At 44.5% G+C, this 144179-nt stretch overlaps 1 protein-coding gene and 1 long non-coding RNA gene across 2 annotated transcripts; one reads left to right on the top strand and one right to left on the bottom strand.

Annotated features, from left to right (window-relative positions):
• Positions 1-25224: 25224 nt before the first annotated feature.
• LOC142010300 (uncharacterized) lies at positions 25225-57803 on the bottom strand. Its single transcript, XR_012644760.1, has 3 exons — positions 57765-57803; positions 35984-36068; positions 25225-25407 (listed from the first exon to the last, which is right to left on the bottom strand). It is a non-coding gene; the product is annotated as an uncharacterized LOC142010300 (long non-coding RNA).
• Positions 57804-80455: 22652 nt separating this feature from the next.
• Positions 80456-143414, top strand: RRP15 (ribosomal RNA processing 15 homolog). Its single transcript, XM_074988611.1, has 6 exons — positions 80456-80622; positions 86905-87220; positions 96886-97160; positions 99332-99429; positions 100389-100593; positions 140951-143414. Exons 2-6 carry the CDS (start codon positions 87145-87147, stop codon positions 141101-141103), a joined length of 807 nt encoding a protein of 268 aa, XP_074844712.1. The 5' UTR covers positions 80456-80622; positions 86905-87144; the 3' UTR covers positions 141104-143414.
• The last annotated feature ends 765 nt before the right edge of the window (positions 143415-144179 follow it).

Here is a 144179-nt window from a genome sequence, read left to right as displayed (position 1 = left end):
GGAGTCCTGTGGCACCTTAAAGACTAACAGATTTATTAGGCATAATCTTTCATGAGTTAAACCATTTGCATGCATCTGATGAAGTGTGTTTTAACCATAAAATCATATGGCCAAATAAATCTGTTAGTCTTTAAGGTGCTACAAGACTCCTTGTTATTAAAGTGAAGTTCATTGAGGCATAAACATATAGTTTGCAACTAGAACAACTAAAATATACTTAAGGTTTAAGGAAATGAACACATTTCCATTATGCTGATTTCAAGTAATAATTTTCCCTTCATTCTTATGCTGTTTTACTACAGTAATATTTTAGGCTGTTTCATTCTAATATTGTAGTTCTGTGTCCTATGGGAGTCACCATCTGGCTTAATGCCGTGATTGTGGGAGAAGAACAGTCTTTATCCCCTCAAACAATTCAGCCATCCTCGGCTGGAATGTGACTGATTTGCCAAGTATATATCCCTTTGCTCTGAGTGGTCATCCCCAGGTTCCACTACCCCATGGTCATTGCTTGCTGCCTTTTTTCCTTGTCAGCTCTAAGTCACCAGTGATGCAACCAGTGAGGTTTCATTGTGCTAGTTGCCACCAAAGTAGACCCGGGGCTTTATGCTATGTGTTAGTGCTAGGATATTCCAGCACCAGGTGCCATGCTTCCATTTAGCCGGACAGTACTTCAATAGCCAGTCACCAAATGTTGGTCTCCCTATAAAGTAGTGTGTATTTTATATGTGTGGGTGTACTGTATATATAACAACTATATAAATACACATAAATGGAGAGTAATACTCATTGAAAAACATAATCCCAACAATACATACAAAATGATGGGATCTAACTTAGCGATTACCACTCTAGAAAGCAATCTTGGAACATTGTTCCAGGGGGGAGGGATAGCTCAGTTTTCTGAGCATTGCCCTGCTAAACCCAGTATTGTGAGCTCAATCCTTGAGGAGGCCGTCTAGGGAGTGGGACAAATAGATGTCTGGGGTGGTGCTTGGTCCTGCCAGGAGACTGGACTAGATGACCTCCCAAGGTCCCTTCCAGTTCTAGGATATGTGTATCTCCAATTTAAAAAAATGTAGATAGTTCTCTGAACACATCAGCTGAACTTGCAGTGGCAGTCAAAACTGCTAATAGAATATTCAGAACCATTAGAAAAAAGATAGGTAATAAGGCAGAAAATATCATATGAAGAAGGGTAACAAAAATGATTAGTGGTATGGAACAGCTTCCATATGAGGAGAGGATAAAATTACTGGGACTTTTCAGCTTGGAAAAGAAAGGCGTAAGAGTTCCACAAATTGTGACTGGTGTGGAGAAAGTAGATAAGGAAGTGTTATTTACTCCTTCACACAACTCAAGTATTGGGGGTCACCTGTTGAAACTGATACACAGCAAACAAAAGGAGGTACTTCTTCACACATCCGATAGTCAACTCATTGCTAGGGGATATGGTGAAGACCAAAAAAAGAAATAGATAAGTTCATGAAGGATTGGTGCATCAATGGCTTGTTAGCTAAGATAATCAGGGATGCAACCTTGTGCTCGGAGTGTCATTAGCCTCTGATTTCCAGAAGCTGGGGTCGGACAACAGGGAATCACTTGATTACCTGTTCTGTTCATTCCCTCTAAAGCCCTGGTCACAGTTGGAAGACTAGATACTGGGCTAGATGGATGTTTTGTCTGACTCAATATGGACATTTTAATTTTCACATTATATTACTTCCCAAAAGTTTTAACATGTGCTTGGGTATTTTTAGAAAAAAAATTAAGATGCTATTTCACCAGTAAAAGAGATGCACTTAATAAATCCATAAATATATTTTCAGTTTCAAATTATATGCTATATATAAACACTGAGATTATGTATATTCACACAATGTTCATATAAAAGAAACCTAAATTACCAGTCACGATAGCAGTCGGCAGTGGACCGGGAAGAAAAAGAAATAACAAAAACAGGGTATTTGGCTATGAGAAATGTTATTCTTTGAACATTGGCTCCAAAAAATCTCAATACATTTCTGGTAAATGAGGCATGAAACATATTGTAGAACGTATGGTGTCCGGGAGTTAACACTACCCAATATTTTATTTTAATGGCAATGTACGGTACTTAAAAGGCTTGAACTTTATATCAAACACTATGTAGAGGACATTGCCAATCCATTAGTTTTTTTTAACTACAACTGAGCATCCACACAATGACACATTGAAGAAAGTAAAGCTGCTGTCACTGACAGTGCAGGAGCAAGGACGTCATGGTATGGTATTGCCACCCTTACGTCTATGCTACTGCCTGCAGACCTGACCCCTCAACTATCAGCCATCAGGCTCCAGCAGCCTAGCTCTGAATATAATTATCTTATTATATTATATTACATAATATGGCCATCTTTACTTTTGCGCTGCTGCTGGCAGGGCGCTGCATTCAGAGCTGGGTGCCTGGCCAACAGCCACTTCTCTCCAGCCATCCAACTCTGAAGGCAGTACAGAATGAAAGGTGGAAAGACTGCAACCATCCTGAAATAACCTTGTGACCCTCTTGCAACTCCCTTTTGGGGCAGGATCCTCAACTGGGGAAATGTTGTTCTTCCACATGAGATCTGTACAGCATAGAGTAAATGTACATTAAAAAAAACAGATTTCAGTGATGGGAAACCAGATTTCATGGCTCATGACTTGTTTTTCATGGCTGCAAATTTGGTAAGGTCCCAGTGACAATCTTCAGATATCAGCCACTTGATATGACTTCACAGATGTCATTAATGAGTTTTTCAAGTCTTTGATGGCCTAGAGAAGCCAGTTAATGTGTTCATAAAGGACACAGTCCCATTGCTTTGTTTGGAGTATTTGGTGGAAAGCTTGTATTACTCATGTTGTCTGTGGATATTATAGGAGGAGCCTGAATTTAGGAAACCATAGTGTCTCTTTGGAAGGAAGAGGATGACATGGTTTCTAAATAAGTAGTATGATATAAAATCCATTTGTTTATCTTCATTATTTTTTATTTTGAGAAACAAACTTCCAGCTTTCTCCTCTTCCTCTAAAGTAGAGAAATAATGTGATGTCTACGGTGCAGACATTCTTCACAAAACAAGTTGTAGCTAGACATTCATTCATGTCACAGATCCCCTGTGTGAAAACAAAAATTAGTCAGTAGACAATTCAAAAAGAAAGCTTTAGTAATGTGTTTTCACACAATTATGCATCTAATGGTTCCTAAACCAAACACTTTTGATTCTTAAAATAGTGTTTGGAGGGGCACTGGTCTTTCATTCCTTGTAATGTCACTAAAACCTTTGCTCAGGTAATGAGGGAGAATGGTTTTAATGGTACTATGAATTCACACAGTAACATATCACAAAGTTATCTTGTGGCTGGCAGACGTTAAGCTGAGACCCTTGATATTAAACAGCAAATGGCATCTCTTATGTGCTCAGGTCTTCCATACCAGATGCAAACTACAAGTGCCCTCCTTCTGGCCTTAGGTGAATTCTTGTACTGGTTATGGCATGGAATAATTAATTCAAAACCATATTCAGTGGACTGGAACTTCTGCCAAGATTCTTTCTTTCAAGAATATCCTATCATTGTTCCTGAGCAGTGTTCTCAATTCAGTCCACTCAAATTGCTATTTGCAGACCCAGATACCACCATTCCAGAACTACTTCTGGAATCATTTCAGGAAAGACTCTGGACCCAGTGATTTCTCCTTTGTTTGTCGTAGAACACCTTGTCCTGGTATTGATAGGTCTCCTTTATCCTGTGCTGCTAGCAGTAACATCTACTGCTTCTATTCAGAAGTCCCCTCTGCTCTCTGCTGTTCTTGGTATTTCTGTATGACTTGAAGGAGGACAACCTAGTCTGCTGCTTCACTTTTGCCTTTACAATATCTAGAAACAAAGAAAAAGACAGATTTCAGAAAGGTACAGAGGTAAACTAATATTGTGAGTTGATTGAAGGAACATTTAGAAAATCAGTTAGAAAACAACATTTCTAAGTCTTTGATATCATTGCTGTCCCACTCACCAGAAATTGTTTTTTTCCAACTTTCTCTTTTGCTCTTCTGGATTTACATCTGACGTGTATGTGTATGTATGTGTAATGTGAAAGCCGACTGTGGTCTCCCACCAGTAGATAACAGAAAGCAGACAGTGGGCACCTTCTCTATTCGCCTTTGACAGGGTGACTGTTTTGCTCATACTGACCCCGTCTTGCTTGCTCATTTAAAAAACCTAAAGTGCCATTTAACAAAAGGAGCCTGTGTCTATTCTCAGAAGCAGGAGATTTTCCCCTGGCTGCCCAAGACAAAGACAGCCTAGTAAACATGTTTAAGGAATTTCTTACTTATTGCATGGAGGCATCCATTACCCCATCACGTGTGTCATCGAAGCCTTCATCTGGCATGTCTCAAAGCCCTAGCTGAGCTCTCAACTCATGCCTTCTCTATGTTCTTTCCTCATTGCCTCTTCCATTACCAATCTCTTGCTTTCTGTCCACAAATGTGGCTGCATCTGGCTCTCTCATCTAACAATATGCCTCCTGGGGTACTTCAAGAAACCCTTCCTTGATACCCCTCAGTTCGCTCCAGCCCAGAACTCCACATCAACATGTACAGAATGCCTCTCCTGTGGTTCCTTGATCTTCTGTCTTCCTGTTTCTTAGGCCTCCCATAAACCCTTTCACAGACTTCTTCCCAAAGCATCTCCTGGAGTCTGTCCCTGGTTCTTTGTCTATTAGGATCCAGAGCTTTTGGTTTTCCAGTCTCTTCCATTTATCAGAGAGAACCACAACAAACCCTTTCCCCACATTGTAATGAGAAAAGGGAATGTATGTGGGTATACATATCTATATATCCATCTCCCTGCATCTTTTCCCAGCATTCCTTACAGTATCCTGCAATTCTTATGGTTCCTCAGAGATTTACATTCCATGTAAATACTTGGCTCTGTGTGAAAACTTTAATTGGGTTTTGCTGGACTTATGGCCTGTCCGTAAAAGCCAACATAACCTGTTGCACGGGGGTGTTGCCAGTCACTGGATAAAGAGGTACTGGTAAGCCATCTATTGAGAAACTTTCACAGCACTTGGTTAAAATTAGCGCTATTAGTCCATAACTTTCATGATAGCTAATTTCAGCCTCAGACTAAAGAAAGAATACCTTATTACAACCAGGACCTTATTTATATTATGTTCTCTTTGAAGCCCCATGACTTTCATATAAACACTGAAGACAGCAATTTTTAAGGACCTACAGTTAATATAATGCATTGGGAATGTGGCAAAATATGCTAGTGACTCCTTTTACATATGACCGTGGAATAGATAAAGTATACAATATTATTAAGACACAGAAGGATGAATGTGACTTGAATTTTAAGGCAAAGCTCTAGATGTATGATAATTATTTAACACTGAAGTGAGGGGAAATTCATAATTAACAGAACATTCTCTTTTCTTGGGATCTTCTCTACTGTCACCCCACCCCTTGCAGCCGAAGATATCGCCAAGAGGTAGAGGAATGCTTAAGAGGGCTGTTTCCCCCAGCTAAATGCGGTAGTACATTTCCTGGAGCAGACAAAAGGAAGTAGCCCTAGCATCATGTAAGTGACCTTGACTGAACCCTCTGGCTCATAGCATGTAGCTGCTGCGTGTGCTCCTTGTTGAGAAAGGAGAGAGAGTTCTGCACTGCCCTGAGGGAATTATGCGGCTGTTTATATGTGGTGCTGAAAGGCAAGAGGGTGAAGTATGGCTTCCGAAGTGCTGTAGAGGATATGAAATGATTGAAGATGTGTGTCCTCATGTGTGTAATAGCCTAGGTTGGGTTGAGGGACTGGGGCAGGGGGAGGGAGAGAATTAAAGAATATGAAGGCATTCTTAATGGAGTCTCGATTTTTCTCTTCAGCAGTCGGCATTCATAGAAGGACTCCATCCTCTTTGCACTGTGTTTTCAAAGCACAGCTTCTTTGTTTATAATGTTTGTGTGTGAGTGTATATATATATATAAATAGAGAGAGAGCGGCAACATATGGAGAGAGATGTTGGGTTACAAATATGAAAACATGTACTGCATATTATTTCCCATGAATTCAGATGGATGTTGTATTTTGAGTATTTTATGTTACATGAAAGCTGCTGTTTCTGTGTGTTCATTAGGGAAGTTCTTGAGTATACACTGTCTTTTTGGAAGACTGCAATTCTAAAATTATTGTTGGTCAGTTATCATCGGTAAATTGTGGCAGTTTAATTTACCAAGCTTAATGTTTCACCCTTCCCTCTCTACCTTCTTCAGGAAATATGCTATTTTAACAACTGTTGCAAAATCTGTACCTTTATTTCAACAAACTCTGAGCCTTTAATTCATTGTATGTTTTCCTTGGATTTATTTCGTGATTGCATAGTCATTGGGGCATAGCCAGAAGAAGGTCCTTTAGAGACCAGGAAACAAAGGTTTTGAAAGTTCATGGTGGGCCTGCTTCATTCAGAAAACACACATTCCAAGCCAGCACAAAGTGAGCAAATCCTCCCTACAAATAGCAAGGTTTTCTTCATTCAGTTCTTTAAGTTAATTGCTTTACAAATCTAGGAAGTGTAGATACAGATTTCAGACTTAATATAGAGTTCAGGAAGAGAGTAAACAGATTTTGCCCTAGCAGTGGAGTTTTCACCATGTAAGCAAAGACAAGATTTGGCCAAAGGAGTCTAAAATTATGGCAATCTACAGATAAAACTTGCAGATAAATAATTAGAAAATCTACGGCAATTACTGTCCTGTGGATCCAGAAGTATTTAATTTAATACTAATGATCTTGATACTGGTGCTGAACCATAACTAATGTCACAAATTTGCAAAAATTAAAAGAACATCACCTAAAATATTAATGTGTCCTAACGTGAAGGTCATTCTGAAAGTTTATGGATCTTCTCAAATACTTAGATAATTTAGGTGTAAATTAAGGATTTTATTTCCTAGCAGCTGCCATGGATCTAATCCTGGGGTTACCATTTGCTGACCCATGCTACAGGCAAGTGCATTGGGATAAGGGATCTCAAAATGAAGTGTTTTTGCCACTATTAGATCTGTCTTAGAAGGGGCTATAGCTCCAAGGTGGTGGTTATTTCTCAGCAACTCCATTGAAACATATACCTATGGCCAAGTGGGTAGAGAGCTTCTTCTGAAGGTGTAGAGATGCTCTAAACCGGGGGTCAGCAAACTTTCTGAGGTGGAGTGCCAAAATTTGACCTTTTGATCTTACATATCATCCAAGTGCTGGTGATACTTTTTAAAGTCACTATTAGTCGTACTTGCAGTAGCCTTGTTAATAAATAAATTAAGAGGCAGGGCTTTACTGTTTTGGTCTTTAAATTGCCTTCTGGATGAGGTTTTTAAATGTCTAAATATGTCCAGGATTTTAATACAGGTTGAACCTCTCTTATCCCCGATTCTCTGGTCTGGCAATATCCATGGTCCTGTCAGACCATGTATGTTATTGAACCGGGAAGCCCTGGCCACAGAGGTTGCTAAGGGGTGGGGGATCAGATGGTCTGACAGGCAGCCCCACTGACTGGGAGTGGAGCCCTCACCAGCCCCAGGCAGGGAGCCACCAGTCCCGGGTTGGGAGCTGCTGTGCGGAGCTACATGGGGGGAAATGGAGTGGGACTGAGCTCCTGCCTGCATGCCGAAGAAAATCAGCTTATGTGCCAGTCTTGGCATGAGTGCGGGGGGTGGGGGTTGCTGACCCCTGACCTAAACCCACTGCCAGGAGATGCACATGTCATTTGCATCCTTTTCCTCACAGGCTGCCATTGCCATGCCTGAATGTTGCAGAGAGGTTGAAAAAACAAACAGCTTCCTCAGAAGTTTTATAATACTAAACTATTACTGAGTGGTGCCACAAGCAAACATATCCCACTCTGCAACCTCTCCCTCAGTCTGCAAGTACCATCTTCACAATGCTCGATATACCACAAGGAGCAAGTATCCGAGAGGTAGCCATGTTAGTCTGTATCCACAAAAACAATTAGAAGTCCTGTGGCACCTTATAGATGAACAGATTTTTTTGGTGCATAAGCTTTTGTAGGCAAAGACCCACTTCGTCAGATGTCAGATGCCCATGAAAGCTTATGCTCCAAAAAAATCTGTTAGTCTATAACATGCCACAGGACTTCACGCTGTTTTCACAAGGAACAGTTCACCTGGCAGTGCTCCCAGACTAAGTTTATTTCAGTCCTTTTATCCATTGTGCAGGGTAATTGGGCATTAGTAGTGCTGGCATTATATGCAGAAATCATTATTGGTTGATATGTTTCTTATTCCTGTAGAATGTGAGCCCCAAATAAAGGTGCAAAGACCCATCCAACTCATCACTTCAGTGTCTCTGTATGAGGTAAGGTCCCTGCTTGGCTGAATGCATGGGAGACGTATAAGACACCACTCTCACCAATCCAGTTGTCCCACCAGAAAAGCGAATCCAGTAGTTCCAACAGTCATTTGTCAGAGGTGGAGCAGATGTGTATTTTGAGCACTTGGGGAGTCTTTAGGGGTACTCTCTTAAGACAAGATATTGTTTAAAAAGGCTGGTTTCCTCTACTGGTTTCTTACAAAACTCATAACATCACATATAATGGCATAAATCAGAGCCCTTAAATAACAGGAAAATGAGTCCGATTTCTGCATTCTAGTCCTTGGGGAGCAGTCATTCTTCTCTGAACAGCTGTACTTGAAATGTGGGCTACAGAGATACAGTATCATCTGAAGCCCAAGAAAAGAACTGTCACACATTGGGGAGGGGGGGCAGATCTAGGAGAAAATCAGGAAAGAGATCTGTTTAGAATACTCTCTAAAAAGCTAGCTAGATAGGTAGATTCAGATATGCTCAAAACTCTGTTTGCAGAAGCAGGTTGAAAGCAGATCGTTCCAGCCTGCAGGTAAAAGTGGCTAAGTTTTCACCTTCACATTTACTCCCAGCTCTTTCCCCAGAAGATCATTCTCTGAGCGGAAAGAAATAGAGGAGTCAGAAGCAGTGCAGTGGTGCATGCCTGCTCAGCTTATTAAAACAGGGGAAGAAGGCAATATTTCACCCCCCAGAAATAAAAAAAAAATAAAGATAGACAAGTAAGAGAGGCTAATCCATCTGATGAAATTAGCAGGCAGAGTATGTAGCTGTTTGAAATGATGAACGAGGTTGAAATAGCTACACAGGCTAACATCTAGTGGGATAATTACTCCAAGCTCTCAGGCTAAAATCTGTCTTGAAGGAACTGGGAGGCTTTGATGACTCAATTTCAATGGGCATGCTTATGAAACATATAGTGAAAGCTATTAATATTGAAATTGTTCTTGGGTGGTATTCGGAGACTGTGCTACTGACCCAAGCAGGCTGCTTTGAATCTAGTACATGCCATTTTTGTTCTCTGAAATGGCAGATACTTTGGCTGCCCACCTACTTAGTCGTAACCATCTAAGAGCCCATACCCTATTTTGAACAATTCTGTTTCTAGAGTCAATCGCATACTTTATACAAAAATGGCTTTTATAAGACAAGCAAGCTGCCTGTAAGCTGAACATTAGTGTTGCTTGCACTATTCTTCCATTTTTAGAGGCACACAGAATGAGATGATTGGCATCAGAGGAACAAAGGAATAAATGTTTTTTTTTTAATTTATGTTAGCTGCCAAAATCATTTCATTTCCACAGACCGCTAGTGCACTACAACATGTAGTCTTTTCTATTGGCTGTGCTATAGCAAGCTGATTAGCTACAAAAGAAAACAGAAAATAGGATACCAGTATAAATTGCCAAGGGAGGTCGTGGAATCTCCATCGCTGGAGATATTTAAGAACGGGTTAGATAGATGTCTGTCAGGGATGGTTTAGAGAGTACTTGGTCCTGCCATGAGGGCAGGGGGCTGGACTCGATGGCCTCTCGAGGTCCCTTCCAGTCCTAGTATTCTGTGATTCTATAGTTCAGAATTTCTGTCTTGACAGGCTCTAGTTAAGTTGTGGAATATGAGAGCGAGGCAAGGTTTTCTGTTAGAATGAGTCTTACCTCTTGACCTCTGCTCCTGGGTCATACACCAACACCTGTTGTCTTGAGCAACCTTTCCACTTCCTCCTGTACAAAGCAGGCAGGATAATAATACTTACCTGGCTCAGAAGGGTGTTGGTTGTGTGTAGTACAAGAAGCAGGTTCTCAAAAAAGCTCACCGCCCAACAGCTCTTATTTAGACTCTTCAGAATATGGCCAGATCAGGGATTTTTCCAGCCACCCTCAAGAAGGGCGTGTCCCCGGTGAATTTCCCCCAAAACCCTCCCACCCAGTTGTCAACAAGTTACAGCACTGTGTTGCCCAAGTGATCAGTTATGGTTTGTGTTGGGTTACAAATCACTTGGATGCCGGTTAATGAAATGTTATCCCTGTGGTATGAGTGAAAGGCAACAGAATTGTATTTAGCCTGTCCTGATTGAGGGCATCACCTTCCATTGAAATACAGGCTAAGCAGAGAGTTCTGATGGCAGATCCCAGTGGAGAGAATGGTTGGGGGTAGATGTTTTGCTTGATGGCCTGCCTAAGAATCATAGGTACTATTTGATCTGCCCCTCTCCACTGTTTAAAGATAACACTGATAAGACTCCATAGAGAGTCTTTGTTAAATGAGTACTAGGTCTGAAATCACTGTGGCAGACTTTCAAAGTTACTCAACAAACATAGAGGAGAACAGAAACTTCTGTGGGAAGTTCTGGTGGGAACTGAACACTTTGGAAAAAATGGGTACTTCATTTAGGCATCTAAGTGAAACAATAAATTTGTCTTTTGCCCCTGGGAGCTGGGTTCATGGCTGTCTTGAAGAGCTTCCTCAAAAAGAATTCTGTTAGCACCAGCCCATCCCCTGAAGAGAAATATAATTCTCTCTTATTTACCACCCACAAATCTATCAGGAGTAGTTTGAGCTTCAAGAGATTATGTTGGAGATTACGATTCTACACTAGCATAAACTAAATTGTCACAACACAGGTCCAATTATGGCAAGCTGTTATACAGCCAGCAGACATTACCTTTTTAGACATATTACACCCTGGAGGTGGCTGACTGAGGTGATTACATATTTTATCACTTTCACGCCACTTGAAAAGTGTTTTGCGCTATCAGGATAAAGAGTTGTCAAAATGCAATGTCTGTTGATTCATTCATAGAAATTGATTAAACATTGGTTTTATAGATATATGACTCTTTGACTGGGTAGGTAATAGTGCCTTCAAAAACATAGTAATATAGGAAAAATATGTCCCAAACATACACTATATGGATGCATTTCTGCAAAATGTTGTGGTACTGTCCTTTGTCTGCTTTTGCATCCCTAAACAAAGTGGATACTTTAAGGGCACTTATTCAGAGACCCAGAAGAGACTGAGAATTAGTTCATTTTATCCTTGGTACCAGACTTGAAATGAGTAATACATCAATTGAGCAAGTGCATTCAGAGGTTGTGATCTAGCAGTGTACAGAGAACTGGAAAGAGTTAGAAAACAGCGTAGAAGAATAGCCACTGTCGGTATTCAGCAGGATTATGTTCCTTATTTTTAAAAAAAATTAAGGTGCAGGTGCCACAATTGGCTCCTGCCTTGACCTGAAGTGGACTCTATGAAATTGCAGAGCTAGGCCTGGGGAGAGGCATTTGCAGGATCATAAGGATAAAAGGATGGGCCTACTGGGTCAGACCAAAGGTCCGTCTAAGCCCAGTATCTTGTCTTCTGACAATGACCACTGCCAGGTTTCTCAGAAAGAATTAACAGAACAGGTAATCGTCAAATGATCAATGACAGAGCAGTTTCAGTTAAAGATTTTTAGACATGTTTTCAGTGTTTTAGTATGGATTCTTCCACCTACAGTGGAAGAGAATTTCCTCTTTGCAAACATGGAGCTTGGTTAGAGGAGCCAAATCTGCTCCCCTTGTTCATGACTGGAGGACCAGTGGGCTCTCTCATGTGAGTCAGGAGAACAGAAATGAGCCACTGGATAGTGGGAACAAGGGACTCTCTCTGGTCAACGTAGCTCAAGGCTGTCTGAACCTGATTCCCTTCTGTGGACATCAGTAGTTATTTCTGATATACCTTGGTGCAAGAGAAAAGAAAATCAAGCCTTTTGTATTACACTACATTTTACTTGACTCTGTTATTTGGCAAAGCAAAAGTACATGATTGTATGGTGTCTTGTGTCGAAGAACATCTTCTAGGTAAGTTGAGCTAATACCAGTGCTGAGCTGGCTTTACTTTTAAGTGAGGGCAAATATGTCTAATTTCATTTAAATCACATCTAGGCTGTGTCTACTCTAGCACAAAGCTGCTGATAGGAATAAGGGGATTTCAAAGTTCCTGGGGTCCTTTCAAAAACGACCCTTGTTTGGACAAGCCGCACGGCAGCGAAAAGCAGCAACCTCGAAAAGCCATGGCTGGCAGCATGCTAATGAGGTGCTGAATATGCATTTCAGCACCTCATTAGTAATCTTCGAAATGGCCATTTGCATGGCCATTTCGAAGCTTTGTGCTATAGTAGACATAGCCCTAAAATGATCTCAAATGGCTTTTCTGTTTAAATATATCATGACTTAAAAGTACAGTGTCTTGGCACATTCTGTGGCTCGGAGCAAATGCTAGTTCTCCCTCTGGAAAACTAGAAAGCACTACTTTCTAGTGGTATAAATCTCTTATGTCTAGTTCCAGGGGGTATGCTGTATGTCTGGCTACAGCTTAACTGTTACTGCATTTTATCTTCTACTAGACACAACGTGGTTTTGCTTCTTTTCTCAGTTGATGCTGCTTGGGCTGAAGTCAAAAAATTAAAGAGAAACCAACAAACAAATGTACTTGTTGACTGGCTCAGGGTGAAGCCAAAAAGCCAGTATGAAATCGAGGTATTGAAAGTTCTAGCCTGTGGTTTAAAAATTTATTTGGAAGAATTAAAGCTGGTGCCACATTTGAAAATAATCTAGAAACAAACTGTCTAATAAAACATTTTAAAATTAGCCACATAGTGTAATATATAAAAATCATTAGTAACATTTTACAAGTGTAATAATAACATGTTGTTTGCAGGCATGTGACACACTAAACATTCCTTGTGAATGCATGTAGCCTCTGGACGAACACCTCATTAGGCTTCTGAGGAGAGATTGCCTGTGATATTATTCCTTTCATAATTATTTCCATAACTTAGTGTTATCTTTATTATTGTTCTTTCCCATTGTCCACTAAGAACTAGTTAATGTGTAGCAGGGAGAAGAGTGAAAGTGGGATCAGTGCCATGCTTTTAAGGATTGTTTTCGTCCAAAAACCACAAACACGACAACAATAATTGTTCTCAGTCTTCTGTGCATTTGCTGGTTAATATATTAAGAGAAATGGATTAAAATATATTCTTTTCTTTTTATGATTCATCCTGAGAGGAAGAGGTGTAAATTACAGCTGAACTTTGGGAAAAATGATTCTCTGCTCAGGAATCCATCTAGAAATAGATTTGTTTCTAGATGTGCTGCCCTTAATGATGGGGAGCAGGTATACGAATATACAAACAATCTTGCTCGGACTAGTGCCAGGACTTCTAGCATGTATTGAGAGGATGCAGAAGATCCTGGGGAAATAGCAGAAGGAGTCTGAGAAGATAAGAAGGAAGAACGGTAATCTGTGAGACAGAGAAATATTATTTTACCCCTAGTATTGGGAGGACAGCTAAAACACAGGAGATTAAATGACTTGTTGGTGACACAGCTAGTCAGTGGCAAAGTCAGAAAAAACCTCAAATCTTCAGTTTCCCAGTCTGCTGTTCCAAAAACTGAATCATGGCAAACTATAGTATAGCTCTTTTCACTTTGTATTAAAGAAGAGTTTGGCTGGGAGATCAGGTCACTTGTTTCAAAGCCTAAGCTGAGCCCCCATAACGATTGGGAATTAGGAAGACCATGTCCTTGAGATAGGCTATCCCTCAACTAACTTCTCCTTTGCAGCATAGCATTTGCTATCATTTTAGACATGATTTTAGTCTCGTTGAAGTTTTGGTCTGTTCCAGTCAGGCAATTTCTATATGGCTATGTTCCATGTCTTAGATGGATGGATTTTATTTTCTTTTTAAATCGGTGCTTCCAACTTGTTCTGCTACAGAGATGACATATGGAGACTTGGTGGGCATCATGTTAATTTACATGAGTTTGCTTACTAGTTAAGCACTATTTGTTTGTAAAAATAGGAAAAACATATTCAACAAATCTTGTATTAGGTCCTTAAAGTACAGTAGTGTAAAGTCATGTCACACGGCAACTGCTGCCCACACTCACTAGATAGATCCATAATGGCATATGTTAATGTAAACTATGTAATGGGCTTTTAATTTCCTTATAATTTAGGGAGTTGTAAAGAGTCAGAATAAATGTGGAAGAAGAAGACTAGGATATCAGTATTCAGCAAGAATGCATTTATAATTTGCAAGCTTTTATTTGAAAGGAAATGTGGATTTACATTCTTAACAGATCAGTGTTATCAGTAAATTTTGCTTTGAAAAATGTCAGCATTTACCATGCATTTTTAGGTTTTGTGGTAATGAATTTCCTTTTTCTAAAAATGGCTCTAGGCTTTAAAAATACAGTGGTTTACCCTGTGTGACAGGCTACTGGCCAGGGAGCCTAAGCCTGAGCTCTGTCATGGCAGCCCCGACCAGTGTTATAGGAACCCACTGAGCAAACCCAGGACTGATGGCTGTCAACTGTGAGCCCCAGAGCAGAGGGGTTGTGGAAGGCATCTGGAAGTGCAGGAAAGGGAGGAGCCAGAGAAGGAAGAGGGGGAGGAGCCAGAGCATGGAAGGCTTTGCTACTCTGTAGCTGGGGAACCAGAGGGGCTTCTGTGATCGACTGTATATAGAAGAAGATGGTTGGGCTTTACACAGGGTAAAAGCAGGGCTGCCTGGAACTGGAGTGGAACTCCACTGAGTGTGTGGACAGAGTGGGGGCCTCGGACCCGGGAGGGTGAGGGGCCCTGCTACACCTGATAGAGACTAGAGCTTGCTCACCTTACTCCTGACTGGCTCCCCTGGGGTCAGCGGGATGTCTTATGAGAGTTCAGAGAACATAGCTGGGCCATGGTGAAAGGGAAAAGCAGTAGTCTTGCAGACAATGAGCCACAACGCAGTTTGAATCTGATTATCCTCCATCGCTAGTTTTACCAGGACCTGGCAATTCCAAGGGGCCTTGGGCTCCCAGCCACCTCTGCTACCATGGCAGTAACAGTGGCCAGAGCCCTGGGCCCTTTAAATTGCTGCTGGATTCCTGCACGGCACAATGCAGATCCCTGGGCTGTGTGCTCGGGATGGTTCTGGGAGGGGGCAATGGCATGGTCTGGACAGTGCTGAGGGCCAGCTGCCCCAGTCCCACCCATTCCACCTGAGGGCTCACCCCTTCTGGGAGCACAGAGCCACTTCCCACTCCCCTGAATCTTACCCAGGGGCCTGGTGAGTCGGTCGGCTCTCCTGGGTAGAAATCATACATATTTAGCTATTCAGTATCACCATGTCCCTGAACATCGTAGAACTAGTGGGAAGAGAACGGAAAGAAAGCTGAAAAGAGAGAGTAGGAAGAAAGCTAAAAATCTCCCATTTCCAGTGACAGGGTCCCAGTCATGCCAGAATCCATATTGCCAACATTCAAGCTTAGGTCAGCATAATAGTGGGGAGAAGGAGCCTTTATTTTACCAAACCAATCCTTTTAAACAGTGCAGATGTTTGAAGCTGCTGAGAAGTTTTGAATATTGGCAGTAGTGCAATGGGGCATAATTAGTGGGCATAGTGCAAAAGTAAATAACACGTATAAGTTATAGTTCTGCAGTATATCCCATGACCCCACAACTCTGCAATGAGTGCGTTTTTCATTCTATACATCCTTTTTTCAGTTGGGGCACTACAGATAAACAGGACTTATGTTTAATCAGATGGTGGTTTGTTTTATCATGAGTGGATATTTTATAACAAGAAGGGGTGTCCAGCAAACAGCTAATGATAACATTTATTAACGCTGAACTTGATACACAGAGCCACTGCCTTGGACTACCGATCTGATTATGTCTCTTACCCTTTTTTTCAGGGGAGGGCTCATGGAGGGAGCTGAATTGGGGAGGTAAAAAATATACTTTTTTAAGTTGTGCATATATGGTCTTCAGAGGAGTGTGAGCATGATGATGATCCCACCTCCGCGCCCCCCCGCCCCAACACAAGGGTTTTGGAAAGAGGCCGTGCTTGAGCTCCCTGATAAGATTGTGCCCAGCTCCTGCACAAGAATTCAAGGTTTGAACTTGCTCTATCCATGCACAATCCTTCTCAACATAAGTGCAGGTTCATTTGTATTAGAGGTTGAGATTTTATGTCACAATGGTAATTGTCATCTTAACTATGTAACTGATCTTATATAAATGTCAGATACTGCTGATTCAGGCATCTAGGACTAATACCTTTGATGCGCTACCAGCTAGCTTCCAAAATGTTTAAGAGTATAGCTCACATAAACAAACATGGGAACATTTCTTAGCATTTTGTTCCATGAGATAAACTGAAAATCTTACAAATTTGAGTCATAATCAAATGTGTGGCCATGATATTGGGAAATTATTTATATTCATCAGGTTAAATTCATTCCTGAAATCAAAGCCATTATACCTTGGATGAATTTTTCTGCACCTGCCCCCATGTTGAGAAATGCTCATCTAGATGAGGGGAGTCCCAGCTGGGAAACTTATGAATACCCTTAGGCGACACATGCCCCTCACTGAGAATCACTGGTCTAAGGGATATATTGCATTGAACACATTGATTTGAATCCACCAAAGCATTTAAGGACATGCTTAACTTTAAGCATGTGTATAGTGCCACTGACTTTAGTTTTTCAACTCAGACTCAGTACATTCTCAGTCACTTTGCTGGGCTGGGCCCATTGTGCTTATTATACATAATACTATTAGTTCGGATTATTATTTTTATTTAGTGGTTTAAAGTAACTCTCCCTATTTAGGTCAACTAAAATAAATGAAAAACCATGTGTGTTGGTAGCAGTAATTTACTTTTAAGAGTCCTAAATATATATGTATATACAATATATTTTCTTGTAGTGCATAGTCCAACATTTATTAATGCTGAACTTGATAAGGGCTCTCAGAACCTGAAAAAGGAGATCTGAAAGGCACCTTAGTAGAAAACAATTGATTTGCTTCATTTCATTGAAATGGCTAATGCTTTGATGGTTCATATTTACAATAGCTTGTCCTGTTCTTCAGTGGAGTTGATATGTTGGAGTCTTTAACACCATAAACTTGATCAAAACTTCCTGGGTAATAAACAGAGCAGATTTAAGATGTGAGCCCCCACCCCATCATGCTACTGCAGCCCATCTGCGTGCCAATTTGTAGCTGAAGACATCAAGAAATGTGTTCTTCATGCTCAAATGCCTTTGGTAGTAGAAAATAGTCCTGGGAAGCTCAATATGCAAACAGAGTTCAGAGCTTGAAAGACTTTAGAGTGAAAAATTTGACCTTCCACAGCGAAGGCTGGAGCTTGGGTAAATCCTTTCCTGAGAAGATGTGGTTTACAGTGCTCACAATGCAGCCCCTTCAATGTCTTGTCCTGAGTTTCGCAGATGGTACGCTAACTGAGGGGTAAAGATGTTCTCTAAAAAGTCAAACCTTTTCACAAAAAGATAAAATGAATGTGTCAAATATATTAGGGCAGAGACATATCAGGCCTGCTGAAGCAGGGGGCAGTGGGCTTCAGCCATGTTGTTAGACCAAGCTCAGTCCATTGAAGCATGGTCAGCACAAGCTACCCAGCAAATCTGCAAGGGGGTGGGAGTGGAGGACACCTGACCCCATATGCCTCCTTCCCACGCATCATCTGGGTATTTCAGCAATGGAATGATTTAAGGCATTGGCAGTGGAAACCTTTCACTTCTCAAACTCTGGTTTAAATAAATGTACCTGCAATCAGTGGTGAGTACAATTCTCCTCACCTAAAAACTCTTTGGTGGCTTTATGTGGACTGATTTGCCTTACTTCAGCTTCCAATGGACACGCCCACATCAAAAACCCAACACCACAGCTTACCCACTTCCTTTTCCGTCTTCTCAGTGGGATCCACGACCAGCTTGGCATGAAAGTGAGCTGTGTGTCTCATACCTAGAGGCGACTTCTAGAAATCATAGCAGAGTCACGTTGGCAGGGCAGAGTCCAGGAAGTTTGCACTACCCAAGCTGTATCCGTGAGTTGTCAATTGGCACTTCTAAAATGTAATGAAGTTACTTTTAAAAAAGGAACAAAAGAGACAAAATGGCACAAAAGTCTTTATTGTGCAAGTTGTCACTGTAATAGAGCAATTGGCACAAAGCACTTTAACGCAATGTTGTAAAAGGGTGGGAAGGGCTGGAAGAGTACTCACACTGGGCAACGTTGATGAGAACCAGTTCCTTCAGTGCAAACTTCAAATAGCTTTGAATGCTAAGACATTCATAATGGTAGGTGTGTAAACAGTTGATCAGTCTGCTTCTCTTCTCCTCCCACCCCAAAGGTGTTTCCAGAACTTGAAAGTAAAGATCTAGAAAATGGTAGTTGTCAACAACTTGTGCTCTCTTACTGACCTGCAGATCACTTAGGTCCAGATTTTAAAGTATTTATGCAGGTGCAGATGGGTGCCAAAAGGGATTTTTAAAAGCACCAGGTGGCTGGCTTCATTGAAATCAACATCTTTAAGACACTGTCCCCACGGACATTCCGGCATGTGTAAAACTGTTCATGTAAGTACCTCCTTTATTAAATTATCTCGGTAAAACCCTGGCTACAGTGAATTTGATGAGGGTTTTGCCACTCACATCAGTGGATTCAGGCTTTCACCCTTTGTATAGTATTCATATCTCCATGCTCACCTTGCATTATGTTCCAAAAATTCAAAAGAAAGAGTGAAAACTCAAAACATAATTGTCACAGATCAGAGCAGCTGTAGCCTCATTATTTCCCCATAGTGGCCCAGCAGGATGTGCTCTCTCAGCCATCTAGCTCCTCAGCTGTTGCCTCTCAGATTGAGATAAGCATCTCTCTCCCTTCTGACCAGGATATTCACAGTTCCCTATCTTCACTGTGTTGTTCCCAGCACAGGCAGGTTCCCCAAAGACACCTGCTCATACTCTTCTCAGAGATGATTAACAGATGCAATTGCTACAGTTTTAAGGTGCCACACAGCCCCTTCAGTGGAGATGTCATTTGTTCTTAAGGTAAAGTGGATGACAAGCGAAAACATATAACAATTTAAAAACCTGCATGCCTGCTAATAAGCTTACTAGAATTCACCACGGCTTCCTGGCAGGCTCAGTCCTTCATTCCTTTCTCTAAGGATTGGACCGTCTATGAGCCAGGCATCCCGACAATTTGCTGGATCATGAGCCAATTTAAAACAAAGCTATTTGACAAAAAACAGTTTGTCGGTCACTGGAGAAATCAGTTTCAACTAGTATGTGCCAACCTGTCCAACAGGATAGCTTCAGAGGGCTGACAAGGAGAAAATGACATTTCCACCCCCCAACCCCTCTGTGCTACTAGAGAAGATACACACAGTGCCACAATAACACATTCACAGTTGCATTTTTAATACAAGGTTCCCAAAGATGTAAATAAGTTTTAACTTAATTGAATAAAGATGTTCTTCATTCCAGAAGGTTTGTTTAGGATATTACAGGATATTGTCAGTCTCTGACAGCAACAACACAACAAAGTGAAAACAGATGCTCTACATTCAGTCTACAGTGTATTTTGAGGGCCAGTAGCATGCCACAGAAAATGCCTTCTTCCTCCCCCCAGCTCCCCAGTGAATATTGCCCATTCCCCTCTTGGCTGTCCTAGTAAGATGGAACATTAGCATATGAGGTATCATTTCCAAACGTTTTGACTGGTTATGGATTGCAGAACTATGGTGTTGTTATGTAATTCTTTGTCTAAAGAGCAGGTTGATGCATGGGGGGCGTGTAATTCCAACGTTTTTGTTAATAATGGTAACTCTGTATGGGTGATGTTCGAGTACAAACAGATTCTGCTATTATACAAGGCTATTAAAAAATCCACTGATTTTTTTTTTTAGATAAGTAGCAAATGACATATATTCACCTGGTAGAAAAGCATGGGTTAAATACAGACAAAAATTAGAGCTAAAAAACTACCACCAATCCAGAAAAAATATCTAATTCACTTTGGTAGAAAAAAAGGGTTAAAAATATTGCAAGAAGTCAGAAAGCTGAGATGACTTTGGAAACACCGATCAAAAACAAAGAGACTGGAAGTATAATTAACTCCATTACTGCTCAGTCAAATGAAAACAGCCATGACACCCCTTCTTATTTATGACAGCAGCAAATAGCTCTATTCCCTTGCTGGTTATTGCTGCAGGACAGCATTGGTTCTACAGCAGATGAAATAGAAACAAGCTGCTAATATTTATGTCACTCGATCGGGTTATAGGTACAAGATTTATGCAGAAGTTCTATACGAAATTTCTAAGTAGCTTTTATGTCTTCATACAGTAATCCTTTTCCAACAGTAAACAAAATGGCTCAACATTAAATAAGATTCACTTTTCTGAGCACCGTTGTGGAGCAAAGGCAAAGTTAAGGTTATCGCTGCATTTCCCACCTAAGCCCAGCGTTGGGCACCCTCTGAACTCCACCAATAAGGGCACGTAGGTGTCAAAATTTCTACCTTCCTTTTAGGGCCAAGGTAGAGATTTTCTGTCAAATTTAAACTGAATGCTGAATAGGGCAAGAGGGATACTGAATGATGACACCTTGATCACGAAAGTGTTCACCCACATGCAAAATGTCTTGGACGTTGGAGATAAAGCAAATCCAGAAAGCAGGAGAGAAAGAGGAGAAATTTTCCACCAAAAGACTCTTTTATTAGCAAAGTGTATTGATATTAGATGTTCATCAACTCAATAGGAAACGTGAGTGAGCTAAAAAGTCCCTAATATAATATGGAATCCAAAGAGTTAATTAGTTTAGCTCCTGCTCATCAGTTCTTTCTTCTTATTCAGGTAGAACTCCTATTAAATAAGGATAGAGAAATTGGGACCTTGAATAATACAAACCAGACAAATCTCAGGAGGGGTCATGCATTTCACTGCCTCTGTAGGCTAAGGCCAATGCACACATCAGGGCAGGAACAATGGAAGTGCCCTAAAGGTGGGAGATCCCACAGACACCAGAACCCAAACATGCTGGCCCTTAAGGTCCTGCACCCACAGTGCCCCTTTCTCCGAGCTCTCCCCTTGCACTGCCCCTTGTCCTGAGCCCCGCTCTCACACCTCCTCTTCCTGCTGAGGCACTGGCTCCTGTTCACCCTTCTCTCCCCATCAAACTCACACTTATGGCCAGTAAAAATTCAGAGGGTAGTGTTAGTGCTGATCAAAGCCTTTGATTTTGTGTTGATGTCTGCTATTTGTCTACAGTGCATCATGGGCAACTGCAGTGCAAACTTCCTCCAGTGATGCTCCATTATGCCATAATTCTGGCTATTTTTTTCAGACTTGCCAGCAAACCCCGCCCAAATTTGTTGTTTCTAATTAGTGGTGTTACTGATGCAATTCTTTTTCAGTAATATGCACATAACAGCGACAGGCAGAACCAAATTTGGTACCTCTGGAGCTTAGTATATGAGCTTCTACTGCTTGAGTGTAAAGCCAGCTGGCTCTCAGCTAAAGCTGTAGAGACGGCTCATCTTTCTGGCTGCATCTACATGTGTCAGATCTTCTGGAAGAATGCAGGCTTCTTTCTGAAGAGCTGCAGAGCATCCACATGTGGAAGGCGCTCTTCCAGAAGGAATCAGGAAGAACTCACCACTTCTTCCGGATTCCTAACACTGGTTCAGAAACAGTAATAGTGCCTTCTTCCAGAAGATTCTTCTGGAAGAAAGCATGTGTGGACGCTTGTGGAACGATTCTTGTGGAAGAAGCGGTCTGCCATGGCGGCTCCCTGCTGGAGCCTAGATACACTCTAGCAAGTCCCTGGGGGCTCTATGGTGTCTGGCTCCAGCAGAAGTTAAAGCTGCAAGGCTGCTGCACCCAGATTCCTGCCACACCTGCAGCAACACCCAGCAGCCAGATGGCCAGCAGTCAGCCCCCCTGCACCACCCAGGGCACCCCTGGGGACTCCCACAAGGGCAGTCCAAAAAGGGAGCAACCTAGGAAGAGGAGGGGTCCTGCATGGACGGAGCCAGAGCTGCAGGACCTCCTTGTGCTCTGGCACAACAAAGAGGTACTCAGGGACACCTCAGGGCACTGCAGGAATACTCCCACCTGGCCACAGCCCTGGCTGCCCGTGAGCACACTGCTTGGTCCACAGACTAGGTCCGGTGCAAGATTAAAGAACTCCGGCAGGGCTATGTGCAGGTCAGGGACAGCGGTCGCCACTCTGGTGTCACCCCAGTGAGGTGTTCCTACTACAGGGAGCTCTGGGACATCTTGGTGGGGATGATACCTCTCTGCCCCACCACCTGGTGTACACGGTGGCAATGGAGACCCCTGCCAACTGGAGGGGGAGGACAGGGGTTCCTCCGAGGAAGCTCAGGAGGAGGGCGAACCCAGCAGCCAGGCCCAGGGACCCTCAGAGGACTCCTCCCCTGCAGATTCTCCAGTCATTGACATGCCCTTGGCCTCGAGCATCCAGGAGACGTCCACCCGGGCATCACCTGACATATACGAGGTCATCCCAGGTAAGTAAGCGGCAAGGTGCATCCCCTGGTGGGGGCACTCGCAGGCCCTTATACCATGCCCCACATTGCCCCACCCCACAGTGTACCGTGGGGCCACAGGCATGCTGAAGGTCACCCTGCATGCCCCCCCTTCTACACCATTCATGTTTGAAATGGAGCTTAACAGATTTATAATGCCAAGCACACACCCGTCGATAGTGTGGTAAATTTCACTCCGCATTCTCCTGACATATGATTTTGAAGCAAATATGGCCTATTTTTACCACTCGTTCATTTAATATTATGTTATTATATCATAAATATAATTTTTGTTGTGTCTGTCCGTCTGTCTGGACAAGATTCTACCATGGTACCCCCCGACCTTGCACCGTGCCAGCCCCAGCCCCTTCCCCAGCCAGCACAGGTCCTGGCTGAGGCCCAGACCCGCCCAATGGAGCCACCCCACCCCTTGCCTGCCTCAGCCCCTCCCCCATGCAGTGTGGGGCCCAGCCCAGCCCAGCCCAGCTCCCAGTGTAGCTCCTCACCATGGCCAGGGCACAGGTTTCTGTCTAGACCTTTCTTCCAGGCCAACTTCCATTTGCAAGCTGAACTTCAACAGGGCCTCTAGTTATCATTATGATTATTAGACTTTGTCATGAAACAGGGAAAATTGTGAAATTGCCGTTATCTTTTTCTGTAGGAAAATTCCATTTTGTAGAAATTATGCACGTAGCTCTAATTATTATTTATTAATTGTTCCTATTGGGATAGTGTCCAAAGGCACCAGTCAAGACTTGGTAGCAGTTGTTCAGGGTGCACCTACAGAAGCAGAATTCCAACCGAAAAAACTTGCCAAAACCAGATGAAGTGTGGTTAAATGGAAGGCACAAAGCACATTAATATTGTGTGGGCTTTTTAAGCCATATACTTTTATATATGTGTTGTCTTTCTACTACAAACCCTTAGTTTTAGGGGAGCTTTTTGTTTGTTTAATTATGGGAGGGCCCTTGAGGCTGTAGTACAGGAAAAGAAAGGATTGCTGGATAACAGGGGAATGGACTGAGGGAAAGGGAAAGCCTGAAGGTGGTAGGTAGAAAAGGAAAGGAGAATGGGGAAAGGAGGATGAGAAGTGCAGTGGACAGAGACCAGGAAGATGGACAGCTGATGAATTCCAGTAGTAAGAGATGAACCGGATGAAATGGGTCCAGCAAATGGCAGGTAATTAGCATCCATGAGTATGTCAGCAAACCCATGGCCGGGAGCTAGAGAGTGAGACTGAGGGTGGCAGCCTTGTTTCTGACCCCCTTCAGTCCACAGAGGAGAGCCTTACCTCTGAAATAGGTGTATGTACTCAGCTTTCACCACACACACCAGAATCTGGCAGAGAGCATAGCAAAAGATGCTTGAAAATACAGAGTCAAGAAATATAGGCTACATTTGGCACAATCTTACTGAGTTGAATGTAATTGCAGCCATGTAATCAAGAGCAGAATTTGGCCTACAAGGTAATTATTATCTATCTTATGTTGTTATAGCTGTATCATGGTATACGTGGTATGTTTCCATATGCTACATCCCAACAGTGGAAATAAAATAGTCCCACATATCAGATGACAGGAATGAGAATGAGAGTCATTATCAGACATATATTTTACATTTTATTTAAATTGATAGGTACAAGTCAGCTTATATTGCTCTGCAGTAGCATTATTGACTCCCATGGTACTGCTGCATAAAACTACAGCAGAATATTTTGTTCTTGTGATAGTATAGTTGTATTGACTCCCTTGTTAATCTTTTGTTGACATCACTGAGATGTGGTGATGACAAAGCAGATAAGTGGTACAAAGCAAATCTGGCCTGCTTGTGGGTGTGTACGTGTGTGTATGTACAGAATTGTTGTACAAACCACACCAAACTCCATTTCTAAGCTGAGCCTTCATATGCCAAGTTTCAGGGAGTGGTTATTATAAAGACCCCTAAACTGGGATTTCACGGAGACACTATAATTTACAATACTTCACAATTTTCAATTATTCACGTGTGGGTAGCCCAACAGATTGAATAATGAATAGAGTACTGAATGGAACCCTGACAAGATGCTAGCAGAACGTACGATGAGTAGTCAATACACAGAAAGATCCCTGAAAAAAATGAACTTGTTTGAAGGACACACTTTCTTTTCGAAGTCAAGGATAATGTGTGTAGGAGTTGCCACTAACAAATAACTGTAAAGGCATAAACCTGTAGAACAATATATTTCTAGTGACCAAACAGTGAATCATAATCATAAATAGGCCAGTTATATTTTCTTAGGCTGTAGGTTATGCATTTCATTATTGTTTTTTTCCCTCTTTAATGCCAGAGAGAGAGAAAAAGAATGGCCATATAAATTCTTAAACACTTTAGCTTTAGGCTTAGCCTTGGAGGTGTGATGATATTCCACAGTTGCTAAAGCACACGGGTCTTAACAGTATTTAATATATTTGCATCAACATTGCAAACAAGAAACATAAATAATACAAATGATAAATACACCATTCAAAACCTGTGATAGGTGATTCCTGTTTGTATCTCTGAGCTAACACTTTAAAGGAACAGTGTTTGGAGTCAGAAAACCCCTCATCAAAAACACATTTCAACAGTGTTCTGCACCTGCAAGGGAAAAAAGAAAATAAAAGTATGTTTTATAAAGCAATGCTGAAATTTTATTGATAGGGGAAACACGGATTCAGGCTCTCATCCCCCTCACCTCCCGCCACAAGGAAAACCTTGAACCTCCACTGAAATCTTAAAATGGGTCATTCTTGGGAGAATAACAAAGATTTGGTTAGCTTTCCGAAAAATAGTATCCTCATTTTCTTTTGAGCAAACCTAAATCCAGATCTTGCATTTGAATTTCCACAAAGTGATGGTGAGTTTACTTCTGAATCCATTTTCATACTAAAGTCTAAAAAACTTGATGCAAAAGGCTGCAAACATTGGAACAATCAGAGTGGCATGGCAGCTGAACTTTGTGACATAAGCTCATCTCTTGCTGTCATGTACTACTGCACCTTCTGCTTCCTGCCAGCAGCAGCCAGAAGCTCACAGAAACCTCACAAGTTCTCACTGTCTTCCTGCAATTTCCCAGGCAATTTTTAGATACAGGGTGTTTGGATACCTAGATTTTAGACGTCTCTCATGAGTGAACATCTGGGTTTTTGAGCTTTGCCCATTTACCACTCATCTTGGATGAACATTAAGGTCCGCATTCTGGACCCTTTACTCATGATGAGTAATCCCATTCAGTAGGTCTGTTTCCAGAACGAAGTACTGCTCAGTGCAGCAGTGACTGATTATTTGTTAATGGTGATTCCTATGTGTGTTATCTTGCTGTAAGTGTTTTGGCTCAGAAGAGAAAATTTGTCTTCCTCTGATGCGCTGAAGAAAAAAGAAAGACTGTGCATGAAGCATGGCTATCAACTGCCAGTTCATCACATCTCATATTTCATTGGGTGTCCTCGATGCCCCACATTAATTTGAGATGGCTGTTAGCGAATAACACATTATGCAGTTTCCCTTGCACGATAGTTTATATTTGTTCTTTGTTGCTTCCGCCAATCTGAGATGAATGTCATCCAAAATGAAAGTGTATGTTTTGCTCTATCAGTGTGCACAACTGAAGGCAGTGTTTTACCTATGAAGCCAAAATCTGTTCTTGAATACATTCTTATCGTGCTTATTGGTTTCAGTAGGAACTACACAATATGCAAGGGTCAGATTCTGCTTGTGTTTCCCTTGGTACATATATGAAATCCTCTGACTCTGAATTTTTAGTAACATAACTGAGAAGAGAATTTGGCCAAGGAATGACACTAGATCCTTTCAGAAACTGAAAAGAGCTTTTTTTAGGAATGGAAGAACATTATATAATTATGTGTGTATTTCTACTGTATACATAATATATTAATATAACTATATATTTTACAACATATATAAAGTTTTATACATTACCTGTACAGTAATGTTCAGCTTCTTTTTAAAAGTACTGGAACAGTATTTATTAAACATATAGGCTGTTATCTATACTAGAAGCATCTCTCCGCAGAAGTTACTGTCAGAAGAGATGCTCCAACAAGACTTCTGTTGACAGATTGTGTCTAGACATAAAAGTGGATCAATATTTTGATCGGGTCTGTTGACAAAAGGGCCCCCAGAGCATCTACATGGCTTTTTTGGGGACAGTTTCTGTCGACAAAATGCATTTTGTATGTAGATGATCCTGGAGTTTTGTAGACAAAACCAAAGTTTTGTCTACAAAACTCTCTAGTGTAGATGTAGCCACACAGTATATTGAATTTATTATATAACCATATTAGTAATGTATTATATACACGTCTCTCTCTGTGTGTAAAAACATAAGTCCAATGTTTTCCCACTGCAAGCAATAGTTTGTTATTGATGATGGGCTTTATTTCCAGAAGCTCTGATGACTTATCAGCCCGTAACATTGAAAGAGGCAAAGCTTTCTAAAATAAAAAGGAAATGGTTTTGAAATAGCTACTTCTAGTAAAATGACATTAATAGTGCTTTAGCTCTTGTTTTACTGTTTTCAGGTATTTGTTATTTTACTAATTGCAAGATAGGTATGCAGTGTGATATATGATGCCTGGTAACTGACTGCTGTTTCATTTGCTGCTTGATCTTTTTCTCCAGAAAACCTTTTTCTTGCAGTATCACACTTCTCTCTCTCTGACATTTTTAGCATTTAATTCATTCAGTGAGAGTGCAGTAGCATTATAAACAAATAGAATATTTCATTATGAAGATCATGAGTTAGCAGTAAAAATGACATGTTTCCTGTTTACAGCTAAAGTTTCACCACTTTAAAGCTCAATTTTCTAGTGAAAGTTATGATTTGCTATTGAGTTCATCTACCCTTACTTAAATGCACCCATGAATCTACTGAGTAGTCCGACTGAACCTAATGAGATTATTTGCTGTGTAACTCTGAGACAGTAGAAGTCTGCCCATTAATGTCAGTAGATGTTTGAAGAGCACATTTTATGTCAGAATAAGACTAGTGCGATAGAGGCTGATCCAAAGCCTATTGAAGTTAATGGGATTCTTTTTATTTGGCCAGGAATACATGTGGCACGATTGTAAATATTAAGAACAGTTTATGAATGAATGAAAAGGACCATTTTATTGTTTTATCAACTTTTGTTTAAAAGAAAAATATCTTTAAATATATGTATATATTAATGTACAGCAATTGTTCAAACTTTACAAAAAACGTTCTTCAGTTTATGGGTTTTCTTTCATATTCCCTTCAAGGATGTTCGGACTAGATACGTCTTTCCTTTGGGATCTCTGAACAGGATAAAAGCATTAGTATGTTTCCAGTTGCTTTAGAATGCTCATCTTTTTTAGTCTGGGATTTTTTTTTAGAAATGCATTTATTTTCTGAAATATAAAGCTATCATTATCAGTGGCAAAAGCCTTTGCCTAGGCAGTTGTCTGTGCCTGTCTGATCGGTGTCCTCTATTTTTTTGGTCTATATTCTTTGGAATGATGATGTTGGTTATGGATGAGTCAAAGTTGCAATGGGTATGTCTACACAGCAAAGTTATTTCAAAATAACAGCTATTTCAAAATAACTGTCCTAGGCTGTGTCTACACTTACATTCCTCTTTCGAAAGAGGTATGCAAATGAAGGGACTTGAAAATGCAAATGAGGTGCAGATTTGCATATCTGTCACCTCATTTGTGTATTCTTGTTTCGAAGTAGCTTCTTTTGAAAGAAGAAAACCAGTGTAGACACTGCTCTTTTGAAAGTAAACCCCATCCTTGAAAGAGTCTTTCTTCCCATAAAAAAGGTGTCTACATGACGCAACTGCTATTTCAAAATAAATTCATAATAGAGGGTGCCTTATTTTGAAATTGGTAAACTTCATTTCACAAGGAATAGCACTTATTTCAAAACAGCTATTTCTAAATAGGTGCTGTTAAGACAGGGAATAAGACATATTTCGAAATACTCAATAATGCACCCAATAGTTCTATTTTGAAATAGGCTCTATGTGTTTAGGTGATGTATTGCAAAATAGCTAAGTGCCCTTTCAAAATGGCCATGTCCACACTAAACCCCTCCTTTCAGAGGGGGGAATGTTAATGAGAAATTTTGGAAGATGCTCATGAGGCACAGCCATGAATACACAGTGCCTCATTAGCATGATGGCAGCCGCACGCAAATCAAAAGTGCCACTTTCAAAATGCATGCTGCCTGTGTAGACAGAGGCCTTTTGAAAGAACCCCCAGATTTCAAAAGCCCCTTCTTCCCAAAACCAAATGCAGCTGCCATTATGCTAATGAGATGCTGTATATTCATGGCCATACCTCATTGGTATCTTCTAAAATCCCTCATTAACATGTCTCCTCTGAAAGGTGGGGGCTAGTGTAGACAAGGCCAATGTATTTTGTGTGTAGCAGCATTATTTTGAAATAAGCTATTTCGGAATAGCTACTCAAAATAGATTATTTTGGAATAAGGCTGCTGTGTAGACATACCTCATGGTTATGTAAGCCCCGTCTTTCTTTCATTTCATGAGTTGATGACTTGTATAGAAATAGTAACTTTCTGAAAGACTGTTACTTGAATGATTGAGCAGTGGGAAGTGCATAAGAGTGTTTGCATTTGCTGATTTTTTTCTTTAGAAAACACAAAATTATTTTAAATATCCTTTTGCCAAAAGGCTTTGTGGCTTGATGGAGTCTTAGTCAGACAAAACACCCAGTAAGTTCTATATATCAGTTTACTCATCTGTAAAATGGGGGTAGTATATAGCTTCCTCACAGGTGTGTTATGAAACTTAATTCATTTTCATAAAGCATAAGGGGATTTGCTCTATACAAGTTCAAAGCACTGTCATGAAATAACAGATGCAATTAGTTCTGTTCAGTGGATTTCTGTCAGGTGGGCTTGTAAAATACTCTCAGCTTTTCTTCATATTAGTAGTTTCTTCATCTGGAAGTTTAGGATGTGTATCCCAGTGCAGAAGCAGATTTTTTCTCCAAGTGCTCTAACCTCCACAAGCTGAACAGAGAGTTTATGCAAAAACTCCTACAGATGTGTATGTGGATTATTTGTGTAAATCCCCTGCACAATGTGACGTGAATTTTTAATTTGCACCTTTGTCTTTTAAAATTAGATCTGCTTCTGTGCTGAAGCTCAAAAGAGAGGCTTCCTTGTGTGACTTTTGTCTAATGATTAGACAAAAAATGAACCTTGCTGCAGGTCAGCTTTGACTGATGTCTTTTCAAATTCCTGCTGCCTACCACGATCTCTGCTTAAAATTAAATGCCTGCTACCCCAGCAGTTTCAGGTAGACACACTATTGTTTTTCTCATCCTGTCCAAAACAGATGTGTACTGGAGCCATGTAATGTGAAACAAACACCACATTTTAACCCATTGGAAGTGGAAGGATTCTTCTGCCTGTTTAACTCTCAAATACTGCAAAGCCTATTGGATCCTTTGGGATGAAAGGCATGATCAAAATGTCAGAGTAATTTAAAATACCTTTCAACAGGTTGATTTGGTATATATTTATGAAGAGTAACAGAAACATGGTGAGTACACACAGCTGGGGCAAGTGTTAAATTTCATCACAATTCCTGTTTGAACCTAAGCACCAGGTTAACACAGGGATGTGGTGGCAGGAATCTCAAGGGAATTTGGATGGTTTTGCTCCCTTTGATGGAGCTCAGACCAATTCTGTTTAATGTTAAGTCACCTGTGTTGGAGATGACTTTTATCCCAAGTACTCATAAATATAATTGGAAGAGGCTTTCTTATAAAAACATTTGGAGCAAATTAGATAACACCAAGTAGCAGCTGTTTTAAAGAATATTTCTGAGGGAGAGGATTTCTGTGTAGCCTCCACAATTTTACTGTCCTTATCAGTTTTCCCTCTCACCTGGGCCCATTCCATCAAGTGACAAATATACAAATATACTGTAATATTGATATTACAGTATCAGTAGACTCAGTATATGTCTCAGGAATGTAGTATAAATATTTCAAGCAAAATGCACTTAATATAAATTTGTTTGTGAAAGGGTGTTGTCTCAGTTCTTGGGGATAATTAAAGGAAAACTTTTTGCTTCACATAGGAGCAGTCATTAAGGCTCTGAGCCTTCAAAGAAAGATTTGCCGGAATGGATGCTTGCTCCCGTATGAAGTCCTGACTCTGTGGTGGCTAACACACTCGTCACTAGGCACATGTGGCTAATTGGTAGTCTGAGTGTGGCTGGTTGTCTTGAACAGTAATTTTACTATAGCAGTAGCCGTATTGCTTCAAGACTGGCTGGACAGCATGGTCCTCATCAGCTTCTGCGTGATGGGAAAGGTTCACAGGAGCAGGCTTTAATAGGTTCCCAGGCCCTCTCTTCTCTATGGCCACATCTATGCTACCCCTCCCTTTTGGAAGCAGTATGTAAATGCCATGGATCAGAAATGCTAATGAGGTGCTTTCATGAATATTCAGTGCCTCGTTTGCCTAATGGCAGCACCCAGAGTGCCAAAAGTGCAGCTTTCTAATTGAAAACTAGCCGTGTAGCACCCCTTCTTTTGAAAGCACCCTTCTTCCCATGTTGTTTCCAGTCTCACTCATTTGCATGCCTCTTCCAAAAAGGAGGGGCTGTCTAGATGCAGCTCTTGAGTCTCAGCATAATGAAGAAAGGAAGAACTACATGCCTGGCACTTTTCCCCAGGTACCCTACCAACATTTGGGCCAACTGAGCTGGCATGAGGAAAATCATCAGTGTCTGGCAAAAGTTTGTTACAAGGGGGATGGAGGGGAAATTTATTTTCCATAGCCTCTGGTGGCTGGACAAGAAGCAGTGGGATTAAATTGCTGCAAGGGAAGCTTACATTCAATATTAGGAAAAAACTTCTGAACTGTCAGGGTGGTTAAATTACTTAGGAAGATTTTTTACAGCAGACATCTACCAGGGATGATATAGAGGGTGCTTGTTCCTGTCATGATGGCAGGGGACTGAACTTGATGACCTATCACAGCTCCTTCCAGTTCTAGCAGTCTATGATTAATTTGGTCTGAAGTAGTTTATGGATATTAATTAATTAAGCTTCATGATTCTTCTCTGAGTTAGGTAAATATTATTATGGCCATTTTACAAATGGGTACACATAAACACACACTTGCCATGGGACAGTTCTTGTGGAAGCTTTGGTTGGTCAATGTTTTCTATAATATGCTCAGCAGGGTTCAGGGCTGGAGGTGTAGTGATTTGGAACAGTACCAAGGAGTTCTGAGTCTCTGTTACCTTCCCTCTCAAATCAAATGTTCAAGCCAGTCAACAGAAAAGCACAGTGTAGTGATTCTTATAAACTCTGGGTCAGGACTCTAGAATCAATCACAACCCCATTTTAAAACAGGGGTCACCAGTGCTGGTGTTAGGGCTTGCTGGGGCCCAGGGTCAAATCCAAAGCCTGAATGGCATGGCTCAGGCTCCCTGATGAGCTCCACCCATCCCCAGGGCTGAAGGCCTAAGGGTTGAGCTTTGACCTTCCTGCCATAGGTGGCAGGTGGGGCTTGGGTGGGCTCAGCCTTTGGTCCTTTCTCCTGGGATCTCATAGTAATTTTTGTTCTCAGAAGAGGGTTGTGGCTCCTTGAAGTTTGAGACCTCCTGGGATAATGTTTTTCAGTAAATATGGCTTATAAACTATGTACAGTAACAGTTATTCAGCTTTTTGCTAATTAGAATCTGATTCTATTTTTTTTAAAATCCCACACTTTATCTGATGTTACTTTAGATGTGACACTTTTGTGTTCTGTAGTTTTAGCTCATTTAAAGTGAACACTCTTATGACTGCATCTTTCTTTGGAAAAACATTACAACTATGGCTGTTGATTAACTACAGTTGACTCAGGAAATTAATAAAAAAATTAATTGCACCATTAAACAAGAGAATACCTGAAATGCAGTGAATATTTGGATGTTTCTCTTTGTTTTCAAATATATTGATTTCTATTATAACCCAGAATACAAAGTGCTTTATATTTTTATTTTTATTACAAAAAAATGCAGTATAAAAATGATAAAGGAAATGTATAGTAGTTGTCAATTCACCCCACACAAGCTCTGTAGTGCAATCTCTTTGCTGTAAAAAGTGCAATTTACAAATATTGTTTTTGTTTTGTTACACAACTGTGAAACTTTAGAGTCTACAGGTCCACTCAGTCCTACTTTTTCCTCAGCCAATCACCAAAACAGATACATTTTGTTACAATTAGCAGAAGATAATGTTGCCTGCATCTTGTATACAGTGTCACCTGAACAGGCATTCACTTGGCACTTTTGCAGCCAAGAGTACAAAGTATTTATGTGCCAGATATTTTAAACATACATATGCCCCTTCGTGCTTCAGCCACCTTTCCAGAGGACATGTTTCCATGTTGATGACACCCATTTAAAAATGCATGAATTAGATTTCTGACTGAAATCCCTAGATGAAGAATTATGTCTTCTGTTCTGATTTACCTGCATTCTGCCGTATATTTCATGTTATAGCAGTCTTCAATGATGATCAAACACATGGTGTTCATTTTAAGAACACTTTTGCAGCAGAACTGACAAAATGCAAAGATGATACCCAGACCACTGGAAAAAAAAACAACCTTCTGTTAATGCCACCTGACTCAGATGATATAAATGAACATTCATTGGTCTGCACTGCTTTGGATCATTACTGAGCAGAACTCACCATCAAGAAGGATGGACACATAGACTCTAGAATAATCGCTGATCCATGAACGGATATACAAATATTTAGCATATCTGGCCTCTACATATCTTGTGACATCAGCTATACCAGTACCATGAGAATGCCTGTTCTGACTTTCAGGTGACAATGTAAATAAAAAGTGAGCAGCATTGTCTTTTACAAATTGTAACCAAGTATGTTTGTCTGAGCAGATGGCTGAAGAAGAAGTAGGACTGAGTGGACTTACAGGCTCGAAAGTTTTATGTTGCTTTATTTTTAATGCAGTTATTTTTTGTACATGATTCTAGATCTGTAAGTTAAACTTGTATGATAAAGATTGCATGACTCTACTTGTATGGGAGGAATTGAAACTTTTTTTTTGTAGTGCAAATATTAGCAATAAAAATTAAGTGAGGATGGTACACTTTGTATTCTGTGCTGTAGTTGGAATTGTAGAAAACATTCAAAATAGTTAAATAAATGGTATTCTGTTTTTGTTTAACAGCACAAATAATTTTAAATTGCTTGCTTTAATTACAACAAATGACATTTCCTTTTATGAGATCTAAACATGTCTGTCTTACAGTTGCTAACACTGTCCCAGGTCTGGGAATCATAAGCAATGTGTGTTTCAATATCAATTTTCTCTTTAGTAACATGCTGTCAGTTTATTCACTTACCTTTTTTAAGGCCCTGATCCTGCAACGGGCTCCATGGCCAGACAAGCCATTGTGTCCTACATGGAGGTTCTTTGATTTGAGCTGGAAGAGGTCTCATTTGACTTCAGTGGATATACCCACACCGCATTTTGGAGTGAGCCCTGCAGCCTAGATCAACTTTGGCTTTCAGGGCTCATGCTAGTGCTCTGAAAATAGCTATATAGGCAGTGCTGGGAAGTTGCAGCTCGGCTGTAAAGCATAGGGATGGGGATGGATTTTAGAGCTTGATCTGGAGCCCCACTAACCCAACTCAGTCAACTCAGTCTGAGACGCTCACTTCAAAATGCTGCGTAGATATACACAGTAGGATTCTACATGGGCATAAATGTCTACCTACATGGATCTTGCCAAAGATCCACTAATGCAAGCAGCATGTACACAGCCCATTCTAGCCATGCTTAGAATACACATACCTACCCTTTGTTTTTGAATAATAAAGTAAACAAGAAAAGGTGGAAAGAGCAGCAAGATCATATCTCTGATCATTCCTGTAAACCAAGTCCTGTGCACATTATAGAAAATTAGTAGCTTTTTAGAAAGGGCTTTTAATTGCTTAATCTAAGTAATGTGGACAATGGCATACGTGTTTTATTTTAGGGTCTATCTTCCCCGCTCAGAATATGTAATGGACCTCATTTTCATTTAGCATAGGTCTGTGCAGTTCCTAAAACATCTAAATGGCTATTAATTTAATCAGGTAATTTAACGATAGCTGTAGAAAAGGCCACCCGCTAGTTGTCACGCAATGGTTATGAGGATGACATTTCTATCCCATGATGCCAGAGGCAGACTTTGATACATCATTTTCTTTTTGAAGGTTAAACTCAGATAACCTGCCTTTGGCATTTAATTAGCTACATATTAAACACTCTTTTAATAATAAAATGATTAAAAATTTTATTGCTTCTCAAATGAGGCCCTTTTACATAGATTTAATGACTTGGTTAGAGCACTGTAGTTTGTGAACCAAACCTTAGTTAGACCAGTATATAGTATAATGATATGCTTTACAGCTTGCAAAATCTGTATTTTATTCAAATGACTGCCATAATCATTTTGGATAAAACTTATAATGCTTTCATCTGTATTTTTAAGTCTAACCGTAAAATGTCATTGCAAAGTAAGTGAAAATCTATTGATTTCAGAATTTTCAAAAATGATCAAATTCAAACCTAATACCATGAAATGCAATAGGATTAATGTACTGTATTTTATATACTAATTGTTTACCCTTTAAAAAAGTAATTTTTCACAGTCTAGTACCTGTAAAGATCACATTTGTCTAGAAAAGATGAAACGCGTGAAATGGCTGACAATCTGGGCTCTTTATTTGGTATAAAAATATTAGCCCTTTAATGAAAACTGACACAAAAAAGACAATGTTTTCCCCCATTCCTGCATTATAATAACTGTGTAATGACTGAAAAACAGCTGTAAAGACACAATGGGAATAATTGTATGAGTCATGTCAAAGGAGTCAGTACCAGTGCCAAGAGTTTCTGGAAAAAATATCATTAGAATTTCTTTGGATATTTAAGTCAAGCTATTACCAACATATTATCTAAATATATTGTGTGCTAAAACCTCCTCTGCTGGTAGACAAACACCTGTGTCACATAACACCCCAAGCAAACAAACAAAAGTAAGCAACAAGATTAAGATCCAACTACCTCTACAGCAGGCACTAATGTATATCTTTGTAGGAAACTCAGCAGAAAGGCCAAGTATAGGGGATAACTTACCCTTCTCTTGCCTAGAAGCAGTCCCTTGGGAAGAAGCCCATCAACAGATCAATTGGAAATTTGGAAATCTGGCTTTCTGTAGACTCTGCAAAGAGACACATGACGAGTCCACAGGTTCTTTCCATCACAATCACTGCAGATTTATCCTGGTGCCTTTCAGATGGTAAAGCTTGCGTTTGGAATTAGAAACTATGTCACAAAGTCAGGGGAGAGAGGTTGGGATATAAAAGCATTCACTTCTAACTTGTTAATTTAATTCTAGTCCAAGGAGTAGTGCCCAAAGCTGTCTGTCACTTGCTGGCTCTTTGGTAGGCTACATGAAGTAAGTTTGGTTTTCTTCCTAGTGGAGGAGTGTCAACATCACAAAAGCTCACAACAACTATTACCTCCAGTGGCCATCTTAATGACCTTCTCAGGAGAGAGACCAGAAGCCATGCTCCATTGTTCTGCACTTGGTACAGTTATTCAGACCAGGACAAAGGGAGTGCACAGTAGATTTAAAATGGGAACATTCCAATTTGGTAGTCTTTTACACTGGCTTTGCACTGTTGTAAATGGTTGCAACTTTCCAGGCAACTGAATATCAAGCCCTAAGAACTTCAGAGGTGTGGACACTGAGCTGAGCTCTCCTGGTTCCTTCCAGAGAGTGCTGCAGCATATGGATGGGGAAACCTGTATTGTCATGGGGCCCCAGGACTTTTCTTCCTAGATGGAAAACCCAACTTCATTCCTCAGGGCTGAAGCACTGAAGTCACAAATGAAATCAACATTTTGGAAAATACACATACCAAAGTTGGGGAGAGGGGAGCGAGCGGGGGCACATCAGACAATTTCACAGGCATGAGAACTAGCAAACTATTCATTATTGCAACAGTTATAGTGTCCCTGGTATCCAGTCCATGGGACTTTCCTCACAATACAACAGACTCCATCTTTAAAACGTGTCTTATCACCAGCTCAGCCTTTCTGATTCCCGGGAAAGCTGATCTCTTCCCTCCAGGTGGTACAATTCTGCAAAATCTTTCTGTGCTCTTACTGTAACAATAAAGTGAGCCACAAAGCTCCCACGAAATCCCAGTGCAAGCTCCCTACAACCATGATGTGTGAGTCTGACTACCATCTGCAGAAACATTTACTCATAGAAGCTTTTATATACCTGTTTTCTTTTGCAAGGGGTGACATAACTTTTGTTATGTTATGTTACACTTTTATGTTCAACTATTCACATGAACCTGTTCCATGGAAGTCAGGAATAGTCCTCTGTGTAGCTTGGTTTTAGTGTTAGGAATGGCAGCAGGGACTATAATATTCTTTTCTGGGCCTATGTGTAAGGCACAGTTTTTGTCAGGTGCTGTTCATAAATGGGCAGTTTTGGAAGCATGGGCAGAAATTATCTGAATTTTCCTCAAAATGACAGGCGCTCCCAGGCAGTAGGAACCATAAAGAATACTCTGCAGAGGTGACTGTGGGATATAAGTTCAGAATGCATGGTATGCTTACTTACCTGTCTGTGTACACTGCCCTGACAACAGACTTTGTGCATAGTCCTACATCTAACTTGTTCTTTCTTCTGTAAGAATATTCTGTATAGGTGACTGTTCAGGGAGCATCACCAACCAGTATTTACCCTCTTCGCCACTTTGTGCCTCTGTTTTTGTCTGCCACTTTTTGTCCGTGTTGTCTGTTTAGCTGGAGAATGTTGTGGTGCTGTAGCCCCTCCAGGAGGGACAAGGTTACAAACAAGCCAGAGGAAGTCCATGCAAACCTGGCCAATCAGGGCAAGGAGTAGTTGGACAATCAGGGCCAGACCGGGCCCTATAAAAGACTGCAAACCTGAGGAGAGCTCACTGTCACCCTGACCAGCAAGGGAGAAGGAGCTGGGTCCCAGTGGGGGAGGGAGCCAGTATCACCTTGGACAGAGCAGTGCTGGGCCCACTCAGGAAAGGAGGAAAGAAGCTGTAGGCTGAAGGCCTTGATACAAAAACCAAAAAGGTGCAAGAGTGACAGGGAAGTGGCCCAGGAAGCAGGAGTAGTAGAAGGGAGAGAATGAGGGCAGGAGATGGAAGCCATCAGAAGGTTCCTCGGTCAGGACCCAGAACAGTAGGAGGGCCTGGGTCCCCCCTTCTCCCTCGCATCACACCTAGCCACCATGCAACAGGGCTGTTACAGATTGCAGCTTGCCCTTGAGGCCAGGGGTTAGAGATTGGGGGATGCAGTTGGCCTCTCAGATGAGTATATGGACTGGGAACTGCTTACACCTCAAGAAAGAGGGCAAATGGAGTAGAGGGCACTATTGGAAGTGGACACCACAAACCAAGGGAATGATGTGGGCCAAGAGCCAGAGGGTGGAATCAAGGACAACAGAGCAAAAACAGGCAAGACCCCTGGCCAGGAGGCAGCACATTCTATTAATAGGGCTAATTCCCAGTGTGACCAGTAGGAAGAGTTGACCCCGCTACAATAAGCTAGTTGGGGAAGAGACTATGCAGTGCTTAACACATTAGGGACCTGATTTCATAGAAGGCCTACTCTGAGCGCAAACACTAATCCCATTTTAATGACCTACATGCGTTAAGGCTGCTTTTGTGGTATCCAGTTAAATCCAGCTCACTTGCTCAGTCATTTTAGGCAAATTTAAAATGTGGTCCATGGCATGCCACCCTGTTATGTTCAGTTTCATTATGGATTCTGATCTGCATTTCACACCAATGAAACAGTGTTGCAAAAGAGATGCTGTAAAGTATAGATGACTGTTGAAATGTTAAACAGCATGAAAATCTGGACAAAAATATCTAAAGGTGTTTTTTACATCTATGGCTACGTCTACACGTGCACACTACATCGAAATAGCTTATTTCGATGTAGCGAGATCGAAATAAGCTATTTCGATGAATAACGTCTACACGTCCTCCAGGGCTGGCAACGTTGACGTTCAACTTTGACGTTGGGCAGCACCACATCGAAATAGGCGCTGCGAGGGAACGTCTACACACCAAAGTAGCACACATCGAAATAAGGGTGCCAGGAACAGCTGCAGACAGGGTCACAGGGCAGACTCAACAGGAAGCCGCTCCCTTAAAGGGCCCCTCCCAGACACAGTTGCACTAAACAACACAAGATCCACAGAGCCGACAACTGGTTGCAGACCCTGTGCATGCAGCATGGCTCTCCAGCTGCGGCAGCAGCAGCTAGAAGCCCTGGGCTAAGGGCTGCTGCACACGGTGACCATAGATCCCCGCAGGGGCTGGAGAGAGAGCGTCTCTCAACCCCTCAGCTGATGGCTGCCATGGCGGACCCCGCTATTTCGATGTTGCGGGATGCGGATCGTCTACATGTGCCCTACTTCGACGTTCAACTTCGAAGTAGGGCGCTATTCCCATCCCCTCATGGGGTTAGCGACTTCGACGTCTCACCGCCTAACGTCAATTTCAACTTCGAAATAGCGCCCAACACGTGTAGCCGTGACGTGCGCTATTTCGAAGTTGGCGCCGCTACTTCGAAGTATCGTGCACGTGTAGACGCGGCCTATGTGATGTTATGCTGCAGGGGAACTAGGGAGAGAAGGAGAAAGTGATGGAGCTTTTTCCTCTTTTCTCTTCTCTTCTAGCTACCTGAGAGAACTCAGGCAGCTTGCTGCTAGTTGTACTCCCTGAATTCCAGGGAAGGTCTAAGGATCATGCTAGCGTGTCTGGTGCTTCATAACACAACTTCAGCAACCAGCCAAGTCCTACACTGTTATGTACCTGCTGCTAGCATTCAGCAGCATCAATTCACTGCAGCAGAAAGTGAGCATGCTCCTTCAGCACTTCTTAAAGCAGTCTCTTCATCTGCCTCAGGCTAACAAAATGCCGGAAAGCACTTCTGCTCAGCTGTCACAGCTCTGCACTGCCCCCCAGCCAAAATGTGAGGCTCCATTTACAAAATAATAATATTGTATTTCATCTTAAGGGAAGATGAGATCCCTGCAAGTCCATGGATATCAGCTTTAGATCCGTGAGTATCCACATGCATGGATGCAGATATCCCTGGCTCATTTTCATGGATGAAAATACAAATTTTTTATGTAAAACCCAGCAAATTTTCAAATAGCTAATTTATATCCATGGGTATCTGCATCTGGTAATGTGGAGGCGCACCTCCATTCAAATATTTTGGGGCTGGGCTAGGATGCCAGTTAATTCCACCAGTGGTAGTGGTTTTGTGAGATGGACTCTTGTCCACTAGGAACTCTGGCTTGAATCATTCTACTTAACCATAGGCTACAAAACAGACATTAGGAGTGAAATCCTGACTTCACTTAAGTCAGTGGCAAAACTCCATTAATTTCAGTGGTGCCAGGATATCACCTGAGATATTAAAATCTTTCAGCTGCTACTGATCTGTGTCAGTCTGTAAATAGCAACCTACAGGTGAAAGGCTGTATGTGCAGAGGGAAACAAACTTGAAACGATGCTGAGAAACAATACATCCAGGATGTAGAAGCCAAGGATATTTGGGGTTGCTTGAAAACTAGCCCATCTCCATTTGAAATCAAAGGCTTGGTAAAAATGCTGTGCCCTCATCTCTGGGTTGAGATGTGAATGTCATAATTATCGGTAGAGGAAAGAAAAATTTCCCAGCTTCACTTCAAGTTTGTTGCACTAGTCAGTGCATTGGTTCAGGTCCTCATTTTGGAGTAATGTCACTGGAGTGAGCACAGTGCTTCAGATTCCTGCTGATGTAATAACCTACAGGAGAAACTGTCCTGATGTCAGCAGCATCCAGCAATCAGAGCTGAACTTTGCTCAATTCCCCTTAACTTCAATTTTGCCCAGGATTTTTTTTAACCAATTTGGGTATGCTCCTGGGAGTTAAGGAACTGGTCATATTTCAGCAGTTGGTGTATGGAATCCTGCAGTCATTATGTGGTAGAATTGGCATTTTGAAGTTAAGGTGCAAAAGTTCTGCTCCAGGTTTTCAGGGTCGTATATCCCTCACTGAGCTGGGATGGCTGCTCGAAGCCCTAGCTATATGCGAGCTCATGAGGTAAGCACAGGTGACTGAATCTACAAGGCTCAGATTCATACGAAGGAATGGAAATGGTCGAAGGAAAAAGTAGAGTCATAAATAACTTATTAATCAGTTTACTTTTGATCCTTCATCTTTTGGGGAGTCACCTCGTTGTCACCAGCAGGCAACAAATGGAATATCCAGGGTAACCTGTTCAACCTGCCTCAAGGAAACTCAACATGTAAAACATATTTTCCTTTAAAATACTTGCATTTTATGGCACCTTTTGCACAAGAAAATGTTTCCTCATGAACTTGCTATTGATGGCAAAACATTCCTCTTCTTCTCAGAAATGTGTATAATATCTTGCACTTGGCAAGCAGCAGTCTTTTAAGCCTCACATTAGCCCTTATCCTGTAATCTGATCCATGTAGGTGGACATGTGCAGGTATGATTGTAAGATAAGAGTTTATGGACCTGATTCAGAGCCCAATGAAGTCACTAGAAGCACCAAGTGATTTGAATGGGCTTGGAGTAGTGTGAGGTGGACAATTATTAATATATCCATTTTATGAGTGGGCAAACTAAGTGCAAGAAGTTTTTGTTTTAGTTACATACATGGAAATGTGGCTCCAACTCTAATCTTTAAAATAATTCTTTTTATTATAAAGTTTTAGGAAATAGAGTTCAGTGAAACACACAGAATTTTAAACCAGGGCACACAATGAAGGATGATTGTCTGACAAGCAGAGGTATTCTGTGTTTCGTGAAGGTAATAAAAGTAAAGATATGGCTACTGGGAACTTATCGTCATGAGAATAAATGCTAATTTATTTCAACATCCAAAATCTCTGATAACTTCTGTCAGTTCGATAATAATGCCTAGTGCCCTGATTTACTGTAGCAGGAGAGTCAGAATATAAATTAGAAAGAGCAATGTGCTGACTTTGACTTTGTTATCAGTTCTGAAGCTAATGCAGCCCAGTGCCAGCAGTTGTGGGAGATTCTTACCTTTCACAGCACTAGAAGAATCAGATGTACTGTTGGCAAATAATTTCATGCATTTCTACTCCACTCACAGAGATTTTACTTTGTGGATAATCTAGGAATCATTTTCCTGTGTAGTGAGAAGGAAATTAAACAGGAGTCCAATGATAAGAGGAAGAAAACCCTCTTGGAGGTTTCATGTTCATTTGCAGTTGTATAGCATTTCTAGAACAATGAAAGTAGAAACCAGCAGGCAAGTCTCAGTCGTTTTCCTAGTGTGCAGTTTAGCATCTTTCATCTTCAGCAGGCCAGCCTTTGTGGGTCTCCAGGGCTACCTGGAAGAAGGCAGCACCTTTGTTTGAAAATGAGCCTTGTAGATTTAGTCACGTGTGCTTACCTCATGAGCTCGCATATAGCTAGGACTTCTAGCAGCCATCCCAGCTCAGTGAGGCACATGGGACCCTGAAAACCTGGGGCAGAACCTTTGAACCTTAACTTCAAAATGCCAGTTCTACCACATAATGACTGCAGGATTCTCACTGCTGGTGCACTAAGGGACCTTTATATCCTGTGCTTGGGCAGCCAGTTGTTTAAATGAAAGTTCCACACAGCTTGATGACATGTCACTGTTTGTACGTAACAAGCTAAGCTTTGAATGCCTCAGCTAATTAATTCCAGAACTTCAGGGAGTGTGCTACACATTAATGTATCTACACTATTAATCTGGGGAGAGGATGGTCAGAAAACCAGAAGGTGGAAATAATGGATATACAGAACCCGTTGCATGTACATCGTATCCTCAACCAGCTCTGCAGATCAAAGAACTGGTTCCTGGCCACCATTAACACCTCCCAGCACATCATCATCATCATATCAGCTTTGCCTGTGTCTCAATGATGTTTAAAATGCTGGCATCCTGAATGACTTTTCTCCCAGAAAGAAAGAAACAAAATAATATCGGGGAGCCAGATGTAGAGGAGCAAGAAGAGGCTTAATTTCTTCTTGCATCACCAAAGTCTGCTTCTTGGTAGAGGGAAGAGAGAGAGAAACAGAGATGGCAGCAGTCATCTACCTGCACCTTTCAGTATAGAGGGAAGAAATATACTTTGGAGGTGGAGGGGTGTGTGGTGGGAGTGGTGGAAGGGAGGGTCACTCCTGCAGAAGGGGATATGACTAAGCCCTTGAGACCCACAGATCTCTGAAGATGCCAAACATGTCCACAGAGGTGCCTGATGACTTTGTACAGCTCCTGGTCCCAATGGCAGCATGGCTCTTGCACTGATCCTCACTCTAACACCCACACTACCCTTATCTCTGTGCTGCTGCCAGCAGAGCGGGGCCCTCAGTCAGCAGCCGCTATCGTCCGGCCTCCAAACTCTGAAGGTGATAGCACAGACACGAAAGTGGCATGGTATAATATTGCCATCATTACTTCTGCACTGCTGCTGACAGGGTGTGGCCTTCAGAACTGGGCGCCCACAGAACAACAATTGCTTTCTGGCCATACAACCTTTAATGGGTGATTCTAACTAGTCACCTAATCCCAGCTGCTAGCAAACCGAAGCTAGGGACACCCTGCCTATCCTGGTTAACAGTCATTAATAGACCTCTCCTCCTTGAATTCATCCAGGGCTCTTTTGATCCCTGCTATAGCATCAGCCTCCAGAACATCCTCTGGCAGGGAGTTCCACAGGCTGACTGCATATCGTGTGAAGAAATACCTCCTTTTATTTGTTCTTACCCACCAGCTGACCAACTGTTTCCCCTCCCTGCCAGTACTTCCCATCTACTGCAAAACAGCTGCTTCATGGCTTTCAGGAAAAAGAATGGGGATGCAGTTTGCATGGGAAAGGAAGGTGGGAAGAGGTGAGGTGGTTGAATGGGTGGAATGGAGGCAGGGTGTCAGAACAGAGGTGGGAAGAGAGGCAGGGTCGGGATGGAGTGGGAACAGGGCTGGGTGGTGGTGGTGGTGGTGGGGTGTTAATATATGCAGTGACTCATTAGCATAATTGTGGCTGCGGCACTTCGAAAGTGCTGCTTTCGATCACGTGCAGCTCATCTACATGGGGTCCTTTTCGAAAGGACCCTGCAGACTTCAGCTTCTAAATCCCCTTATTCCTATTAGTTTTTGCCCTCAATATAGCTCCTCTATCATCTCTACTTCTCAATTTACCCTCTCATGCATCTCAGTACTCCAAACGCCAGCTTCCGTGAACAAGTCATATGAATTTTCTCAAGATCAAAAGAAGCTAAGTAGAAATTGTGCCCTCCAATTTACCATTCCTTCAGACCTCTAGGTTATTTGCACATACTTTATCTACTGTATTCTGTCCCTTCCTAAAATCATGCTGCTTCTTTCCAATATTTTCCTTCATTTTGCTCCTCAACGTTGCCTCCAAAACTCACTTGAATACTGTGAAAGCCTGACTTGAGGGTGATGCCTTGATAGGTCTTTCGATCATTTATATCACCCTTTCCCTTCCAAACAGTCACATTATCAGTCACCTGGTGTACTTGCTTGATCCCAGCAGACACATATTAACCTATAAAGCCATTTTACACCAGTATTTCCAACTAACTTGGTCATATCAACAGTTTCTCATCTTCAACATCTGTGTTGTTATTCTTGATTTTATTCAGTGCTACTTCTATATCCTCTATGAAGAACAACACCTTCTAAGACTCTTCACATTTAATAGTAGGCACATTACATTCAATGTCTGTGCTGTAAATTTCTTGCTATATTTCCCTCTTCTTTTTCCTTAACTTTTAAAAATAAAAAAATTGTAATCTGTTTAGGTGAGGGAAATCTTAATCTTAATGGTAGTAGTCAGCTTCCAATCTCTCTGGTTAGATCTGAAAAGCAAATGTTCAACAGAGATGCACATGGCCTTATGTTATACACTGAAATATGAAACACAATTCAAGGGCTGTTGCATGTCTTACTATTATTATATAAAAAGGCAATCTCTGTAGTTTGTAATTGTGTGAATATTTTACTTCTCATCAACTGAAGATGTGGCTGCCTTAGTAGAAAACCTTGTTTACAGTCTAAGAAGGCCTGATATTCAGGCATTTTTGACAGATAATTCAATAGGATTAAATTATACTCATTTGACAGTTCAACCTCACTAATGAGGTACATTTCAGTAAACTGTTGACAGAACTGTCTGGAAGATTTCTTTAATTTACCAACATGTAACAACATGGGAAAAGCATTAGTCAACTAGACGAAGATGAATAAGTGGTGAGGTCTGGGGGCATTTTACATTAACACATGACAACCTAAAAGTGTTTTTGTCACTTGCTCTATTTAGCCCAAAGCAGTCATGGAATAAGTGGTACCTGTTAGCGTGATTGACTTACCAAAGCAACAGAAGGGATTATATTTAAGAATGCCTGTGTGGAAAACATGTCAAAGAGATTTCTTTCTCTTTTCTTATAAGAGAAAGCTCGTTTTGTGAGAGGATCTCTTATACCTACAGTAAAGTTGACAGAATTCTTAAACAACTTCAGACAGATGGCTGCACTGATGCTTTCATTTCAAAAGCTCTTTGGGATTGCATTAAAAGACTAGATAATGTATGCTTGTATATATTTCAGTATAGATGTTGACAAGCAGTAATGTAACTTTTTACTAAACTGAATTCATTTATCTAAATGGAACAGGAGAGAGTAGGGGAACAAGAGAGGTGGACAGAATTTATGCCTTCTGATAAGACACCCAAGCAATTTACTTTCTTTCCATTTATATTTCTTAGTTTCTGTTATATATCTGTCTATCTGATATAGTGCATTTAACTGGAGGCTGATAGACATATAATGTACTATTGGTATAATTTTAGATGGACACACTAAATTTTACCAGAATATTGAAAACACCTTCATTCGTTCAGGGAGAAGATGTAATGGTAGGTTTGCACCTGCAACTTCATGCAGGTGCGACTTAACCTGCAAATTAAAGTAGCTAATTCTGAAGGTATAATGAAAAGTCTCTTGCCGTAGTGCACTCAACTAAAGGATAGTCTGTAACTTCGAAAATGCTTCTTCTAGAAATTTTTACAATACGCGACTATAGCTTAAGGCCTGTATTGAAGAGATAAATGCCCATGGCACCACATGTCAGGTTCTACTCTGATTCTGGGGGTGCACCACTGATGGAAGAGGTTGTCTGTCAATAATACGGTTCTGAAACTCAGGAAAGAGAAGTTACTCACCTGTGTAGTAACGATGGTTCTTCGAGATGTGTCCCCGTGGGCGCTCCACAGTAGGTGTCAGGCTCGCCCCGGCGCCGCAGCTCAGGAAATCTTCAGCAGTCTCCGTCGGGTCGCGCATGCACCGATGTGCGTCGGCTCTTCGCGCGCTTACGGTCACGTGCGCGATCCGGTCCCCGCCAGTTCCTGATCAACCGCTCCGGACGCCCCTGACAAAACACACAAACAGAGCTCCGAAGTGGGGAGGAACAGGTGGCTAGTGGAGTACCCACGGGGACACATCTTGAAGAACCATCATTACTACACAGGTGAGTAACTTCTCTTTCTTCTTCGAGTGGTCCCCGTGGGTGCTCCACAGGAGGTGACTACCCAGCAGTAACCCCCCCCCCCCCCGAAAAAGGAGGTGGGTACCCAATTTATGCGCAGCTTGCCCGTGAAAGGACTGCTGTCGACAGGCGTGTATCCTCATCAAGCATCCTGTGCATGGCGTAGTGCTTGGCGAAGGTGTCGTAGGAAGACCACGTCGCCGCTCTGCAGATATCTCAGCGCAATGCCTTTGAAGAAGGCCGTTGACGCCGCCATCGCCCTAGTAGAGTGGGCTCTTGGCAGAACTGGCAGAGGAGTCTTGCAAATCTCGTAACACAGTCTTATGCAAGACACAATGTGATTTGAAATCCTCTGTGAAGGTAGAGCTTCTCCTTTTGACCTGGATGCAATGGACACCGGGGTCTGTCCGTTTTCCGGAAAGGTTTAGTTCTATCGATGTAGAAGGCCAGTGCCCTTCTTACGTCAAGTAAGTGCAACCGTGCCTCTTCATTTGAGTTGTGAGGCTTAGGATAGAATGAGGGCAGCACTATTGGTTCGTTGATATGAAAGTCTGAAGAGACCTTCGGAACGAAGGCTGGGTGTAATCGTAAGACCACCACTTCTTTTGAGAAGATAGTGCAGGGTGGTGTGGACATTATGGCTGCAAGCGAGCTCACTCACTCTGCGAGCTGACGTGATTGCCAGGAGGAAAGTCGTTTTACTAGTAAGTAGTCGAAGGGGAACCGTAGCCAATGGTTCAAAGGGCGGTCCCGAGAGGGTGTGTAGAACTAGGTCTAAACTCCATGACGGCGGTATTGATTTCCGAGGGGGGCACAGATTCACCAACCCCTCTAGGAAACGCGAGACAACAGGATGGGCAATTGTGGTTGATCCATCCTCTTCATGCCGAAATGCTGATATAGCCACCAGATGCACCTTTATAGAGGACAGTGAAAGTCCGTTTTGTTTGAGTTGTAGCAAATAATCCAGAATCATAGGTATGGTGGCGTCCTGGGGTATTAGTTGCCTGGAGGAACACCATTCGGAAAAACTCAACCATTTGTGCTGATAAGTCTTTCTGGTGGAAGTTGTCCGACTACATTCAAGGACTTGTTGTACTCCCTCTGGGCATGTAGTCTCTAAGGTGCTTAGCCATGGATTAGCCATGCTTGTAGCTGAAGTCTCTTCGGGTGCGGGTGCAGTATGGACCCCCGAGCCTGAGTAAGAATGTCCGGTACTGTTGGTAGGGGAAATGGCCGATGTTGAGCCATGCGCAAGAGCAATGGGAACCACTGTTGCCGGTCCCAGATTGGGACTATGAGTATCATGCGTGCTTTCTCCCTTTTGGCCTTCTCCAAGACCTTGCATATAAGTGTCGTGGGAGGGAACGCATAAAGTAGAGGGCCCTTCCATGGGATCATGAAGGCGTCCCCCAAAGACTCCTGTCCCATGCCTGCTCTGGAGCAGTATTGGGGACATTTCTTGTTTTCTCGGGTGGTGAACAAGTCGATTTGGGGAAAACCCCATCTGCGGAACACCTGGTAAAGTAGGTCTGAACGGATCTGCCACTCGTGAGTGGGTGCAAAGTGTCTGCTGAGTTGGTCCGCCTTGACATTGTGGACCCCCGGTAGGTATGAAGCCTTTATGATTATATTGTTGGCGATGCACCAGTTCCAGAGTCGGACTGCCTCCGCACAAAGCGTACGAGACCTGGTTCCCCCCTGTCGGTTTATATAAAACATGGTGGTGGTGTTGTCAGTATTCACGCAGACTATTTTTCCGCGCAGACAATTGTGAGAATGCCTGCACGCATTGAACACTGCCCTGAGCTCTAATATGTTTATGTGCAGTGTCTTCTCTGCGGGGGACCATAATCCTTGAGTGGTTTTGTTGTCCATGTGAGCCCCCCATCCCATATGGGAGGCATCTGTTGTAATGAACACAGTAATTTGCGGTTGGCGGAAGGGCACCCCTGTTAGGAGATTCTTGGGGTTTGCCCACCATGTTAGCGAGTTTCGTGCCTCTGTTGTAAGTGACACCCTCTTGTGGACGGTGTGGATTGAGGGTTTGTATACGGTTGCCAACCAATGCTGCAATCCTCGCATATGCAGCCTGACGTTTTGCACCACCAACGTGGTGGTTGCCATATGCCCCAACAGTTGTAAGCACGTGAGAACTGGAACAGTGGGGCTGTACGTTAGTAGTTGTATGAGAGATTCGATGCCACGAAAACGAGCCTCGGGTAAATACACCCTTGACGTGACTGAGTCTATCCGAGCCCCTATAAACTCTTTATTTTGCGTGGGGTCGGTCTTTGACTTTGAGAAATTGATGATGAGGCCCAGTGAGGTAAATGTTTTTGTGGTGATGTGTATCATCCGTAATACCTCTGCCCGGGAAGTTCCCTTTAGCAGGCAATCGTCCAGGTACGGGAAAATGAAAACTCCCTGTCTGTGTAGGTATGCTGACACCACCGCTAAGGTCTTGGTGAAGACTCTGGGTGCTGAAGAGAGTCCGAATGGGAGGACTCTGTACTGGAAATGATCTGTGCCCACAAGGAACGGGAGGAAACGCCTGTGGGCTGGATGAATTGTGATATGAAAAAACGCATCCTGTAAGTCGAGGGCTGCAAACCAATCGCCATGGTCTAGTGCAGTGCTTATTGAAGCCATCGTAGTCATTTTGAAGCGCTGTTTGCGTAGGTACTGGTTCAGTGCGCGTAGATCCAAAATGGGTCTCCACCCTCCTGTCTTTTTTTTTTTTTTCCGTCGGGAAATACCTGGAGTAGAACCCATTGCCTTGAAATTGTTCCGGTACTCTCTCCACCGCCCCTATGAATAGGAGGTGGTCCACCTGCGCATTAATTCCGGTAGGTGAGAGGGGTCTCTGAGAAGGGGTGCGGTGGGAGGATTTGGTGGAGGTAAAGACTGGAAGGGGATCGTGTATCCTGTGTTTACAATTTCCAATACCCACTTGTCCGACGTGATGCTTTTCCATTGTGGGTAAAATGGCTTGAGTCAGTGATAGAACATGTACTGAGATTGGCACTGAGGTACGGTCTTGGCTTTGCGGCCCTCGACATACCCGTCAAACTTGCTGTCTTGCACTTTGCCCTGCGGAGGCGTTGCCCTGCTGAGGCCGGCGCCTAGGGCCCTTATAATGTGTTTGTTGATGACGTCCCTGATCATACCCCCTAGAAATTGGGTACGTTGCTGTTGGTAACCATAACGGCGTTGCTGAGGATAGAATTTCTTCCTTCTGAACGGTGGGGTATATATCCCCAAAGTCCGAAGTGTCGCTCTGGAATCTTTGCTCGAGTGTAGGACTGAGTCGGTCGATTCAGCAAACAATTTTATTTTGTCGAAGGGGAGGTCTGCAATTTTGACCTGTAACTCCTTTGGAATGCCGGATGTGTGAAGCCATGACTCTCTCCGCATTACCACTGCAGTGGCCATGGCGCAGGCCGCTGTGTCCACCACATCCAGTGCAATGTGCACACCCGCTCGAGAAGCCACGTAGCCCTCTTGCACAATTGCCTTAAGAATTGGCCTTTTATCCTCCGGAAGGAAGTCCATGAGGGCAGTAAGCTTGGAATAGTTGTCGAAATTGTGATTCGACAAATGAGCGGCATAGTTGGCCATGCGGAGCAACAGAGTAGAGGAGGAGTAGGCTTTTCTACCCAGAAGATCCAGCTTCTTTATGTCCTTATCCAATCCCCCAGATTTGTACTGGGACGATTTGGACCTGTGTTGGGACGATTCAACCACTAGCGAGTTTTGCTGTGGATGAGTAAATAGAAATTCCATACCTTTCGCAGGGATGAAGTACTTTTTGTCCACTCTTTTGTTGGTAGGACGACCGGATGCTGGAGTCTGCCACATATTAGTGGCTGCCTCCATGATTGCGTCATCCAGAGGAATAGCAATTTTAGAAGAAGAAGGAGGCCTGAAGTTTTTAAGGAGTCTGTGGAGTTTCTCCTGCACCTCCACCACTTGAATATCTTGGGATTGAGCTACTCGTTTGAACAGCTCCTGGAACTGTTTCAGGTCATCTGGGGGAGAAATGTCTCCAGAGACCACGGCCTCATCTCGCGAGGATGAGGAGGCATCACTATGGTATCTCTCCACCAATTCCTCTGGATCCTGGCTGTATTGATGTGATTGCCTTTGTGGAATTTTGAGGTGGGGTTCAATGTCTTTAGACCCAGCCTCTGATTGGGGAACTCGTGGTGTTCCCCCAGGTGGAAGCAGAACACTGTGGCGTTGAGGGGTGGTCGACGGGGATCCATAGTGAGACATCGACTTCCTATGCTGATGCCCCGCATAATGATGGCGGTCGTGGCAACAGGGACAGGGGCCCGGCGATGGAGACCTGGACCATGACCCAAGGATGTAAGGGTGGTGCCTGGAATGTCGAAACCTCCGAGATGATACCAACGTACGAGAACCTCTGTGAGAAGACTCGTAGGGATCTCTGCTAGATGATGGAGAAAAGCATGCAGACCTCTGGGATGGACTCCGAAGAAAAGGAGAAGGACATCTGTGGCAGGCTGAAGGTGTTGCTGCCCGTCGAATCTCTGGTGGTGGTCGTGGTGACAGAGGCAGCACAATTACCTCATGAGAGGGGCTGCGGTGCCTGGTCTTCGTTTTAGCCTTTACCCTCTCGGTTGGTCTTGTCGGTGAACTTGGTACCGGAGCAGGTGTCATGCTGATTTCCACTGCTCCCGGTGCCGTTGTTGCTGGTGCCGTCATCCTCAGTGCCGTCGATCCCGGTGCCGTTGTCCTCGGTACCGATGTCCTCGGTGCTGTCGATCCCGGTGCCTCTGGGGGAGTCTCGATTGGTGCCGCAGTAGCCGGTGCTAGACTGACTAGTGCCCGCACGGCTCTCGGTGCCATCTCCCTGGTAGCTGCAGGGCCTTGAGTGGTTGCATGCGCCGCGGCTTTACCAGTGGAGGAAGCCAGCGTGTGCGGGCCCTTTGTTACACTCATCCCGCTCCCAACAGTAAGGGGCAGGGATCGAGTAGGCGAGGCTCTTTGCGGGCCCTTTGTTACACTCGTCCCGCTCCCAACAGTAAGGGGCAGGGATAGAGTAGGCGAGGCTCTTCTTTTCTTCTGCGCAGAGGAGGTCAAAGAGGCAGCCTTCCTCTTGTGCAGTCCTGAAGAGCCCTCCGCATGCGTTGCCTCCGATGAGGCAGGCTGAAGTGCTTTGTCAACTAACAGCATCTTCAGCCTCATTTCTCTATCTTTTCTAGCTCTACTAGTCAACTTGGAACAATGGGAGCACTTCTGGGGAACGTGCGTCTCCCCAAGGCACCGTATGCATCTGCTATGGCCATCCGAAGATTCACGCTTCTTAAATCCGGGGGATGGCATTGTTAAAACTTAACTCTGAGTCCTTAGGTGCTAATAGCACACTTAACAGTCTGTTAGGTGATGTTAATAACTGTTGGCCTTTGAAGGCCGACAAACAAAAGCAGCGGTCCCGCCCGGAGGCGGCCGCTGTGGTTTTAAGATAGTCTTTAACTTTTAACAACTTTTAACAGAGTAACTAACTATAATAACTATAGAACTGCTAACTATGAACTGTTAAAAACTATTAACACGAGCAAAAAAAAAAAAGATTTATCTGCCTGAGGCGTTGGAGCCAGAGAGAATTCCGTCTGCAGCCGTTAGCGGTTGAGAAGGAACTGGTGGGGACCTGATCGCGCACGTGACCGTAAGCGCGCGAACAGCCGACGCGCATCGGCGCATGCGCGACCCGACGGAGACTGCTGAAGATTTTCCGAGCTGCAGCGCCGGGGCGAGCCCGACACCTACTGTGGAGCACCCACGGGGACCACTCGAAGAAGAAAGTGCAGTTAACCAGCCAGAAAACAAGCCTTCCCCCCTACTGGAAATGAATGGAGGGAATAACAAAAACATAGAGGGAAAAAAAGATTGGTGGGGTAACATAGGGAGGTAGGCTGGACTCACTTAAAATAATCTTGGCGAGCCTCTGTAAATGTGTACCTTACTGACTATCTGCTAAGCCAGGGGTCAGCAACCAAAACAGCAAGAAGAGCCATTTTTTCCAATTTAGTAAAAAACTCCATAATTCAAGAGCCGCACTGCATGTGAATACGCGACAGTCCTGAAAAAATAATGTCAAACCCAACTTTTTGTAACCCCTATTTTAAGAACAGAGCACACACAATGATTTATAACGTGATACATGTTTGCTACAGGATGTTCACAAACTCTTTACAGATTCTATTTCCTCACACTTTACGTGTGTGTTTATACCACTGACTTCCTGACTTTCACTCCCAAACTTTCTCTCTCTCTTTCTCTGTAGGACACTAGAGGGAGTTATTCAACATTTCGAGATCCCATATTGTTTGCTATTTTGATGAGTTGTTCATTTTTGGGCTTTTAGCTTGTAACAAGTCCCGTGACGCCCAGCCCCTTGGTCTAGGGCGGGCGGCAACAAAAGAGGGGGGTTAGGGCACCAGCCCGCACTCAGTTCGGGCAGTCACCGCTACCCCTGTACAGGCCCCAGCCCTCCGTCCAGGGTGGGGCCGCAGTTCACAGGAGTTATATAGTTCTGGGCCCAGCCCTCAGTCCAGGGCGGGGCAGCAGTTCACAAGAGTTATATAGTTCTGGGCCCAGCCCTCAGTCCAGGGCGGGGCAGCAGTTCACAAGAGTTATATAGCTCTGGGCCCAGCCCTCAGTCCAGGGCGGGGCAGCAGTTCACAAGAGTTATATAGCTCTGGGCCCAGCCCTCAGTCCAGGGCGGGGCAGCAGTTCACAAGAGTTATATAGCTCTGGGCCCAGCCCTCAGTCCAGGGCGGGGCAGCAGTTCACAAGAGTTATATAGCTCTGGGCCCAGCCCTCAGTCCAGGGCGGGGCCGCAGTTCACAAGAGTTATATAGCTCTGGGCCCAGCCCTCAGTCCAGGGCGGGGCAGCAGTTCACAAGGATAAACACCAGCCCAGCCCTCAGTTTGGGGCGGGGCAGTAACACAAGGGTAACCACCGGCCCAGCCCTCAGTTTGGGGCGGGGCAGCAACACAAGGGAAAACACCAGCCCAGCCCTCAGTTTGGGGCGGGGCAGCAACACAAGGTCTACAGACAGGCTCAGCGGGGGCTGGCCCTGTCAGGGAGGGGGGTAGGGGGTCGCAGGCCCTCCCACTCCACTGCGACCCGGCCCGGGGCCCTGGGGGTCGCTCACATGCAACCCCGGCAGTGGGGATCCAGACCGCAACACACTGCCATTGGTTCGTGAGCGACGTTCCCCGGGCCACTTCCTACCTCACCCTCTGTTGGCGGCAGGTCCCAGTCCATCTGGTCGAGGGGTCCTCCTCGGTCGGTCTCCTCTGGGTTATCCGCCTGTGGGGGCTCCGGCCAATCGTCCATGACCACGTCGTTAGGGTAGTCAGGCGGTGGTAATACAGGAGATGCAGGGCGGTCCTGGGTCTCAGTGTTGTAGGGGTCCGCCGGGGCTCTGGGGCAGCCTGCTCCCGGGGCCTTTTCCACGGCAGGGGGTCTCCACCGGCGGGAAGGTCCTGGTAGGTCCGGGAAGTCTCCCTGGGGCATACGGACCCGGGGTTGCGTGGAGCCTCTGAGGGCCTGCTCCTTTGGCCTGGCCAGGCGGCCGCAGGCCCTCTCCCTTTGTCCCCGGGGAGCTCGGGCAGGCACGTCCTCCCTGCCCGGAGGCCCAGCACTGAATGGTTCCCGAGCCCCGCCTTTGGCTCTTCTAGCCCTTGGCCCCGCCCTCTGAGGGGCGGGCCTCTGGTCTCCTGACTCCGGCCCCGCCCACCAGGGCCTCTGCATAGCTTCCCCGGCCTCCGGGTCTGTGGGAGGCCATACTGACCCGCTACATAGCTGTTCACCGTTTATCAAAAATAATCAGGTGAGTTATTTTTTTACTTTGCAATTATAGTGTCAGAAGCCACAAAGAAGTCCTTAAAGAGCCGCATGCAGCTCCAGAGCTGCAGGTTGCAGACCCCTGTCCTAGGCTGTGTTCTGGATGGAAGAGAAACCCTGTGGGGAGAGAGGTGAGTTCAGCATGAGTCAAGTTGGTGAGACTTAGACATATTCTTTAAGACATTTTAAACATTAGTCATGATTGGTTTGGGATGTTGCTGCTACTCCATGCAGTTAAAGGGGGAGAGTGAGCCTTCGTGAACTATTATAAATGTAGGGTGTCATAGCAAAACTCACAAATGCCTCTCCCCAACTTTCTCACTGGTTTAGACTGACAAATGACGGGTGCTTGAAACAGAGGAAGGCTATTGCTGCAACTGCATGTTTGTTGTTTGGCAAGTCAAAAGAAAAGATGTTACATACCATCTCCGTGTCTTTCTGCCCACAATTCTTCCTACTCAGTCCCTGCCCTTGCACCCCTGACGCATACAGGACTAGTCCCCTTCCTCTGAACAGGAAGCTTGGGGACCTTGGGATCCCAGTATACCAAGGACATCAGGAAAAGTGCTGAGTGCTCTGAAGATGAGGTGTGCCAGCACATCACGGTATCAAATTCCTTCATATGGAAATTAGCTGAACTTCTGGTACCTTTAAGTGACATTAATAAAATGACTGTCACCCAGCTAATTACTTGTCTCACTTCTGATTACTTTTTGAGACTTTTCTTATGTGGGGATGCATTCCTCTGGGGTAGGAGTCAGGAAGGCAAGCATTTTAACATATTGGAATTCAATGCGCAGGTCAGACTGTTTTCCACATGGTCAGAGAATTGTTTCAGATGAGAAATAAGCTGGAAGGAAGCAAAGGGAAGGGGAAAGGAAGCTGTAATACAGCATAAAGGACAGCTCATTCCAAATAGGTTTGGAAGACCCCTATGTCTTGCAATCCCAGTGATGGCTGAAAGCACTGACGCACTGCTGCCACAACAGCCTGTTAGAAGAATAGATTCAAGCACTGCTGAAAATGTATCTTCTGGAACAGCTTGTGTGTCTCTTGCACTAACAAAGGCTAGTGGATGACTTCCCAACTCCTGTTTTTAATTTGCTATATATGCAAAGCTACTTATTTTGCAGAGAACAGAGACCTCTTTAGTTATAAAAGAAAACTAATTACCTGATCACATTGTATTATGTTTATGTACTAACATCTGATTAGTTTGCGTCCTTTAATGAATTTATCCTTATAGTCTTCCTGCACGGTAGGGAATCACTATCATCTCCATCCTATATATATGGCAGAAATGAGGCTCACAAATGCTAAATGATTTGCTCTAAGTCACCTAGCTGGAGCAGAGACTTGAACTCAAATCACTTCAGTGGGTGCCTGTAACCTAACCACCAGACCAGCCTGCATTCTAGTACCAGTTCTGGGCCAATTGGTAATCAAGGTAATATGGTAATAACTGGTAATATGTTTTAGGCAAGACACAGTTTTGAAAAATACTCAGCTTTCAACTTCTGTCAGTATCTGCAACTGCTAGATGATATATTCCCTGACCTTCAAAAAATGGGAGTGACCATATTAATAGGTTTGTTGCTAGATTTACCTGCCACATTGTCCTGGGCAGTTGTTTTCTTAGTAGTTATCTAACTTCCTGTCATCAAAACAAAAAAGCAGTCATGTAGCACTTTAAAGACTGAAAATAATTTATTAGGTGATGAGCTTTTGTGGGACAGACCCACTTCTTCAGATCATAGCATCACCAGAACAGACTCAATATATAAAGCATAGAGATCCAAAAATTGTTATCAAGGTTGAAAAATCAGAAGAGCAGAGGGACAGCGGCAGCGGCTGGTTGTGGGGTTGGGGAAGATAAGAGTGAGATAAAACGTCAAAGTATGTAAAAGAGTCCTTATAGTAGATCAGGTTATTACTGTCTCTGTTCACTGTCTCTTTCATTATTCTACCTGTCATCAGTAAAACAGATTGACAATATTCACAGGGTTCAGCTTGTGAGGAAAGGACTAAAACAGTAAAATAAAATTGCCAAAGTAAGTCAAAGTAATTCCGAGTAATTGACAAAGTTTTATAATTGCCTGAATAATCATCACTTTCCCAAATTGTAGTAATTTTCTAATATGAATTGAAAAATAGCCTCTTGTGCAATATGAATTTTTAAAGGGTAAGATTGCATTCTGTGTTTATATGCTGTATCTGTATTGATACATGCATAAAGTCATACCTTGTCCTGGATCTAGATTAAATAGACTTTATAAATCTACATGTACCATGTGCCATATTGGTTTGATAGTTGGTATAACTTTTTATATATCACTGTGACTGCAAATGAATTTTCCAGTCTTGGCTCTGATCCATTATAGAATATGGTAGCTTCTAAGGGTGAGCCAAGGATGTGGTACTTAGATAAGTCTTAGGCTAGGGTTGGATTTGAAACTAAATTAGGTTTAAGTCTCTAGTCAATGACACCAAAATTTTGAGAAATGTTCTGCTAGATTCCAAGCCAAAATGGCAGAAATATTTTAAGAATTATTGTTTGCATGAAATTTTTGCCACCTCTGACTAGGTGAGACCTGATCTGGAACCAGATGTATAAGGGGGAATTAGAAATCTGACCCACTCCACGAAATTTAAAGATGTTAGAGTTTCAGGAGCCACTTTGAGCCCGCATCTCTTAAATTGCTGGGACAATTGCAGTGGGACCAACAAAGGTGGTGCCAGCCCAGTGTGAGCCCTCAGCAGGTATATTCCCCCCAGCTCCCAATAGATGCAAAACACATAATAAAAAGTGAAGTTCTAAGAAATTGCTTAGTTTGATGGTTCTGGGAACCAGTATTCCCCATAAACTGAGTACTTGGGCAACTGCCCAGGAGAAATTCAGGTGCCACCCAGCTAATTATTAGAGCACCCACAGACACCCACAGTGGTCAGCATGTGTTTTTATTGGTGGTGCACATCCACACATGCCTTTGTGCACACAAAAATATATATTTCACCCATGAATGGAAAAAAGTAGAGGAAACACTGCTGGGGACTAAGCTTCAATAAATGAGCTCCCAAACTCCGCACAAGTAAAATGGTTTTACCCTGGAATTAAAAACTGCACAGACTATTCGGCTCTGATCATTTGAAGGAGAACACTCTTTAATATATTTATGATATGATATTTTATATATTTCCCATTTTTGTGCCTTTTTGGCAATGCACAGAAAAGACATAAAAATGAGAAATATCCCCAGTTCAAATTTTAATTGCCAACTTATTTATTTATTGGCAAGATCATACACTGGTCGCATCTTTTTCCCTGGTAAGGCCTCTGAGCAGAGCCACATAACCATGGATTATACCACTCGGGGCCTTCTTACCTGAACTGAAGAGTGTGCTGGGATGCTGCTGGCAGGGAACAGTGTGTGCGGCAGTGTGGCATACTCTGAGTTGGACTGGCTGTAACCACCTCACATCCAACCAAGCAGCACGTTAATTAGTAGACAAGATTTTCACTTTTGCATTTGGTCATTGGCAGCTGTGACTTAACTCAGCTCTCCTCCACCACCCAGCTTCCATTCTTGCCTAGGCATAAGGAATAAGAGCAGCATTAAGGGGGAGGGCTGTAGAAACCCCTAACCTGGAGTGTTCCTCCCCCAGTGCATCCGGCAGCAGCTACAGCTCAGTGAGCAGGGGGAATCAAGACCTTCCAGCCCCCTGCACCTCACCAGAGTCAGAAGGGCAGTGGGCTTATAGCCCCTTCCTGTGCCTTGTCCACATGGGGAAAAGACAGCAGCAGCCAGGAAACCTTTGCAGCCTCCTGACATTATCATCACTCAGTTCTGAAGCTTGGACTCCAGACTGGGGCATTTTTTCCCTTCTGCTCCTGTCTTGCCATTCATGACAGGCTGCCAGGCTGCCCTTCACGCCATCCTCTTCGACCTCAGTAGCAACCCACCATCACTCTCTCTACCTCTTGTACACCTCCGCTTCCCTGCCCCTCCTCCTTTCCCTTTGCACTTCCCTCCCCTCCACTTCACTCTTCCTTTACCTGCTCCTTTTTTACTTAACAATCACTGCATCTCTTGAACCTCGGCCCTGAGTGCTCCTTAGAAACCAAATCTAAAATTGTGCTCGCAAAATAAATAAAAATAACTGTAAAAAAAAAACCCAAAAAACCCTCAAACAGCCTGCTGTTAGACACTTTTCTTGTGTGCTTTTACCCCACTTCTTCTCTGCTTTAGTCATTTTTAATACTACAAGAAATTCAGAGCAAGGACTGATTTTTGTATGTTTGTACAACAACTGATACAATAGAGTCCAGATCCGGACTGGGGCCTTTGGCCACTGCTCCAGTATAAATAATAATTATAATAATTAAAACCAACATTCTCCTTTCAGATCTATAGTGCTCCCCTCCAATATTTTGCATTCCCTTGCACTGGGAGAATATTCAAGCAGGAAGATCAGGATATTAAATTCCATCTTTCAGATCCAAAGGAAAATTACCCTAACCATTATTATCCTGTTGTACCAGCTTGGAATGCTGACAATTCTAAGGCTGCTGCCCTTACCTTCTACAAGATCTGCCTGCCAAAAGATGACACACTTGCCTTGTGACAAATTGCTTAATTACAAGTTTGGCAATGCATAATACTTTGTATTTGCTATTATCATCAAAGCAGAAGAAAACGAAAAATACATCCATTACCCGGGGGGAAAAAGTCGACTGTTACCATAAATTTCTGATAAAGAAATGAAGTAGGTTCAAGTTTAATCACACCGGCAGTAAATCAAATATCAAATTTAAAACAACGAATTACAAAGAGCCTCCTTGCAGTCACTTAGCATTGATAAATTAGTAATGTAATATTAAATTATTCATATCTTTTTTTTCCTTAGGACTATAATGATATACTGTACACAGCACGGATAATTTACTTAGGCTGAGTCCATTCATTTAATTATGCTGCTAAACTTGGTAGGCCAATTGGTCATCATGAGAGTTTCCAGGCAAGCTAATCACAAATATATAGAACATGTCCCTTATTGTCCCCAGCGGCTAAGTGCTAAAATGCTATTTAGTGCTCAGAAGGTTAATGTCCTGCTTATGTAAATTGTCCAATTTAACATTCAGCAGCAGTATCATAAATTCTGGCTCCAGGATTTCATTAAACGTATGTTCAAACTAGTTGACCTTAAAGGTTAACAAGCACAAGTTAAACAGGACAATTATTTAACTCGCTTCTTATCAAGAGACTGAAGTGTGCTAGCCACTTAATAGTTATGCATACTTCACAATTAGAATTCTTAAAAGGTCCCTGATAAAGCTGCAGGTCATGAATTTTCATAAGGATGTCAGATAATAACTATTTATCTGAGCTTGTTTTTCTTTTTTATAAACTTAAACTTTGATCTTAACATGCAATTAGAAATGATTCCACAGAGAAGGAGTAGGTGACTCAAAGAACTTGCCTTGACATTAATTTGAATCTAAATTAAGCTTTAGAAACTTTGCTTCCATATTGTCTCCCACAGAAATTTATTCTCAGGTTGGAGACCTGTTCTTTCCATAAAATACACCCAAGCCTTTGAGCTGTGCCCCATTGAAAAACATTAGCTGCAAAATTATCTCAGGATATTTTAATTTTGTTATTAATCACAGAAAACTGTCCATCTCCCTAATGCAAAGTAATTTGTATTACATACAGCAGAGCTAATGGCATGTACATCTTAACATGTTTCCAAAAAGTAGCCACAACTTTTTTTTTTCCTTTAAGTGCTTTCTTTTCCTCAAAGCTTTTCCTTAGGCTTTGTGAACTATGAATAACAGCTTCTAGAAGAAGCTACTACAGCCACTGCTACCTTTGGCAGCAGTGATGAACAGAGAGCAGCCCCTGTGCTGACATTTCAAATTCCAGTCTCAAGACTTCTAAATGCAACAGGGTCAAGTCAGAGCTTCAGGATGCATTAAAACAGTACAACAAGAAGTCTTGTGGCACACTATAGACTAACAGATATTTTAGAGCATAAGCTTTCATGGGCAAAGACCCACTTCATCAGATGCATGAGTGGGGGTGTGTGGTTTCAGAGGGGTATTTAAAAAATGGGGTCCCAGAAAAAGGGAGGGCCAGAGCTGACAAGCTCTATTCAGCAAGGTGGAAATGACCCATTAAAAATAGTAGGTATCAAAAGAGGAAAAAACAAGTCAGATCATACAGGGGGATATGAGCCATTGTCAGAGTCTAATGGGGAGATCTTAAGATCCAGGACAGAGAAGCTGCCTTTGTAAACTGCGAGCCACTCCCAGTCTCTGTTTAATCCTCGGTTAATGGAGTCAAATTTGCAAATAAATTGCAGCTCAGAGATTTCTCTCTTCATTTGACTTTTGAAATTTCTGTTTCAGGACTGCCACCCTTAAATCGGCTACTGAGTGTCCAGGGAGATTGAAGTGTTCCCCCACAGGCTTCTGTACATTACTGTTCCTTATGTCTGATGTATGTCCATTTATTCTTTTACGTAGAGACTGTCCAGTCTGGCCAATGTAAATTGCAGTGGGACATTGCTGGAACATGATGGCATTTATTAGTAGATGTGCACGTAAAGGAGCCCCTGATGGTATGGTTGATGTTAGGTCCTGTGATTATGTCACTGCTGTAGCTATGTGAGCAGAGTTGGTAGCAAGAACCGTTGAAGGGGCTGGTTCCAGGCCTAGAGCCACTGGTTTGTGATTTGCAGTGGTTGGTGAGGGTTTCTTTAAGGTTGGCAGTATGTCTGTAGGCAAGGACAGGCCTGTGAGAGTGAAAAATCATTGTTCAGGATGGGTTGCAGATCACTGATGATGCATTGGAGAGGCCTTAGGTGGGGGCTGTATGTGATGGTCAGTGGTGTTCTCTTGTTTTCCTTGCAAGGCTTGTCTTGTAGCAGGTGGCCACTGGGTACCCGTCTGGCTCTGTCAATCTGTCTCCTCACTTCCTTAGGTGGGTATTGTAGTTTGAGGAAAGCTTGGTAAAGGTCTTGTAGATGTTTGTCTCTGTCTGATGGATCAGAGCAAATATCATTGTACCTTAGCTCCTTAAAATAGTTTAAGATGTTTGAAATAGTAACCATACATCAGAAAGCTCAGGAGTAGTAGTAACTATACACTGGGGCTATGTCTACACTAGCCAAAAACTTCGAAATGGCCATGCAAATGGCCATTTCGAAGTTTACTAATGAAGTGCTGAAATACATATTTAGTGCCTCATTAGCATGCGGGCGGCTGTGGCACTTCGAAATTGATGCGGCTCGCCGCCGCGCGGCTCCTTTTTGAAAGGACCCGGGCTATTTCGAAGTCCCCTTGCCACATGGCGGCGAGCTGCACCAATTTCGAAGTGCCGCAGCCGCCTGCATGCTAATGAGGCGCTGAATATGTATTTCAGCCCTTCATTAGTAAACAGCAAAATGGCCATTTGCATGGCCATTTTGAAGTTTTTAGCTAGTGTAGACACGGCCCAGGAAAGTCATAGTAAATATTCTTGTCTTTTAGAACGTTTTAAATATATTTTATTTATCAGCTAAAACAGGAAATCTAAGCAGTTTCATATTCATAAATCGTGCACTGCATTCCTGCTGCATTCCTGCTGCATTCCAGAGAAGGGAAAAGCATAGATTGGTTTTGGTTTTTGCAAAAATTTTTAATTGATTTTTACTTCTGTAAAACCAGAATTGGACTTTCAAGAATCCCTTTTCCACTTTCTCAAATCTCACAACATGGTTATGGTTTTGCAAAACTTTGCTGATCAGAGTTTTGCAAAACCAAATCTAAGAGTGGTTTGGATCAGGATCTCATTTTATCGGAACCCATGAATTCTGAGTAGGTTGAAGGTTTTGAATAAAAGGTTCCAGGTTTTGGGTATCTAATATTTAATCATTTTATGAAAAAAGTATGTACTGCATCCTGCAAGTGTGTATGTGCACATTACAGTAAAAGCCCTTTTATGTAGCACTTCACCAGCCAGCAAGCTCAATAAAACCAACATTTCTCATCTTCATAGCAAGTCCAGTTTATAGTGCAACTGGTGCAGAGCCAGCAGGAACCTGGGGTATGGGATGGGCTGTGCAGTGTGCTGTCTCTGGGAGTTTGTGTCAGGGAGGGGGCTTGGTTGGAGGTCTGAGTGCAGAAGGGGCTTGGGGTGCAAGAAGGGGAATGTGGTCACCTTTGCAGGCCCTGCAAGTGGCTTCCTACCCCTGCTGTTGTTGGTGAAGGTATGGCCAAGTGGCTCTGTAGGCAAGCTCCCTCTGTCTTCCCTCCCTGCACTCTGAATCCAAAGCTCCTAGCCCATTGGCTGGAAACCACAGCCAATGGGAGCTGTGGAAAGGTGGCACCCGCAGACAGAGGCAGCATGACTGCTTACGGCAAAGCTACCTGCCCGCACCTCCAACAGGAGCCGCAGGGAAAGGCAGCTGTTTGTGGGTGCCGCTGGTCATGGGCATCTGCCCATCGTCTGACACCCTGAGTCCCTCACATGCCTCAACTCAGTGTTAGACCCTACTGTCTTCCCAGAGCATGGGCCTTGCAGCCTCTCCCATACCCCTGCCTTTCACTCCAACCCCTGCACTCCTAACCCATCCATCTTAGTTAACCAACATTTTCAATTTACTGGCAACCACTACTCCCCCCAGCATGCCAGATAAAGGGGCTTTTACTCTATTATTCTGGTTGCAGTTCCTGGAAATACTCAAAGCAAAGTTGCGTTACCTGTGTTGCAATATTTGGGGTCTGCAACTGCATAAAATATATATTAATATCGCTAGGTTCTGAATGAATTCTCCCAACAGCTAGCTGGAAGAAACTTCAGGAGCAAACTGTATTTACATGACTACCCCAACTATGCTTAGATATCCAGCAAACAGTGTGGTGTTGCTCAAACTGATGAACTCTGGCTGGTGTACTGAATGCAGAGATAGTACAGTGCTGTTGTTGTATTTATTATATGAATAAAGGTGGGCAGAACTGTGCTTAACCTGTCCCAAATGAGGGGTCATCCTCAGCTGAAAGGACCTCATAAAGCCAGGGGCTCCAATGCCAAACCCCTGTGAAAGTAAAAGGAATGGGGACAAGGTGTCCTAGCCAGGAGATGAGGAGTCTCCCTAATAGTCCCCAGTTTGGTTTAACCTGTTGCTCTCCACTCTTCAAAAATAGAGCCAAATAGGCTTTATCTGGAAAGTTTTGTTAAGTACTCAAGAAAAGCTGAAATAACTCAGAGTAGAGCAATGCTTCTGACCAGCCTGCTGAGAGCAAACAATCAATAGGGATATGTCTACACTCGCTCCCAACCTCGAAGGGGGCATGGTAATCAGGCTGATGGGAGATTACTAATACAGCGCTGTGGTGAATATGCAGCACTTCATTAGGCTAATTCTCCCTGCGGCAACTTCAAAGTGTCAAACTTCTAAGTGTCGGCATGCACCACAGCGCTGTATTAGTAATCTCCCATCAGCCTGATTACCGTGCCCCCTTCGAAGTTGGGGGCAAGTGTAGACATAGCCTAAGAGACTTGTAGCACCTGGTGACTGAGGGGCAGCCTATGAAAGCAGAGAGCAGTTGGCACAGCAACGAGGAGCAGTGGCTGGCAAGAGGGTGTCTTCTTCCCCAGGTGGTGGAGGTGAACTCCAGCAGATATGCTTCTGATGCCTGGGTCTTCACTGACCATGGACAACCACTGTGAGTGGGGTGTGCAGTGAGGAAGCCAAGGACAGCACAGTAAAGGAACTTTTGGTTGTAGAACTTAAAAACACGATGCAGCAGACCCTACCCCAGGCACTCTAGGGTGTGTGTCCTGCTCACAGTTTTAGTCTTATGAATCCTGCTTGCACCATTTTTTCTAATTAAACACTAGAGAGTTTTGTAGACAAAACTGGGGTGGTTTTGTAGACAAAACTCACAGAGCATCTACACACAAAATGCGTTTTGTCAACAGAAGCTGTTGGCAAAATAGGTGTGTAGACACTCCAGGGGCCCTTTTGTTGAAAGAGCAGGTCAAAAGTTTGATCCATTTTGTGCGTAGATGCGATCTGTCAACAGAAGTTTTGTCGGAACATCACTTTGACAGTAACTTCTGTAGACAGATGTTTCTAGTGTAGACATAGCCTAAAAGTTTTCCCAAAGACTGTGCTTGGGAATTGGGAAATATTGCCTTTTGCAGGTACCCATGGGTGGTGTGTAATTTTCCCAGGTTACTGAGGGCGGGCTCAACCTGGTTCTATGTTTTATTGTTGAAAAGAAAGCCCAAGATTTTGAACCCAGCCTGGGCTGCACCTGGCTCTGTGTGGCAGAGGGGTTACATTTATTTTCAATAGCTGATGGAAGCATAATATAGTATATGCATTCACAGCATATGTGATTAGCAGATTACTTTGGTTTGTCTGAGTTGTGTTTCTGAATGATTATAATTTAATGATGGTGAAATAATGGCTGGTAAATACTCACTTTATTGCCAGACAGAGTTGCTGTTGGTGGTTTGTTTTGATTGTTTTTCAAGAATTCTGTAGCATAAATAATGTGACGCTATTTTATAACATCACATGTTGCTCTTTTTCCAAACTCCGTCTTTTGAATTCTGGCTTCAGATCCTGCCTGAAAGAGGACATAAATAAAACTGAATGGCTAATGGTCTAAAAACACTTATGATCAGGTTTTCATAACTAATATTATTGATAGCTTCCTTTTGCACAAGCACTCACATATAGTGCAATATTCATTTCTAAAGTATGATTTAGAGTCCTATTTGCAATGAGAAGGCTAACACATGCAAATAAAAAATGAGAAATTCCATTACATAGCTACAGTGGTCCCCTGAGTAACATCTCTTGGGGACAGGAGTACAGCAGGGACAGGCAGGCCAGAGCGGGGTGAGAAGAGGTGAGGGCAGAACAGAGGCAGGGTGGAGCAAGCCCAGGAGTGGAGGGAGGTCTTGTCTTAGGCCCTAGAGTGGAGGAGGTCTTGTCACTCTCCTAGAGATGGTGCTGCTGCAGGATTTTTTTAAAATAAGCTTTTGCTTTGTTGTTGTTGTTGTTCTTTGTAATGCTGTGTAGAGAAGAAATGAACCACCTCTATTTAGAAACCTGACATGACCACGAGCCCTGTGTTCTCTTTAATCTGGTGATGAGGGTCTTCACTCATTACCAAGTTTGATCATCTTCCATGGGAGTTGTGGCTCCTCAGGTGACAGATAAGGCCTATCCTCAACCACAGGTTCTATTACTCTCCTTGCTCTAGCTCTTCACTGAATAAGACCATTGTGATATCTCTGTTCTGATAGTCAAAGCTCCCCATGCAGCTGGCTTTAGCTATTTGTGAGATGATCTCTCCCTTCTCTGCCCTTATCCCCCACAACGATGGCATTCCCATAGGACAATTAAACTATCTACCATCACAGAGAAGACAGGACTTCCTGGGGAATTGGAACTGGAGTAAGGAGCTGTACCTGTACTTATACCCCCAGAAGAAACTGTGGCTTGGGGAGGCTAGCCCTCCAGCCCTGCTCCAATTCTGCCTGGAGCCTGTGCCCACCAGAGCCTAGTCATGACTGTGGCTGCTGGTGCCTGCCCTCAGCATGCCGCCACTGTGAGTTCTGGCCCCTGCTCTGTGGCCTCAGCCTCCTACAATATGGCTGCTGGGCCCCTGCTGAGGCCAGCATCCCTATGCACCAAAGGAGTTCTGGGAAGCCAGGCAGCATGGCCCCAGTCCTTCTTCCCCAGAGCTCTGGGGGGCCAGGCAGCAAGGCTCCAGCCCTGGACTGCCAGGAGACTGGGTAACACAGCTCTAGCCCCCTTGGCCCCAGAGTGGCCAGAGGGTATGGCCCCAGCCTTCCTAGCCATAGAGCACTGGGAGGGCAGACAGCTCAGCACCAGCTGGGACCATGATGGCAGAGGGAAGCCAGACATAGTGGCCACTTGCTGAGTGGGAAGGAGGAGGGGGACTCGAGGCAGAGTGTGGGCGGAGTTTGGGGAGACTCAGCCTTCCCCAGACTATGATACCCACATAGTTGGGGATGTGAAAAAACACCCCCACATCTTCGACACAGCTATTCTGGCCAACCCTACAGTGTAAATGAAGCTGTGCTGAAAAGGGAGTGTGTTGGGAATGGCAGTTATTCCTAAACTGGGAGCAGAAGTCCTTCTGTTGGAGTACACTGACATAGCTATGCCGGCATATACTCTGCAGTGTAGACATAGCCTTACTCTTGCAAAAAACACCCATGACACTAACTACCATCAGAATGCAAACTAAGGGCTGGTCTACATAAGAAAATTAAGTGATCCAACTATATTTCTCAGAGATGTGAAAAATCCATGCTCCCAAGTGACCCAGTTTAGCTGATCTAAGTCCCTGAATCAATAGCACTAGATAAATGGAAAAATTCTTCCATTGGGCTAGCTACCACTTTCAGGGAAAAGGATTTACTGCAGAGACCAGAGAACCCATCCCATCACTGTAATAAGTGTCTGCAGTGCCACTGTGGCATTTTCAACCACATTTATTTGATTTGGTTTTCACTCAGTAAGTTCTTCACACACTAGTCAAAACATGCAGTGACTCAAAACATAAACAGACAAACTAAAACATAAATTAGTAACTCTTTTTCTATGGGCTGGGATGAAGAGATGCTCTTGATATTTGTTTTTAAACACCAACAACAAAACTTTGGAGGCACTCTGATAGTATAACAACAGGACTCAACTAAGAGCCTAGATAAATGATGGAGCTCCAGAAACTGCACATTCATGGTTTCCTGGCCTCTCTGTGAGTTGTTACTATTCAAAGGATGATAGATCTGAAAAGCTCTCTTTTGCAGAAATTATTAGGGCTGGTTGAAAATTTACATAAAAACTGTTTTGTATGGAAAATTGGCATTCAACTAAATACATTTTCTTGTGAAAAGTGTCTGCTACCTACAGAAAAAAATTGCTTTTAGTTGAAAACTTAACCACCAAAAAAGGTAGGTTCTTTTGGTGTTTTTTTGTTTGTTTGGTTTTTTTTTGGCCAAAAACTGAAAGAAAAAAAAATTGGAAATACTGTCATGGTGCTTTAAGAGAACTGTAGTACAGGTGTCTCATGCCTCACTCTCTTCTCAGACCAGGTTTTCCCACTGAACTGCATGTCCTGTGGTGCATTGCAAGAGGGTAGACTGGCATGAGACACCCTACAAGGTTTTACATAGGCACTTTTCTGACACAAACCACATGCTAGAGAGTCATGGGAAATTCAGTTGATTGTCTCAGATGAAAAATAGATTGTAGAAAATCATAGTGATGACCACATGGATATGATTGAACCATGGTCTCAGTCATTAACTCAATACCTTTTCCAGAAAACTGCAGCTTGTTTTCTCAGTGACTTCTTCTGAAAGTTCTTCTGGTAATGATTATTTCTGTGGAGAGCTGAGGACAGATAAAGAACTTTCTTGAAGACTTAGCAAGTAAATGAGATTCAGATTTGATTAAGCTTTGCATTGAGATGAAGGTTTAAACTGGTAATTTTATCAGAATTGGTTTGTCCATTAATGATGATAAATGCGTCATCATGATAAATGCATACCTTTAGTGCTCAAAATTTATAATCAAGGAAATGAAAATTAAGACCTTCACTAATTATAAAAGCTTTGGGTGAAATCCTGGCGCCATTGAAATCAGTAGGAGATTTATTATTGACTGCAGGGGAATCAAGATTTCACCCATTGCTGTTAGTCTTTGACTTAAAAGAGTCTCCTCAAACTATATATGAACTACAGCCTAATGCCTTCCTTGAGGAGTCCTGCAGCAGAATTTCAGGGGCAAAGGTGACACAATCACCACTGACATAATTTTATTTTTGTTCAATATACAGGTAAATTTTAATCTGGGATGCACTTGAAATCTCCAGCACACTGCATGCTAATGAATATATTTAGCACTAGAACAAAATGAAGATGTCTTTTCAAGGAAATAGACTGGGTCATACTTACCCAGTTTAAAGGATTCTGTGGTGCATAAATGTCATTTTCCATCCACATATGTCCAATGACAGAATGAGGCTATTGAGTCATGTCCTTCTGCTTAAACAAGTGTTTACTACTATTAGTACAATAAATTCCATTCAGCTAAGGAAGAGGGAGGTAGATTCCATTCTATTTATATGTATTTGCTATTGTGATGATGATGATGATGAAAGAAGAAAGATGAAATAATCTATTTTGATTTTCAAAAATAAAGGAAGAAGTTCTAGTATTTCTAAGCAAAGAATTCAACTTCATGGCCATGTCTACACATGCCCCCCTCCTTTCAGAGAGGGCATGTTAATGAGGCAGTTTAGACGATGCTAATGAGGTGCTACCATGAATATGCAGTGCCTCATTAGCTTAATGGCAGCCATGCGTGATTCAAAAGTGCCGCTTTCGGAATGCATGTCACCTGTGTAGCTAGAGGCCTTTTGAAAGGACCCCGACTTCAAAAGCCCCTTCTTCCCAAAACCAAATAGGAGGAAGGGGCTTTCTAAATCAGGGGGCCTTTCAAAAGGCCCCATCTGCACAGACAGCGTGCGTTCTGAAAGCAGCACTTTCGAATCACGCACAGCCACCATTATACTAATGCCCCTGCATATTCATGGCAACCCCTCATTAGCATCCCCTGAACTGCCTCATTAACATGCCCCCTCCAAAAGAAGGGGGCTAGTGTATATGCAGCACATTTGTTTAAACACAAGTGGCATTTCTGACGTGACTGCTGGCAAACCCCATCTACCAAAGAAAAGTGACACAGTTTGGATGACTGATAGTAGGAGGCCATTTGTAACCAATTTCTGTCCTAATTTTTTTCTTTAAAAAAAAAAAAGAAACCAAAAAAACCAAAACTCCTTACAATGTGGTGAGTATCAGCAATCAAGTGCAGGTATAAAATTCCAGGTCTAACTAATTATTCACCTATTCAGGCCCCAATTCAGCAAGATGCTTAAGCTTGTGCTTACCCTTAATTACCCAAGTAGTCCCATGGGCTTCAATAGAATGACTTGCGCTAAAAAGTAATGACCATGTACTCTACCCTGATGTTTTAGGCTTCAAACTGACTGACTGTTGACCATTATGAAACTGAACCAAAAGGGACCACTCATGAAGTCAGGCGCTGCTTAGAGAAAGCACTTAGTTGGGGTTTGTTAGGTAAAAGATAATTTAATATGTTGAGTTATAATGGCGTCAGGGTTGTATTGTAAATGTCACCTCAGGCTAAAACTGTAAGCCTGGGAAAGAGACCTCTTTAGCACCACCTGTTAATGGCTAATGGACATAGTGGACAAATGGACCTAATTGAGAACTGCGATTTTACACATGGCACTAAAGTTTATGCACACTGCACTAAAGTCTATGCACACAGCACTCAACCATCCAAGAGCCTATATAAAGCATGGGCTCTCCCACATACAGGCCTTGTCTACACGTGCATGCTACTTCGAAGTAGCGGCGCCAACTTCGAAATAGTGCCCGTCACAGCTACACGTGTTGGGTGCTATTTCGAAGTTGAAATCGACGTTAGGTGGTGAGACGTCAAAGTCGCTAACCCCATGAGGGGATGGGAATAGCGCCCTACTTCGAAGTTGAACGTCGAAGTAGGGACCGTGTAGTCGTTGCGCGTCCCGCACCATCGAAATAGCGGGGTCCACCATGGCGGCCATCAGCTGAGGGGTTGAGAGACGCTCTCTCTCCAGCCCCTGTGGGGCTCAATGGTCATCGTGTGCAGCAGCCCTTAGCCCAGGGCTTCTGGCTGCTGCTGCGGCAGCTGGGGATCCATGCTGCATGCACAGGGTCTGCAACCAGTTGTCGGCTCTGTGGATCTTGTGTTGTTTAGTGCAACTGTGTCTGGGAGGGGCCCTTTAAGGGAGTGGCTTGCTGTTGAGTCTGCCCTGTGACCCTGTCTGCAGCTGTTCCTGGCACCCTTATTTCGATGTGTGCTACTTTGGCGTGTAGACGTTCCCTCGCAGCGCCTATTTTGATGTGGTGCTGCCCAGCATCGAAGTTGAATGTCGACGTTGCCAGCCCTGGAGGACATGTAGACATTATTCATCGAAATAGACTATTTCGATGTAGCGTGCACGTGAAGACGTAGCCACAGAGGAGAGGAAACAAGAAGACAGCAGAGAAAGGATCAGGACAGAAGCAGGTTCAGGAGAAAGCCGTCTCTGGAAGCAGAGCTGGATGTGACTGAGCTGAGCCAGAGCTGCCTGCACACATAAGCGCTGTTGCAACTGTCAGTGCTAACTAGGGCCTGACAAACACATACGGGCATCTCTTTGGCATATATGGCTAGCATGAAGGTGCAGTCATAAGAGCTGAACTAAATCACTGAGCTGAATCACTGAGCTGAATCTCTGAGCCAGAGCTGCCTGCACGCATAAGCGCTGTTGCCACTGTCAGTGCTAACCAGGGCCTGACAAACTCATATGGGCATCTCTTTGGCATATATCACTAGCATGAAGGTGCAGTCATAAAAGCTGAGCTAAATCACTGAGTTTAATCTCTGAGCTAAATCACTGAGCTGAACCACTTCTCCAAGACTCTATTCAGTTTCAGGTTTAGTGGTGCCGTGAAAGCTGCCAGCTTCACCTACTCCACCAGGAAGGCGAAACCAACATCTCAACCACTCATTCACTATCTCACCCAGCAACTGCAAGTCATCACCGTAGACATCAGCCTCGAGGGATCTTCTCACTGTTCCTCCTCCAAGGCTCCAAGGAGCCATGGAGAAGAAGGTCATGAGTGTCAATTGTAAACTGCAGCGTATAAGTTTTGAGAACCGTAAGGTTGAACATAATGCCTCCAAAGGTTCAAAAGTTTGTTTAAACGCCTTGCTTTGTTCCTAGAATTATATGCAAATATATGGTTTGGCCCTAAATTTGTGTGGATGCTAATTGACTACTGGTGGTTAGATATGGTGGGGGGGGGGGTCGAAACTCAATCTCTCTGCACTGAGGATAGTCGAAGTCATCTCATAATTTCATCTGCTGGCTCCTCAGTCCAACAGGTTGTATACATAAATACAGTTTCTAGTGTAATTCACTTTTGTCCCTAGAAGTAAAGTTCAGGTTCAGTTATAAATCAGGGCCATCATCTGTATGTCTGTCTTAGAGAGTGTGTCTGTCTCTCTGTTGGCACTATGTTTGTTCAAGAAGCCCTCTTAAACTGGCGTGCTACTTCCTCTTACCCTATCTTAAACTAAGCTCTGGGTTTGGACATGCCTGGATAGGGGGAGTGTGTGAAATCCCAAGATCTCCCAGACCATGGAAAAGGAGGGGCACTGAGAGGAGGGGTGACATATATCGGACTCACCATTAGGGGCAGTGACCAAAGGAAACAGGAAAGTGCTACCTGACTGCTTTTTTTGTTCTGCAGAGCAGTGTTTCCCAGTGTGGTACACATGCCACTGGGGTACACGAAAGGCTGTGAAGGAGTACATGGGAGAGAATAAACTCCTAAAAATCAGGAGATAAGCACGGGGACAGCACTGGTATATGTGGTACGCCGAAAAGGCCGAAGTCCCAAAAGGGGTAGGCAAATGTTTTAAGTCTGGGAAACACTGCCATAGTGCGACCACTGTGGGTAGCTGCAGCAGGAACATGGTGGCCACATGGAGATGGAGCTCTTCACCCTGCTTCCCTCTGGCCAGGTAAATGTTTCCTAGCATTCCACAGGAGGAGCCCTGCTCCTCCCCTACCCCCCCAAATTGGTGGGGCCAGGAAACTGGGCCTGCCCCCCTAAGTTCTTCCTGGGCTGGGCACAAGAATCCTGGCCTCCTGCCTCCTAACCCCAGCTCAGGCTACAGCCTAGCCCTTGCCCCCCCCACATTCTCCCCAGAGCTCAGGCCACAGCCCCATGCCCCCCAATCAGGTCGCAGCCAGTCTCTGGCCTCCCTTCCTCCCCGACACTGGAGGTCAGCCCCACCCCCATCAGCTCCCCACAGCTCCCTGGCCACCAGAAGATGTGGATGCCCCCTGCTCACTCTGGGGCTGGGAAGAGCACCGTAGCCTGCCCATCCACATCAAAGAGCCCTGCCTTCCCTGGCCTTTGAAAAGGCACCTTCTCCCCAGAAACTCAGGGTGCAGCTGTAGAACCCCCTAGCCCAGCCCTCCTCCCCAAAGAGGCTGGCACCAGGAATCATGGCCTGGACATGCTGCCCCATCCCCCTAAGGAGATACCAGGGCTGAGCAGCTCGGTTCTGACCTCCCATGACCAGTTCCACCTTCGCTGCTGTGACCGCCCCGGCAAGTCCCCTGAGATCTCCCAACCCCATGCCCTAAGTCCCCTGCTTTTTCATCCCCCATCCATTGGCTGGATCCCTGTCCTGTCCCCCCCCCGCCCCCTCCCGCTCTCACTCCACTACTCTCCACCCCAGCCTGAGCCCCCCCAACAACAAAACACCTGCTGTGACACCTTTACTCCCACCTCCTACCACAACCCCCACCCCCCGCACACACTGAAACCCATGCCAACATTTCAAGCAAACAAAACTGAGGAACACATAGAAACGTGATGGATTACTCTCAATTGTTTATTGCTCCCAACTTCTTTTTTCCTTTTTCCAAAAATGCAATTATTTATTTATATAAACTGTATGTTTTCCAAAAACCGGGCGTGGGGGAGGATAAGCCCTACATGACTTACACATACAAGCAACACCAGCTGAATTTTCTAGTATGTTATAATTAAACAGAATGTGTAATTTTTAAAAATCATTCAATGCTTCAATGAATTTAAATGCTTATTGTTTCTGACTTAAAGCAAAACAAAGTTACTGGCAACCTCTTAGCTGTTACTACAAAGGGATGGGTTTTTTCACCTTCCAATACCAATTATTGCCCTGTAGCTACCGTAGCATTTTGGCTAAACCTTCTGCATCTGTATTTAATAATGATGTTAATGATCTGTGCAAACCAACTGCAGTGAGGCTTTACAAGGTTTTATGAGGATGGCAATAATTGCTAACAATGTTGATTCAGGCAGATTTTATAATTTAAGATAATAATTAGGCATATCTAGGAAGGGTTCCGATAACAAATAAACCTTCTAGCCCAAATGTATATTAATCCTGTTAGACCTGGGATTTTAACTCCCCTGCAGCTGTTCTGAAACACTAAATAACTCATCCTTCATAGAGTCGCTTTCTGTTGACGATCTTTTTCCTGGAGTCTGTTAAGGTCACTGCAGAGCCACTGAGATGTGCACGTTGTTGGAATGACACAGATCTTTGTAGAATTTACAGGAACTGTCCTTGCAGCATCTTCCTTGCATATAAGCCACACCACTGTGTTGTGACTCTTATTTCCTTGACTGTATTCTCTGTTCTAATATGGATATTAAATATTCAGCGCTCCTGCTGCTAAGGAGGCATTTGAGCTGTGTTACTCATACAGTTTCTTTGCAGTTTCTGGAGTGCATGACAAGACCTTCTAAATCTATCTAAGCCTCAACATCTTTCCATTATGTCTTATTTGCATCCAGAAGCATATGAAGCTGACTCTTCTGTAACCATTAAAGTATTTAAAACCACAAGATGTGTGTGGTCAATAGATAATTAAAAAACAAACAAACAAAAAAAGCATCTTTGAAGGTTCAGAACAAATAATTAAGTGTGTTGCTCTCCAAACTGTGAACTGGAATCTGCTTCTCTTGATAAGATCTCCTGAATTGCTTCCGATCAATGCAACACACCACAGTATGGGCTTGGGGCAGAATTCTGCTTCTCAGTAAAGGTATGCCTCTACTTACCATGCGTTTGGCATGCTGTGATCAACCCTCTGGAGTTCTGTTTTGCTGCATCGATCTCTCTGGGCTCAGCCGTCAACCCTGCCCATGCTATCGCATGGAGTAAGGGACATCAACACGAGTCCAAAGAGCCCTGATCTACACCAGGGAACAAAGTCAATCCTGATACATCAGTTCTACCTATGCTAAAGGTGTAGCTAGAAATGCATCTCTGGGACTGACTTTGTTCCCTGGTGTAGACCAGCCCTAACTCTAGTAGCACATGGGCAACAACTACGCTACGGCTTAGGTTGGTATAACTTATGTCACTCGGGCTGGGGTGCCAACAGACTTGCTGGGCCTCAGGGATGTGGGGAGAAAGGGAGGAGGCAAAGCCTGACTCTGTGCTCCCAGAAGGGGTGAGGCTGAGGTATAAGAGGTGGGGCTGGAGTGCTGCTGGGACCGTGCTGCACCTCCCCACCCGACGTCAACTCTTGGTGCTGCCTGGAGTATGCCGTGCAATGCTCCCTTCCCTCCCCCGCCACCTCTCGGCAGTCCTCAGAGCTCCCCAGAGTGCACCACACAGTACTCCAGCAGTGATTTAAAGGGCCCAGTGCTCCGACGGCTAATGCTCCTGTGGCAGCCTTCTATACAGCACTGTTAATTTCACGTGTTATGATGTAAAAGTAGGTCTTTGTTTTTTCTCCCAAATTGTCCGAAGAAAGTTTGGCTGGTTTCAGGTATACTGATGTAAATCAGAAGTAATTCCAATTCCCCGGACTAAACTTATGCCAGTGTGAGACCAGAATCTGGCCTGCAGTGTCATAAATCTGGAGGTGGAAAAAGTACCCAAGAAGTTACTTGAGTAAAAGTGCAGCAACTGGGGTAGAGGGGGAGGGGGAGGTGGTGAGGCACTTACGTAAGGTCCCTCTGGAAAACCACTTGAGTAAAACTACATGTGCGCACCCATCCCCCAGTCACATCTAAGAGTATACACAAGTATCCAGAAGTAAAAGCAGCTCAAGCCAGAAACTGGATTATCAGCAGAAGCAAAGCAAGTAAGAAACAGATCCAGTAGGAGTTTCAGAGTCAGGCTATGAGGTAGGCTTTTTTTTTTTTAAACTGGGTCAGACATTTAAAATGCATTCTGGTATTGTTCTCACCTCTGCATAGAAGTTGCACAATAAGAATGAGTGACTGTTTAACAGATGGAATTATACAAACAGTAACCTAACAATTGACTCAGGCTCAATTCAACCACGAGAACTGAGCAAGGAAAAATGCTTGTTTGGATTGACCCAGAAAGGCAATGTTTTGGTTTTTTCTCACTGAAATTGAAAAGAACAAAACAATAAAGTTTTGGGTTGAACTACTCATGTTGTTCATCCCAAAATAATTTTTGTTGTTTATTTTGTTTGTGCGTGTTCCTGTAAAGGGAAATCATGTCTTACTAATCTATTAGAATTCTTTGAAGGGGTCAGCAAACATGGATAAGGGGGATCCAGTAAATAAAATGTACCTGGATTTCCAGAAAGGCTTTGACAAGGTCCCTCATCAAAGGCTCTTCCATAAATTAAGTTGTCCTGGGATAAGAAGTAAGATCCTTTTATGGATTGAGAACTGGCCAAAAGGAAGGAAACAGAGGGTAGGAATAAATGGTAAGTTTTCAGAATGGAGAGGGGTAGCAGGTGACATTCCCCAAAGGTGAGTCTTAGGACCAATCCTGTTCAACTTACTTATAAACAAACTTATAAACTGTGAGGTAACAAATTCTGCAGACGATACTAACCTGCTCGAGATAGTTAAGACCAAAGCAGACTGTGAAGAACTTCAAAAGGGTCTCATAAAACTGAGTGATTGGGCAACAAAATGGTAAATGAAATTTAATGTCAAAAAATATAAAGTAATGCACATTGGAAAAAATAACCCCAGCTATACATACAATATGATGGGGGCTAATTTAGCTACAATTCGTCAGGAAAGAGATCTTGGAGTCATTGTGGATTGTTCTCTGAAAATATCCACACAGTGTGCGCAGCAGTCAAAAAAGCAAACGGGGTTAGGAATCATTAAAAAAGGGATAGAGAATAAGATGGAGAGCATCTTGTTGTCCTTATATAAAACCATGTTATGCCCACGTCTTGAATACTGCCTACAGATGTGGTCACTGCATCTCAAAAAAGATATATTGCCATTAGAAAAGGTTCAGAAAAGGGCAATTAAAATGATCAGGGGTTTGGAACGGGTCCCGTACGAAGAGAGAATAAAGAGACTTGGACTTTTCAGCTTAGAAAAGGGGAAACTAAGGGCGGATATGATAGAGATATATAAAATTATGAGTGGTGTGGAGAAAGTGAAGAAGGAAAAATTATTTACTGATTCCCATACTATAAGAACTAGGGAACACCAAATTAATAGGCAGCAGGTTTAAAACAAATAAAAAGCAGTTCTTTTTCACACAGTCAACCTGTGGAACTTCTTGCCAGAGGAGGCTGTGAAGACTAGGACTATAACAGGGTTTAAAAAAGAGCTAGATACATTCATGGAGGTTGGGTCCATTAATGGCTATTGGCCAGGGTGGGTAAGGGATGGTGTCCCTAGCCTCTGTTAGTCAGAGGCTGCAGACGGATGGCAGGAGAGATCAATTGATCATTACATGTTTGGTCCACTCCCTCTGGGGCACCTGGCATTGGCCACTGTTGGCAGACAGGCAACTGGGCTGGATGGACCTTTGGTCTCACGCAGTATGGCTGTTCTTACTCTTGTTGTATTTTAATATAACTCTTGTTGTATTTTAAATTTAAAAGTTGTTACATTTCAAAATGAGACTTTGTTTTGAAATAAAAAGTTAAAATATTTTAATGTGAAAACGTGGAAACGAAATGCTTCAACGTTTTGAATATCTTGGCCAAAACTATGCACTGGATAGGACCCAATTTTACAAATAGTTTTAGCTGCCTGAAAACTGCATTTGTTGACAAACAACTCATCTGAAAAATTTCACCCATCTCTGTTCACCTCTTTGTGGCAGAGGAGGGAGGGCAGGGGTGAATAGAGATGGGTGTAGGGGAGGGCAGGGGTTGTTTGAATGGAAAGCCGGTGCTAGACATTGCTTATTGGGGCTGGGGCTGTCTTATATTGTGTAGCGGTACAGCTCATAGCACAGAAGAGCCTCTACCTCGGTTGAGGTTTCTAAGAAGCGTTGTCATGTAAATAACTATAACATAAAACTACATTAAATGAACATTAGGGTTGTAAAGTCAACCACTGAAAAGTTAGGAGATGCCAGAATTAAAGCTGCTGGTGAAACCTTAATTAGCATCCCCCTGCCTCCAGTGTGTATGCAGTATGATTAAGGTGACAACTTAGTTATGGATATTTTTACTAAAAGTCATGGACAGGTCACAAGCAATAAATGAAAATTCGTGACCTGTGTTCTAGCCATGATTTTGAACTATATAAATACCCCGACTAAATCTTTTGTGTTTCACTGCTGGGGAGGTGGTCTGGAGGTGGCTGCTACTGGTGGGGAATGGGACTAGCCAGAGGCTGGGGGCCACTGATCATGGCTGCTCCGGTTGCCTGGAGACCACTACTAGGGAGCACCAACCATGGCTTCTCTGGTTGCCCAGAGACTGCTGCTCAGAGGGTCCCCAGGGCCAGCCTCACTGGCTGCTGCCCCAGCACAGTCCAAGCAGTGGCTGGGGCACCTGGCCTCGGGGCCTCTCCAGAAATGGCTGGTGTTACTGGCTGCAGGGCCATCTGAGTGACTGGCTGCAGAGTTTCTCCAGTGGCAGCCGGTGTGGTTTACCCCATGGCCACCTGGGTAGCTAACCCCAGAACCAGGGGCCAGCTACAAGGGCAGCTGCAGAAGTGATGGAAGTTGTGGTAAGTTATGGAACCCATGACTCCCACAACTTCCGTGACAGACACGGAGCCCTAATTATGATACAATCATTAATGATGTGATATCACAATGTTTTGTGCCCCAGAACTCCTGTCTCATTCCATGAACAGTTATTCAGTATTACTCTCCTGTCGACTTCCCTTAATCCTTTTGGCTGCTGGCGTACCGGGGTTGATGGTGGTGCCATGACAGTTCAAGTTAGTGTGTCCCTAGTAGGTGCACTAAATTGAACTCTGGAATATGGACCACCAGCATGTCAGTCTTCCTCTGAGTGTAGACACACCCCCAGTATAAAAGATCCCATTTCTCATCAAACCATGAAGCCAGTTTAGGAGCCGAGTGAACTAAGAGGGCCTGTGACAAGACAACTGCCGGTCTGATAAATACGAGGATCTTTGTGAACACACCCAGCTGGTAGAGATGCGGCTCTTCTCCTTTCACGCATCGGAGGTCCTTTATCCTGCTGGATTCCTCATGTGTAATGGTGAGCTAATGAAGAACTGAAAAGTTTCATTATCACAAAGGAAAGCAGAAAATGTTGGACCAGCAACATGTTGGTAACTGGAGGGAGTGGTACCACTCCTTTGCCTGAGGGGAGTCCCACAGAATTCCATACAGGGTAAGGGTATGGACAAGTCGATTCTTTGCATGATCAGGGCCTAGTGTTTCATTATTGGTATTTATCATCACACTACTGTCAGAAGTGGTCCCACGGAATTCATGAGCAGGACCAATCACAGTAGAAACCATAAGCCCAGTTATGTTCGCATTTACTGGGCACTTAACCAAGTGGTACATATTTTGCTCTATTAATGTTCCCTCATAAATCAGTCTCTCCAGCTCCATAACCATGGCTGCTGCTCTCTTCTGAACTCCCTCCCATTTATCAGTTTCTTTCTTGCATTGAGGTGCCCAAACTGAATTTGCTATTGCAGGCACAACCTACATGATTAGTGGAGGGGACATCATCTATGCAGAGCATAAAATAATAGAAGTTTAGAAAATTAGCAGAAGCTAAAAAAGATCATTTATAAAATACATAGAATAATTAGTTAAAAAGTCAAAACTATTAATATTGTTCAAAATGTAACATTTGTAGAACTGTCTACTGCTATTTTTAAGGCAACCACCACCATAATTTTTAAGAACAGGTTAGACAAATACCTGATAGGATGCTCCGGTTGTTGCTTAGTTCTGCCTTGGGTGTAGGGGACAGTAGTAGATGACCTATTGAGATCTCTTCCAGGCCTATAATTCTATGATTCTATTTGAGCTTTACCATCTTAAAACCAGTTTCCATTAACAACCAAGTGTTGCATCTTGTCTAAAACTAAGTCCTGCTGAAAATCTAATCTGCCCGGAGGACCCATTATTCACAGCATGTCCCACCTAAGTCAATGAGGCGGTTCACGGGGTCAGGGCTTTACCCCATGTTGCTGCTGCCTGTAAACTTTTCAAGCAGCGACCAGTCTTCACAAATGTTTCCACAGCACCGATGGGACTCCAGTACCCAGACTGGCCTCTGACTAACTCTATAATAGTAACTAGTATTATTAATAACAAACCTTTATGTTTTTTATTTAGGGCACGTTTTAGGAGAAAGTTCTGAAGAATATGTTTTTCATTTGACATGTCTGCAAAGCCAAGCTGCCACAGTTCCTGTCTTCTGTGGGCTGAGTTATGTAGGAGGTCAACCTAGCACAGATGATCACAACAGTTCCCTCTGGTCTTAACTTTGTGAATTGATATGCTGGCCCTGGAGTGACTGAAAGGTCTAATAAACTAATGTGATCCTCTAAAAATGATGTAGGAATAGCGTTTTGTGTTAGCTCCATCATGAACCCCCCAGAGCGAAAAGTAAATGTCTGTTACTATTAAAAGGAAGGGATCCCAGTTGTTGTGTCAAACAAAAGCCGCATTTCTAGTCTGCCACATATTGTATATTAAAAACTGTCACTGGTCCAGGACTAAAATTTATCTATTCTAAATCCAAGACCAGAGTAATGTGGGGATTTGACATGAAGATATTTCTCATTTGGGAAGAAAGAAGAAAATATTTCTGTGACAGTTTCCCTTTATTAAAAACAGCAGCAGCTTGAAAGCCTTTAAAATATTTTGAATGTCAGAATACCCCAGGAGGATGGCGAAAGAGCAGATGAGAGGGTCAAAGTTGCTAAATACATATGGTTTATTCTTTGGTTCTGCAGTTTATTTAATGGACACAGAAATAAATGTATTTATTCCAAGGGCACCATGATTCATCATGATGGGGTGTACTGACTCCACACTAGAGAGGAAGGGGTTAAGGCTGTGGAAGCCTTGCCCATGCCCTTCTTGGACATGTTCCAGCTGCTGCTGCAGTATAAAAAGGAGCTGCACAGCTAAGTCTGGCCAGACTGCTGAAAGGGAAGGCACGTCTTGCTGACTTCAGCTGAGGGGCAGCCAGGAGCCCAGATGAAGGGTGCAGGAGGTTCTGAGGCCCAGGCAGGAACCCAGGCACCCACAGATGCCCTGGGAAGATTATAGGTACCTGAGGCACCCCAAGATCCTGAAGACACAGACTCAGCCACAGGAGTCAAGGTAGGAAGGAGCCCAGGGAGGGACCAGCCAGTGTCCCTGCAGTGCTTAGCATGTTGAAGGTGGATTCTCCACTAACTGTGTGGCACGCCCCCCCATTGCTACTACTAGCATCCTTAGCTGGGACCCAGTGGAGCACAAAAGGCTTGATCCCCATAACTAGCTGCTCTCCCTTCCTTGGTGGAGCAGGGGTGGAGGGGGGGGGTCACCAACCCCCCTCCCCATCTTCCACTTACTTTGGCCATTGGGCTATGCTTCTCTGCAAATGAGGGGGTCCTAAAAACTCTGGCCACTGGGTTATGGGACTCTGAGGCAGGGTGCAACCCTATTGGCTGTGCTGTAGGACTATCACATTTTTGCTCCACCCGCAGGGTGATGGGGTACTGGCCCCCCAACATAAATTTACAATTTAAATATTTAGGGCCAGATGCTCAAGTGCACCACAGATGTGCTTGCCACACCGCAAGTGGGTGGGTGGGGCTTTCTTCCACTCTTTGCACTACCTCCTCAATCCTGTTTCAGTCCCCAGCCCAAGTTGAAGCAGCCTCAGGACTGCTCCAGTTTGCATCAGTAATAAAGCTCCTGGCTAGGGCTAGTCTACCAGCCCAGGATGGCCAGAGTGCAAAGTTTTTTGGCTATAGTTCCTCCCTGTCTTCTGCAATGTAGCAAAGCACGCAGGAGCAAGAGGGGAAGACTTTGTTACATTGATTCTATGGTAGCCCTTTATAAAGGGAATCCTCCACTGGCTGTTTAGGCCACCTTTCTAATCCCTTAGCACTGCTGGAGCAGAACACAGGAGCTGGGGTGAGGATAGAGATCTGTCCAATATCCTCGTCTATTCTTTTTTCTGATTTACCTTTCTATAGCACTGAGAGTGATTTTCTTTGTACAGGATATATCCGATGTAAATAGAAAAACCTATTCAAAATAAATGGACATATCATGACTAAAATGGTACATATTTATATTTTGAAGAGAACACAGGAAATGTTTTATTCATCTTTTTATAGCTGATTCTCTGAGGGAATAGCAAATAGAATGATAATTTTGTTTTCTCATTTTTCCCATGCAATGGATGTCTTTGAAACTGAACTGAGCCAAACACAGAGCTAAATTCATCCCTAGCAGAACTCCACAGATTACTATGGGTTTACAACAGAGAGGACTTTGGCCCATGATGTTTTTGCACAGTGAATATGGAAATTAGCATGAAGTGCACTATGGCATGTTAGTATTATATTTATGGCACTTATGGCATAGCAGACTCTTGAAAATGTAAGTACACTGTGACCCTGAAGTCACATTTCCCAATGATCTGCTGTATAAGATAAATGATTTTCTGGATACATTGGCTTGTTCTGCAATTAAGAAATATAATGAATAAAAAATACACTATTGTTTTATTAGATATCTGGAAAGTATAAAACACAGAGGTCATGACACAAAAATGGTCTGATGCAAATTGCAAATCAGATTAGAGAGTCAAATCCTCAACTGGTGTAAATTAGCATAACCTCAGTGAAGTCAGTGGAACTGCACCAATACACATCAGCTGAGGATACATCCCAGAAACCTGGATTACCATTTATATTCTGTATGTTTTGAATACTTCAGATCATAGTCATATGTTTCAGTTATCTCTGTTGACCTCCATCTTGCTATTGGGTCTTGAAAGAATGCGTTTCCTTCTGGGATGCATTTATAATGGGAAGATTGGGAACCAGGATTCTTCCTGGGTGTACTATACTAGTCACTGAAATAGTGGAAGCCATAATGTTGACAAAGGGCTGCCATTTTTACCAATATAATTTGCACCATAACTATCATTGGTGGGGGTTGCATAAGTGGCACATAATGGTCTTGAATTTGTGCACGTAGATACACCTATATTGTTTAGCTTAAGACAGTCCTGGTCCCAATGGCTCTCTCTACATGAGGAACACCAGGACCCAAAATTCACTACGAGGGAAGCTCCCCCAGTGGTAGTATCAGTAGAGGTTGTAACATACTCAGGGATCAAGCCTTTTTACTACTGGTGTCATAGGATTAGCATCCCAATGCAGTAATGTAGTGTAGTGTAAATAATCTTGCTGGAAGTTTTGTAATGTAACACTGTATTTTCTTAGGTTTCAGAATCACAGAGAAGAATCTCAGAACAGAGAAAGACAAAGTAGGCTGCTTCCTAAAAATGATCCACAATTCAATATACCTTATTTTAGACTGGATATCTGACTGCTGGTAGGCCCAGATCACACACTTTGCTAAAGACCCCACAAACTGCATATGGGTGCAAAAAAACAAAACAAAATAAAACCTTTCCCATTCTTAAAGCTTTTCTAGATTACAATTAGAGTGAAACCCCCAATACACCAGCTCTCCCAGGACGTGAAAGAGACCAGAGAAAATCCACAAAGAGCCTTTTGACTATATGATAGCAGCAGTCAATGGGCTTAAAAAAACCTGCCTTTAGGATACCCTTAAAGAGGATTCTAATGCAGAGGATGCCATGATATAGTTATTACATATCCTCGAGGTGCAATAACTTTCTGTTGTTGGCTGAGCTGGCGAGTATACTTCCCACTTGCCCTGTTGAGCTCCTTCCTCGGCTGTGGCTTCCCCCACCAAAAGGGGGTAAATCTTTCCTTCCTCTTTTCCATGCTGGAGATCATAGGAGAATGATTAAGCCCTGTGTTTCTAGATGGAAGTGCTATGCTGCTAGTAAGGTGGTGGCATTTTGATTTCATCAGAAAGATGGTGAATTCGATGTTATTGGTATTAGCCATCATCAGGAATGGAGCACAGTTCAGTTGTCCAGATCAAATTGACTTGAGAGAAAGGTCAGATACAGCAGTTGCCTTAAGACAACAGTATTATATCACTGACTAAAATATTTTGGCTTTAATCTTTCTACTAAAGGGCATATAGTGAATACCATGGTAAAGTCAAATACCCTCAATGTTTGTCTAATTCCTTGCAGTGTACGGGGAAATGTAAGACTTTCATGATGGAGAAATGTAAATATGGTTCCCTAGCTGCCACGTATTTCAGGAATGAGCCAGATTGTCTGAACCTGCAAGATCTGAATCTTTTCCCACAGCTAGATGGAAGCTAGATAGGACTGGAGAAACTTCCTTTGGGTGGAGGTACTTCAAAGCAAAAAATAAAAAAAAGAAGTCTAATATGGGAACAAGAACAGCTGATAGTTCTGCTGATCACTTCACAGTGTTTTCTTAGTATTTCTCAGGAGCCTAAAGTATTTTTTTGAGCTACTGAACACAACACTTAAACTGTCTGGTTTTGTACCACAGAATTGATTCCGTTTCTGAAGAAATTCACCAGGTCTGTGGGGATTAGAGTACTAAGTGGAAGCATATGCTTCCTACAAAGGAGATACTAAACCTAAACTGAGAGATTCAGATGTGCAGGACAATGGATGTTTTAAAATGAGGCCTGATCCTAATATCATAACCATGAAAAACCCAAAGGGTCATCATGATTTGTTTATAGATGGAGAACCATCCAGCCCTTCTGGATACCAAAATGGTCCTTTTGAAAGGTTTTGTTGGTTATTTTTACATCAGAAAACTGGCTGTTTTAGTTACCAGACTGTAACAGCTGCTCAGCTTTAGCATAAAGACCTTCAAGATGCAAATAAGCCAAACCCAGAGGTCCTGAATCTTAGGGCTACGTCTACATGTGCACGCTACATCGAAATAGCTTATTTCGATGTAGCGACATCGAAATAAGCTATTTCGATGAATCACGTCTACACGTCCTCCAGGGCTGGCAACATCGACGTTCAACTTCGACGCTGGGCAGCACCACATCGAAATAGGCGCTGCGAGGGAACGTCTACACGCCAAAGTAGCACACATCGAAATAAGGGTGCCAGGAACAGCTGCAGACAGGGTCACAGGGCAGACTCAACAGCAAGCCGCTCTCTTAAAGGGCCCCTCCCAGACACAGTTGCACTAAACAACACAAGATCCACAGAGCCGACAACTGGTTGCAGACCCTGTGCATGCAGCATGGATCCCCAGCTGCCGCAGCAGCAGCCAGAAGCCCTGGGCTAAGGGCTGCTGCACACCGTGACCATAGAGCCCCGCAGGGGCTGGAGAGAGAGCGTCTCTCAACCCCTCAGCTGATGGCCGCCATGGCGGACCCCGCTATTTCGATGTTGCGGGACGCGGATCGGCTACATGTGCCCTACTTCGACATTCAACTTCGAAGTAGGGCGCTATTCGCATCCCCTCATGGGGTTAGCGACTGCGACGTCTCGCCGCCTAACGTCGATTTCAACTTCGAAATAGCGCCCAACACGTGTAGCCGTGACGGGCGCTATTTTGAAGTTGGCGCCGCTACTTCGAAGTAGCGTGCACATGGAGATGCAGCCTAAATGTCATAAATGCGGGAATAAAAGCCTGGGAAGCCACAGTGTAGCTGCCACGATGGGTGCAAATGCATGGTCTTGAAAAGTCGTTCTCAGTACCAAGAGTTCTGCTATGAGAAGTACCTCCTCATATTTTTTTTCCTCTCTTGCCTGGTCCTTCAAAGCATCTTGGCAAATCTTGTCAACCTTGATAAAGTCTATATAGAGACTGTGTAACTCCCATGGTTAGGTGAGGATTCTTAATGGAAAGGTTTTATGCAAGGTGGAATATATCTCCTTGATGCATGACAGCAGCCATCTCAATAATGTATGCTTTCAGCCTGGGAGTCCAAGTATAATTTGTTCAAATCAAATAAAATGTATTAGTGTTGCCAATGTTCAAAATCAACCAGATCATGTAATCTATCCCTCTCTCGTTTACTGAGATGCTTCTTATTTCCAGGCAGCCAGGGAAATTAGAAGCTTTTTTTTGTTTTTTTTTAATATAAAGACCACAGTCAGGACAGAAATGACTACCAACATCATACATCTTATGGCAGAGTAGCCTGTGTGCAAGGTCTGCAGGCTTTCAGGAAGAAAAGAAAAGTCACCGCCTGGAATGTATTTCAAAATAATTTTATTAAGGAATCAAACAGTAGCACCATTATGAACCTGGATTAGTCCCACTAAGGGCCTCAGATACTTGTAGTGTCGTAGTTCCAACCTTTTGTGATATTTTTTACAATCATTTTCTCAACAGGAAACATTTTTGTAAGATGTACTGTAGTGTATCTAACCTGGAGTCCTTAGCATACATATATTGAATATTTAAAGCTGGATGAACTATTCAGATGCACAAGTTTATTCAACAAATCTAGTTTTTGGGTTGTTGAGGAACAACTGATTGTTTTGGCAGATTTGTTCCTTCTTTGTAACTTTTCAAGAAAAATTCAATTAAATGGGTATGCCTCATAACATTGTGAGACTGTACAATGTCATATATGTATGTGTATATACCACCTTGTCTCCGAAATGATCCCAGAAACTCAGAACTGTAAAGCAGCACAGAACACTAAGCTCTGACATGGAAGGTAGTAGCCCGTATGCTGACAAATGCCCGTATAAGAATGCAGATGAGAATCACCTTTGGACAAGATGCCAGAGAAAAGCTCCACCTCTCAGGGTACATCAACCCTACCCTACCCGGAAGATCAAACCAGTAAGGGTCAATTTCCCAGGGTTTGATTTTGCTCGCCTGGAGGGGGACAGATAAATCGACCTATCTGGGTTGAAAGTTGACCCCTGCACTCCTGGATGTCTGGGGGAGCAAGGGCAGTGGAGTGGAGAGTTTCTCCAGGCCAAGCTCCCTCAGTGAGGACAGCCAGGTAAACTGTTCTGATAGCGACAGAGAGATACCAATGTTAGTCTGTATTCTACCAAAACAAACCAGCAATCATGTAGCACTTTAAAGACTAACAAAACAATTTATGAGGTGATGAGCTTTCGTGGCGCAGACACACTTCCTCAGATCTGTTCCACTACAGCTCATGACCTAATAAATTGTTTTGTTAGTCTTTAAAGTGCTCCATGCCTGCTGAACAACAACTCGGGTCTTCACCCATCAAAGCTTATGCTCCAAAATATGTTAGTCTATAAGGTGCCACAGGACGTCTTGTTTTCAAAGATACAGACTAACAGGGCTACCTCTCCGATACATGACTGCTGGTTCGTTCAGATCAGAGGTACCTTCGGTCCAGCTACGCAATTGCCATACCCGGCACTGCGTATCTACGATGGACTTTAAGGGCTAGTGGAGACAGGGGACCAAGCGCACTTGCATGTTCATACACGCCCAGAGGACTCGCAGAGCTTCATTCACGGGGTCACACAACTTGCCTTCCCTTTTCTCTCCATAGGGGATTTCGAACCCCTGGTCTACACCTCCCCCTGGTGCTCCAGCCCCCGCGATGGGCGGACACTGCGCCGCGCCGGCTGCGGATATCTCCCGCCCGGATAACGTTCCCCCAGGAGCAGGCGGCGGTTGTTAGTTGGGCTGCTGCCGCCAAGGCAGGTTCAGGAAGCGGGGCCTGGGAACTCGCGTTCACTGCCGCAGTGGCACCGCCCGGACGGCATTAGCAAGACACGCAGCGGACAAGATGGCAGCCGCCATGGAGCGCCCACGTGGGGCCGGTGCTGCTGCCGCCGCCGCCGCGGACTCGGCAGAGGAGAGCGGTAAGGGGCTGATGGCTTCCGAGCCGGGGGAGGGGCCTGGGGATACCGGCCAGCTGGCGGGTAGAGCCGGGGGGCGGGAAGCGAAATCTGGCTTTCGCAACGGCCGGGTGAGAAGGAGGGGAGCCTTAAGCCCGGCTAAGGGCTCTGCGAGGTGGTGCAAAGAGTCCGCAGCTCCCCAAGCTTCCTTACCTTCCCACCTCCATCCTCCTCCTCCCGCCCGCTTCTCCCAACTTCTCTCCGTCCTGTTTCTCCCGCTTCAGTCTTCCTGTGCGCTGATTCTCCCGGAGCCTCCGTTCTAGGCGTGTCGTGTTCCCGTTCTCCTTTCCACGCTCTCCCCAAATCCCTGCTAAACTGATTTCCGTGTGGTGGCCCCTGGAGTACCAGGAAAAAGGCAACGGTAGGGTATGATTTAAGGGGCTATGGGGGACGGGGGGTGCATCTCCTTAAGGGGTAACAGTCACTGATCTTCCCGACGGGGCCCTCCTAAGGAGTGAGAATAGTCTTGGTCTGTGGCAGAAAAGGCCTGTCATAGCCTGTGGCCCGGCAACAGAGGGCAGACCACCCGTAGAACGTTAGTGTTTTCTCCTCGTGCGAGATATGCTCCCATATGGCCCTGTAGAAACGATGGTGTCTGACATGGAGTGTAATTGGGATGAGGAGCTCAACAACTTTCGGTGGGAGTCTAAGCTACAGAGTTGTCTGTGTAGTGCTTCACTACAAATACAATGTAGAGTGACCGTATTGCCTTTTGGCAAATACAGGAAACAGGTCTCCAGGGATTTGGAGGGGCGGCGCTGCTGTCCCGTGTCACGGCTGCTTGGCGTTAGGGGCTGCTGCCCTACAGTGAGGCATCAGGGATGTGGGGCTCTGCTGCCTCCTAACGAGAAGGAGGGAGGATGGGGGCTCCACAACCTTCTGGCAGTTGGGTGCTGAGAATAGAGGCTTTGCGGCCTCCTAGCCTGGGGTCCTAGCGAATGCAGCAACCACCCCACACCAGGACCTGCCTCCTCTAGCATGGGGTGTCAGGGAACGAGGAAGTCCCCCTGTGGTGGAGCTAGCTGGCAGTGGGGGCTGCTGCTGAGGGATGCTGAGAAATGGGGCAGCTGCCTCATAGAGGAGCTCTCCTGCAGCAGCAGCTGCCACCCAGAGGTGCAGAACACCGGGGGAACAGGGCAGCCAACCAGCGGAAGAGCTCCCTGGGAACGAGGGCTGCTGCCCTGAGATACTGGGTGCCAGGGAACAGGAACCCCACAAGATATGGGACAATCTGCCCATTTTTTTTAAAGTTGGGATACCTATGAGACAGCTTAAATAAAGGACTGCCCTGGTAAAAGTGGATGGATGCTCAAACTGTTTTATCACTCCCCTGAGAAGCTGTAGCTTGGACAAATTCTTCTATCAGCTAGTGATGTCTGCACTAGAAAATTAAGTCAGCTTAACTGTTGCTTGGGGGTGTGAATAGTCCCCATCTCTGAATGACGTATTAAGCTGATGTAATTGTCTAGTGTAGAAGGGTCTTCGTAGGGCACAAATAACATCTGATACCTTATCTACACTAGAAATGACTTCATAACTTTCATCATGCTCCAAGTGGCCTAAGTCTTCCTGACCTAAGCCCTGAAGTAGGCAGCGCTGTTGGTGGGGAGCTTCTCTTCTGCCTCTCATGGGAGATAAAGTAATTAAGAGTTTCTTCACCAGAAATGCTCCAGCATTGCCACTGTAGCACTTCTAGTATAGATGAAGTGTGAGATCCTCTGTTCAAGCTTTGTGATTGTCTCCTGCTGCTCCTGTAAGGGCTCTTGTGTGGTCCCTTGCTCATCTTAAGAGGAAAGGTAGATCTATTTTTGGCTTTATTTTTTCCTGACTTCATAATCAGTTTGGCTCTGTTTTGATTCAGCTCCTCCAAAACTAGTGCCTTTTAAAGTCTATAGCCCTGTTGCCATACCCAATGTCAAAATATCCTGAGATTTAAGAACCAATAATATATTTTGGGTTCATTGTGTCTGTCCTCTGGTTTCTGAGCCTTTGGGATATGCTTGGATGATGTTTTCAGGCTTTACTTCATAACCAGGAAGGCTAGAAGATTTTTTTCCCCAATTAAAGCTTATTGGCCTGCTAAACCTAGGGTTGTGAGTTCAATCCATGAGGGGGCCATTTAGGGATCTGGGGCAAATAGATTAAAAAAGGGATGGTGCTTGGTCCGGCCAAGAGGGCAGGAGACTGAACTTAATGACCTCCCAAGGTCCTTTCCAATTTTATGAGATGTGTATCTTCATATATATTCTGATATAATCACATTAATCCAGGAGCTGTAGCTTTACATCAGAACCTCACCAAATTTGTGATTAAGTTACAAGTGTTGCAACACAAAGACAGTGTGTAGGAGTCCTGAATTTGGCTCATAACAGTGCTGCTGACTCACTTTGCTCTGCAGAAAATAAATTTGCATACATGCCTCAGTTTCCCCATATGTAATTAGGAATAGTACAAGTCTAGTTCCTCTAATGCTAATCAAGAGGTACTCAGACTGCAGGTCATTTAGAAGGGCAAGGTCAAAGCTGTGCTCTCACTTGAAGGTCTTGGTTACATGAGAAAGTTGCACAGATTTAATTAAAGGTGTGATTTTAAAACTGGTTTAGTTGAACCAATGCAAAAAAAGCTATGTGGGCACTCTTAAACCAAAATAAATTTCAACGCTGGTGTTTGCACTGGTTGACCCACATTGGTTTAAAAACCTGTGTACATTAAACTGGTTTAACTTGTGGTATAGATAAGGCATAGAGCAGAGTGCTGAATATTTGGCAAATGCTTTGTTAGTAGGGAATAAACAGCTGTATGATTCCCTGCTCAAGCATGTTAAAAAAGTCTGCTGGTGAATTAGAAAGGCAGAATGTGAAGTAGTCTTGGTAGCATAAGGACAGTTCAGCTTTTAAAAATGAGTAAATGAAATGGGATGATGACAGAATAAGCATCTTAATGAGTGTTCCATTTTATCATTGCACTAGTTAGTGCCAGTATCAGCACTTTTGAAGTTCTCCTGAGGGGTAATTTCTTCTTTGCGCAGGAGTTGGATAGGCTGATTCTGACTGTGAGGTGAAATAGTTCAGTTTTTCAAAATCTTTTTTTTCTTTTCCTTCAGCTAGGTATTCTGTTAGCAAATCCTTAACATGTTTTGTTTTTATTAAAAGTACTTCTACAAAAATTCCAGCTGCAAGCTTTGTGTGCCTTGGTTCTGACTGAGGTTTACTTCCCCTTAGGCATGACTCCTTTTATTCCTGTCTAAATGGAGCATTTTGAGAACTGTATACTTGGGAGGTGGCATGGTGGTGGGGTTCGTAGGTTGGGGAAGTGGAAGGTGAAAGACAGGATGGATTGATTTAAATCATGAATGAATTCACCAAAAAAAAAAACAACCAACCTTAAATCAAGTTACTAAATAGTGCACTTAATTTTGGAGTCAAGGCCCACTGAACTCACATGCATATTTGATTTTTGAGAAAACTAGTGTAGGACAGGGTTTCCTTGGAAAAGCTGAGTTATGCAGAAGTAAAATAAGGAGGAGACTTGTGGCATCACCATTGTGGTCCGTGACCATAATGTTCTAAAATAAGGGACATGTATTCTGTAATATAAAATAAGAAAATGAGAGGCAACTTTAGATTTTTCTTACTGCAGTTTTCTGTACTGTATACTTCTGTGATAGATTCTAAACCTAATGAACTGATTAAACAAGCCATAAGGATTATATAAGATAAATATTTTTTCTAGCAATGTCCAGCACAGCAAACAGCTTGGGAATTTGCTTGTGAAATCACACATACATGGAAGGGCATAGAGAGAGTCTTAAAGAATGACGCATTGCAAAGTGAATTATTTATATTACTAGCCATCCACTCAGCCATCCCCACATCTTAACCAACAATAAATATATTTTTTGCTTCAGAAAGGGTAGTTTCCCAAAAGCTGAGGGAATTTATGAATGAAACTGACAGGAAGGAAACATTTAGATGGAAAAATGTGAATGAAAATTGGGCCCTCTTTAAGAAGCCTTTTTATGTATCAAGAAAAAGGGCAATTTTTGGCTAAAAGCTCATCTTCCGAAGGCTGCAATGCAAAATAAAAAAGCAGTATATTTAACAGTAGAAAAATAGGGAAACTGATAGCTGTCAGTATTAATGAGAAGTTGTGAAATGAAGAAGATTGTTAGGGACATAGGGGAAAGATCCATGACGGACAGGGCTTAGAGCAATAAGGAGTTTTAAAGTATACTAGCAACAACAGAAATTATAATGATAATACAGGCTCATTAATGGATGGAGGTAATAAAATTGTTAATGATGGGGAAGAGGCAGAAGAGTTCAGTAAAGATTTGTGGATTTTATTGTGTTAAAAGCCGGAAGGCATACTCTTATCCTAGGAGGAAAAAGAATCACTTTCCAATTCATTAGTGAGTTCTAACTAAGGGTAACATAAAACATGAGAAATGTTTTTTAAATCATTAAGCTGGGAGAACTTGCACCCAAGAGCATTAGAAGAGCCAACTGAGGGGATTTCTGGCCTGTTGGCATTAATATTTAGTAAATCGTGAAATACCAGAGAAATTCTGGAAGAGTGCTACTTTTGTGCCTGTATTCAAAAAGAGCAAGCAGGGAGACCTGGCTAATTATAGGCCAGTTAGCCTGACATCAGTCCCAGGCAAAATAATGGAAGGGCTGATATGAGATTCAGTTGATAAGTGTAGCATGGGAATATAATTAATGCCAATCAACATGATTTTTTGGAAACTAATCTTGTCAAACAAACCTGACTTCATTCTTTGAGGAGTTAACAAGTTTGGTTGATAAAGGTAATTGTATAGATGTTTGATTTTAGTACTATTTGACCTTCTGATTTTAAAAAGAACCGAAACCTATGAGCGCTATGCAATATCAATAATGCCTGTGTTAAATGTTTAGAGACCTGGGTAACTCAGATACCAAACTAGCCATTGGTAAGGCATCATCTTTGAATTGGGGTGTTGTGATGCTTTGGTGTTCAATGCAGACTAGTACAGCATTGTGTCACTCACTGCCCTGCAACGCTGGGGGCCTTAGATTCTGTACTGCTGTGGCTCAAAGCTATGACAAGGAGAGCCAGCATAAAAGTTTGCAAGTCACACCACGTATGTCTATGCAGCAAAGAAAAACTTGTATCTGGTCCATTCCTGGTGACTCAAACTCATGGTGTTTGGGCTGTGGAGCAGGTGGGAGGGCTCCGGAGCCTGAACTCCCCGCTACACCCACAAGTTTGCACAGCAGTGAAACAGCCCTTCAGCCCAAGTCCTAGGGCCTGAGTCAGCTGTCATGGGCCATCTGCAGGCTTCTCTTTGCAATGTAGACATACCCACTGTGGTCTCTACTGCCATTCTACTGTAGGCTACTGCTTAAAAGCTTCCCAAGGTCACAGATTCCCTGACCCTGGAAGATCACTGCCACCGCCCAAGTGAGAGAACCCCCTTTTAAGACCCAGGAAGACTGATTTGGGATGTATGCCACAGGGATAACTCCAACCTCAAGAGAGCTTGGAAACAAAGAGGAAGAAATTAAGATGCAACCTGATAGCTGACCTTTTGGGCTTGAGCATGAATATACACAGACACAGGAACCAAATAATTGTCTTTAAGAAAAAAAGGCTATTTATTAACAAAACAATAGGTAAAGTATACCATAAGTGATAAAACATACTTCATCGCTAGGTGTTACAGAGCAACTTAATAAATAAAAAGAGTAGCTAAAAGCATAGAGAATTACTTCCCTGGCATTCAGTTTAGAAGCTGGTGTACAGGGAGGAATATGTCAGGCAGCGTAAGTAGTCTTGCACAAAACCCAAAACAAAAAATAACCTGATCACGTTTAAGTAAATATTTCCTCTCTACTTACTTATCTGTATGCCCAGATTGTATTGTGGCCTGAATATTTACTGGATTCATTAAGCCTGCTCAGGGTTAAGCATCTCTGTTTCTCTGCTCTGGCCAGACAAAAGAGAGAGCCCTCAGCAGTTAACTGCTTCACTTTAAAAGATCCCTCTCTTTTCCCATTGGCTCACCTGGCTGCTTACCAACAGAGAACCTGTTCTCTCTGGTTTTAACTCTTTGCAGGCATTCATTGGTGATGCTTCCAATCTCAAATTTCTCCAGACCATGTGGTGTGTCCAGCCCTCTTGCTGACCACTTATAGAGAAGGTATTGGGTTTGCTGTTTCCTAAAAGAGACACTACCTCGTGGCCTGTGCGCTTAACTGGGGTTAATCAAAACACTGAATTGGTTTATAGTAAAAAATAAAACGAGTTTATCAAAGTTGAGTGTAAGGAAACCAGTCAATGGGTGTGGCGGGGGCAGTGCCTGCTGGTGTGGGTAGCACGTGGAGGCCCTCTGACCCCTGCTCCCAAGGGATGTGCTGAGACATTTCAGAAGCAGCTGGCTGTGTCCAGGAGTGGCAAAGAGCCATGGCAGGGAGCCAGTGTCAGAGTCCTGCTGTTCTGTAAGCTGGACAGAAATGTTAGATGGGCTGAATCTGGCTTGGGTTCCAAATTTTGCACATCTGTGGACTTAGACGATCTCATTGTTTCTTCTGGTCTTATGTTCTCTACATCTGTGAAACCATGGTCCTGTACAACAGCATAACATTGTCTCCCTTATATGGATGAAGAATGATGGCATAGAAAGAGACCCTTACTCCTATAGATAGAGCTTTATTCCTCAAATAGACTGGCTAACTTTATTGTGTTGCTACCCAGCATGAGAAGGGTAACAAGAATATGATCCTAAGCAAGTTGCCCAAGATCACACTGAAAGTTTGTGGCAGAGAGGAATGAGTTCAAACCCTCCTGAGTTGCAGACTAGTTCATTAATCACAGTACAGTCCTTTTCCTGAGGGGTCAAGCGTGATATGAGATCTAGAGTGCCTGAAACAGCTGTTACCAGAGTCAGTGTGAAAGGGGAAGGGCTTGTTTAGCAAAGCTGTGAAAGATTTGTCCCTGCTCCCATGTCAGGCTTCAACTCTGGCTGCATCTGGGGAGAATTAAAACCAGTGTTCCCTCTAATTTATTCCAGCCATGGGCAGAATAAATGTTATGTTCCCCAATGCATGTGCTGCTGTGCACCACCAGTAGAAACACATGCTGCTGGCTGTGGGCGCTCTGCCAGTCAGCTGAGCGGCTGCCCAAGTGCTCAGCTTACAGCCCTGGTTCTTAAGCTTTTGGCCTGCATCCCACCCCACTCAATACAAGCCTTTCCATGACCCACCAGCCAACCACCCATGGTGACAAAATGCATTCACTTATCTCTTAATACCTCAAATACTGAATTATTCATAGCAGTCTACTGGAGCATAAATAACTAGATACACAGCTGTAACATAAGGGGGCTTCAGGGCGAGAGAGCCAGGGTGGGCTCACCCCCTTGTGGGGGTGAGAAGGGGCAAGTCCCAAGCCCATGGCCCACCTACAAGATGGTCACAGACCATGAGTAGTTTGTGAACCACACTTTGAGAAGTGCTGGCAGTCCTGTACGCAAGGGGGGATGTGCCTCCACCCCGGGGCCCCTCCCTGACCAGCCTGGCCAGGAATAAGCGGGGCAGTGGCAGCTGCAAGGTTGCCTCCCCATGGTCTCCCCTGCCCTCCAGCACTCCCCACAGGGTACTTCCCCATGTCCTCCAGGCCTGCTGAGCCCACTGGGCAAATGGAGACCTCGCAGACAGAATCACAGAATCATAGTGCTGGAAGGAACCTCAGGAGATCATCTAGTCCAGCCCCCTGCTTCAAGCAGGATCAACCTCTACTAAGTCATCCCAGCCAGGACCTTGTCCAGCCGGGACTTAAAAACCTCAAGGGATGGAGAATCCACCACCTCTCTAGGCAACGCATTCCAATGCTTCACCACCCGCCTGGTGAAGAAGTTTTTCCTAATATCTAACCTACACCTTTCCCTCTTCAACTTCTGACCATTACTCCTTGTTCTGCCATCTGACATCACTGAGAACAGTTTCTCACCCTCCTTTTTAGAGCTCCCCTTCAGGAAGTTGAAGGCTGCTATTAAATCACCTGTAAGTCTTCTCTTCTGTAAACTAAACAAGCCCAAATCCCTCAGCCTGTCCTCATAGGTCTTGTGCTCCAGACCCTTAATCATTTTTGTTGCCCTTCGCTGAACCTGCTCTAGCAAATCCACATCCTTTTTATACTGGGGGGCCCAAAACTGGACACACTATTCCAGATGTGGCCTCACCAGTGCTGAATAAAGAGGAGTAACTACTTCTCTAGATCTGCAAAGAAGTGAGACTCAGCAGGTGGGGAGGTGGAGTGCCATGTGGGGAGTCCTGGGGAAGGATGGGGGAGGCCATCAGTTGCCCGACCCCTGCCCCAGGTAGTCCTCCCTCTCCCTGGCTGAGTGGGGGTGGGGATCTTTGGGATGAGATGTGGGGGGGTGTTTGGGCTGAGCAGCAGGGTGGGAGGTTTGGGTCGGGGGGGTTCAGGTTGAGCAGGGGAAGTTCAGGCTGAGTGGGAGTGGGTGGGGTGTTCAGACAGGGGTAAATGATGGGGGCCTCCTGAGGGGGAATCAGTTTGAGCAGGGGTGGCCCTTGGGCTGAGCGGGTGGCCGGGGTGGGGGGACAAACCAGGGGTTGTTGGAGGAGCGGGGGCAGAGCCACTTTGAGAGCTGGAGTCGGGAGAAGAAGGGCAGGCCCCGCTGTGTGTGGGTGGTGGGGTGGTGGGGTGGTGGTGGTGGTCGTCATCGTTGTTGTCCATATTTACAAAAAATGCATGTGAGCACACACCCCAGAAATCCCTGAGTATGGAACTGACTGGCTTATAGGGAACACTGATCAAAACCTATTACAGGCAGCCCCGGAGGTAGTGACTAGAGCCGCTGCCCCTACATGATGCCATCAAAGCAGACTTTATTAATTTGCTTTGGTAATTGAGGGATGCGGAAGGAGGCTGGTTTGCCTTTCTTTCTCCCCTCTTCTTGCATATTGCTGCTGTTTGTTTTCAAAATCCAGTGTTACATTGGTAAAATGAAAGAAGTAGATGTTTCCTCATATGCCTTCGAGGAGACTTGAGCATCTCTTTGTGACATAGGAGCTCAATGTTCTGGCAAAAATGGAGCAAGCGTTTTGGATCCTAGAGTCACAAACCGTACCTTCTGTCTGCCTAGGAAATTGTGTTTTGAGGGTCGTTTAGTGAACAAGACACATTAATCTGAATAAGCTTTGAGTATCCATGGATAAATTGCATACAAGCATTAGGTCAATCTGTTTGGTTCTATTTATTTTAACACTAGGTGTCAGTGTTGCCATTTTAATGTTTTAACTGAAAAGCTTTTTCTCAGAAATCTGCCGCTTTTAATCATCAAAATGTTCATTAATTCCATAATAAATTATCTCTTTTCTCTTCCCTCCCACCCTAGCTTCTTAAATCATCACTGTGAGGAGCAAATGCTTACACAATGTACTTGGTAATAAATTCTTTATAGAAATGTATGCGCTGTTGGATGCCTTTTGCAGGAATTAGTTGTAACAGGAAATGGTGCATGATTCTGTAACATAGTTGTTACATTTTGGCGTGAGAGGAATTCTCTTAGTGTTAGGACATTATTACCAGCAGGGAATCTGACATCTTCTCTCTTTCTTCAGGTTCTGACTGGAGTTCAGAGCTCCCAGAAGACAGTTTCTCTTCAGAGGGCGAAGCATTAGAAGGAGATGATGAGGATGGGCCAACGGCCCCCAGCACCAACAATGAAAATGAAGCAGAATCCCAGGCTGGCCCAAGTGCAGGCTGGGCAGATGCCATGGCCAGAGTGCTTAACAAAAAGATCCCCAAAAGTAAATCCACCATTTTGGTTAAAAGTAAAGAGCTGGAGAAGGAAAGAGAGAAAATAAAACAAGAGAAGCTAGAGAAAAAGAGGCAGGTGAGAAACAACATGTGTATATGTGTGCGTGACAGTGAGAGGTAGGTATCCTGGTGCAATAGTGCCACAACAGAACTTAATGGCGTGTCCTGGGCTGGAGTCACCTGGTGCAGATGGGAAACTGTTGGTAGAGCGTTTTCCATGAGGACTCTTCAGCTCAGAGCTATCTATGCATTTGGGGCAAGCAAGCGTATTTGTGTCCCCTGCTGTTTTTTCTCCGTCATTTCCCCACCTATTTTTCCACCTCTGTGGCTGCCCTGCCTCCCCTTTGGGATCCATTTCCTCACTTGATCTGAAATCGCCTGAATCTGCTGACCTTTCAGGTGTGCTGAAGGTCTCTCTTTACTGACACAGGCTTTGGATTTCCAGTCAGTTTTGGCACTGAGAGCATTGTGAATGGATGTTGATCTTATTTTGGTTCAAGTATTTCTTATTTTGAGGATGGAAGTTATCTTCTAGTTGATTTTAAGACTATTTTTAATATATCGCATAGGTGTATTTTGGACTGTTACAGATGGAAATAAAATTCCAATGTCTTAGCAGCTAGAAGTTAGAGATAAAAAAGCTGTCTGGGGCAAAACCGGTGTGATTTACAACAGCATTTGACTTCTGAGGGAAAATCAAAGTGAAGCTTGGTGACCTGTTCTGGGGGAATCATGCTGCCAATTGAGTTTCTTTTACAGTGACTATTTTTTGTCCTCTTCTGTCTATGGTTGTTTCAAACATTCCAAGCTGTATGCCATTTTGAAGTTGTTAGGTGAATAAAACAAAATGTCGCAGCTGATTAATTAGGTTATCTGCTTTTTTATGAAACGTGATTAAAAATATAAAATTGGTTTACCTGAGTGGTAAAAGTACAGGATAGAAATGCTTTAAATGCCTCAACCCAACAATAATGCTTGAATGGGATGACCCAGTGTGCGGTTTGGTTAGTCTGGGATGTACCAGGGTATGTGTAGCCCACCTGTTGAATATAGCAGTAAGGAATCTAATCAGTTGCTGTTTTCACTGTGAATACCTGGTTTTCTCCAATAAGTATGTGGGGTACCACAAATGAATGGTGGTCTGTGAGACTGTAAACTGACTTGTTCACCTCTAGATAAACGTAAAAACAGCCTTTTATTCGTTCCATGATGATGGAAGCTAGAATGGATAATTCTTTTGATCATAGGCCAGAGCGTGGTTATAAACTCGTGAATTCATAGTAGTCTGCCTGGAATTATAAAGATAAGGATTTTGTAATTTCATGATAGAGTATTTGTATAAAGCCGACTAACTGTAAATGTCACTATGACTGGAACACTCTTAAATTGCTTTTAAAATATGCTGCTAATTTGTTCTTGAAACAGGAGTGGGGAATACAACTTTCCACTATCACAGTGGAAATAAAAACTATTTACTGCTGCTGCTGATGGCAGAAAATATGGGTAGGTTGAGAACTAAAACAGGGAGCTTCAAAAGAAAACTGAAATGTTTTATATCTCATCTCTTTCCCAGTGGACACAATGGTCTCCCTCTTTGGTCCAAATTTTTTGCTTTATGGCTTTTTTTTCTTGCTAAGTCGTCGTTCATTACAAAATACAGTGCACAGTTTGATAGTATGCTCAGTGGAGAGCATTAAATTGTGTAGGCCCAAAATACGACACACCTTTTAATGTTCAGGGCCTGCCAATAAATTTAAAATCTTTTGACTACTATGCTGTTTCTGCGCTCTGTGATGAAAAATATGATTTTGCAGGGAAAGGGGGCCTGCAGGAGATTGGGAAAAGGATTCCTTTTTGAGTAATGCCCTCTTGTTTCCTTCACTTGACCACTCCGTTGCTAGAAAGGGATGGGCTGAACTTCCTCCCAAGCTCCATTTATTGTTCTAGGTCACCCAGAATTTCTGCAGGGGGACTCACATGGGTTTAATAACTCCTGTGGGGGCAAGATCCTCTTTGAGAATCTGGTTGCCATCCATATTTGCTATTCTTATATGATAATGTGGCAAAGTTACCCCAGAACCTGTTGTCCACTCCTATAAAAGTAACGTTTAGAGAAGTTTCCTTTATCCTCCAGGGAAACATGTCCAAATGATTTGTCATCTTTGCAGTCTTACAGAATATTATTTCAAAGAATGTTACATTGTAAAATGCCTAATGTTTTTTCACACAACAATATTTATAACCCAGCTTGATAGAAAGCGGGAGTGGGAAATGATGTGCAGAGTGAAGCCAGATGTTGCCAAAGACCGAGAAACGGAGAGAAATTTTCAGAGAATTGCCACAAGGTAAGAAAGTGTTTTTGTCCTTAAAAGAGAGAAGGGAAAAAAGATATAAAAGCATGTGTGGGTAATCTGTTTCCAATCAAACTGAACTCTTAAGAAGTGACTAGTGGGAGCCAAGCAATTTATACTCAGGTTTACCTTGTACAGTATTGAGTTCAACAAAAGACTTCAGAAGTCCTATGGAAACCATAAGAATTTAGACAAGAATATAATGTGCTAAGTGTTTGCCCAGCGTGAGTGATGTGTTTGAGCTCATCGTTTTGTTAATTCGCTACTTAAAAATGTATAGATCAGTCACATCTACCCCTTCCTTTTACTTTCTCTACAGAGAGTTCACCAAATTCGTTGTTCTTGAGGTCAGATTACTGTTGCTTGTTACCCTATGCAATACCACGTCTTTGGTGTAACATGTTGCTAGTATTCTCTGTATGTATTTTTATTTTGCTGGTGTTACTCTGATATTCCTTAACTTTTACACCTTGATAGGTGGTGGTAGCAAGAGAGAGATTGGGAGGTGGGCATGAGGATGGATAATTTTCTTATGGTTGTCTCCACTACTTTGTACAACCCTTCACCAGTGTGGCTGCTGAATACCTGTTAAGAACTCTGATTCAGTTCAGTTATGCATGCAGGTAGCCTCATTGATTTCACTGGGGTTATATATGTACTTAAGTACCTTGCTGAATTGGGCCTGTAGCGGTAGATGTCTATCTGGTGTGTGGCACCTGGTATGAAGGAAGAGTTGAATGCTGGAAGTCTGATCTGCATTATGATTATTTACTCTTTAGCTATGCTAGAGCCTTAAGTCAGTGGCTTTGAGAACAGCAGCTGATATTCTTTTTAGCATTTGCACCAGCACAGTATTGTTTTAGTGTGCTGGGGGAGTGAAGGATTGGTTGGGTTCTATAATGGCAACCTGATGCAAAATACAATATCATCTTTCTCTCTCTCTCTAATCCTAGAGGAGTTGTGCAGTTATTTAATGCAGTCCGGAAGCACCAAAAGAATATCGATGAGAAAGTGAAAGAAGCGGGGACTTCTAATCGGAAACGTGCTAAACTGATTTCATCTGTTTCAAAGAAAGACTTCATCGATATACTCCGAGGGAGTGAAGGCATTAAAAGAGAACAGAGTAGTTCTGCTGGGAAGAACTGGAAAAGCAAACAGGTGGGTGTGGCTGAATTTAACGTGAGGGGTTCTCTTTAGCCTGGTTTTATTTGATGGTGTGTAAATACTTCTGCCCTTTGGCACAGTGATTCTCCGAATCTTGACTTCTTTGCGGACTACTTAGGAAGAGAGTGAACCTCTCTGGACCCATCTACCCTCCCAACCTAATCTATAGTCTAATCTCTGGCACTCACAGATGACTTTCATGGTCCGTTGATCATAGTGAGTACATTTTACTTGAGTGACGTGTAAAAAGTCAGACTCCTGCTTGGTAAACAATAATGTGAACCATTGGATTTAATTTAATGGCTTTGTGACTTCATTTGAAGTCTCATACAGTGGTAACCTGCTTAGACTTTTCTGTGCTAACATATGACACTGTGACCGACCTGTTCAGCTTACAATGTCACACAGGTAGTCTGTGTTCTCTTTTGCTCTGAGATGGCTATTGAACCTGAAATGGAAGGGCTTGGATGCAAATGTGACAGTGATTATTATTAAAGAAGATTGTGCTATGTTGGCAGGCAGTAATAAGGGTGTTAAGAAACTTTACTGAAGGTGAGTAGTTGGGGTTTGTTCACTGAAATGGGTGCACACTATTAGTCAGGTTGCAGAGTTGGGTTAGGACATGATGCTTTTCTCTTTCGAAGAGTTATCAAATAAAAATCACCTGGTCTTTGCAATCAGATACTGGAGTGGCACAGATTTTTTTTGGACTTGTCACCCCTTGGCCAATCCTGTGAACCCTGCAAGTGTCTGGATTTTAATAACAAATTGCTCAGACGTTTTCTCTTGCTCTTTGAAATTTCAGATGCTGTCCCGTTTTTAAGTGTATTTGTGCTTGTGTTTGAACTTTATGCTTGGTAGTGGGTAGAATACGTCCCTTGGCCCAGATCCACACTAAGTGCTTTTGTGCGCCAGGAAGAAATACTTTAATCAGTTGGGAGACAACAGTTTGTCATATGTTTTTTGTTTTGTGTGCATTTAGGGAGCATGTTGAAACACTCCATGGCATGAAGAGTGCTTAGAAATTTCACTCAAGTGTAGCACTGAAGTATTTTTAAAATCTTTTGGAACAAGTTAGCTTGGTACTGACACTTTTTCTTGACATCTGTGTAGTTTGCTTGACTTCGAATAGGAAAAAATAGTTGGTGTTAGAGCAATGCCTACTAATACTTCTGCGGCTAAGGGTCTGGCAATATTATAACTCGGTGGTTGGGAGATTGTACATCACCTGCAAAAATATGGCATGCAGATATTGGGCCAATAGCTGAGGTATGGTTATGGTGGTTTTTTAATATCTGTGAAATTATGAAGTTTTTCTTCTAGTGACCAGACGACAAAATGTTGGTTTTAGGTGCCTCTTTTTGTCCTTGTATACACTAGAATGATTGATTTTGGAGGAGTCAGCATGGGTGTGTTCATTTTCTGGTGTTTTGGAAAATTGTTTGTAACTCTGCAGATCCTGAATGGTGGTTTTGTCTTTTTTGTAGCTTTATAGCTGATGTCATCTGCTCCTCTCCCCCCCGCCTTTTATATCAGGCATATCATCCTTGTAGATACCCAGCTATTCTCTTCCCATGATTTCCTTTTCCTCCAGCCCAGACTGAACCAAGTCAGGAACTTTGTTCAAGCTGCTCTTCATCAAGGCTTGTTTTCTCTTGATAATCTAGATCACCACTTAGGAATATTCCCAGCCCCAACTCCAGTGAGAGAATCTGAGGCAGGTATCTAATCTAGGTTTTCTCCTTAGTATAATGTAAACATTCTGCCACTGAACATGACTTTATCTTATCTTATCTCAAATCAGACCTTGGTGTTTGAACTTTTGTGGATCTTTTGGAATATTTTGTGTTGCATATTGGGAAGCGCAGGAAATGTTTTAGCTTGTGCGTAAGATCTGAAGGCAGGTTTGGATAACAAGTTGCTGTGCATTTCAGTGTTGGAGCATATATCTTTACCGTATAAGAACTATGAATGTGTTCGTGTTGAATAAACAATCTAAAAGATGCCAGTCCCATGGTGTGGGCACCCTGCCGTCAAGTAGAACCGTGGTTTTTGACCAGTGTGCCGTGCAAACTGTCCAAGCATGGCGTGAAACTTTGTCAGTGTGAGGGGAAAGGCTGACCCCACAGGACCCCATTCACACTGGGAGGTGGCTGAAATGCTGCTTCCTGGCCCCTATGAGCTGGCAGGGCGCCCATCCTCACCCCTGTTGTGGCAAGAGGGAGGGAGGGCAGGAGCCTGTTGCAGCTGGGATGTAGTTTAAATGCCATGTCCTGGCTCCAAGGGGCTGGTCAGGGAGGGGAGCCTGCTTTCAGTGGTTACTCATTTACTCAACATCCCTAGTATGGCACTGAGCAGATTTTAAAAATGTCTGATCTCTGTCTAAGACGTATTTTATGGTGCATTCGAAACATGAGTGCATTCGGTTCTTGTTCAGCTTTTTGTATGGACTACTATGTTGCAAATCTCTCTAGCAAGACTGTAACCATCATAAATGTGATGCTTATGAGCAATCCATTCACCTGAAAAAAGTGGGTGTGCCATGGAATTGTTGTCTCGTGGAACTCCAGTACACGGATGGCAATATGGTTGTTGCTCTTTATCCCACAGCCCTTCAGACCCTCTTAAGTGCCTTTGCTGACTCATACAAGGATCTCGGCCTCACACTGAAGATCAAAAAGGCCAAGGTGGTCTGCAAGCATTCAGCAGTGGAACAATGTCATGCACCTTCTATTGAAGTCAATGGAGAACTGCTGGAAAATGTGGAGCACTTGCCATGCCTTGGAAGTCATCTTTCCACTAAAGTTGACATTGATGCGGAAGTCCAGCATTGTCTGAGCCGTGCAAGCTCTGTTTTTGCCCGCCTGAAACAAAGTGTCTTTGAAAACCAGGACATCTGTCCCAAGACAAAGCTCCTTGTATACTGTAGTGGTTATTCCAATGCTACTATATGCATGTGAAACCTGGACAGCATACAAGCGTCATTTGAAGGCACTTGAATAATATCATCAACACTGCCTCAGTAGAATCTTGCATATCTCTTGGGTGGATAGGCACATGAACACTAGCGTCTTTGAAGAGTCGAACAGGACCAGCATTGAAGCCATTATCATTCATCAACAACTTTGTTGGACTGTTCACGTGGTTCGAATGTCTGATCAGCACCTCCCAAAACAGATTCTGTTTTCTGAATTGGAGGAAGGACAGAGGAGCATTGGTGGGCAGCGGAAGTGATAATAAGGACGTGGTGAAAGCACGCATGAAAAAGTACAGTATGGTGCGGATGCTTGGGAGAACCTTGCCCAAGACTGTCCCCAGTGGAGAGCGGCAATCCATGAGGGGGTGGTGCATTTTGAGAGGTCCCACCACAGGGCAGATGAGGAGGGGCCAAGAAGAAGAAAAGAACATCAAAAACTGCCTTGCACTCCTCCAGCAGCTACTAACACCTTCCTCTTCTGTGATAAGATCTGTGGCCCCAGAATTGGGTTGATCAGCCATCAATGGACTCACAAATAAGAGGGTGACATGAAGAGGTCCTGTTCATTATTGAGTGACCACCAAGAAGGAAGAACGCACTTCTGTGTTGGAAATCTGTCTAGTAAGACTATAATCATTGTAAATGTAAGTAAGTGTGATGTTTATGAGCAGTCCATTCAGCTGAAAAAAGTGGGTTTGCCATGGAATTGTTGACTCATTGAAGTGTGCCGTGTTACTGAAAAGGTACACTGATGTACAACCCAATCCATAACAATAAATCTTCAACCCCCAGACCAATATAATACAAGTCAGCAAGTAGAACATGGCAGAATGAAACCAATCCTTTTGCTGTGCAGATTGGCTGCTCAGTGTAGCCTGCCTGTGTACACACTGTAAGTTGCAAAAGTAGCAGATGGTGCATTCATGAACTTCCATGTTTTGAGGAGGTGCGAAATTTTTCCTCTTCTCTCATGTCCTAGTAGCTTCTTTGGAGAGGCATTGATGGGAACTTTCAGGGACCATTAATATCTGCTTGTTGTTGCAGTTTGCTTATTATGACATCTGTGCATGTGAACATTATGGAAACACATACCCGTCCACCCGTGGAACTGGAATTTATATCGGTAACCTAGGTGCTGCCCTAATAGGGTTTGCGTTACTACTTCTATACTTATTACAACTTGGTATCTCCCGTAGAGGAGGGATTACTTGCACCTTTCCTAGAATTGCATTTCTTGTGTATGGTCCATATATAGTTGTTTTATAGCCATCAGCCTAAATTTTTTCATTGTATTTTTTCCCTAATATATCTGCAAAAGGAGGATCCATAGGCTGTTATTAAATATTTGCTCATACCGTTTAAAACTGTAGCCCTTCTGCAGTTTCACTGTGCCCAGATGGGAATAATTACTCTTCTGAGTTGAAGCCAAGGGCTTTGCCTTTCATATCATTAACTGTTTATCAAAGTATTTCTTAATCCTTGCTGAGCCAGCTAGCTTGTGTAATATTTTTCCCTGTTTATTCCCCCAAGGTACCATGCACAATGCTTGTTTCTGGGCAAGATCATCTGATCCCTCTCCTCCCCACCTTATCTGATAGTCATTCTATGTGGGAGAAGAATATAGTCATTGACAAGTACTCCAGTTTTTTTGAGCATTTCTTTTACAATGAGGTTTTTTTTTAAGTCTTGCTAGAGCAGGTTTTCAGTACAGTGCATTGCTTCTCTCTCTTTGCTCCTTCTTTCCCTCCTGAACCCACCAAAACAATAATATAGTCTGCAGCATCTACAATTTTTTTTTTTTTTTAAAAGAATGCCTGTGAAAGGTGCCATATTGCCAGCTCTAGGGACAGAAATGCTGTGTGAATCCACAGAACAGGCATAACTTGGATAATCGTAGGACAGCGAAGTGTGTACTGCTGTCCAGATATGCCTCAACTGTAAATTGGTAAGATAGCCTCTAGGGTGGGAAAATAACTTGTCTTTCATGTCCTTTACTCTGAGACGCATTTCAAGAGAGTTGATTTACGTAGTGAATAGTATTCCCTCTTACTTTTTCATGTCCATGCACATAACAAAAGCATTCTGCACATAAATGGTCTGGGGGTGGGGGTGGTGGGGTCGTGGCTGGGATCTCAGGGTTGACGGGAACGAGGACTCCAGCTATGGGTGCAGGCTCTGGGGTGCTTGAGAGTGATCAGGGCTGGGGCCAAGGGGTTTGGAGTGGGGTCAGGGCAGTAGATCTAGGTGGGAATTAGAGTGCAGGAAGGTTGGAATGTGGGGTCTTGGAGGGAGCTACGGTAATGGAAAGGGCTCAGTGCTGGGGCTCTGGGTTGCGGTGCAGGTTCAGGGCTGAGGCAGGAGTTTGGGGTGCAAGATTTTGGAGAGAGTTAAGGTGTGGAAGGGGCTTGGCTGGGATCAGCGGCTGGGGTGTGAGGTGTTTACTTGTGGTAAGCTCTCATTTACTGGTTGGGGGGAACAAGTGGCTCTGCGCAACCCCAGCTTACCAGTGGGTACCGCCTTCCCTATCCCCAGCTTTCATTAGTCATGATTCCTGGCCAGTGGGAGTTGCAGGAGTGGAGCTTCCATGTGAGGGCACTTTGGGGACAGAGCTTCTCACAGCAATGCCATTCCAGCCTACTGGGGGGAGGACTGGCAGCACATGGAGCTGCTTGCCCCGTCCAGGAAGGGGTCAGAACACAGGGGCTTCCTGGGCTGCAACCCTTAGCCTCTTCTCTTAATCTGGCCTTACTGTCACCAGAGGAGCATGCCTATCCTCACCCCCAACTATGACAACTCCATGTGTGGCAGCCCTGAGCCCCTGCATAGGACTTATTATGCAGCTACGTGGCCACGCAGCTTAGAGGGAACCCTGCAAGTGGACAGGTGTCTGTCAGAAGACTACCCATAGGTGCTCAGAGACGACAAATTTGTTTCCCAGAAGACCGCAGTTCACTTTTTTATTAGGCACCTGGCCTGGATTAGAAGTGACGTTCTGGAGGTAAATGGTGATGGGATAAATGGAGGTAAACGGCCTTCTGGCTGTGGCTGTGGCGTTTTTCTGCTCTGTGGTGTGTGGTTTGGGTCCCCCCCCGCAACGGAGGGTGGACTGGGACTGGCAGTTGGAAACTGTTGGCTTCTAAGTAAGCTTGTTATCTGAATGGCTGAGCCTCAGTAAGGGGAGGGACTTTGAGGCAGTTCAGGGCTTTATAAAGCAGTGTCCAAGCGAACCGATGAGCTTGTAAACAGGGAGTTTGGAAGGGGCCAGGGACCCTTGCCTTTCTTCTAAATCCCTGTTCTAGGATGGCAGGCATGGATAGTGACAGGTCTGCTGCTGCTACCTGCTCGGGATGCACCATGTTTGTCTTCCTCCCTGAGGAAAGAAGGGATTTTGTCTGCACTAAGTGCAAGCTGGTCTCCATTTCAGAAGAAAAAATTAGAGGACTGGAGGCTCAAATGTTGACCCTACGCTCAATCAGGGAGGATGAAGATTTCCTTGACAGAAGGGAGCGTTTAATCTTGCAAGCACAGCAGGCAGAAGAACCGGGGAGGGCGCTAAGAGATGAAGCGGAGAACTGGCAGCATGTAACTTCTAGAAGAAAAAGAAGCCCAGTACGAGTGCCCCATCAATATAGAGATAAGTTATCGCTTTCAGGCTCTCTCCACTGGTTCTGCGGTGATGAATGCTTTGGAAGGAGCCTCCCAGGGAAAAAATCGCAAGGGCACTGCTTCTACTGTAGAACATGGGATGTGTAGTCCTAGGGGTGGGGGTTCAATGACCACAACCTCCATAAGGAAAAGATGGGTGGTAGTGGTAGGGGACTACCTCCTAAGAGGGACCGAACCATCCATCTGCTGACCGGACCTGCAATCTCGTGATGTGTGCTGTTTACCGAGAGCTTGAATTCAGAATGTGACTGAGAGCCTTACAAAACTGCTCAAGCCTTTGGAATACTACCCCTTCCTACTTCTGCATGTGGGAACTAACGATACGGCCAAGAATGACCTTGAGCGAGTTACTGCAGATTATGTGGCACTGGGAAGAAGGGTCAAAGAATTTGGAGCACAAGTGGTGTTCTCGTCTATCCTTCCTGTCGAAGGGAAAGGGCTAGGTAGGGACCGTCAAATTGAGGAAGTAAATGTGTGGTTACGCAGGTGGTGTCGGAGAGAGGGGTTTGGATTCTTCGATCATGGGATGCTGTTCCGGGCACAAGGATTATTGGGAAGAGATGGGGTCCACCTAACCAAGAGAGGAAGGAGCATTTTCGCAAGTAGGCTTGCAGACTTAGTGAGGAGAGCTTTAAACTAGATTCGCTGGGGGAAGGTGACTGAAACCCTGTGGGTAGAAAGGAACTTGGAGGCCAGGAAGAAATGCAAAGAGGAATGTACAACAAAAGTGGACCCCTGGTTCGAGTAGTGAGGGCGGGGAGATCGGCTGGTTATCTAAGGTGTTTGTACACCAATGCCAGAAGCCTGGGTAACAAGCAGGAGGTATTAGAAGCCCTGGCCCAGTCCAAAAACTATGACTTGATTGGGATAACGGAGACTTGGTGGGATGACTCGCATGACTGGAGTGCTGTCATGAAAGGGTATAAATTGTTCAGGAAGAACAGGCAAGGGAGAAAAGGAGGAGGAGTTGCACTGTATGTAAGAGAGCACTATGATTGCTTGGAACACCAGTACATAGAGGGAGAAAAGCCTGTTGAGAATGTATGGGTCAAGCTTAGTGGTGTAGGCAGCACTGGAGATGTGGTGGTTGGTGTCTGCTACAGGCCGCCAAATCAGGATGATGAGGTATATGAGGCTTTTTTCGGACAACTGAGAAGTTTCTGGATTGTGGGCTCCCACTATCGTGGGGACTTCAATTACCCTGACATCTGTTGGGAGACCTATACAGCGGTACACAAGCAGTCCAGGAAATTTCTGGAAAATGTTGGGGATCACTTCTTGGTACAATTGCTGAAGGACCCGACCAGAGGTTGTGCACGGCTCGACCTGCTGCTTACAAACAGGGAGGAACTAGTAGGGAAGGTAGAGGTGGGTGACAGCCTGGGAAGCAGTGATCATGAGATGGTAGACTTCAGGATCCTGACCAAAGGAAGGAAAGAGAGCAGCAAATTACATACCTTGGACTTCAGAAAAGCAGACTTTGACTCCTTCAGGAACCTCATGGGCAGAATCCCCTGGGATGCTACCATGAAGGGAAAAGGAGTCCAGGAAAACTGGCAGTATTTTAAGGAAGCCATATTAAAGGCGCAGAAAGAAACCATCCCGATGCACAGCAAGAGAAGTAAATATGGTAGGAGACCAGACTGGCTTAATGGGGAAATCCTTGCAAAACTTAGGCACAAAAAGGGAGCTTACAAAAAGTGGAAACTTGGACAGATGTCAAGGGAGGCATATAAAGGTATAGCTCGAGAATGTAGGGCAGTTATCAGGAAGGCGAAAGCACAACTGGAATTGCTACTCACGAGGAATGTGAAGGATAACGAGAAGTTTCTACAGGCATGTTAACAAGAAGAAGATGATCAGAGAGGTCGTGGGGCCCCTACTGGATGAGGGAGGTAACCCAGTGATAGATGATGTAGGGAAAGCTGAAGTACTTAACACTTTCTTTGCCTCTGTCTTCACGGACAAGGACAGCTCCCAGACTAATGCGATAAGTGATGCATTGTGGGATGAAGGTGGACAGCCTTCAGTGGGGAAAGAACAGGTTAGGAGCTATCTAAACAAGCTAAACATACATAAATCCATGGGCCTGGACCTAATTCATCCTAGGGTTCTGAGGGAGTTGGCATATGTTGTTGATGAGCCCTGGGCTGTTATCTCTGAAAAGTCGTGGAGATCAGGAGAGATCCTGGATGATTGGAAAAAGGCAAATGTAGTGCCCATCTTTAAAAAAGGGAAGAAGGATGATCCAGGGAACTATAGGCCAGTCAGTCTTACATCAGTCCCTGGAAAAATCATGGAGGGGCTCCTCAAGTAAGTCATTTTGAGGTACTTGGAGGAGGGGAGAGTCATCAGGAATAGTCAGCATGGATTCATGAAGGGCAAGTAATGCCTGACCAATCTGATTAGTTTCTGGCTCTGTGGATAGGGGAAAATCAATGGATGTGATTTATCTTGACTTTAGCAAAGCTTTTGATACCGTCTCCCACAATATTCTTGTCAGCAAGTTAAAGGAATGTGGATTGGATAAATGGATGGTAAGATGGATAGAAAGCTGGCTAGAGGGTCGGGCCCAGTGGGTAGTGATCAAGGGCTCGATGTCGGGATGATGGTTGGTTTCTAGTGGAGTGCCTCCAAGGTTTGGTTTTGGGTCCTGTTCTGTTCAACATATTTATCAACGACCTGGATGAGGGGCTAGATTGCACCCTCAGCAAGTTTGCAGATGACACTAAGCTAAGGGGAGAGGTAGATATGCTGGAGGATAGGGATAGGGTCCAGAGGGACTTAGACAAATTGGAAGACTGGTCGGCAAGAAATCTGATGAGGTTCAATAAGGACGAATGCAGAGTCCTGCACTTGGGCCAGAAGAATCCGAAGCATGGTTATAGGCTGGGGTCCGACTGGCTCCGTAGTAGTTCTGCAGAAAAGGACCTGGGAGTTGTAGTGGACGAGAAGCTGGACGTGAGTCAACAGTGTGCTGTTGTAGCCAAGAAGTATAATGGCATATTAGGTTGCATCAAGAGGAGCATTGCCAGTAGATCCAGAGAAGTGATTGTTCCTCTTTATTTGGCTTTGGTGAGGCCACATCTGGAGTACCGTGTCCAGTTCTGGGCCCCCAATTATAGGAAGGATGTGGATACGCTGGAGAGGGTCCAGCGGAGGGCAACCAGAATAATTAGGGGGCTGGAGCATATGACTTACGAAGAAAGGTAGAGGAAATTGGGACTGTTTAGTCTGCAGCAGAGAAGACTGAGGAGGGACTTGGTAGCAGCCTTCAACTTACTGAAGGGAGGTTGCAAAGAGGCTGGAGAGAGGCTGGTCACAGTGGTCACGGATGGCAGAACACGGAACAATGGTCTCAAGTTGCAGTTGGGAAGGTCCAGGTTGAACATTAGGAAAAACTTTTTCACTAGGAGGGTGGTGAAGCATTGGAATGGTCTACCCAGAGAAATAGTGGAGTCTCCTTCCTGGAGGTGTTTAAGTCTCGCCTCGACAAAGCCCTGGCTGGGCTGATCTGATGGGTTTGGTCCTGCTTATAGCAGGGGGCTGGACTTGATGGCTTTTTTTTAAGGTCTCTTCCAGCTCTATTGTTCTATGATTCATAAGACACAGAGTTCTTTCATAGGAAACTTTGCCATGCCTTCAAAGACTTGTTAGCTTTGTCAACCAAAGCCTCTTTTTAATGCTAACTTTTTAAGGATACACTTCAAAATGTGGTCATTCAGACTCTAGCGTGGAGTCCAGTCCATCTTTTGATAACTGCAAAACTTCAGTGCAACTTTTGTAAGCTACATGTCGGGTGTCCGTAACACATTATGAACTGACAACATAAAGGACTGGAGTTTATTGCTGTTTCCAAGACGAGTGGAGGCTTCTGAGACTATTTTAGTCTAGTAGAGATTTGTACACATGGAACTCTCTCGTCCGGCAACAGCATAATCTGGTATGATTTTAGTTAGCTGTGTGTCCACTTATCGTGGGTGTGACCAACTTTCCAATGGTCCCTTGAAATTTGTTTATAGCCACCAGTACTGAATTTCAGTTATTTAGTTGTTATTTACCCCCAAATGTCTTCCAAGAGCCCAGTTAGCAGTGAAAGTAGTGGAGGTGTTGGTAATGTGCTAGACAATATGGACCTCTCATAGTTTGGCAAATTCTCTCATCTAGCACTGGTCAGGTCTTAAGGGTGCTGGATGAGACAGGTCCAACCTATAGTCAGTAAGGTGCAGAAGTCAATACTAGGGCATGAAAGCAAGGAAATTGAGTTGAAATTCTCAGGGCACCCCACAACTTTGTCTCATTACCAGTTACTAAAGAGCCTTGCATTGTGTTATTGCAGCAGGATCATCAGGCTCCCTGGCACAAATGTTTAAACAATCCATTTGTAAGAACCTAAACAATAATAAGGTTATAAGGAATGGCCAGCATGGATTTGTGAAGAACAAATCATGCCAAACTAACATAATTTCATTCTTTGACAGGGTTACTGGCGTAGTGGATATGAGAGAAGCAGTGGATGTGTTATGTCTTAATATTAGAAAGACTTTTGTCAGTCCCTGTGACAAAGTCCCTTGTCAGCTCCTGTGGGTCCCTGTGCTTCCTGGCGGTTCTCTGTTGCCTCAGAGACTCACGGAGGCCCCTTATCTGCCCAGGCCTTTCCAAAGGCAGAAGTCTCCGCTTAGTGAGCCATCCTCATCATAGGCAAGTCCAGAATGGGGAGAATAAAGCCAGTCCCCTTGCAGGCCTGCGCCTGCTCCAGTGGAGTAATCCCTCTGTGGAAGGCTGGGGGGAGTCCAGACGCGCCCTCTACCCTGGACTCCGGCTCAGGGTCCCTACGAGTGCAAGAGGCAACTGGCAGGGCCTTCACCCTGACCCAAAGTAGGAACCTCACCCTGGGCCACTTCACCCACCACTTCCCTGTGGTACCTGCTCGCTCGCTCTGCTCTGCTCTGCTCTGCTCTGCTCTGCTCTGCTCTTGCTCAGCTCCTCTGGTGCGCCTTCCAAAACCTTCCCCCCCCCTCGCTACTAGATGGGGAGCCTTTTAAAGGGAGTGCAGGGCCCAGCTGACCAATGAGGGCTTGGGCCTAGTCAGGGAACGCTCTGTCCTCCAGGCTGCAGGGCTGCTGCAGGGATCCCACCTGGGGAGCCCTGCGGTTGGGAGGTGAGGTATTGGGGGACAGGCAGCCTTTGGCTGCTCTAGCCCCCTCTGGGGCTGTCTCTTGGCCCCCTTTTCTTTTTGGGCCAGCTTCTCTTCTTCCCTGCCTTGGGCAGGTTGCCTCTTCCTTCCCCCACTTCACCCTTCCCAGTTAGTTTCCCTCTGGAACTGCTGGGTGGGTGGTGTGTAGGGGGACTCTTGCTGCCCTGCCTCTTGGCAGGGAAGGGGGTATCCTCCCCCCCTTTTTTCCATCCCCTGGGGGGCACTTTTCTGGCCTTCCATTTGGGCCTACATTTTCCATCCGCTGGCTGCTGCATCCTCACTGCTTCAGGGAGGTAAGGGGCTTTCTTGGGCGGTGGCTGGGCTTTCCCTCCACAGCTTGCTGGGGAGTGGCTTGGGGGAGGGGTGAGTTTGGGTGGGGCCCCTCGCCACGAGGCTCCACGGGGTGGCCGCATAGTTGGGGGTGGGGTGTAAGGGTGTGGTCCCTGCCCCACCCCTGCAGCCACTGCCTCCTTCCCCACCTCCCCCACCCACACACCCAGCTACCTCCGGGGCCCTCCCCATCTGGGCCCCACCCAAACCATCTGCCCCTTCCTCCTTCCCCGCCCCGCTCTTGTGGGGCCCTGCAGCAGCAGCTGTTGTGTGGCCCACCCTCAGGCACCTGTGGGCACACTCCTCCCTCTGACCCCCCCGCTTAGCTGGTTCAACCCCCCCTTCCTTTTGCCCCCCCTTTTGTGCCCACGCCCCCCCCTTTTTTTTCTTTCTGTTAGGTGCCTGAGCCCCTCTCCTTCCACTCGCTCACCTACCCACACTTACGTATATTGCACCCCCCCACACACAAATCCCAGTGCAGTAGCAGGAGCCATTTACCATCTTGTGCTGGGAGTTGTGGCCTTCTTGTACTTTCCTCTCCTCCCTCCCCTCTCCTGCCCTCCCCCCTCCCCCCCCCCCCCCCACTGACCAGGTCCTCAGCTTGGCTGGTGGGGGAAGGGCAGCCACTTCCTCCTTCCCTTCTCCTCTTTTCCTCCCCTCCCCTGTTCTTTCTTAAAGTGCCCCATCCCAATAAATTCCCTCACCCTCACACCCCTCACCATGGCCTCCACAATCACCAGGGAGCCATCTGGTGATGCCCCCCTCCCTCTTTCCTCCACTGGCACCCCTTTGACCCCTGAAATGGCGGCCTCCTCGTCCAGGGCTGCTGGTGTCCTTGCCATCTCTTCGGCCAAGGGCGTGGGTGTAGGCTCTGGGGCTCCTACCACCCCCGCCGCGGCGTCCTCCAGTGACCCTGCCCCGAACCCAACCCCCCAAAAGGGTAGGAAGTGCCAGGAGAAAAAGAAAGGCAAGAGCCCCGCCCAGAAGGCCAAACCCCCCGTGGCAGGGGCTCTTGCCCCAGCTGCTGCAACATCTGGTGCAGCTTCCCCTTCTCCCTGCCCCCCTGTTCCCACCACCACTCCAGGGGACTCGGATTCTTCAACCCCCAGGTTGTACACCCAGGCGGCAGCTGCCACCTCACACCCTGCTCCCTCCGCCTCCGCTAGGACTGCCACCCCCGATGGTTGCGGCCCCTTCCCCGCACTCACCAGGAGGCACGGAGTCCGCTGCCTCCTGGTGGCTGCCTCGCCCCATGTGGAAACCTACGTGCGGGCGTTGGCACGGGTGGTGGGGCCCGCGGCCGTTGTGGCGGCCTCTCGGATGTTTGGGAAGATTGTCTTCTTCCTGGTTTCGGAGGCCGCTGCTCAGGAGGCGGTGGAGACGGGCTTGGCGGTAGGGGGTGTGCATGTGCCCCTGGAGCCGCTGGAAGACCTGGGCGTGCGGGTGGTGTTCTCCTCCGTCCCGCCCTTCCTCCCCAACTCCGCCCTTCTACCTTTCCTCACTGCCCTGGGCCGGCCTCTGTCGGTCCTGAGCCCCCTCCCCCTGGGCTGCAAGGACCCTGCCCTCCGGCATGTGCTTTCCTTCCGCCGGCAGGCTCGAGTACAGCTGTCGCCAGCGGCAGCACAGGGCAGGGTAGCCCAGGAGGGGGCTATACTGGTGCCCTACCAAGGGGCCCAGTACCGGGTCTTTTACACCCTGGGGGAGGCCTGGTGCTTTGTGTGCCGGGCGGCGGGGCACGTCCGGAGGGATTGCCCACTGGCCCGGCATGAAGAGGAGCCTGGGACCTCCTCCGACCCGGGGAGCGCCAGCCACGAGACCGGTGGCACCCCGACTGCGACAGGCCTTGGGACCACCCCTCCTCCTCTCATCCTGGACGGATCCATCGCTGCTCGGGCATCGGAGGGCGCCCGAACCAGTGGTGCCGGGCAAGAGGAAGCGGGCGCCGGCGCCCGAACGGCCACAAGAGCCGGGTCCACGGAGGAGAGGGAGGCAGGGCTGGCGGCAGGACCTGGGCAGGGCCCACCCCAGGGCGGGCCGTCCCTTCCCCCTGCCGTCCCGGCCCCTCCTTTCCTTCCTCCCTCCCTCCCTCCTTGCTGCCTCAGCCCCCTGGCCCTTCCTGCTCTGCCGCCCAGCCCCCCTCCTCGGAGGACTGGGTGCTGGTAGTGGGAAAAAGGAAAAAAAGGGGTGCGCGCAACCGGCACCCCACCCCGTCGGAGGACGGGGTAGGCGTGCCTCGCAAGGCACCCAAAAGAGCCACCAGCCCCAATCCACCTGTCGAATTCCCGGCCACTGACCACCTGCTGGGGGTGGCTGGGGTCACCGCGGCGGCCACAAAGGATGCCACCCTTTATGCCCCGGAGCTGGAGCCCCAAAAAATACAGACCACCTCCGTTGCCCCCTCGCCCTCCTCCGACACCCCTCCGGCTGCTGCCCAGCTTGCCCCTGCGGAGCGTCTGGAGGAGGTAAGCCTTGGCCTCGCCCTCCTCTCACAGGAGGTCGAGGCCCTGGGTCTCACCCCGGCGGCCCTGGACGCGGATGGCCTTCTATTGGAGGCCTGTGGGCCATCCCTCTACTCCCCACCCCCCTCGCTGCCCCTTTCCCCGTCCATTAGTGCCCCTTCAACTGCCACTCTTCCCTGCTCTGGGACGTCACAGAGTGCGGCCCCCTCCTCAATCGGGGAAGACCTCCCGGCGGGGGTTGGCCAGCCCCCAGACATCCCGGGAGAACTGGTGCTCCCACTATGCCCTCCCTCCCCTCTCAGACCCGAAGACCTACCACCATTCCTGCCAACCTGTCGGTGCCTGCCGCAGAGTGCGTGGGCACCTTGCCCCTAACCCCAACTTCCCCTCCACTGCCCGTGGAAGTTCCCCCCCACTCCGCCCCCATCCCAGCCCCTATTCCCACCCTGGCCCCCCCCCCCTCCCCTCTCCAATCAACGTCCCATCCTAAAACATGCGACCCTCCCCCCTCCAGGCCCTCCCCTTCCCCCTCTTCCGCCCCTCCCTCCTCCCCCTGCTCCCCTCCACCCCCTCACCCCTCCCCTCAACACTTGTCCACCCATTTCCGCCCCCGAGGCTGTGATCGCCCAGGAGGCCTCTGCTGCACCGCCCTCTCCCAGCATCTCCGGGGCTGCTCTCCCTCTGCCACCCCCATCCCTCCCGAACCTAGACCCCACTCCCCACTTCAACCTTTTTTCTGGCTGCGGGGCCCATAAGAAAATGGGGCTGCCGGGTCCCTGGCCCCCCGAAATCCCAGCACCCCATACGCTGGTGGGTGAGATACACCAGTTCTTGGATGACGTTCGCGGGTCCAAGAACAAGGTCGCTCTCGCCCTCCAGCGCTGGGGTGACTTCCACGCCATCCTAGAGTCCGTGAGGGCCCTTCTAAAAGAAGGCAAGGGGACCGGGAGGAGGGACGCTGTGGCCTACCAGCGGGCCCGTAGCTACCGCGATGCCTTCATTACTTACGGCGTCGGTCACAGCTTGCTGCGTGGCTCCACGGGGGCCGTCGGCACTCCCTCCGGCGAGGATCCTACCCAGCCCTCCAGATGGCGCCGCTCATCCTTGCCACATTAAATGCCAGGGGCTTTGAGTCGGGTCTCCGCAGGTGCTGAGTGCTCTCCTTCCTCTGCGGGGGGGTACTCGGTCACCTTCTTGCAGGAGACCCATACTACTCCAGCCACTGGGGCCAGCTGGAGTGGGGAGGCGGGGTCCACCTTAGTCACTTCTCGGCCCATCGGGCCGGGATCGTGACCCTGTTCTCCTCAGACCTGCAGTCCGAGGTGCTGGGGAGCGTCGAGGTCATGCCAGGCCGCCTGCTGTATCTCCAGGTGCGGGTGGAGGGGCTGCCCCTCCACCTTGTCAATGTTTACGCCCCGACATCCAGCCCGGAGAGAACATCCTTCTTCCAGCTGGCGGCAGCCTTCCTCGACTCCATCGATCCTCGCAAGTGCCTGGTCCTCGGCAGAGATTTTAACTGCACCCTCGAGGAGCGGGACAGTAAGGGGACTGAGCAGTGCCAGGCCGCTGCAGACGTCCTCAGGGAGTTCATCAATCATCGCTCCCTGGTGGACGTCTGGCGCAGCCACCAGCCGGACGAAGACACTGTCTTCACCTACGTCCGAGTGGTGGGCCATAAATCCGTACACTCCTGGTTGGACCGCGTCTGCATTTCCCGACACCATCTCTCTCGGGCCCACTCCTCCAGCGTGCGGCCAGCCCCCTTCTCGGACCACCACCTGGTGGCTGTGAAGGCTTCCCTCTCTCCGGGGAAGCGGGGGTCAGGCTATTGGCATTTTAACAACAGCCTGCTGGAGGATGTGGGCTTCGTGGCGTCCTTCCGGGAGTTCTGGCTGGCCTGGCGTGGGCAACGGCACGCCTTTCCCTCGGCGCGGCGGTGGTGGGATCTGGGAAAGGTGCGCACACGGCTCTTCTGCCACGACTATACCTGGGGGGCCCGCTGGCTGCGGGATACGTTGATAGGACAGTCGGAGCGGGAGGTTCTTGAGCTGGAGAGGCGCCTGGCCACCAGCCCTGGGGATCCACCCCTCTGCGGCACGTACTGGGAGAAGCGGGACGAGCTCAGGGCCCTTGACGCCCTTCGGGCGCAGGGGGCCTTTGTGAGGTTGCGGATCCGGCTCCTTCGGGAGATGGACCACAGCTCCCGCTTCTTCTACGCCCTGGAGAAAAAGAGGGGTGCCAAGAAACATATCCTCTGCCTCCTCGTGGAGGACGGCACCCCTCTTACGGATCCGGCGGAGATGCGTGAGAGGGCTCGCGCCTTCTACGCCGCCCTTTTCTCCCTGGATCTGACCAACGCCAACGCCTGCAGAGTGCTTTGGGACCAACTCCCTTCGGTCAGCACGGGCGACCAGGACCGGCTGGAGCTTCCTCTCACTCTGGCCGAGCTCTCGGAAGCCCTCCGTCTCATGCCCACCAATAAATCCCCGGGCATGGACGGGCTGACTGTGGAGTTCAACCGCGTGTTTTGGGACGTCCTCGGCCCAGATCTGCTCAGCGTCTGGGCCAAGTCCTTGCAGAGTGCGATCCTCCCCCTGTTGTGCAGGCGGGCCGTCCTCACCCTGGTGCCCAAAAAGGGGGACCCCCGCAACCTTCGGAACTGACGTCCCATCTCGCTCCTCGGCACAGACCACAAGATGATCGCCAAAGCCATCTCCTGTCGCTTGGGGTCCGTGTTGCAGGACATGGTCCACCCCGACCAGACCTACACCGTCCCAGGCTGTACCATCTTCGATAACCTCTATTTGGTCCAGGATCTCTTGGAGCTCGGGTGTAGGGATGGTCTGTCATTCACCCTCCTGTCCTTGGACCAGGAGAAGGTGTTCAACAGGGTGGACCACGGGTATCTCCTGGGCACTCTGCGGGCCTTCGGACCCCGTTTCATCGGGTTTCTCCAGGTGCTGTATGCTGCCTCAGAGTGTCTGGTCAAGCTCAACTGGACCCTGACCACTCCAGTCAGCTTCGGGCGAGGGGGTGCATCGGGGCTGCCCGCTGTCGGGTCAGCTCTACGCTCTGGCCATCGAGCCCTTCCTCTGTCTCCTTCAGCGAAGGTTGACGGGGTTGGTGCTCTGTGAGCCAGAGCTGCAGCTGGTCCTGTTGGCGTACGCCGATGACGTACTCCTCGTGGTCCAGGACCCGGGGGACCTGGTGCAGTTGGAGGCCTGCCAAGCCATCTACTCGGCCGCCTCCTCTGCCCGGGTCAACTGGGTCAAGAGCTCTGGCCTGGTGGTTGGGGCTGGGTGGCAGACGAGCCACCTCCCACCCGTGCTCCAGGCCATCCGGTGGAGCGCGGGTCCGCTGTCCTATCTGGGTGTCTTTCTATCCGCCACACATCCCTCTCCGCCAGAAAACTGGCAGGGTTTAGAGGGCAAGGTGGCTGAGCGGTTGCGGAGGTGGACGGGGCTGCTCCAGTGTCTCTCCCTACGAGGGAGAGCACTGGTGCTTAACCAACTAGTCCTGTCCATGCTCTGGCACCGTCTCAACACCCTTGTCCCACCCCCGGGCTTCCTGGCCAACCTCCAGAAGGTAGTTCTGAAGTTTTTCTGGCCAGGACTGCACTGGGTCCCTGCAGGGGTTCTCCATCTCCCCCCGGAAAAGGGAGGACAGGGCCTGACCTGCTTCCGCATTCAGGTCCATGTCTTGCACCTCCGGGCCCTGCAGGGACTCCTCAACAGCAACAGTGCAGATAGTCCGGCGTGGAACACGCTGGTGCACGCTTTCCTCCGTCGCTTCTGAGGGCTCCGATACGACCGGCAGCTCCTTTATTTACCTTTGAGAGGCCATCCGCGAGACCTCTTGGAGCTGCCGGCCTTCCACCAGGACCTCCTCCACACCTGGCGGCTGCTTGCAGTCTCCAGGTCCTTAGGGGCTACCATGGGGGAAGACCTCCTCGCGGAGCCCCTGCTACACAACCCCTACCTCCGTGTGCAGGCGGCGGAGTCCCCCGCAGTGTGCCGGAGGCTGGTCCTCAGTGGAATCACCAGGGTCGGAGACCTCCTGGACTGGGGAGACTGGATGGAGGCCCTGGCGCTTGCCCGGCGCATGGGGCTCTCCACCCTGCATTCTCTCTGGCATGTACTCGAGGAGGTGAAGGCTGCCTTGCCACCTGCTGCTCATGTCTACCTACGCCGGGTCCTGCGAGAGGGTGCACCCTGCCCCCCTCTTACTCCTGGTCTTCCGGACCTCTCTGTGGGCCCCTGGCTCTGTGAGCCTCCCTGCCCCCCTCCCCCACATCATCCCAGCCGGCTGCACGCCTTGCAGCCGGTCCCCTTTCGAACTGTGCCCAGGTGTCACCTGTACACGCTCGTGCTCCATACGCTCCATTTCCCCACCCTCACGTCCCGCCCAGACCACAAGTGGCAGGACCTTCTACCACCTTCCGAGGGTGGGGAGCCCCAGTGGGCCGGCCTTTATTCTACCTTGGTCCCGCGGCCCGCCGGGGACATTGGCTGGAGAATCCTCCGTGGGGTGGTGAGCACGGGCATGTACTTGGCGCGGTTCACCCCCCTCCCCAACACCCGCTTCTTTTGCGGCACGAGGGAGACCCTGGCGCACATTTACGTTGAGTGCGCCAGGTTGCAGCCCCTCTTCCGGGTCCTCCAGAATCTTCTCTTGAAATTCTGGCTGCACTTTTCCCCGCACCTCCTTATCCTAACACACCCATCCGTGGCCCCACTAAGTCGCGGGACCTCCTTGTCAACCTCCTCCTGGCCACGGCCAAGGTGGCTATTTACAACACCTGGGAGAGGAGGCTGGCCGGGGGGAGGCCTGCGACTGTGGGGCCTATTTCCACTCCGCTCATGAATCCGGGCAGAGTTCCTTTGGGCGGTGTCCACTGGCTCTCTCGACACCTTCGAGGGGCAGTGGGCGCTGTCCGGGGTTCTCTGCTCGGTGTCCCCTTCTGGTTCCCTAGTTTTAAACCTTTGACCTCCACTCCCATCCCTGTTTTCTCTTTAGTTGTCCCCCGTACTTTGTTGGGGCCATGTCTTTTAATGGGATCCCTCTCCCTTTAAGAGGAGCCTTTTAGTCGTGGGCGGGCTGTGCCCGCCCACTCCATGGACCTCCAATGGGATCCAGTATACTGTCCTTCTAGAAGGTTCCTGAAGCTTCCAGGTAGGGGTCTGCCACACCCACATGATATTTCTCTAGTCTGTTTATGAGAATGAAATTACTGTAAGTTGGGTACGCAACTTGTTTAAAGACCACACTTAGTTTGTTATCAATGGGTTTGGTGGTGTGCCTTCCCAGTTTATCTGGTGGGGTTTTGCAAGGGTGTGTCTTGGATCCAGTTTTAGTCACTATTTTCATCGATGAATTGGATCAGGAAGTGGAAAGTATGTTTATAAAATTTGCAGATGATACCAGGCTGACAAAGTTGCAAGCACTATGGAGGACAAGATTAGAATTCAAAATTACATTGACAAGTCAGAGAACTGGTCTGAAATCAAGATGGGAATTCAGTAAAGACAGGTGCAAAGTGCTACACTTTGGAAGGAAAAATCTGATGCACAGCTACAACATGGGTAATCATTAGCTAGTTGCTCGCGCTGCTGAAAGGGGTCTGGGTATCGTAGTGGCGAATAAATTAAATATGAGTCAATGGTGTGGTGCAGTTGATAAAAAAGGCCAATGTGTGTTAATGGAAGTATTTGTATGTAAAATCAGGAAGATTATTGTCTATGTCTACTCCTCAATGGGGGGGTGCCTCATCTGTAGTGCTGGGTTCAGCTCTGGGCACCACACTGAGGGAAAGATATGGCTAGATTAGAGTCCAGAGGAAAGCAACAAAAATGAGAAAGATTTAGGAAAGATTAAAAAAAATTCAATACTCTAGGTATGTTTAGTCTGGAAAAAAGAATTCCATGGGAAGAGCTGATAGTCCTAAAATATGATTAGGGGTTTTCGAAGGAGGATGGAGATCAATTGTTCTCCATGTTGACAGTTGATAGGACAAGAAATAACAGGCTTAGTCTATGGCTGCATCTACACTATGATATACATTTGAGTTAAAGGCAGTTAGCTCTATATCACCACGTGACTGTCTTCCCTGGGTAGGGTGCGAGAAGACATTGTAATGGTTGAGAGTCCAGTCCGACCCCTGTGTGAATCCTCAGGAGAATCTAAACAGACCAGTCTGTGCAAGGTGAAAAGCTGCAAAATAACTGCCATGGGAACTACTGCAGAACAAGGCATGCTTGCCAAGACTTCAAGGCTACGCTAGCAGTAGGCCACAAGAGATAGGGATAAGGAATGCATAGGCAATTTTAGGCAATCTTATGTTAATGAGTTCAGCTTTATCAGCTAGCGTTAGGAGGCCTGTTACAGAGCCTCTCCCCGAGCGAAGCTCCGACGCGTCGGGTTTTCCCCCACTGGTGACTGCGGCGTCTCCGGGGCTCCCGTCGCGGGTGTCGTGCGCTTTCAATAAACCAAATATAGCACTCACCTTCTGGGTGCAGCCTCGTTTCTGGGGAACCCGAGCCTGGTTGACTACACCTGTAAATACCATTGGCTCATTTTAGGGAGCACTAATATCAGGATTACAATATTTCAGTTACCTGATGGGGAGAGCGTCAAGCTCGAATTCAAAAGTTTGATTAAAGGCCAGTGTGGAAGCGCCACGTCTTAAAATCGAATTTCTGAGCCTCCAGAGGTATCCAGTATGTAACCCACAATGCCCCTCAGTGCTCCGCTCTGGTCGCTGCTCTCCAGGGTGTGCTGGAATTAGGTAACAGGAAGACAGCAAATTTCAAATCAGGACCAAGAAGCCTATGGCTATGGGGTCATGTTTGTAAGAGAGCCTGAGAAATGTTTTTTTCTTTGCTATTAGTGCTATGAGCAAATCTGCCCATTACAAATAGTCCCAGCACGGAGTACGTGGTTCTGTCTCTACATTTGTTTTTTTTTTTTCTGTGCTGCCTGGTGCCAGCTGCGCTGTCACACCACGTGGCAACAAGGGTGTGGTGGGGGTCAGGCTTGCATAAGAGGCTGAGAAATTTCTTCTCGGTGGTTTACGTTTGTGTGCGAACCCCCACTCATTCCCCCACAGAGGCCATGCAGTCAGGGTCTTTCCCACACTCAGCCACATCATGTGGGTAGCTCCCTACCCAATAAAAGGACGTACCTGCCATTCGGTGTTGACCATGCTGCCAGGCAGCACCATGTCCTGGCTTGCATGTGGTTAGGGCTCCAAAGGCAGGAAAGATTTGTGGGGGCTTGCTGCTGCCATGGGCAGGTCTCCCCCACTGGCTAAGGTATCTGGGAACTACTTCAATATTTCAACTGGCTCTGCACCTGCAGACCACGGCGCCCCCCCACCCCTCCCAGCAAAAATATTTTCAGGGGCTTGCTGTCCATTGCAGACACCTGCTGCTTTGATATTCCTGTTATAGAATCTTTTTCTGAACATTTCGTATCTGTCTTCATGTCAATGTCTGTGTAGTGAAGAGGAAAGACAAAGATCTTTTTTCCTAGACTTTTCTGTCCTCTTTTTTTCTAACTTTGAGAATACAGTCTGTCCCAGTGTTATTTTCAGGGATCGGATGCAATCACAGGAGTGCGGGACAGTCAGAAGCCTTATAGTGCACCAGAAAGCCCAAGACCTTCCCATCAGCAACACTTTCTTTTCAAAAACTTTCCAGTCATCTCTTTCTTCAAGCTTTTCAGGATGCCTGTATTATTTTCAGGGATCAGACACAATCACGAGAGGGGGACAGTCAGTAGATGGCCAGTTGAGAATTCACTTAGAGAAGAAAGATTTCTGTTAACTTCTTTGCTGTCTCTGACGATGCCCTAATTTTCCTTCCTTCCAACGGTGAAAAAGGATGTTTGCTTAACACAGGAGGCGAATGAGGAAAATGCAATGTGGGAAGATGGTGTCAGAGACCAGCAAGCACACCCAGAATGTTACGGGGATGAGGGAACTGTGGGATAGGTTCCCACAATGCACTACTGCAACAGTTGGTTTGCCAATTAAGTGTGGCAGCAATAAGTTGACTTTGTGAGGAGCACATGGGAAGGTGAGGATCTTCAAAATCGAATTTATAAATTTCAGAGTTACAAAATCTATATTAATAAATTTGATTTTATCTTGTAGTGCTAATTGTCAGGTTACTTAAACACTGAAATAAATTGCCTGCAGAGGTTGTGGAACCTCCATCTTTAGCGATTTTTAAGAGCAGGGTTAAACACACACTTGTCAGGGATGGGCTAGATGATATTTTAGTCCTGTCTTAAGTACAGAGTCCTCTGCTGTCAGGCCACTCAAAATCCCATCCAGTTCCACCATTCTGTGTTAGGGAAAGCCTTCTAATTGCGAGTATATTTAAGCTCTGGAATAGGCTTTCATGTGAGAAGTCAAATATTTTTTTAATAAGTGCAAAAATTTTTTTTTTTGTTTTCTTGTTTTTGGTTGTCTTTGTTTGTTTACATAGTGTCCTGGGCTTTGTGAATGATACCGATGTGAAAATAAACTCCACTTCCAGGCAGCTTCTCGGAGTGGCAAGACTCCCGAGGGCTTTTGTGTCGAGTAGGATCAATAGTGCAGATGAAGGCCTAGACTTCTGTTCGCAGTCTGGTTGGGTTGCTTGAAATCTTGCTTTTACCTTAAAAATGCAGATGTTTGTTATGACAGAAGGCAAAAATATTGGGAGTCAAGTATGGTGCCAGATCACTGCTGTGGATATTTGTAATGGCAGTTGTTTTCAGCACTACAGTCACTGGCAGGTGATTATTTTTGATGGGTGGGGGGAGCGGTGGGGAGGTGCGGCAAATGTACCATAACTGTCAGCAGAAAGTGGCCTTACACAAAGCAATTGAAATATAAAGTCAAGGTAATAGGAATTAGTTGGGAATAAATAATTTGGCTGGATTGTCTGCAATGTAATGTAAGGAGTGACAGCAGCAAGAATTAATTGCAAAGGACCAGAATTTTGAGAGGAGATAAAAATGTACAGTGGACGCCACTTAACTCCGGCTATGTTTTAACATGTTGAGTGCTGAACTTTACTGTGATATTGACCCTATTTCATATACTTCAGGTAGGAAATAACACAGTAATGGCCCGTAAAGCAACATCGTAAACCATTGCCTTTTTGGAGACGTGCACCTACTTTTTCTAATATTTGATATTGAGGTAAAGTTAGAGAGTGTGCAAATTGTCCAGGCAATGAACATTTCCCTTGAACTCAATAGACCATACGCATGTTTTATCTAGGCTTTTGTTTTGATCACAATGGAGGGCGATCATGTAATTAAATGCTGTATTATAATGTGCATAGGTGCAACAGGGCTGAATTTGGGTATTTCCTCGTTTCTAAGTGTCTGACTTTGCAATTTTAATGATCTTTCAGCGTAGCTTTTCCTTGTGTGGAAAGAAATTCAATTACGTCATGTGGGACCATACTGATCTCCACATTGGGTTCTCTGCCAGATGTTTACATCCACACTCTGGGCATCTGGCGCTTGAACAAATGGAGCTGACTGGTAGCTGTTTGCTTCTGTGTGAATCAGCCACTAGATAGCGAGGGAGGCGTACTTTGCCAGTGAGTTTTATAACTCTTTGCTGCATAACAAACCAATGGTGAGAGGTAGCATCTTCAGTTCCAGATTCTGGAGGTGCATGTGATCTAGTGGTTAGAAACCGTTCTGTCCCCACTGCCCTTCTGCTAACTTTTCACCTGTCCTGGCTCCTGCTCCTCCCTCCTGTCCACATTAGAGTTAATCTGTTTCTTCCTCTCTACACTGTCTGTGCTCCATCAGGGGGAGTATTCAAAGTACGAGATCATCCCCTTGCTTTCCATTCTGATTCCTAACACTAAAATGACCCTCATTGCTGGGAGGGAAAGTCCCACAGCTGTGGGATTGAGCATACTGAATTACTTTCTCTGTGAGGATGGTACCTGTGCAGTCTGATCTCTTGCAAGAGCTGTGACGGATCAGTGCATACTTGGTGCAGACAGATTATTTGGAGTTTTTATCTACCACACTTCAACAAATCTCTACTCAGGATGTGCAAATGGAGGGTTTTGTGGGTTTTTTGTTTTTGTTTGTTTCTTCTAAGAGTGTTATAATTTGGCCAAATATGTATGAATTTTCAGGAGACTAGCAAAAGTCACATTTCTGCCATCAGGGTGACCCTATGACAAATTACAAGCCCCTGCTCTAGAACCATGGGGGAGTCTGAGCTTCCTAACAAGGTGGTTGTTAAAGAATTATTTTTATCATTTTTCTCTAAGCTCATTGTGCATAATAGAAGACCTTTTTTAGCTGAAACTTTGCTTCAAGTTGGATTTTTTTGGGGGGAGATACCTGGCAGGGACAATACCAGCCTAAAAGGTTTGTTTGGGTGAAGTTATAAGTAATTGAAAATGAGGGCTCATTGGGCAAATTTATGGGCAGTGCTGTCTGCTCCACCTGTAATACAGGTTGAACCTCTCTCGTCTGATGCCCTCAGGAACTGACCGGTGCCAAACGAGAGAATTTGCCAGACCAAAGGAAGTCAGTATTGTCTAGTACATCACCAACACTTCCACTGCTTACTGGGCTCTTAAAAGACATTTCGGGTAAATTACAGCCAAATAATAGCACAGAACACTGAGAGCCAGGACTGGTGGCGGTAAACAACTTTATGGGAGTGCAGGAAACTTGGCCACATCCATGATAAGTTGTGGTCTGGCTAACAAATGTTATGCTGGATTACAGAGTTTGCCAGCCGAGAGAGTTCCGGATTACAAAGGTTCAACCTGTGTAGATTATTTGAGAATTATGTACCTTGATACACATTCATCGGTAATGCAGTGTTATTTTGTTTTCCCAGATGTTGCTGCTAACTTGGTTTCCAATGAAATTGTGCCTAAAACAGCCATAGGGACGGGTACATTTGAACAGTACGCAGCATTCTGCTTTTGATCTTCGGTCAATGCGCACAGGCATCCAGAATGTCTAATTCTATTAGGACTGCTTTAATGAATTCTAAAACGCTGATATCCAAAGCTGTTTTGATGGGGAATGTGTCTTGATCGACACAAATTGGATGTCTAGTTGTTTTGGCTCAGGCTTTAATAGCCCATGGTGTCGTGATGGCTTAGTTGAAACGTGTTGTTTTAATTTGGAACCTTTTTTTCCCTAGTGTTCCTTGCTTGTTGTATTTGTTCCTTTGTGGATAAATCACTAAGATCATAGTTGGTTCTCCTGGTTCTTTTTAAAATGTTTAGAAAGAGAGAGTCAGATTCCAATTCTTTCAGACATGTTTGTTTATGGACTTCCTAAACAGTGAAATTGCTTCTTTTTGATTGCATCAAATGCTCTTCTGACCACTGGCCAAACTCTAATTGGTAATTAACTTTTTCTGGTCACTGCTTACATGCTCTGGTCACTGAATCTGTTCAAAGCCAAGGAAGTTCAGTGTATTGGCCCCAACTCTGGCAGTAAGCAAACTTTGAAAGGTTTGGCTTGTGGATTCAGTTTAGGTTAGAAAACAAAAGCTGAGCTGCTTGCATGAGGAATTCACATCTGCAATATTAAGCTGAAAAATTCACAAAAGCAGACTTGTGAGAGGTTTCTGTCTTTATTTATAGTAGCTATTGGCAGGACAGTATATGTAGAGAGAGGTGTGTGTGTGTGTGTGTGTGTGTGTGTGTGTGTGTGTGTGTGTGTGTGTGTGTGTGTGTGTGTGTGTGTGTGTGTAACTTCAGAACTTTTTGTGGAAATATTTTTATTCTGGAAATAAATGACAATTTGGTGTACTTTTTTTTTCTAAAATAGTTTTGGTTTGCCCCATCTGAGTGCTGTCTCATGTATTATCTTGAAGAGTAGTTTCCTCAGCTCTGTATTTTTTGGTGTGATGTATTCTCATTTGTTTACCAATAAAGAGTATATTTGTATTATAAGTATGACTTCTCTGTGCACCTTCTCTGTTTCTGTGAGTAAGCAGATCAGCTTAAGAGTGTAACAGGCAGTAGGTAGGTCAAACTAAGAGCAATTGGAAGACGAAACGAAATCTTTTCTTTCATGAAGAGTTCAACCAATTTTTAATGATGGTTTCTGAAAGGGCACTGATGGTTAAGAAAGTCACATAGATATTTTTTTAAACAACTTACAGAAAACACCAAAGATGTTTTAACTGAAAGATTGGAAAGCAGTTAACCTTTTTCCACATTGTTTGAGCATGTAATAGCATTCTGTGTCAGTTTAATTTCCTCCTTTATGGCCAGTTAGCTTTTCCCTCTGTTCAGGGTGAAATATCAATACAGTAGGACCCCCAAGTTACAGGAGGATTGCGTTCCTGGGCAACCTTGTGTAACTCAAATTTTGCACAAGTCAGGGGGAGCCTGGTTCCTGGCTCCCACAGTGGCAGGGAGCCAGGGAGAAGCCGTGGCGGCACAGCTGTCCATCCCCCAGCTCCACTAGCTGGGGAGAGGCCACAGTGGTGTAATTATCTGTCCCCCAGCTTGGGGAGATGGATGGGCAGCCGGCTGCAGCAGAGCAGCTTCTCCCAGGCTTCCCCCATCTGTGAGAGTCAAGAGCTGAAGGAGGGAGCTTCCCCCAGCTGGGAGAGTCAAGAGCTGAAGCAGGGAGCTGGTGGAGGAGCTGCACTTCTGCCAGCCCCTGAGAACCCCAGGGTTTCGCATTAATGCAAGCTAAGCGCAAGTCGAAATTGTACTTAACAGGTTTTTACTGTATCAGAAAGATTACCAAAAACCAAGCAAAACCTCTGAACCTATGAGAATGGGGTGAAAGAGTGGAACAACTGACAGCAACAGAAGGCGGATGGTCCTGCACCCTGGGTTGGTACACTAGAACTGTGGCTTGGTCTATACTAGGAAAAGGAGTTGATTTCAGAGAAGCAATTCTAGCTATGGCAATTGAGTAACTAGAATTGACATAGGGAGTTGACATATCTGACTGTCCTCACTAAGGAAGGTTGCCGGGAGCTGAATAAGTGAGTCTGTCCCACGAAAGCTCATCACCTAATAAATCATTTGTTAGTCTTTAAAGTGCAACAGGACTGCTCTTTTGTTTTCCTTGCAGTAGTGAGGAGTACAGAGGGTTGACTTCCAACCTCAGACAGATCAATTTTGCACATCTTTCCCAGGCATGCAAAATCTGACTCAGGAAGATTGACATGCCTTCAGTTAAATTTCTTGTTCTGCTCCAGACTTCCTACATGACCTTGAGTAAGTCACAATCTCTCAGCTCCTGTTTGTAAAATGGTAGTAGTAGATAATTCCAGTTTCACAGGGGTGTTTTGAGGATAATATACTAATTCGACACATCAACATATGGTTTGAACTGGTATGGGAATTTTCTGGGTCACTATAGGGGCTCGTTTGCATACTTGGCTTAATCTAGTTCTTGACGCGTCCCTCTTCTGCCCCTCTATTCTCTGATTTGCTCACCTTGATAGTTTTTTTTTCTGATTTGTCCACCTTGATTATTGTTTTTGGTTCTCTGTGCCTTAAATATTGAGTCTGTTCTGGTATGGCTATGGTCTGAAGAAGTGGGTCTGTCCCATGAAAGCTCACCTAATAAATTATTTTGTAAGTCTTTAAAGTGGTACTTGACTGCTTTTTTGTTTTGGTACTAAAGATATGTGTGGCATTCTCACATTGAGTTAATGGATAAAAATTTAGGGGCAAGGTATAGTGCCTAAAACCTGATAACCTTGTTTTTAAAACTTGACTGAACTTCAAATTAACTGCATTCTTTTCAAACCAAAGTCCTGTACTAGCCAGACACCTTTTTTTTGGGAGGAAAAAAAAAAAAGGCCTTGTCTTCTGTGTTCCCTGGGATTAAATATTGCCCTGGTATAAGACTTGCTGTGTTAAATGCTGGATCATTGCAAAAATAGCACTTCTGCTCTGTGCCAGTTTTAAGTCCTAATTTCTCACAAAACACCAGGGCTACATCTGCTTAATTATTTGGATTGTCTTTGGATTGTGAATATTGAAAAATTCATGATGTTGATACGCTTGCATTTTTTACACTTCAGTTCTAAATTGATTTTAATGGTAGTCCTCTTGAAGACTGTGAGAACTAAAATGAAAAAATTCCATGTTTTCCACTGAACATGAAGTTTGTAACTCCTCAGTGTGGAGGCACTGACAGCTTTTGTTATGATATGGCCTGCAGGCTGGATCTGCCCCACCAAGTCACCAGATCTGGCCCTTGGGCCGCCTCAGGCACAGAGCCTACATCCACCACTTTAAGTGGCTTCCTGCTCCATTTAGGAGTCTGTTTGGCTTGTCTTGGAAGAAAACAGAATTACAAGAATGTTTAATTTAAAATCTAATTTAAAGGAGGATCAGTTTAAAAGCCATGTCTTAAATTCAGTATTGTTACATGTAGCACCTAACATGATTGTAATTGAAAGAGATTGAAGGAACTGCATCTGTCCAATTTGTTTACTATATTTTACTGACTTTGTATATTGTCGGTTTTACAGTACCTGGACCTCTTCCACATTACAGCAAGTTTGTATGGGATTTGTAAACAGGAACACAAGGCAGAAACAAAACACGTATGAAATAAAAAATGTGACTGTAAAATCGTACACTTGCAGAAGATTTATTACTTAAAACTTTTTTTAACTGATTATATTTCATGTTCATAGCATCAAGGGTTGAAAGAGACCTCAGGAGGTCAAGTCCAACCCCCTGCTAAAAGCAGGACCAACCTCAGCTAAGACTACATCTACACTACAAAATAAATCTGAATTTATTAAAAATCGGTTTTTTTAAAATTTGATTTTTGAGTAACCTCACTTCCCACACGCTCTAAACAAATTCGACATATTGCTTCCACACTGGCTTCACCAGACATCGACTGTTGCAGCAGTGCGTTTTGGGAACCTATCCCACAGTTCCCTCAGCCCCGCATTCTGAGCCTGGAGCCAAGTGCAGCAGAGCTGTCGGTTTCCTAGGTCCCCGCAGCTTGGGAGACCTGGGAAGCTGACAGCACAGCAGCCCTGGTCAGTTTCCTGGCTCCCACTAGCAGCAAGGAGTTGGGAGCCAGGTTCAGCGAGTAGCTTTGTGGGATACATACGGGACACTGGTGGAGGCTAATAAATTCAAAATACATGGCACTTCCATGCTAGCCTTTATTCGACATTTTAAATGCAAGATGATGCTATACATGTCCTGTAATATTAACATTTTGTTATCGATATCAAGGCAGACTAAATTGCGCTAATGACATTGACAGTGAAGACAGTGATGTTTTAATGTCCTTTTAAATTTGATTTAGTATAGACACAGCCTGAATCATCCCAGCCAGGGCTTTGTCAAGCCAGGACTTAAAAACCTCAAGGGAAGGAGATTCCACCACCTCCTGAGGTAGCCCATTCCAGTGCATCACCACTCTCCTGGTGAAATAGGTTTTCCTAATATTCAGCCTAGACCCTTTGGAAGTGATATGCTTTCCAGAATGTACATACGTTGTGCATAGTATAATCTGTAGCCCAAATTTGGTGCTGCCCCCCCCACCCCGGGGAGCTTCTAGTTAAATAATACTGCCATGTCTTTCCCCACTACTTTCAGCAGGTGTATGTGAATCTCTTTGCCAGCTTATCTGTATGTTGTCTTGCAGCAGCATGTGGTAAAATTCTTCATGAAGCGGAAAGAATTCCCATATGTCTGCTATTGGAAATTGAATGTCCCAAACTTTGCAAAGCACCAAAACTTTCAGCCAAAAACTAGCCGCCTCCTAACGTTCCCACCCCCCTCCCTTTAATATCTTTTACATGTTGTGATTAAAAACGCTCTTGCAATTCATGGAGTTTCTTGTATAAGGACTAAAGAACAGTCTCTTGCTTCCTGCATCAGCCACGTGAAGAGATTACAATCTGAATGACTTCCATTACATCTCTTTACAGTCATGTGTTTAGTAACGGTATTTGGAGCGTTAGGTTGCTGTTAACTCCTTTTTTTCCACAGATGTTTATTTTCAGAATTTATGTAATTCAGTTCTGGGATTTATTAGCTGGTGTGAATTCAAACCTCTCTGCATGCCAACTGAAGCATTCCTTCTCATTCACATATCCACCATCATAGTAAAGCCAAGAGAAGGCTGTAGGGAGAGGGTATTCCTCACCCAGATCTTCCCCTTGTGCCCAAAATGCAAACCAGTGAGTGAGTGAGCCCCATTTTTCCCACTCTGTCGTAACTGCAGTGCTTTACCCATGTAGATGTTTGCACATTAATGGCTGGAATCCAAATACTGTGAACAATTGATTGTAGTGGTTGTTACTGGAAATGGCCTTTTAGATTTTTAGCATTCACAAAAGAGCTGTGAGTAAATGAGATTATATATTGTTGTTAACATCAATAGCATACATATATCTCAAATATTCAGTTAAATTTCAGTGTAGTGACTCTGATTTGAAATCAAGAAGTGTGAATGTGTGGCGAATGACATGGTTATCATTAAGACTAAGGGTATGTGAAATTACACTGGAGAAAACAGCCACCTGTTGTGCAGTCAGCATGTTCTATAAGCTTTCACTTTAAAATACTTTCCTAACCCAAATTAATACGAACTGTGTTGGTAAGGCAGTTTTTTGAACAAAGGGAGCTTTTGTGAATTTGCCAGATGTCCAAGATGCTAATGTGACAGAATAAAATAAAACATAGTTTATTAAGTCTCCAGAAAGGGGGTTTTACTTCTGTATCTGTACAGGGCCATCCATATTTATGGTGCTTTATTACAGATGAAGTTGGTATCAAAACCAGTCTTTTTTATATTATAAGCCTCTTTTTTTGAGTGCTTTTTATATTGCCAATATTTAACTGTTTGGGCTGCAGTTTTCCTTTATATGTTCTCTGCCTCAGGAGAGTTTTTTTGTTTTTAAGTGCTTCATAGAAACATCTTAAATATTCCTGAGAATAAGGTTAAAAAGATTAGATAGTTTTGGCAGTGTTTTAAAAAATGTTTCTTTTGAAGATCTTTAACACTTTAGGGCCATGTCTACACTAGCCCAGTCTTCGAAATGGCCATGCAAATGGCCATTTTGAAGATTACTAATGAGGTGCTGAAATGCATATTCAGCGCCTCATTAGCATGCCACTGGCCACAGCTCTTTGAAATTGCCGCTTTTCACTGCTGTGCTGCTCGTCCAGACAGGGCTCCTTTTCGAAAGCACCCCGCCAACTTCGAAATCCCCTTACTTATATCTGCTGATAGGAATAAGGGGATTTCGAAGTCGCCAGGGACCTTTCGAAAAGGAGCACTGTCTGAGTGAGCCACATGTCAGCGAAAAGCAGCAATTTCGAAGAGCTGCAGCCAGCAGTATGCTAATGAGGTGCTGAATATGCATTTCAGTGGCTCATTAGTAATCTTCGAAATGGCCATTTCGAAGATTTGGGCTAGCGTAGAGATAGCCTAGGTGTTATGAGCAGGAACTTGAAGTTTAGCAGGGAAATTATTGTCAGAGGTAGAAGTGTCTTTTATTATTTGCTTAGAAATTCACCCAGGTATCTCCACATTACAAGCATCTGAAAAATCGCTATTTGCAAATGTTCAGTAGAGCTTATTCACAGCTGGCTGCTAACATCACTGAGCATTCTATCCACATGGGGGACACTCCCCTATCTCAGAGTTTGTTTTTTAGAGAGGAACAGCAACATCGGCCATCCGGTTTTGTTTACGGGAAGGACTGCTGGGCCAGGAGTCTAGACGAGAGGATGAATTTTAGGGCTTGACCTACAATGCTGCAGCAGCAGCACTTTGATATAGGAACTACCTATGCTGACAGGAGGGATTCTTCTGTTGGCAGAGGTAATCCTCCTCCGTGGGAGGCAGTAGCTAGGTTGATGAAAGAATTCTTCTGTCCATGTTGTGTACATGGGGACTTAGGTTGACTTAAATAGTCCATTCCAGGGCTGTGGATTTTTCACACCCCCCAGTGATGCTGTGCTGCCAGATTTTCTAGCATAGGCCAGGCTGTAGTCTCAGAGCTACTTATCATTGTATCATTCCATGTACTCTCTATAGTGAATGAAGTCTTAGATCTCTGTCTTGAAACTGGGGTAGTTTTAATTCCTCCCATTTTACAGATGGGATGAGTGAGATGCCACACACAGTCACTCTCAGCAGAGCTTATAATAGAATATGACCGTTACTATAGCTATCCAAGCTTTATCCACTCGGCCACACTTGGCTTTCAAAACAGCTGGCCTGAATTTATATGCTTGGGTGTGTTCTCGTTAACTGCTAGACTCATTCTGGAGAGCCAGGAGTGGATTCTGGAATTTGATTTCCAGCATTCTACTGGTGTCTAGCAAACTTTGTATGGACCAGTCACTTGAGGTTAACATGACAGAGGTTAACAGCCTGCATCTGCTTTAAGATGCTCCTTTAGCTGAAGTAAACAGGTTTGGTTTTGTTTTGAAACTGTGATTTAAAGGTCCTGGGTTTCACCTCTGCTTGTGAAAAAACCCAGAAAGGGTTTCAGAATGGTTTCATATAAAAGAATTTCCTCTGTTTTCTGGTATTTGGGCTTTTTTTTTTTTAAAAAAAAAAAAACAAAAACAAAAATGAGTAAAATAATCAGAAACAAACCTGTGTTCAAAGGGAATGTTGTAGCTGGAAAGTCACGCACTGTGAAACCAAGTTTGTGTATGTATTGTGATAGTCCAGTGTCACATGATCATTACTTTTTGCATAGTTGATGCCTGTCTCACTCAGTGCTGTCTGTTTAGTGAATGAGGCAGAAGGGTGTAAGAAAAGAATGATGTTCTGTGATAAAGGCAGCATGATTTCCGACTCTACCACACATTTTCTAGGCTGATGTTGCCCAAGACTCAGGCATTGGTACAAGTTAAAAACACATAGGGAATGACAGTACTGACTTTGCAGTGCTTGACATTGCCATCTTAATTTTCTTAACATTTGGCTTTTGTGTATGCATTAAGCAATATGGCATGGGTAGTTTCAATGCTAGCTTCCCCAAACTGTATAGCTGATGTTTCAACTGTCCAGGAGCAGTTACTCTTAGGGAATAAAAGAGATGTTCCAGTCTCTTTAGCCATTCAAAATTTTGCCTGTCTTACACTGCCAACAGGGTGCCAGTCATGATGGTGATTATTGTAGTGTGTGTATGTAAATACCAATTAACTAGGAAAATGTTGGCACAGCTAAATACTATTTACATAATGAGTGTAAGTTATTGAATGTTTAGCTAGCGTTATTACCAGGTAGAAAATTATTTGCAACACCTCTCCAGCATTCCTGTTCTACCAGGATTCCAGACACACAATGCTGTGGTCAAGACAGCTAATTCCAGTAGTGGATTCAGAAAGGTCAGATGGATCAAATCATGTTTAATTACAGACATTTCACTATTCATTCATGACAGCCAGTGCTTCCTAAAAGTTTTGAGATTTCAGACTGCTGTCTTGAGTATAATGGCTGCAATTGGAGAAGCCGTTTGACTTTATTAGAATTATGACAAAAAAAGTAAGAAACTTTCTTCTAGGCATAAATTTTCTTCTAGGCATAAAGCTGTTGCTTAATCTTTATACTAGAAATTCCTTCTTTGACAGCTACAAATAAACACTTGCTGTAAATGAAAGGTAAAGAGAGATTGAACCAATGTCAGTGCAATGTCTGATAGTTTATCTTCTGAATATAAAGTGAAGGCAAGGGAAATCCAAAATGTTGGCTATAATTCCCAGCTTGCAAAATGCCTGCAAATTTCTCAGTTAATATTCTATACTAATCACACTTTCCACATAAGGGTGTCAATATACTTTACACACACAGCTTCTGTGGGGGATAATTTGCTGTTTCCAAAGATGTGGATATTTGAGGCAGAAGGAAGTTAAGTGACTTACCAAAAGTTTCAAAATCAATTAGTGGATGAGCTGGGAGAGGAACCGATTTCCTAACTCTGTCATGGGTTTTCCCTACAGGAGTCTACTTCTTCCAAGATGTATACATTTGCTGATGATGTCCCATCCTACCAGGTTTAAAATCTGTCCTTTCATTCTCCTTTAAAAATATACTGCCAGTTGAGTGACTGCACTTAAACTGGGTATTCTTATCTCATTTGCTAAGAGCAAGTAGCATGCCACTTGTTGGTGCTCACGATAAAAGCCATGGCTGAAAGCAGAGCAATACTCATTTCTAAACTCCAAAAATTACTTTTCCACAACTATGCAGATCCCTTCTGTGACGGCACATGGCCTTCACAGAGCTGGCTACTGCACTGGCCCCAAGATATCCCCGAACATTCGATGCTGAGGCCATAGTTCTGTGTTGTGCAGTGTGGAGAGACATCCATTAATGATTATGTCCTCCTGTTCTATCAGACTTCAGTCATTTTCAAGACATGGCTGGCAAGGTTCCTTTCATCCTGCTGTGTTGCCAGTCATTGTGGATGAGTATTCACTGCAGAATTAGATCAGATGATCAGTATTCATGGCTGAACCACACTGGGAACTTACATCCGCGTAGCTGTGTCCTGAAGGGTGTGAGAAGTCTGTGCCCCAGAGAGATACCTATGCTGCCCTAACTCCAGGTGTTACCAGTTCTAGCTTGACAGAGGAATTCTTCCATTAATCTGGAGGTGGTGGGTTAACTACACTGTTGGGAGAACCCTGTTTGTTGGCCCAGATAGCACCTACTACACTCGGAGTCACAGAGACTCAGCTGCTGCAGCCGGTTGTGTGGCCATATTCTCTGGCTCATTTTAGCCCAGGTGGAGTGTCCACGCAGCAAAGCCTACCCATTCCATATCCACATGCTGGCATCCACATTAGTAGTGTGCTTATGTGTGAGGGGCTCTAGGAAAGAGGGGAGGGGGCTGGCAGTTTTTTAGTTTTTACAGTTAACCATATGTGCAGCTGCTGTCCTGGTACAGAAATGTTTCTGTTTTGGGAACAGGATAAGGTTAGTCTGGGTGCCCTGGTGAGATACAGGTCATCCCATTGCACTAAGAACTGCCTTGGTGTTGGCTTTCCAGATTCATTGTTCTCAACTCTTCAAGCCAGTATGAGCTTTTATCTTGCTTGCATGTCTGATCTGCATGTCCAATCTCTTTTATAATAAGCCCATGTTGTGCAAGTAAGTTTTTAGAAGACATTGTGGATTAGATTGCCTTCATCAGTTAATCCATGCAATGCTTCCAAATATTATTGGTGAACATATAAGAAGCACCTATTATGAAATATTTCCAGACTCTTCCATCTTTTAAATTCATAAATGGAATTGGCTATAAGGCCTGTGTTGAAATTGTGGCATAAAACAAAATAACTCAAACATCACTAGGAAATGGCGACTCTTCAAACATATTAAATACACACATTGTTCTTGTCTCCTCAATGTCATAACTTGTTTGAAGAACAGTTTGCTCTACGCATGTAAAACCCTTGGTGCTTTACTCTTGCCTTTCCAAAACAATCCTTTTGTGTAACACTGTACGTTAATATTTACACACAGTTTTTTTCATTTGGCGATGTTCAGAGGGGACTTCAATACCATAGTGAAATCTGGAAGATGTGGATGAACAGCTGAGCAAAAGCTCAAAGCAGTCATGTGGAATGAAAGCTGGTTTACTTGGCAAGTGCCAAGAATCTGTTTGTTTTTACTTAGATGAAACTAGATTATGGTATTAAAAACCCTAAGACATGAACATTCTTGCATAGATAAACCATGTGGTGAAATTAAACTTGAACTGCAAATTATATGCACAAATTTGCTATATGTTTTCCTCAGGCTTCATTTTGTTTGTGCTATACAACAGCAAGTATGTTTGCTTCTTACTTTCTTCATTCATTAAGTCCTTTGTTTTTTTCCTTCCTTCAGCAGATGCAACCCACCCTTCATCTTCTAAATTGAGGCCTGCTACAACTGTCTAATTCTTTAGTTAATGTTTGTGCAAGTCTCTAATCAAACTTTACATGTAATTCATTTACACAAGACATGGTAGCTTTACTGAAGCTCAGCATCTCGTTTTCATTGAAGTCCTTTTTTCACCCAGGTTGCTTTTTGGTTGGCTAAGTCAGAGGAGGCCTGCTGGCTTGTTAATGGTCAAATGATACTGGATTTGAATCCAGGTCTTTCCTGGTTCCAGTTTCTTTGCTCTAATCTCCTAGGCTACGTCTACATGAGAGGCTTTTCCAGGAAAAACCACGGAGTGTCCACATGCAAAACACACTTTGTCAACAGTTTGTCAGCAAAACTTGGCACATCTGCCAGTAGCGTTATACCTCTCCCCATTCAGGTATAATGCCTTTCTTGACAGTTTCCTCTCAACAAAACAGCTGTGTAGATGCTCTGGGGTCCTTTTGTCAACAGAAAGGACTTCCAATTCACTGGGCAGCCCTGTTTGCAGAGCTTCCAGTCAGCTGTTCTGTCGAGAGAGGGTTGGGCAGTCTGGCTACTCTGTCGACAGAGTGGATTGCTCTTTCAAACTGCTTTTATGTGTAGACGCAATCTGTTGGCAGAAGTTTTGCCGGGAAATCCCTTCCGACAGTCACTTCTGTTGACAGATGCTTCGCCCTAGATTTTACTGCTGCTGCCTCTTGTCCTTTATCATTTTAAACGCACCGTGTGTTTTAAAATGTAGTAATTAGTTTCAGATCTTTTTCTCTCGCATTTTTCTTTAGCAAAAGCAGCTTACTGCCGGGGGCTGAGCTGCGGGGCGGGGTGGTGGGGGTACTGGATTTTTCCAGTTGAGTATTTAGAGTTTTACTTCAGTGCTCTGTCCAGATTATGGTGATTATTAAATGGGTTTATCAAAGAAAGGTTTGTGAGTGTTTTCTTTAATCATTTTAGCCTCTCTTCCCTGACAGGGTAGATGATGAGATATAAAACAGCTGGGGCCCAGTCAAGCCCCAAATTATCTCAGTAACAATTTTCTTTTTAAACTGTTCTTGTGCATTCTGGCTATTGGCCAAAGGGAGCACCACACTGTCTTCTGTTGGCAGCCTTAGAGGAGCCCACCCTGTATGCTGACAAAAGAGATTCCTGGTACAGCTACTTCAAAAAAAAAATTTTTTTTTTGAACCTGGAGTTCACTAATGTTTGTAGCCTGGACCAAAAATTTGAGAAATATGTGCATTGGATTTCCCAGCATGTTTACTGCTTTGAGTTAATTGCAAATCATTAAGACAAGGAGAAAAGAGATTAGTTACATCCAGAATTTGCAATAGGTGGATGATGGGAGTGATTTGTACGCAGTTTTTGAACTAACATAACTGTTAAGAGAGAAGTTCTTTCACTGATGGAGTTATACCAGTATGATCCCTCATACTGATATAAAGGGGCCTGTTCCCCTACCTTTATGGGAACAATATATACAGATAATGGAGCCTATGCTGTGGGGCAAGTGGGTGTTACCTGTTCCATACTGCAGCACAGTAGGGCAATTTCTGTGTGTAGTCAAGTCCTGTGCGGAGTTAATCAGCTTCTCTTGAGGCCACTTGCCATAAGTATGGGTAGAATCGGAGACACTGCTGCTAGAGAGGAGGATGTTGCTGATTTCACGGCGGCTGGAGATGGGAGAGCTGTTCTTTGGAATAAGAAGTTGAGGAGACAGCTGTAAAGTCCAGGTAGCCCATAAGGAGTCTAAGCAGCAGCTGCAGAGGGCTCTTTTCACTGGATTGGGCCTTTGGAAACTGTTTTGAGGAGAAAGTGTGAAAAAGAATAACATAATTAGTCTTATGGGAGGTATCATTTTAAAACAAGTGCAGGACAAATCGTAATTCTAGATGAATGCGCCTGATTCTTGACATCACTCTTTCTGGGACAGTCAGCTTTGTGTTCCCTGACATCTATTCATTATGGGGAAGTGCTTTTTTGATAGTCTTTTTTTTTATATTTGCACTTTACTAGCTGACCTGAGGTCTCCACTTCTCTTTTTCCGGAGCACTAAATCCTTATTATCAGTTTGTTCGCTTCCTGAGATCCCATGAAAATAGATATACAGATGTTGTGTTCTATACTCTTAATATATAGCATCTAGAAATGCACTAGGACAAGGGAAGTCACGTGCAAATGTTTAGCAGGCAGATTAACAACCATGAAGGTGTTTATTATGTCATGACATTTCCATTTCAATGAATTGCTTGTGACAAGATTCTTTTAGGAAGGCAGTATTAATTCTGACATATCCCAAAGCAAGTTAGTCATATAGTGCATACACGTTGTACGCATTGTACACCATCACAGAAGTGCACATGCTCCTGGGGTGACAGTGACAGCAGTGGGATGAAGGGAGAGGATATTTTCAGCCAAGGACAGGAGGGAAAGTACCTTTATTTCTCTTTGTGTGTATACAGTCTCCTCTCAAAGATCTTTCAGTGGCAAACTGCAACATTATACCACTCATCTTCCTTGGAAAGGTGCAGCAGATAACGACCCATGTTGTTCCTCACAATATTTCACACGGAGTTTGAATCACTAAAGTACCACGTTAGTATGTGGAACAATTTTGAGTGATTATCTTTGGTAATCATGTGCGTAGGTACAGATGGGCTGGAGCACATGACCTATGAGGAGAGGCTGAGGGATTTGAGCTTATTTAGTTTGCAGAAGAGAAGACTGAGGGGTGATTTAATAGCAGCCTTCAACTTCCTGAAGGGGATCTTTAAAAGGGATGGAGAGAAACTGTTCTCAGTGGTGACAGATGGCAGAACAAGGGTAATGGTCTGAAGTTACAGAAGGAGAGGAGTAGGTTGGATATTACGAAAAACTACTTCACCGGGAGGATGGTGAAGAACTGGAATGCGTTTCCTAGAGAGGGGGGTACAGTCTCCATCCCTAGAGGTTTTTAAGTCCTGGTTTGACAAGGTCTTGGCTGGGATGATGTAGTTGAGTTTGATCCTGCTTGGGGCAGGGGTCTGGACTAGATGACCTCCTGACATCCCTTCCAGCTCCATGATTCTGAGTCTGATTCTAAATTCATATATTGCTGTGTTGCTTAAATTATTTCCACAGGGTGGTGCTGTTGCACTATCTGAGTTGTATCACTGAGTTTTTGGAGGTCTTGCAATACATTACATGATAAACTAAACAAAACTCTTTGTCACCCGTCTTTTTATTAACCCCCAAGCCTTTAAATATTGCCTCAGTTAATCCATTTTCATGCAGAAGCAAGTTTGGAATCAAGGTAGTGTTGGCTTGCTGACCGTAGATCAAATTTCCATTTCTTTTAGAAGCATCTTTGCACCATATGCAGGCCCAGGTAGTGAGGCAGTAATAACGCACATAAAGGGGATTTGGTTCACAAATCACAAAATTATGTTCAATGTTAAATTTTGTTTTTTACAAAGCCTTTATCAAATCCATATTTGTGTTGCAGAAATGTGCCAAAAATGTTCTAATGAAGCGGCACCTGGGGGTTAATAAATGATATCATGAGTCCATATTAGTTGCCAAAAATGATTTTAATAAAAGAAGCCATGTCCAGGGTTGACTGTGTTTAGTCCATGCAAAATAATTGTTTTGTTTCCATATTTCTTTTATTGCTTTGTCAAGTTTTTTGTAATTTGCTTGCATGCTTGTTTTTCACAGAAGACAACGTGGGTCGGCCCTCAGTTTGTCTTTTTGCATACATTGGAAAAGTTGTGTTTGTGAAAGGAGAAGGATGTATTGTAGAAATCAGACAGTATGAAGAATTCTGATCTTTTGCATTTACCTTTTCGGTTTTTGTTTCATCCCTTCTAGGGTGAAGTGAAATCTGATGAAGAGCCAGCATGGAACATACTGCGTGATGATTTCATGATGGGAGCATCTATGAAAGACTGGGATAAAGAGAGCGATAGGGAAAGCAACACTGGACAAGATGATGTTTTAAGGCAGGAGAGTGAAAGTGACTGATGGGTGAAATGAAAAAACTTTATACAAGATGAAATGTTAGTTTACTTGGAAAAACGCCTCTACATTCTGTGAATGCACAGCTTTTGGGGATTTGTAGAGATGCCTTCTTTTAAGGAAAGCAAAGTGTTTCTTAAGTTTGGGTGAGGCCTGTGTCCTCATTGGCTTCAAACTTTTATTTACCAAAACTTCACTCCCTATACTGAAATGCTGAAATATTTTCCAAAACATGTATAATTTTCAACATATTTCCAAAACAATTTGTACAGTCAAAATAGTGGCACCTGCCCAACAAAAAATATATTTTGCCAAGGTCATTAAACATTCATCACGGCTCTTGACATATTGTTGTGCCTGCATTTCCAAATCTAGGTTGCACCTTGGAAAAGGTGTTATCAGTTCATAATAGAAATGGCTTACAATAAACATAGAGATTCCAGCGCCTTGTCAAGTTATTGATCGCCTATAACATTTGCAAGTACTTTGGCCAAAAAATAACCATCAGTTTTCCCTCTAATTTTTTCTGTGTATGGGTAGAATAAATGTTATGTGCATGGAGGCATGTGCAGATGTGCTCCACCAAGGGAAACACATGCTGTCATCAGTGGGTTCTGTGTTTTTCAGCTAGGTGGCATCTGAATATTTCCTGGTCAGCTGCCCAAGTGCTCAGTTTATACAGAACCACTGGCAACCACTAATGCCATAGTACTGGTCTGTGAGCATTAATTTGGTGGGAGACAATCATGGAAATTTAATTTTAAAAAGAAAGAAACTGAGTGCTATGAAAGGACTTCATATTCTGTATTTTTTTGCAGTGTGAGACTGGTGAGAAAGAGAAGAGGGACTCACTTTCATGTATTTAAAAAAAAAAAAACCCAGACAAAAATTATAATCAACAATGCTGATATTCCAATATTCCACGTTCAAAAAGGAACCTCACCTGCGGGGTCCATGGCATGATTGTTGTGGCAGCTCTTCAGCTTGACTAATTCTTGGTTTTATGAGGTGCAGTCCATACATGGTATTAAATTGTGTCAAGGAAAAGTCTCTGCTTTGAATTGCTATTAGTATGAGGGTCAGATTCTCAGCCTGCATAAATAAGCATTGCACTGTTGGCATTCCTAACCAATTTACTCCAGCTGGTTCTCTGGTCCTTAAGGCACAATGAGAACAATATATAGACATGTAAAGAAAAAATAGCTGTGTGGATAAGGAAGCGATGTTAGAAACGGGACTGAATTCTCTCTCCCTATCCCATCCCCTGCATAGGCTTGCTGGGAGATCTCATGTACCTCAGTTCCCCATTGGAAAATGAAGATAATACTTCATGGGTTTTAAGGTCTTGTTCATTGATTTTTTTTTTTCAACCACATTGAGATGATCTGGAAAGTGTTACAACTGCCAGGTATTCTGGAGTCTGCTGCTATGGATTTCTCCTGCACCGAGACATCTGATTATCTTCTTACATGCAGGGCGCTAAGGAGTGCCTTCACAGATTAAAAAAAGAAAAACCTCCAGTCCCTTATTCAGCATATCTAAGTGAAATTATAAAAAGCTTCATTGGTGTGACAGATGTAAACTATAAATGTTAAATTGGTCAAATGGATTTAAATTTCTTAAATAAGAGGTGTGGAGGGATTTGTATATATTATAGCATGTAAATGTAATATACACATATAATTCATAAAACCAGCCCCTAACAACTGGCAGTAGTTCTGTTACACTGTAGCCTGTTCATGCATCTGGTATATATTGTAGCATAATTCTTCAAGAAGAATTCAAAGCTTAAAGCAGAAACGTTTACATTTTCAAGCTGGTCTGAGCGTTAAGTGTATTGAATATCTAAGGAGACATTAGCTTGTGGGGCCTGATCATGATTATCACAAACAAAGGCATATATCCAAAGTGTAAAGTGGCAAAATCACAAAAGTGTGATGTACGTTTATCCCTACTTCTGAAGATTTGACAATTGGCATATCATCAGTGCACTGTAAACAAGTATTTTTACAATATGGCAAAATTTGAGTATTATAAAATACCATTGTAGACACACATTTCTTGTTTTTTGTCAAGTTTAATTAGTTTGTAAGTAAAACCTTAGTGGGCAGCCTTACTGCACAAAGTGTTGATGATGCTGATTTGAATTTTTTCTATGATTTGTTCTTAAGGCTGGGTACTGACTTTCATCTGACGTATAAGCTGTGTTTGCTAGCAGCAGTATCTGACTCTGACCAGTGCCACGTTGAGATCAATGCTTTAAAAGGATGTGGGAGGTTTGTCACCAGAAAGTTAGTTGAGAAACAAGAGTATATTTTGAAATGACTAAATTTTATAAAGTTCTTTTTAACAAACATTTGAATAATCTTTAAGTTGTCAGAACTTTTTTGTATTTATTTAGGTTTTATAGTAAATTTGTAAATGTCTAAAGCATTGAATTGCCATTTTATCTTCAGTCTGGCCCTGTAGGAGAACTTGTGGTAGGGTCTTCTTCAGGTCTATCATATATTCCATACTAGTTCTACTGGGGCACACGGAAAATTTTGGGAATTTCCTTTCCGTGGCTGCTTGAGTGGAGAGCATTCCTGTCTGCCGTGCCTCTTCCTAGCTGGGGATTTCTTGGGCTATGTCTAAACTTCAGGCTTCTGTCAGGAGACTGGAGGTCTCACGTCAGAAGTCTACCGTGTTGGGAGCATTCTGCTGATATCCCTGTCTTCCTTGTGCCACGCGGAAGAAGGGATGTTTTGGCAGAGGGGGTTTTCGCCGACATTTGGCCCTGTGTGCGCAGGCCAAATGTCAGGAAAGCCTCTCCCGACAAAACTGTTGGCAGGAAATACACAAATACGTTGCACAATTGCATGTCTGTTGCCAACATTTCTCTGCCATTTAGACACAACCTTGGTGTGGGCTGAGATGCTTCTCCCTTCTGAAGATGTGTGTGCCGATCAAGATGAGTAGAGCAAACTGAGCATTCCCTGAATGGGACATGGCTGAGAGGGGCCCTGCCTATTTCATAGTCAAAATGGGATTTCTTTTTAAAAAAAAATTAAACTGCTTTGGGCAACAGGTGTGTTATGGGCAA

Source organism: Carettochelys insculpta, chromosome 3, assembly GCF_033958435.1.
Source record: "Carettochelys insculpta isolate YL-2023 chromosome 3, ASM3395843v1, whole genome shotgun sequence".
Classification (NCBI taxonomy): Eukaryota; Metazoa; Chordata; order Testudines; family Carettochelyidae; genus Carettochelys; species Carettochelys insculpta.
This window is presented reverse-complemented; position numbering and strand designations above follow the sequence as displayed.

Bases quoted from the DNA above. Each gene is read 5' to 3' on its own strand.
- RRP15 (XM_074988611.1), top strand. From the start codon at position 87,145: ATGGCAGCCGCCATGGAGCGCCCACGTGGGGCCGGTGCTGCTGCCGCC. The intron at 97,161-99,331 runs GTGAGAAACAAC...TTTATAACCCAG, and splicing joins AGCTAGAGAAAAAGAGGCAG to CTTGATAGAAAGCGGGAGTG. The intron at 100,594-140,950 runs GTGGGTGTGGCT...CATCCCTTCTAG, and splicing joins AGAACTGGAAAAGCAAACAG to GGTGAAGTGAAATCTGATGA.